General features: G+C 44.6%; 1 protein-coding gene across 1 annotated transcript; it reads left to right on the top strand.

Moving 5' to 3' along the window:
• The first annotated feature begins 43,131 nt into the window (after positions 1 to 43,131).
• On the top strand, positions 43,132 to 126,389 carry SMAD6 (SMAD family member 6). The gene is made up of 4 exons (XM_030579004.1): positions 43,132 to 47,098; positions 54,694 to 54,750; positions 57,093 to 57,170; positions 125,519 to 126,389. The coding sequence occupies exons 1-4, from the start codon at positions 46,294 to 46,296 to the stop codon at positions 126,058 to 126,060; spliced, it is 1,482 nt and encodes a 493-aa protein (XP_030434864.1). The 5' UTR covers positions 43,132 to 46,293; the 3' UTR covers positions 126,061 to 126,389.
• Positions 126,390 to 144,179: the final 17,790 nt, after the last annotated feature.

The following is a 144,179-nucleotide window of genomic DNA, read 5'->3' as shown; positions in this document are numbered from 1 at the left end:
AGCGTTCCTGCTTTAATGATCTGTCAGAAACATGTCAGTCCTGTACAAACACTGGCTCCTTTAAATTGTTAATCTTTTGTTGATGAATCATATCCTCTGAGTCCCATAGGCATCTGAACCCTCCGTAGCTCTTAAATCCTTCCTACCCATGACAGTAAGTTAATGTTGAAACCATTTTGCCCTCTGTTGAACAGCCTTAGACCCTTATTCCTTGACAGATATTCACTGGTACTTGGGCGTGGGTCATTTTTCAGACAGTGCCTGCTTTTAATTAGCACCAGTACCGGGGTCAGGTGTTGTCCAGATTCTTTAAACTACCTTCCTTCTGATGCAGCCAGCAAATGTCTTCATATAACAGGGCACCATGTCAGAGAATTTTTTTTTCATGGGGGAGACATCACCCCATATTCTGGTTTCCATCTCTGGCCAGCTAATTAAGAAAAGATCACTCAGGTAAGCGACAGGACAGCATTTGTTGACCTTGCTTCTTTGCTAATCCAGAAATTTCTTTGTCAGTGCAATTAAATAAAAATGAATGACAACCTTTGATATTTACAAAAAAGTGTGTGTGTTTGCGTGAGAGAGAATGGGAGTGTGTGGGGGGGAGGGGCTGATGGACTGTACTGTGCAACTGTGTAATTGGAGTTGAGACCTTTACGCCACTACATAATTTGGATGTGAAATATCAACATATTACAAGAAGCTTGCGACTAGTCCCTGAAGATAACCTTTCTCACTGATTTCTATTTATTCTTCAAGCTAGCTACTATGTCTGTTTGCACAAGCAGTCCCAGGTAAACAATGGGATTTTGATTTTTCTATGTTCATAAATTTGGAAAATATGTCTGAGATGAACCCTACCCAGCGGCCAATTAAGCTCCCTTCCCACTCAGTGCAGGTCTAGGGCTGGCTCCGTGTCAGAGCATTGGGACACCAAAGGCCACATTGTCCATTTCCACATCATGTATGTAAAAACTGGTCCATGTGGCACTTGCCATGGAAGCTGCTCCAGTCAATTTAATAACAGGCACCAAGGCGCCTCAGGTCAAATGTTTCACAGGCATTCCAGATTACTGCCTATTTCTCTGAAATATGTTATTTTGAGGGAGAAAACCCTTTCTGGTAAAACTGATCCAAACAAAAGGTGCTTTGTAGGGTTGCAAAAAGAAAGCTATGAGTTTAGGAACCTAGTGCTTCATGTTTAGAGGAAGGCACCGCAATAGCTAAAAGGGACAGAAGTCAGGACAATTAACTGCAAACCCAAAACCACACATGTAATAATCCAGACCCTGACACTGCCAAACTATGCTATGATTAGTCTCTGCAGCCAAGAAGTCAGTCTCTGTAGATGTTGCCTGTAGAACCAGCCCCCACCTTTCTGCCCAACTCCCCCCCCCAATATTTTTCATTCATAACATTTAAAAATCCAAAATCTAAACCCTGGCCCCAAGCAAAATTGTGCCATGGAAAGGGAGAAGACCTGGTGACTCCATGAACACCCCTAGTGTGCGGACTGCTGCTATGGATTTTATGTGGATGGTATTCAGGTACCATCGTAGATAGATTGAAGCTCTTTTTAAATTTGGGACCAAACATGGAGGTCAGATTGTCCACATTTCACAGCATCTGCTTTCCCGTTCTTTTACATTTGCAGTAGTGGATCTGAGGGTTTCCAACTGTCTTGAACTGTTGATTAGAGCTGCTAAGAAGTTTTACTGGGTCAAACAGTCTATGCTGCCAAGTGCCTGAGTGCCCCAGCCTTGCCCTACTTATCTGGAGAACCTGTCAGCATGTTCTATTGCTAGTGGAAACCACTTTAGTGCTGGAGCCAGACACCAAGGTGCCAGGGGGTCCTCATTTCATTTCTTTGCATGGGAAATTCTCAAGCAGCTTAGACCAAATTCTTCTTTGCATTTCAATTTCTTTTCTTTTGATCCTCAAACCAGCATGACCAGAAAGTCACACAATTCCTGCTACTGGTTAATGTATCCAGAAACTCTTGAATGCAACCATTAATTAATAAAATAAAGTGAAGGCTAAGAGGTGCCAGTCCACATTAAAGTTTGTGGCTTTAAATTGCCAGGCTGTTGCAGCAGGTTTAAGCTGCACAGTGGGAACCATATAGTTAAAAACACTATCACCAAATCAGAGCTAAACTTCAGGTGTAGGGCTTATGAAATGTACCCCAACACACAGATTTTTTTTTTTAGAGGTGAGCTTTTTTTCACTAAGAACTTCTGAAATCTATCCTATGATTAAAAAATTACTCACCATGTCAGTGCCACTGCAATAATTCTGTCGTGAGCCTCCATCTCTCTGCTTGTTTAAAATCAGTCTTGTCCAAGTTTAGTGACAGCATGTGATACCTCAGTGAATGCAACAGAGATCCAGACTGAACTGTATACTGTAGATATTCCATCGTTTTACTGAATTGCTCTTCTGAGTAAAGCATGGGCTTTCTCCAGTGGCAGAATGAGGTTGCTTTTGCACTAACCTCTCTCGGGGCACGTCTACACTACCCGCTGGATCAGCGGGTAGCAGTCGATCTATCGGGGATCAATTTATCGCGTGTAGTGTAGATGCAATAAATCGATCCCCGATCGCTCTCCCGTCGACTGCTAAACTCCAGCTCCGCGAGAGGCGGAAGCAAAGTCAATGGGAGAGTGGTGGCCGTTGATCCCGTACCACGAGGACGCAAAGTAAGTAATTCTAAATCGATCTAAGATATGTTGACTTCAGCTACGCTGTTCTCGTAGCTGAAGTTGCGTATCTTAGATCGATTTCACCCCACCCCCCCAGTGTAGACCAGGCCTCAGGATGCAATTTAGGATGCAACTTCTGGACTTGCCCATGAGATAGAATGTTTAGTACTGGGTGGGGGAAAAGCCAGGGAAAAATATCTAGAGCCAGATTGTGCCATTGTGGAACAGCCTTGAGCGGGGGCCATTTCCGAGAGGTATTATGATTCCCAAAACTCTTGGGAAGCACAGCTGACTTCCCACCCTTTAAGAGGAGGAATGTATGCACTGCCTATAAGTAAGGTGCTCTATAGATCTCATTCTTATATCCAGCCCCAGCCAGCTACGCTACTTCCAGTTCTCAGGTGGCTGGTTACATGCACACACTGATCTCAGCCAGAACAGAGCCAAGAAATAGTGTTAAAAGAATTTCCTAACCTAGCTGCATTCCTGACAAACCCACCGTAGGTGCTTCCATGCTGTCCACTGTGACAGCCAGTAACACAATCATGTGTCCTTTGGTTTTATAGTCTCCTTTATGCCTGGCGTGGGCCCATGTAGCATGTGGCAAAGTTCTGGCTGGGCTGGCACATATTTACTAGCTTGCACTGAGGAACGGCACCTGAATAACCGCTTTGCCATGCAGGTGCAAATTTGACCCCACTCACAGAATAATGGGCCAAGGCAGCAGCTAGCTTATTTTACCCCACTGGCGCCAGTGAACGCCACTCACACTCTGCGCCGTCCTGGGGGTCTGATTGGATTGTAAGGTCTTCAGGCCAAGGACTCTCTCTGTTCTGTGTTTGCTCAATGCCATGCACAATGCAGTCCTGACTCTTGACTGGGGCTCCCAGGTGCTAATACACATAATATTGCACACAGAGGTGCTCTTTAGCAGACCAGGAAGCAAGCTGCACCCAGCATGTGGATTGAATTGTGAACGGAGTTGCAGTTGGAAGGGGGCAAATATAGTGCCCATCTATAAAAAGGGAAATAAAAACAACCCAGGAAACTACAGACCAGTTAGTTTAACTTCTGTGCCAGGGAAGATAATGGAGCAGGTAATCAAAGAAATCATCTGCAAACACTTGGAAGGTGGTAAAGTGATAGGGAATAGCCAGCATGGATTTGTAAAGAACAAATCATGTCAAACTAATCTGATAGCGTTCTTTGATAGGATAACGAGCCTTGTGGATAAGGGAGAAGCGGTGGATGTGATATACCTAGACTTTAGTAAGGCATTTGATACAGTTTCGCATGATATTCTTATAGATAAGCTAGGAAAGTACAATTTAGATGGGGCTACTATAAGGTGGGTACATAACTGGCTGGATAACCGTACTCAGAGAGTAGTTGTTAATGGCTCCCAATCCTGCTGGAAAGGTATAACAAGTGGGGTTCCGCAGGGGTCTGTTTTGGGACCGGTTCTGTTCAATATCTTCATCAACGATTTAGATATTGGCATAGAAAGTACGCTTATTAAGTTTGCGGACGATACCAAACTGGGAGGGATTGCAACTGCTCTGGAGGACAGGGTCAAAATTCAAAACGATCTGGACAAATTGGAGAAATGGTCTGAGGTAAACAGGATGAAGTTCAATAAAGATAAATGCAAAGTGCTCCACTTAGGAAGGAACAATCAGTTTCACACATACAGAATGGGAAGAGACTGTCTAGGAAGGAGTATGGCAGAAAGAGATCTAGGGGTCATAGTGGACCACAAGCTTAATATGAGTCAACAGTGTGATACTGTTGCAAAAAAAGCAAACGTGATTCTGGGATGCATTAACAGGTGTGTTGTAAACAAGACACGAGAAGTCATTCTTCTGCTTTACTCTGCGCTGGTTAGGCCTCAACTGGAGTATTGTGTCCTGTTCTGGGCACCGCATTTCAAGAAAGATGTAGAGAAACTGGAGAGGGTCCAGAGAAGAGCAACAAGAATGATTAAAGGTCTTGAGAACATGACCTATGAAGGAAGGCTGAAGGAATTGGGTTTGTTTAGTTTGGAAAAGAGAAGACTGAGAGGGGACATGATAGCAGTTTTCAGGTATCTAAAAGGGTGTCATCAGGAGGAGGGAGAAAACTTGTTCACCTTAGCCTCCAATGATAGAACAAGAAGCAATGGGCTTAAACTGCAGCAAGGGAGATTTAGGCTGGACATTAGGAAAAAGTTCCTAACTGTCAGGGTAGTTAAACACTGGAATAGATTGCCTAGGGAAGTTGTGGAATCTCCATCTCTGGAGATATTTAAGAGTAGGTTAGATAAATGTCTATCGGGGATGGTCTAGACAGTATTTGGTCCTGCCATGAGGGCAGGGGACTGGACTCGATGACCTCTCGAGGTCCCTTCCAGTCCTAGAGTCTATGAGTCTATGAGATGCACAGCACACGCAGGAGGCACTCAGCCGAGGTCATGATATACCCAGGTACATTCCCTTTGGATGAGAGTGTTCATGCAACTGAGGCAGGGTATTTGTCCAGTGTGAATCTCGGAGCCTTTCCCCCACTCTAGAATCAGTAACGTGTTTTTGCCAACAGGCCTCTCCAGGGAAAACAAACGGGACTGTAGTTCTTCAGAAAAACTGTCCTGCTTCCTGGAAATATTACTTTCTGTCTTATCACTTTTCTCTTAATTGCCAGATTTTTTAGCGGCAAAGCAGCAGCTAGATGGGAGTGCAATATGCACATGACACAAGCTTCACCTTCTTCATTATCTCGCAGCAGTTTGGTTCTAATTTAATGGTTGTTAATATTTGCATTAGTTCAGCTGTGAATGCCTGGAAAGAAGGCATATATTAGTTTATTTACCTTGGCAAAGGCAGGCAAGCCATGTACAATGCATCTTTAGTTTTTGTAACATGCTGAAAAACAGCCTGGAAATGGGCATGTCTGGAGGAAATCTGAGTGAATTACTTAATGGGGCTAAGAAGCCACAGCTGGGCACAGTAGTTGCCTTAATTGACCACATTTTCCAAAGTGGGCTTTAAGACTGAGGGTGCAGTTTTGTGTCCCCATGCTTTTGAAGGTACAGTTTTCAGTACGCCAACCCCAAGTGCTCAAAAATCATGATTTAGGCCACAAAATATCATGAGATTGGCATAAAAATCATGAGATTTTAAAAATAATAAATATGGAGATCTTTTTATTTGCTTTCTGTCTTTTGGTGGTCACATGTTTAAGCTTTTCTCTGCTGCTACAGGAGCTAGGAAATTACTTCTCGACAAAAAAATCTGAAATTCTGGTGTATTCACAGGTCTCCAGTTTCTAGGGCTTTAAGAAAAACATCAAGTATTGCAATAAAATTGTGGTATTTAACAACACTGAGTTGTTTGGGTCCATGTGTTTACACACGTGAAAGCCCAGGTTTGCATTTCTCTGTGGAAATGCTGGAGTAGGATAAGACTGAGAGGCGGGGCAGAAGCTCCTTTGAAAGCTTGGGCCAGTGAGTAAATGTGACTAGAGCATTCTCTTGAATGGTGCTAGTGCTTTATTCATAATACTATACCAGGGGCTTTGGCACGCAGCTTACCAGAGTACGCACCCTGGCAGGCTGGGCCAGTTTGTTTACCTGCTGCATCTGCAGGTTCGTCTGATCGCGGCTCCCACTGGCTGCGGTTCGCCGCTGCAGGCCAATGAGGGCAGTGGGAAGTGGAGTGGGCCAAGGGATGTGCTGGCCACTGCTTCCTGCCACCCCCATTGGCCTGGGACGGCGAACTGCAGCCAATGCCAAAGGTTAGCGACCCCTGCACTATACTATATGCTAGGGTACGTAACAGCGGTGTGGACACAGCTGTTATAGCAGAGGAATATACTTTGAGTTGTGCAACAGGCAGCTGTCAGAATAAAACAAAACCTCTCCAAATATCTTAAATAAATAGCAGTGTTAATATGTGACTAATATTATATTTATACCTCAAAGACTCAGTGATCCATACACATTTGCCCAGGCTCACAGAGAGAAAGCAGTTTCTTTTTAAAAAATGGTCAGAGATGAAATCCTACAAGTTTTAGGGAATTATTGGGCACATTGGTGGCATCTAGGGGTGAAATCCTGTCCTCAATTGAAGTCAATGGTAAAACTCTCATTGATTTCAGAAGCACCAGGATATCACTCGAGGACTTCAGCTCACCTTGCGGCCTGGTTTACACTAAAAAATTAGATCAGCCTAGCTACATTGCTTAGGACTGTGAAAAATGTGCTGTAGTTAGATTGATCTAACCTCAGTGTAGACGCAGCTGGGTTAACAGAAGAGTTCCTCCTAGCTAGCTACTGCCTCTTGGAGAGCCAGATTAACCCCTTCCATTGATGTAAGAAGCATCTAACTATGGCACTATAGGGCACAGTTGCAGCGGCTATAGTGTAGATGTGCCTTGATAAAAACCAGATTAATCAAGCTTCAGCAGTTGCTAGTGGGATGGCGTTATACTTGGCAGAGACGTGCTCCGTACAGATCTTGTTGTACTGCTGTGGGTAGTTCTGAGCCTGTCTGATAAATGGGGTGACCACAATGGCCAAATGTGCATCCAACAAACACTAGCCACAGCAGGGCTCCATGGATGGCATGGTGATTAGCCTCAGAAATACCTACATGTCTGCTCTTTAGGTAAGGACAAAGGAGCCAAAAGGTGTTTCCAAAAAAAGGTGTTTCTAAGTAGTTCTAAAAAGCCCTTTGCTGAAGGAAGACAACTTGTAGGTATGCAGCCTAAGGGGGAATTAATTGATCTTCAGCCTCTGAGGCCTGGTCTACAGTGGGGGGGAAAGAAGGGGATTGATCTAAAATACACAACTTCAGTTATGAGAATAGCGTCGCTGAAGTCGACGTATCTTAGATCAACTTAGAATCACTTCGCGATTGATGGCCGCCGCTCCTCCGTCGACTTTGCTTCCGCCTCTTGCTGAGCTGGAGTTCAGCAGTCGACGGGAGAGTGCTTGGGGATCTATTTATCGCGTCTACACTACATGTGATAAATTGATCCCTGAGAGATCAGTCGCTACCCACCGATCCGGTGGGTAGTGTCGCCGTACCCTGAGATCCTAGAGAAAATAGAAAACACCAAAGGGGCACTGGGCCTGATTCCATAGTGCTGTGTGTAGCCATTTACACCAGTGCCAAGTGACTGCTAAATGCAGCATACTGATTTGGTAGCTTATTACACCCATTTTGCACTCACTTTGCACTAGTATTTATGACCACACAAACTGCAAGGTAGTGGAACCTTTGGCCCCAGGTGTGCAGAGGTTAGAGCCATGGGATGTGGGGTTGGGACTCATGCGGTCTAGAAGTGATGGAAAGTTTCTATGTTCTCTATGTCCCCACCTCCAGCATTGGCCGGTGGACACAGGGCTCGTTCTTTGTCATAGAGGCAGGGTAACTATTGCTGTTGGGTTTGCAGACTCTGCAACTCTAAATGAGACCCTGAGCCATGCGCAGTCTCAGATGCTTGGTCAGAGTGGAATTTGGCACGAATTCCCAAGTTGTCATGGGACCCCAGGTTATTACTATCATTTTCTTATTCTTCGTATTCGTTTTGAGAGATTTGCCTTGACTTTGTGAAATTCTCATATGTTTCCTGCACAGAAGTTTGCAGGCCACTCTTTTCTGGGTGTACTTGGGGTGGAAAAAACCATTTGCCACAACAGCACACCCATGCAGGAGCTTCCGCAATGCTGCTTCTTGTGTTCCCTGGGCATGCTTCATTCTCCTCTCGTTTACACGGGGGTCAAATCACTGTAACGCCTGTGGAATCAGCAGAGCAAATCCCAATTTCTACTGGGTAAGTGAGAGGGGAGCGAGACCCCTGTGTGAAAGGTGGGGAGGGGCCAGCTAACAGCCCTTTCCACAACAAGCAGCAATTGGAAAACAAGAGAAACCCAAATTCAGCTGGCAGTTGTGACTTGTGTTGAATCCTGGGTCTTATTTTTAAATGTTCGAATAGAACAGCATTCACTTAGCTTTTGAGGTGAAGAGACTTCTGCAGCAATTCTGCTGTTACTTCTCCCAGCTTATTTCTAGCAACAAAATATTATTTTTTGTTTAACTATATATATATGTGTAGTGTTGAATCCAAATAGATATACAGTTAAAAATAATATTTTGTTGACTAAATATATATAGTTAAACAAAAAATAATATAGAGTTGCTAGAAAAAAGCTGGAAGAAGTAACAGCAGAATTAAAAAAAGGTGTGAAACATTATACACATCATTTTATATATATATGATGTGTATAATGATGTGTATAATGTTTCACACAGGCAGTTTTTTAAATGTCCTCAGGCAGCTAAGGTAGCAGCCATAGCAGCCGTTTGTAATCACTTGCTCCCTTTTGGCCCTGGAATTAGAGCTGTGTGGAACCTTTACCATGAAACCTAAAACCAGGTGAGTTGGGGGTCACAGGCCTGAGAATTAGGTCAGGTTCTACTGGGCTTATGAAACTTGCAGAGCGACTGGCCCCAGGGCTGCTTATATATGGGCCTGAGCTGCACAATTCAGATGTAGGTTTCAAATACCCCAAATTTCTAGAGTATTTGTATTGACGGGGTTGGCATAAGCTTTGACTGTACTTCAGTTTTAATAGAAACCATATGAAACTTAGAGCCCATCAGCACTACTATATCTAAGGCTTTTGCCCTGCTATGGATGGTTGAAGTCTTAGGGCTAGATCCTGCACATGGATCTGCTTGGGTGCATTGCAGGGCCCTGAGTGGGTACTGAGGTGCCCCCAGCTGGACCCATTTGCAGGAGTTACCCCTTAGTACCACCAGGTAGTTACCCTCTGATAGGTGTGATGTGAAAAATCCCTGTGACAGGGACATCTCTGCATTACAAATGAGAACATGGCTGGAGTTGCAGGGGGCAAGGCCGACCCTACTGAACTCAATGGCAAAACTCCCGTTGACTTTGGTGGGGTGGGGATGGGTGTATATGGGCCCCAGGTGGTTTCAGTAGCTGGTTTTGGATGTCAGGATTTGTTTGAACCTAAACCTCACAGCGAAGCTCTTGTTAGGGGCTGAGCTCACACTGATATTTTCATTCTTCTTACTGAACGTTTTATTGGTTTCAAGAGAGCACTTTGCAGCCAGATATATTTTATGGCAGGACGTTGCAGCATAGATGACAGCATTTCCAAAGGTACCATATCCCACCCAAAGGATGCCAAATGGGTGGTGGTGAAACAGAGCTACAACTTCATCTCTCATTGAAAAGTGTTGGATGAAATGAATTTCCTAGAGGGACAAAGAGAAGATAGTCATATAATATGTCCTGCCCCTATCAAGTATAGCTAGATGGTGCCTACCTTTCTGCTGGCTCCTTGTTATCAATCTCTAATCCATTTTTTTAAAGGAGATTTTTTTCTAACATCTGGGATGTTCTTGGTGCAGGAAGCAGTAGTGCCCAAATCCTGGTTCTTGTAGGGTTTCCAGCTTGAATGCAGGAGCAGATGGGTACTGGAGAAGCAAGAGCTTGAGTGGAGGAGCAGGAAATACCAGTGAGAGGGAAACCCATTCTCTTGAGATTTGCAAACTCAGGCTGGGATTTTCAAAGGAGCCTAATGGAATTTTGTTCCCAACTCCCACTTACCTGAACACCTGCTTAACTCCTTTAGGTTCTTTTGAAAATCCCAGCCTCAAGAGATGCAGATAGGTGCAAATCTGGCTTGCTTCATATGGCTAGCCCTACAGGCAACAATGGCAAGCAAGATTTGGTCCCATTTAAGCTGTTCAGTGCTTGTCCCACCTGAAACCTGATTTGGAACTTTTCAAAATTCAACCACCATTAATAACGCCTGCCTTCAGTGGGACTCCATATGGGCTCAGAGGGCCCATCTGCAGTGAGCCCACTTTCGGGCTGGGGCCTGACTTCGTAAATTGGTTTAAGATGCAGGTTGTCTGAAAGATGTTCTACAAAGTAAGGGCTTGCTGCTGTCCTCTTTATTCAGGGTAAACTCCTGGGGGAGGCAGGTGCCTTGCCTGAGAAAGGATTCCAGGACTGGCCCAAGAGCTGCACTGAATGTCAAAACAGAACCTGGACAATGTTAGGGTGCCGTGTGTACACTTAAACAGCAAGACTGTATAGTTGTGTGGGACTAAGATGAAAAGGGATTTAATCATGCAGCCAAATAAATGCAATAAAAGGAAACCAAATATTCCATCTAGCAAAAACTGGAGAGCAGTTGTTCACTGTTGTCCAATTAGTAACTCCAATTCGTCACTTTTAAACCAATCTGCCTGTTTGGTTTTTTTAAATTAAAAAATGTTAGCTCACAAAACAGCCCTCCTGCTCCTCTTGGAAAAGCAGGAAAGCGCATTAAGTGCCCTGATAAAAGGTAAACAAACCAGGAGACACAAAGTTTCTTGATATGCTCTAATTGAGCTAGTTTCCTTACTTCAGCTTTGAAAAGGAACAGCCATGAGGCGTTCTCAAGAGAGCCAAGTGAACTGCTGTTATCTTGGAAAGGTCTCCTTGATGTCTCGCTCATGGGGACTCCAAGTCTGGTCTGGCCATTGCCTGGAAGTCTAAGAAAAGAAGTCTACTGGCCTCCCTGATAAAGCTGCCTGCTACATGGCCCATTTTTAGGCCCCAGGAAGGACGGGGTTGTTGACAGTTCATTCCTGTGAAAATTCAGTGCGGTCCAGTCTCCTGATTGTAAATGGAAGAAATATATGGCAGCACTAATGCAAAAGGTATGTGATTAGATAGTCCTGTCTGCTATCTGCCCCAGCATTCTGCTGATAGGCAGCCCTTGCTGGTGCTAACGGGGAGCCATCAGAATTGCCAGACTGACGCCAGGCCCTTCATCAACTGGGACTGAAGATAAGGGTGGAAAGCTGCAATCTTCATGTAACACAAGGTTTCCCCAGTGGGTGAATTTGAGTATTCCTAGCTGCATCTTTCACAGACATCGTATGGAGCCAGAGAGGGGATAATATATAGTTCTGTACTGTAAGGAATCCAAAAGCTCAGTGTAAGAGATCCTGTCCCAGCCACACTCTGCACATTGTTATCTGCCCAGGCTTAAACTTTTCTCTTGAACAAGACCAGATATGACGCCAGCACAAAATGCAGGATAAGAAATAATACGTGCTCGCATTTTAACTGTACTCTGGCCTCTGCGCTGCCCCTACATTCCTCTGCTATTGCAGAGTCGCAGGGAAATAACAATGAAATGTTATGATGCATCCCACAGGGGTGCTGGTTTGCCCGTGTTACCCAGTGCTGGATTTAGGGCCAGAGGTATTAGTTCCAGCTAGTTATTTCTAACCCCAAAATATTACACTCTTGAGAGAAAGATGTTTTGCTGTCAAGGGCTAAATTCTGGCTTCTCAAGGTAGCCAGGAGAAGAACTGCAAGGCCAAATGGTTCTGCCCCAATTCTGCCTCCACCCTGAAGCTGCTCCCAGCTGTTCTGCATGAACTCCAGAGATTTGATTGTGAGGTGGTACATGGAGCTCCGTGCATCTGGCCTCTGCATTCATGTGTATGTCCTCACTGCAAGAAAGCTGGAGCTGTTAACTCAGGATAGCTCACTCGGGAAGGCACAGCAACTCTGGTTTTAACTTGGATTTAGCAGCTTGATTTCAACCCCAGGCTCCCATACAGGCTTGAACCCGAGTTAGAACCTGAGCTGCTTTGTCTTCACTGCTATTTTAACCTGAGGTAGCTAACCTGAGTTAAGAATGCACCATTATTATTATTATTTTGCAATGAAAATATACGCTATATGTAGATGTCTCCCAATTCCCAATGGCTCCTATACACCCCTGCTTCTTGCAGGAGTAAATGCTGTAGATGGGTGTGTGTTTGCTCAGGGTATCAGGCAGGTTTCTGTTCTGATGCTATAATTTGGTTCCACAAAGCGCTATGCTGGATACAGAGAGCTGCTGTTATAGGATACAGTACAGTTCATCTGCGTCAAGCCTGAGCAGTTTGGTAAAGTGAGCTGGAGATGGGGGTTGAAATCAGCTACTCCAGCCTGTCCCACCCATGGTTGCTACTACAGCCTGTGGGCTGGAATAATGGTCACAGCTCCTTTCTCTATATTGCTTGGGGTGCCACGGCCTTTGAGGCTGTGTAATCACAACTCCACTGCACATCCTGTATGCAGATCTCTATGTTGGCCTATGCAGAGACAGCAAAAAGACAACTCCTGCCCTCACCCTTGTGGCATCCAGGGAGCTTCTCTGTGTAACTGGTCTTCTGGTGGTTCTGTCCATGTGGCTCCGTCTGAGGCCTTACCTGGTGCAGAAGGCCTCACATAAATCCTCCAAGTCAAGGTGGGCTTGGCCTGGAATGGGGTTTAGCTATTGTGGTGCTAGGTTCACTAGCTCTGTATAAATAAAAATATACCATCGGTGTAATTCCTATGGTACAAGGGGGATTGATCTCCGTCATAACTTGCTCACCGACTTCTGAACGCCCTAAACGGCTAAGCAGTGGGTGAGCCTGAGAGTTCGGGACATTCCCATCCCCCAGCCCGTATCTGTTTACACACCCTACTATAATCTGATTGATTAACCCCTTTTTAAAACAGGGGGGAACTTTCCTCTGATCTCTTCATAATTATTCACGGATTGTGTAGCAGAGCTGGTAGCATAAAACAATGATAGATTTGCAAATGCAAATGGAGAGTTTGATTCCAAGTTACAGGTTGGTTGTTGTTACTCGTTGTTTGCAAGTATTTGGGTGGCAGCCAGGTACGGATTAAAATATCCCCAAAGTCCTAAAGATAAATTACTCTCAGCACAGATGAGTATCCCTCTGAAAATTCTTAACAGGAGCCAGACTTTCATTGTCTGCTGTTAATTTCAATAACCAAATCAGGGACTGGAAACAATTCTGTGCGATGTAAGTGACAAAACACACACACCTGAGCAACAAATAGCAAGTAGGCAAAGTGAACAGAGGGCAAACAACCTACCGGTTGAAATTTGTGTAACTCACATGGGCCACTGTTACAAATAACAACTATGATGGTAGAAATCGAGTTTAATTCAGATTGTTTGTGGACTGAAAAAGGGGTGAAAGTCGCAACAGGATTATACTCAACGAATAATGCACCCAATGCTCTCGCACCACATTTATTCTGTGCCTGCCGTTGCCTCTCTATTGCTGCTTTCTTTTCTTCCCTGAGCGTTTTTTACTTTCCTCTTATTTGTTTTTATTGTATTTTCAATAGAACAGCTGAGTGCCAGTAATTGTGCAGTGAAATTAGTATTGAGAGTTGAGACTCTAGTTTCTTTCCTATTTTCTTTTTTGTTGTTATGTGCCAGTTTAACAACTTTCATGAGACTGGAGATAAGTTTGAGCAGTTCCTTAAAATGTACAGTTAAACTAAGTATGCTGTGTTTGTTAATATAAAAGGGAAATTAGCATTTCGTTAGGAGTTGATTAATGGTTCTAACTCCGATCTCCTGATGTCTTTGAGTGCCTGACTTTCTAACTCTGGTGCATGGCCTCAGCATATTCCATAGTTATGTAGAACTTGAAAAACAACCTAAAAGGCTTCCACAAGAAATAAAAAAGGCACATTTTCCTGCACACTTAGTGAGAGGCCATCTCTGGCCATTAGCTTGCCTTGCATTCTGCCCTAACTCCATGTTCTGTACTGCAGTGTTCTATGTGGTACCCAAACAGTCAGTACTTCAGCATATGGAGGCTGTATTATTGCACATGTTGGACCAAATTTTTTTAGGGAGCTTCAATCTTCAGTTTTGCACTGGCCAATACTTGAGGGCACAGATAGTGGCTGGAGCAAGCCATTTCATTAGATATCAGACAGCCTGTGTTGTGGGCACAGTCAGATGTTTAAGTGTCTAAATGATCTCTTTAGGTATAGGAGCAGAACTGAAGGCCAGCTTTTAAAGGGCAGTCCATTATTTATTTTAATGCAGAGTGAACACTTAGGCTCCAATGCTGTGAGTTCTAGAACATCTCCTGGGGTGTCTTGAGCACTCTCAAATTTCCATTGACAAAAGGGGAAAAGAAGGGCTTTTTTCTGATGACAGCTATATTTGTTAGAGGCAAGGCAAGGTGAGGCTGGGTATTTCTGGTGCCCAGACTACAAGTTAAAGGCCATTTGGGGCCACAATTAGTTCCCCATGTTGCATCTTCCAATATGCATAAGTGGGCACAAACAAGTGACTGCATGTGTAGAAGATACAGTTACAAACACAAAACAGGTACCAGCCTGGATATTCTGTGTGTATAATTTCTCTCTGTGTTTGAGAACATACATATTTTGCAGGAGGAACGTAAATACCTAGTTTTGAAATCATAACCCTTTGTGTCACAAGACCTCCACTGGCTATAGAGCACAGGTGTTAAATTCTGTTTCCTCTGTCTGTTTCTAGTGTACTCAGCAACATAGCATCTAGGTACCAACGGCCTGATCCAAAACCCAAGAAAGCCAATGGAAAGGCTCTCAATGATTTCAGTCGGCTTTGGATCAGGCCCCAATTTATTATAAATCATTCACTGTCTTCTGCAGAGTTGTTATTCTTTTATGTTCACATAAAAGAGAGAGTCACTGCTAACCATTGGGCAACAGCAGATAAAGGCTGCATAAACAGAGTATCTTATAAAGAAGACAGACTGTGTTCCTTTATTCAGAATCTTTTCTCTCTCTCTTTACACTGTACCTCCTGTTAGTTGCTTGGCAACCACAATAATATTATTGCACATGCACGTTACGTTAGCTATTACCTGCAGTCAGGATTTATTTGTCATTTTCGTTTAGCAGATAGAAACCCGGGATATTGAAAGCTACACTTATTGCTGTGCAGAGCAGCTGTCAAAGGGTAGGTAATTCCCAGCATTAAGTGATTGACTCACATATTCACACACTCAACAGGATTAGTATTATACTCCTTAATACTTGAACGGAGGTTCTTTAAACCGGCATTGAGGATTATGGAGGATAGAGACGCTATACGGTGCTTATTTTAGTGGCAAGCAGAAAGCTCTGTTTAAACCTAAATTGGTTTGCGCTGCATCATCTTAAGACACCCAGCAGTACTGACTTGCCCATCTTTTATCACAGGGGTGCAAATATCTTGTTGCTGGGCTATGTTTTCTTGTTCTGTGAGGAAAGGCCAGGCATGTCCTCAGCGCTGGGGCGTGGCTCTTACATCTTACTAACATATTTAGAATTTGTATTGTGGCCCCAGTTGGAGATCTGAGCCAAGTTATGCTTGGCACTGTACACCCACCCAAAGACAAGAAGGTTCCTTCTCAAAAAAAGATTTTGTAAAAGATACAGCCCTGCGTGCATCATTTGTAACTTACCACGCTTTTCTGCACCGTCAGTTAGTGTACCGAGCCTACAGCCCATTACAGTGGAATTCCTCAGGAAGCCTTTCAACACCGCTCATTCCTCCCCCTCCACTCCCTACCCCATGTGTTTGTTCCTATTTTATTATTGCTAACAAAAAGTAACATACTGAATGCTGGGGAAAGCAGTGTGGAGCTGTCATCCACCACAGCTTCAGAACCCCATATCCCTACAGAGAGAGGTGCAAGGGAGACACTCATCACTATAAATACAGTTGATGTTTCTTCCTTAAAACGTGATATAAGATACATGAGCTGGAGGAGTGTCATTATAGAACCCAGGAAGGGGGAGAGCGGAGGAAGGGTGCTGGGAATGGAGTGCAGGACTCTTTACTTTCTGTTCAATGTCAGTGGGGGAAGCTGATAGCACCTGTGAGAGGGGAGGAGAAACTGAAGTGTCCTCTGAGCTGATTTACAGCGGTGGGTAAAAGCTCATGATACACCTGATTCAAGATCAGGTAGGCACTACAGAGCCCAGGGGTTGGCAGCCTTTCAGAAGTGGTGTGCATGCAAAAAAGTGTGGGGAGCTGCTGCTGTTAGGTAAGGCTGTCGGAGTGGCTAGAGAGCTCAAAAGCAATGCAGCCCTGCTCTGTGAATGCTGGCCAGAACGGGGCCTGCTCCAGATGGGAGTTCTGGTCTGAGTACTTTAGATGGAGGTACAGTTAAGACAAAAACAATGTATTTGTTTAACACAAGCTCTTCTTGTGACAATGCGAAGAACACCACCACAGACAGGGGGCGCACAATCACACACGCATTCTACTGAAAATGTTGGCCTCTACACCTGTCTAATATAGGCTGTCACTTCAATCTGATGCTGCCATGAGAAATTCGTGAACACAAATCTCTTGCCCTATTAGTGCCAGGTTTTTAATGTATAGTTGAAATCCAAAGTTGTATATGATGAAATTTATTTCCCTTTAATATGACAGTATTATGTGTGTTTCCTTGCTCACTGTGAAGAATATATAACTTGGTCAATGATGTTAACATCAGTGGTGCAGAAGCAAGTTCCCACAAGTCAGAGGAGACAAAATGTTCCTTTAAACTGGGCAAATAGAAGCCTTACATAGTCTGTTTCATGTGCCACTCAGCTGAAACATACAGGGACTGAACATTTTGAAAGCTGTAATGTAAATAGAAGTGTTTAAGGAAATACACACCATGAGTGAGCCTTTGAAAAGCATCAATTTGATTTTCAGTATAAGGATGTGCATGGGTTATGTATTGAGGTTTGCGTTTGTTATGAGATTTCTTAATGCTTAGGAGAGTCATTTATTGGGCCAAAATAACATGAGATCTATCTTGCAGCACTCTTTTACTTCCTGGGTGATGGACATAATACCATAAGAAGACTAGATCTGGGGTTATTTTGGGTTCATAAGTGGCTCCCTAAAGGAAAACCATTGAAAATAGCACACGCTGTGGTGTTTCACAAGTTAAAGGGGAGGCAGGACTCAGTTCCAACAAATATAAAGTGGATTCTTTATTGAGGTTACTGGAAAGAGACAGAGGGCAAGATTTTAATAAATAGGTGTCTCAAGTTACGTTTCTACATTCACATGAAGGCACCTAAATAAGTGGCCTGAATTTCAAAAGTGCTGAAGATCCAGTAGTACTGATGCTAAACTGTGAAAAGACTCATGTCAAGTCAGTGAGAACTAGTGGGTTCTCAACACTATTGAAAGTAAAGCCTGATTCGGTGCCTTAATTTAGATACTGCTTTATGAAAATCTCAAGTTCTCCTTTGCTCTATAGCTCCCAGACTAATTCAGAGCATGCTGCCTCATGCCATCACATAGAGGCCCCCAAGTCTTGGTTTAAAGAGCCTACAAATACAACTATTAATATGTAATGGCCCTATCCTACTTGGTTACCTCCTCTGGCACTATTCTTCTTGTGGGTTTGACGGACAGACCTGGGTTCTTCTGGTCCCATTTCTAGCCTTGCCTGAGTGTTTTCATTGTCCTGTCCCAATACACAGTCACTTGGCAAGGCTAGAGACCTTCCACCTCCCTGCCAAAAGTACCAGTGGGTGCTGCTTGGAAGGAAAAATTTCTAACTATTGTCTAACCCTGACTCAGCCAACTGATATATGGAGATACCCAGGGAATAACCCAGAGACATACAGTGTATCAAACCCAGGTAATTGTAATAAAGGTAAACATTAATTAACAGTGCAAACAAATACTCTTATGGTCACCAGTGCCCAACCCTGTGACTTACTCCAGAAGGGAATAACGTCCAAACTTTACGATACTAGGGCCCTGGCTGGCTGGTGAGGGTGATGTGGGTGGATGAGCAGAGAGCAAGTTATCCCAATGCTATAGGACACAGTTGTTAAATAGGTAACTTTCACCCAGTGGCCCCAACTACCTAGCTAAGGGTTGATGCACTCACAAACTCCATGACGTGGATGATCTTCAGGTTCAAATCCTGGCCTGGCTCCCTCAGCAGCTGTAGGAGGGGTCTGACAGTCTCAGTCAAGGCCCATGCTGGTCATGTGGAATTTTTCACTGCCAAAAGTATCCTGCTTCTGCCTCTAAGGTAACTTTCCCCACTCAGGGTACAGGCACAGACTATATAAAAATAATTCTAAAAAAATCACAGATCCTCATTTCTTATTCTGTATAGCCCAACTGCAGGTTAGAGCAGGCAGGAACTCCAGAGCTAGCAACAAGAAGGATTTCTTGCTGCAGAGTAACTGCTTTAGCTAGAGAGCTAAGGGACTAACCTAGTCCTAAACTAGGTGAGAGCTTTCCCAGCTGAACCCTATAAACTGAGAGCTACCATGAACAGGCATTGGAACAAGCTGAGGACTATGGCTGCCAAGGCCAGTTTTGGGGGATGACCCTGCATGCCGGCATAGGACTCCTAAACTCTCCAAAAAGCATGTTCTCCTTTCAGTAGCTGGCTCGTCTCTCCTCATAACATGGCTCCTCAGGGCCTGCTCATCACGAGAGCCTTCCTTATTGGTTAGGCTAATTCATTGCCCTTGGCTTAACCTGTCAATTATCCACACTTTAACCCTTCCCTCCTTCCCATGTGCCTCTTTGAGCAGGCGTGCTGGTGGCCTTCTAGACACATGCTGCAATAATTTCCCCATACCCTCTACCGCTCGAACTAGCATCTCCCCTTACTCCCTCTTGGTTGCCTAGTGCCCAGGATTCTGAGTCTATCCTTGACCCCCCTGCCTCCAAGGCACAGGGTGCCTCTCCCTGAGCTATTAGCACAGAGACACCCAAGAACCAAGGTAAGGCCCACATGGGGTTACATTTAGATTAGTTCGGTTTCTTGTAGATCCAGAATGCACAGTCCTAGTGTCTCTAGGAAGCGAAGTGTATGGCGGTTGGATTTTTTGTACCCAGCAAAGCTCTATCAGCGTAAAATGAAACCACTTTTCCAACCCTCCTCATCTAAGCTGATTTCACTAAATCAGAACAGAGGCTATATTGTGGAAGAAACTTGAATTCACAGCTACACTTGGGCATGATCTTTGTTCCTGCCTGGTGGAAAAGAACTTGGAATTTCAGCACAATGTGGATTTAAGGTCTGCTTGTCACACACATGCACTAACAAAAAACCCCTTCTGTACGTGCAACTCAATAGCCAGTTTGTCTAACTGCTATGACATTTTTATCCATGAGCCAGGAGATGGAGGCTACAGGAGGTTTATATTGAAAAGCATTGCTCTTCTGTCGGTGCCTCTGGACTTGCTGGAGGAATTTATGCTAGAGCAATCTTTCCAACAGATATTCAATAGAGGCAAGGAGAAAAATCCTAATTTATTTTTCCCCTTCTTGCATAGTAAACATCTGGAATGTACATGGGCCTTTTCATAAATTAGCATTAGTGTTGCCAGACCTGTGGGTTTCCTGCGGAACTGGGTGGCTTTTTTAATGGAGAGCAGCAGGATCATTTTAATATCGTGTTTTCTGGAGTACCAATCAGTTTTTTCTTTCTGTTCCCTTGCGCTGGCCACCAGTGAAAGTGCTCGTTGAAGTCCGAGCTGCAAGAAGTAGTGAGAGGATGTAGTGTAGTTGGTGTGAGCATCAGCTCCTTTCGTGTCATTATGTTTTGATTGGGTCTGGGAATGGGATGGTGTAGCTGTTCTGAGAGCCTGTTTGAGATTGTGTATTATTATGATCCCCTGGCTGTTTGCCAGAGCAGCAAAAATCAATATCTGAAAATCTCTCTCTCTCTTTTTGTCTTGCCAGCTCTCATGATTTTATTATGTTTCATTACATTTGGGGTGAAATTCTGGCCACGTTGAAATCAATGGGAGTTTTGGCATTGACTTAAATGGGGCCAGGGTTTTATGGTTTTTTGGTAAAGTATCAGGTCCTGGAGTCATGTGCTTACCTGTGAAACTCAGCTTTTGTTTAAAATAAAAGGAAATGTCCAGTCCTCATGGTTTCAGGGAAAAGCTTGAAAATATGAACCTTAAAAGGCTCAGAAACTAGAAGGCCAATAAAGTGATCTCCAAATATATTGTTTTTTACACCTTCTGATTTTTAAGCCAGTCTTGTGATTTCTTTTTTGCTTTGACTCAATTTGTGAACACATGGGGTTGATGGTACTGCTCTCAATCTCACTGTTTCTCCCTGCACCAAATACTTCAATACATTTCTGTAATTCTACACTTCTATAATTTTATAAGTTGTATGAAGGAAAAGGACAAAAACAGCCCAAGTTTTATAAAAGTACATACTAACAGTGCATGCACAAAATGCACAGGGTGCGTGCAAATTGATGTGTGCACCCAAATACTGTATGTGAGCATCTGCTATTTTACAAATGTGCTTTGGAAGATGCAGGCCCTAATAAAGAAATGGTTACAAATTATTCTTCGAGTCTGAGACAAATGTGTTATTTTTACACAGATCTTATTTGAAAACTTAGCGAAAAATAAGATACATGGGGCCAGATTCTGCTTTCAGTTTCACTGGTGCAAATCCAGAGTGGATTTGCCTTCATTGGAGTTCTGAATTTGGCCCATAATCTCTATCCCTGTATGTTTCTTTGAGAATTCAGACTCTTTATTTAGAAAGATGTTATGTTTCATAATGATATTTTACATTAACAGGTGGCCTTTCATGCCATTGATCCCAAACCCCTTTACATTCAACCTAGATATAGAAAGGACTTCATCTACCACTGAAGTGGATCTTGGCAGTGCTGTAAGATCTTACTCCTACCTGGTACAGAGCACCTTCAGCTCCCATTGGAGACTGTAATTTTCTTGAATTGTTTTTTGCCTGGGAGTCAGATCTGGGATCTATTTATGGTTCTTTCTCTAAGGGTATGTCTAGACTATGATTAAAACGTGGGAGGGTGGGCTGGGGTTTAGAATGTATTAGCTAGCATATTGTAATTAACACCTTCTAAACCCCTGCTGTAGATAAGGCAAGTTGTGCTTTGGCACACAGGAGCTGGTTGAGTGCAAGCCTCGGCTCCAAAATAACTATTATTTTCCTTCTAAAAATGACCGCTTACATTTGGCAGTTTCTGATGGGGCCAGGAGGGAACTGCTGATGCCAAACAAGAATGGCTTCAGACCCCTGGCTAGACTCCCGTCTCCCAGCTCTGTGCCTTAACCACAAGACCACTCCTTCTCCCCTTTGATATGGCCACGTCTTAGTCGACCAAAAGGCACTGACGAAAGCCACCAAACAGTATCCAAACTAGGAAAAAAGCATGTGCTGTGCATTCAGAATGTCATTTCAATCAAGTTCAAGGCTCAGTAGACTAGACTCTGTTCTGTTAGACCGCTTCTGTGTGCCACCACAGAGATGGTTGTAATTCAGTGGATAATCGCAGTATGTTCCTTGGGATGAAAAGCTCTATACAATTGTATGTTCAGCCTTTGGGTTGGACTATCCGAAGCAGTCAAAAGTTTATTAATAGTCTGTTTCTGGAGTCTAAGTGACTCCATAGAGGGGAAATATTCTGTGCAAAACAAAACAGGAAAAGAAAACAATATCCAAATCCTCCATTCTGAAGTTGAGCTCAGAATGCTGTATTGTTTTATCTTTCCCTGTGAAAGACAGAGTAGCCATTGCTTAAAGCATGTGATGTGATCGGATATAGAAGCGCTGCAGTCAGAGAGACGCAGGGAGTGTTCAGGAGTGAAATATGACTGACTCTTTTGAAAATTAGTCTTTTCATAGCCAAGTCACTGATTTAGGAATTCTCCAGGAGAATCAAAGAGAGAAACTTGATGGAATCCAAATGTTGGCACATTGTTGTGAATATGACCCTCATTATTGTTACCAAAGGCATATGTGGTACAGGTGAAATTCATAAGGTCTACAAAAGGCTTATGCAGCAATTAAGTCCCATTTAAACCCTAAATTTTGTACTGGTCTTCTGCATAGGGGCCAGTTCTCCTTATTTGTCCTCTTCCATCATTAATTAAACTAGCCTTATCTTTTGGGTTTTCTTCTATTATGTGCAGCTATCCCATAGGCTCTAACAAACATGGGGAGAAAATATGACAAAAAAAAAATCTTCCAGTAACAATCAAGATGCAGGAGAGCAAAGTGAACAGAAGGATAGATGGATGGGCAGCCAGATGGTAATTCCGACAGGGTCTGATCAAATTACCATGGAAGTCCATTGACACCAGTGGGTTTCGAACTGGGCCCTTAGTAGTGCTGATCTGGCTTACAACTGATAAAAATGAAGTTTGCCATCCTGGAAGTCTAGTATCATCGTTTTGCTATCAAACTTGTGATTATTTGAGAAGGGACTGTTTTCCTGGGTTTGGCTTCTGTGTGAGACATCCAGGTTTGGGTCTTTAACTTAGAATCGCTCATCAGTGTAGAGCAGGGTTTCCCAAACGTGGGACGTCGCTTGTGTAGGGAAAGCCCCTGGCGGGCCGGGCCAATGGGAACTGCTGGAAGCGGCGGCCAGTAGGTCCTTTGGCCTGCGCCACTACCAGCAGCTCCCATAGGCCTGGAGCAGCGAACCGCAGCCAGTGGGAGCCCCGATTGGCCGGACCTACGGACACGGCAGGTAAACAAACCGTCCCGGCCCACCAGAGGCTCTCTTTACAGAAGCAGAGTCCCAAGTTTGGGAAACACTGGTGTAGAGGAACGCATGATCTACTCACCAGTGATTTATTAGAGAAGGATCCATGGCTCTGTACAAGAGGTGAACTGCAAAACAAACAACGAAGTCCTGTTACAAAGACCTTATAGTCTAAGGCCCCTATTCTAATCCCACTGAACACAACAAAACTCCCATTGGCTTTAATGGGGGCAGGGAGAGGCCCTTACAATTATCAGCTCCATGATAATATATTGCAACTTACATGTTGAAGAGGAAAATAAACGGCTCTCAAGATATGCAATACACTATACACTCTACTTGGGCATTGAAGTGTGCTTAGTCTTTGGGCCAAACTCAGCACTAAATTGACATTGGTGTAAATGTGGAGTAACTCCATAAAAGCTGGCAGAGTTACTTCAGTGAGCATAGAATTTTGTCCTGGTGTTTGTGCTGCAGCCTTACATATAAGTGGAGAATCTTGGAATAGTTGGGAACTGTAGCGGAGTGGTCACCCGCTCCGGCCTGGAAAGGATTAAAGCCAGCCCTGGGAGAGGGCTGGGGCTGTGAGAAGTGGCTAGGCTGATGGGGAAGGCAGCCTCAGCTGGGGCCATGCCCCAATCAGGTTGCACCTGGCCCTATAAAAGGCCTGTGAGCCCAGAGCTTAAAAGTCCCTCTCTCCAGCTGTAGAAGGAGATGGGCCTGGCTGCAGGGAGCTAGAGACAAGGTACCAGGAGTGGAGCCGGGCTGAGGGAAGGCCAATGGAGCTGAGGAGCTCCAGCCTGGAAAGCCTCCAGGCTGTGGCCTAGTATGAGGCCAAACAGGTACTGAGGTTGTAGGGGACAGCCCAAGCGTAGACAGAGGCAGCAGACCCAAACTCTCCTTGCCAGTGACGAGTGGCATACACTGCAGTCTGCCCCAGGGAATGGGGGCTAGTTGGTGACTGGCAGTAGCCTTACACTGAGGCAAGGTGGGGATAGGGGATGGGAGGCCCCCTAGGCGGGGAGACCCCAAGACTGAGGGGTTACTGCCAGAAGGGGAGCATCCCAGAGAAAGGGGCACCGGGTCCTGGGAGGGTCACAGGGGCCAGCAGTGAGGCGGATCACCGGCCTGCAGAGGGCACTCCGGAAGCTGGACGAGCTAATTCCCAACAGAGACCAGCAGGAGGCACTGCAGGGGTGAGTCCCACATCACTGCAGGAACAATCAGAACTTGCTAGCTCAAATAATCACCCCAATGTCCTGGTGCAGGAATGATGTATTTTATGCAGAGCAACTTTTTGGTTAAATTTCTCTTGGTCAATTTCAGTGCAGGATGTAGCAATGTCAGCAGCAGAGGAGGATTTCTACACATCTTTTCATTTACCTGAGGCAGCTTATTGGTCCCCAGCAAAAGTGGAAATATTATCGTTGCTTTGGCAACAGGGGTATCACATCCTCTGGTAGGTGATGAGAAGTCAGAGCAAGCAGCTCCTGGGGAAAGGCCCAGATCCTCAAAGGCACTTACCTCCCATTGATTTCGATGAGAAATACCTTATAGGATCTGGGCCAAAGTCCCATGGAGAGAAGCAGAGGGATTGTTCAGAAATATTTGTAAAACATTTGAGAATTCTTCAAATGTTAATAAAAATAAACCCATATTTCAGCCATTAATACCTACTCCCAACACCCCATTGAGGTAGATTAATATTATAAATCACTTTTTACAGATAGGGATGTGAAGGCACTGACACTAAATGACTTCCCCAAGGCCACAAAGGTAAACTAGTTTCAGAGCTTAGGAGTTCCTGGTTCTTAGTCCTCTGCCTAATCCACTAGACTCTGATGTGTCTCAGTAATAAAATTAAAAGAACTGACTTGCATATCACTCCTCTGTGAAGTAAGCTGTGAGGCTATCATCAAGGCCCAGGTACCCTGTAATAAACTGTACCTAAATTATAGAGCAGGAATCCTTGATTCTGCAATACTCCCATGGAAATTCAGCGGCCTCCTCAGTTAACCTTGCAAAATTAAGGTTTGTAATGAATTACACATGAAAATAAACAATAGTTAGTGCATTTATTTTGATATTAAATTCAGGTTATTTTATGCTGTCTCCACATTTTGAGTTTTCTAATATATGGCAGACTGTCTTCTTTAGGTTTCAGAGTTAACATCAGATGTAGATGAATGGGACAATTCACACCTCTCAGAGCTATTGTTCTAGGCTGCCTGCTAGTTCAGATAGATATCAGTTACTCTTGGGTCACATTTTCTATGTTTTCCTCATAACTGTGAAGACTAGAAACAAACTTTTTCCTTTAAATGAAAGCTGAGATTCCAGGGCCTGGTTCTGTAGGGTGACCAGACAGCAAATGTGAAAAATCGGGATGGGGGTGGGGGGTAATAGGAGCCTATATAAGAAAAAAACTCAAAAATTGGGACTGTCCCTATAAAATCGGGACATCTGGCCACCCTACCATTCTGCTGCATGAGGGGAATTCTGCAGCAAATTCTGTAACTGTGGAATGATGGTACACAGAGGACATTGGCTCTAACATGAGCTGGTTAGAAAGATTGATGAAACATTATTTCATTCAGCAGAATTTGCAGATTAGTCAAAATTGAAACATTTTGTGGCAAGGGTTCGATTTTTGTGAAGTTCTGATGGAACCTAGCAGGTTTCAAAACGTGGCAGGGTGATGAGTGGAGGAACACCTGGGAGCCCAGGCTCAGGGCAACCCATGCTCATAGGGCTTCCAAGATCCCTGGCTCCAGGGCATCCCGCCAGGCAGCCTGCCCTGGAGCCAGGGCTCTATTTCCTTTCACAGAGAATTTCAAAATCGTTGATTTTTGTTCAGAGTTGGAGTGCAACCAGATTTCGAAATATCTAAATCCTCCACAAAATGGAATGACTTTTCTCCTCCCAGCTTAAGCGCTAACCTCACCCTGTCCACAGGTTTTCTCACACTTAGCAAGATCTGCCTCTTTCTCTGCATGTTTCTAGTTTGACTACTCTCACAGCCTTGCCAATGAAGGCACATCTGAATCTAGTTTCACTGGACACTTTCGTTTAATTATCAGAAAGAGTTATTGGTCTCAGAAGATTTTTACGCTGACAATGGATTTGTAACAAAGTTTCTTTTAAGTGTCTCTTTGATTTTCCCTCCTTGCTTTGTAGTGATTGAGCAGTCTCTGAAAGGCAGAGATGGGGAAAGGGTAAAGATGTTTTCCAACAGGAAACACAGGAGTTACAGCTACAGCAGGACAGAGGCTTCTGCACCAGTCCAGTTCCAACCACTGGCAGCAAAGGTGGTAGCCATAATGCAGATGGACCCAGTTCTTTTTACCTCCATTTGAGCATCTAAACTTGCTTAGAGAGAGGATGGGGGGGGGGGGCAGAAAGGCCCACACGATACAGCTAGTCCAGGGAGAGCAGCACGCCAATGTTGAACTGAGGGTCCCAGTTTTACTAATGAAGACAAAGCCAAATGTTCTATTTTCCTTTCATGCACATCGGAGCCGATCAGCAGTAACTCAGTTGAAGGCAGTAGGTTGCACCAGTGGAAAACCCATGTAAGTAAGTGGAAAATCAATCCCGAAGACAGTATCTGAGCGACAATAATGTCTGCATCTGAGCTGAGCGAAAGGGCAGAGATGTGGGGTGCCTGTGAATTGGGCCTCTGAGTCCACACTCTGTTCTGTTGCTTTGAGCATATCAAAAGCAGAAGCCAGAGCACTGCTGACTGGCTTGCACAAAGCTTAGAGCAAATTCGCATTTTTAATGTAGTTCATATGCGGTAACCCCTTATTTACTTGTGTTTTTGCCTTGGACCCCAATCTTATGAGGTGTTGAATACCTCTGCTTCTGATGGATCAAGCCCTTCAAAAGCATTGAACATCCAATTGCATCCCAACCAAGGATATTTTTTTCTTTTGTGTTTTCTTTGGGGAGCAAAACAAATTAAACCTTCATGGAAAAATTAAAAGGCAACATAGTCTAGTGAGCAGGGCATTGGGCTAGGCATCAGAAAGGCTGAGTTCTGTTCCCTGCTCTGCTGTGAGACCTCGGCTTCCCCTCCCATCTTTAGTCTATTTAGCTTGCAAGCTGTTTGGGGCAGAGACTGTCTCTTACTTTGGCTGTATCTACAGCAGCATGGTCTATAGATGCTTGCTACATTGATGGAATGGGTTAGTCCATCGCTGTAGTAAAACTTACCCCTCTGAGAGTCGATTGAAGAATTTTTCTGTTAGTCTAGAGATGTCTATACCAGGGCTTAGGTCGGCTTAATTATGTCTCTCGAGGTGTGAATTTTTCACAGCCCTGAACTAGGTTGACCTGCATTTTAGATGTAGAGCAGGCCTATGTGTCTGTACAGTCAGTACTACAGTGTGGCCCAGACATCAGCTGAGGCATCTAGGCACGACTGCATTATAAATAAATAATAATATACTTTACTAATGAATGTCCTTAAATAAGATTCCCCACCCTCCCTTATGCCCTGTTACAACCGATACAAAATAAGAATGCAGGAAAACTGAAAATCCATTGGAACCCCTGCAATGAACTGGTTTTCCTCCTTTTTAAGAATTGCTTTCAGTCTGTTTTTTCCTCCTTTCCAGGCACACATTATTCGGTGCCGCTGGCACAGTGACAACACAGGGTAGTGATTAAATGAAAATGTACACACAGTTCTGAAAGGGAGACCAGCACTGAACGGCAGCACATTCCTATCACTCTTGATGTCAGTGCTTTCCCGAGCAGACAGAGAACAATGCACCAGTGTCAAAGAACGGGAACGTCTAGCACTGACAACACTTTCTTTCTCTTCTAAGAACATATGATTATAAGCTGAAGTCATTTTGTCAGCTGGGTAGGGGTGTAATTAGAGGGCTCACATTAGCAGCCAGTGGCCAGGCTCTGAGTTGTGATATGACCGATCGTGCTAGATAATTGGGACAAAAAGCCGTACAGCCAGCATAACCAAGGAAAGTAACCCTGGGTAGGGGAATAGTGCTCCTACACTACCCTTTCCTAGGTGCAGACTTGGGGAAAAGAGGGTACCTGGGGTATCTCTGCACCCTCCCGATCCTTGGCTGCTGTACCAATGTCTTGGTGACTGCCCCCTTGACACCTGACACCATTCAGAGCAACCTCTAGCCCTGTTTAATATCAAGCTCTAATGCAGGAAAACTGTCAAGGCAGGAAGATTTGCTCTGTGATTTGAATCTTCAGCAGCAGCAGCAGCACACACACAATTCTGCAAGACCTGGCCTGTGATCTGTTGCTAAGGATATGTCTATACTGCAAAGAAACCCCCTCTGCAATGAGTCGCAGAGTCCAGGTTGATTGACTTGGGTTCATGGGCCTTGGGCTGCAGCTAAAAATAGCAGTAGTGAGGTTTGGGCTTGGGCTGGAGCCTGGGCTCTGAAACCCGGCGAGGGTCTTGGAGTCCCATCTCCAGCCCACATGGGAACAGCTATACTGCTGTTTTTAGCCCTGCAGCCTGAACCCCACAAACCTGAATCAATTGACCCAGACTCTGAGACTCGGCGCTGCAGGTTTTTCTTTGCAGTATGGACATAAATAGCGCCACAAAAAACAACACCTAAGAATGCTGATGGTCTAGTGTATTTGTTCTCTAGCATGGCCTCAAGTCACTCCTACCCTTCTGTTCAGCCATGCATAGTCAGCGTGATACTGTGTCTCTAAAGAGTGATTATAATCTACCATGCAGATCCTGAAATTCTGAGTCTTAGCGTATGTCTACATCTAAAATTTTGCAGCGCTGGTTGTTACAGCTGTATTAGTACAGCTGTATAGGGCCAGCGCTGCAGAGTGGCCACACTTACAGCAACCAGCGCTGCAAGTGGTGTTAGATGTGGCCACACTGCAGCGCTGTTGGGCGGCTTCAAGGGGGGTTCAGGGAACGCGAGAGCAAACCGGGGAAGGAGACCAGCTTCGCCGCGGTTTGCTCTCGCGTTCCCCAAACCCCCCTGCAAACCGCAGGGAAGGAGACCTGCTTGCACGGAGGTTCGGGGAATGCGAGAGCAAACCGGGGAAGGAGACCAGCTTTGCCGCGGTTTGCTCTCGCGTTCCCCGAACCCCCCTGCAAACCGCAGGGAAGGAGACCTGCTTGCACAGAGGTTCGGGGAACGCGAGAGCAAACCGGGGAAGGAGACCAGCTTGATTACCAGAGGCTTCCTCAGGTATGCTGGGATACCTGCTTATTCCACGGAGGTCAAGAAAAGCGCTGGTAAGTGTCTACACTTGATTACCAGCGCTGGATCACCAGCGCTGGATCCTCTACACCCGAGACAAAACGGGAGTACGGCCAGCGCTGCAAACAGGGAGTTGCAGCTCTGGTGATGCCCTGCAGATGTGTACACCTCCTAAGTTGCAGCGCTGTAACCCCCTCACCAGCGCTGCAACTTTGTGATGTAGGCAAGCCCTTACTTAGACCCCTGTGTTCCCACAGAAGTTAACGGGAACTATACATGCATCTGCTGGCAGAATTTAGCCCTTACTTTGCTAATGGATTATGATGGCTCCTTCTGTGCCACACCCCATTATAGTCTGAGCCCTGATGTCCATCTGCCTGGGACATGAAGCTGCATGTAGTCACTCTGGGTTTGAAAAAGCCTCATGGAATTTTAGGGCTTGTCTAGAGAGCAGCAATGCATACTAGGGGGTGTGATTTCTAAAGTGCACTAACATGTTGCAAATGAATCATTCTGTGTAGACCCTGCTCGTGAGAAATAAATGCTCCCTGGTGTACTTTAATGTAGTATTGTTTAACAGCACTCCTGTAGTTTGCACCAACAGGGTCTATGCAGATCATTTAATACGCAGCATCTTAGTGCATGGTAGAATCACACTCCCATAGTGTCCACTGGTGCTCTGTATAGAAAAGCACCTAGTGTCTAGGGATGGAAAATCAGACTTCTAAACCAATAATGTGGTGCTTACTAATGTTTTTCCAAAACACCCAAAGGCACCTTATATGCAGAAGATGAATGGCCTGCCCAATTTTAGTGTAGCTGTTTTCCAGTTACAAGACTCATCTCAATCTGCTTTTTGTTTTTGTCCTCCCTACCCCCAGTAAGTTAGCTCCCAGGTGGATCTCCCATGGCCCCAAATTTGCTTCAAGAGATAGAAGCAAATAGTTATGGCTGCATTTCAAACCCCTTAATAAAATGAGAGGACTCTTATCTAAGTGCTGACCCAGCCTTAACTATGGAGGTGCAAAGAATGAGCCTGGTTCTGCCATGACTAATACCTCCCTCCTGGAGTCAGCCCCATTCATGTTACTTAGGAGTAAGGAGGGTATCGGCGTCTGACCATGTGGCTGTAACCCACTGAGCTTGTCTAGAGCCTATACCAGTGTTAATTGTCAGATGCAGAGAGCTCGGAATGGTATCAAGGGCCCTGACTCCAGACTGGTTTTAATGCCAAGTGATTTAACTGGTCAAAGAAACAACCCTATCAGACTTTCCGTGACAAGGAGATGTTGTTTAAAGCAACTCCAGGAAAAAAAGCAGCTTTTGTAGGTTCATTTCCTTGAGCATAGCTCCTATGGCTAAAACTGCAGCTCAAAGCAGTGCAGGTTTGGCTGGTACTCATTAAGCAATAGGATTACCATTTTTGGTTTGAAAGCACACTTAAAATAGAAAGACAGTCTTGAGCAAGGAAGAAACTCTGACAGAACATAGGGAACATTCTTCCAATGTACGTTTGTAGAGGACTATCTCTGTCTTTAATCTCAGCACTATTTCCTGCACGTCTCCTGGGTCTAGATTCCCTCTCATTGTTAGTGGTATATCTGGAAATGACCTCAGGCAGTTCTCAGTGACTGGCGACCCATGGTCAGAATGACTAACCCAGTCTGTCTCCATCCCTTGGACATGTCCTATTGACTAAAAAAATGACAGGCGCTGACATGTGAATAAAAACAAAAACAGGCTAAGAAGTGAAATCTTAACTCTTTGTAGCAAACGGAGTTTGCAATAAACATTTCAACTGCTCAGTAATTCAATATAATGACACATCATGCACGTTTGTTCCATGATGATAATGTTGCAAGCTTCAGTGAGATTAGCTGTTAAGGGGAACAGGCCAATACACAGAAAATGTATAGGGTGCAAAGACCTCTAATATTCTTAACTGAGCTGCTTAAAAACTGTTTTAAAAGCCTTTTTGTCTTTGTATTTCTTTAAGAGTATATTTGTGAGTACATAAATGTTCTTTAGACTTGATTCAGCAACCCTCCTGGGAGGAATCCCATTGAGCACCACTTTTGTAAGTAAGGATTACTCGTGTGAGTAAGGGCTGTGGGAACAGACGCTAAGCCTGCCATTGGATCCCAGGGAGCGGACCATGCGGAGGTCTGCTGGTACAATTTAACTCCAGGATTGGGGCATTTATTGCATCCATCCAAACAATATCCATTACTGGTCAATGGCCAGTGAATAGACCATTCCCTGCTATTACCGCCTCCTGCCCAATGAAAATACCCACCCAGGACTTGATCCAAATCAGCAAGGGGGTTTGTAGCCTGTCCTTCTAACGCTGAAATCAATGGCAAAACTCCCACTAAGGGAGCAGGATTGGGATCTACATCCTTATGCCTCTCCAAAAGGCCTCCACTTTCAGGTTCTGTCAGACCTAAAGAAAGAGGGGCTCCTAATAACAATTTCCTGCCCCCACATTAGCCCTGGTGCAGAGCAAGAGCATCCCGGGTAATCACAGGGTGCTTAAAAATATATCACATAATCTGACTCTCTTTGGAATCCAATGCTAATTTCACCATTGTCATTACTGGGAGCAGCATTAGCATCAACAAATTACATCATGGACGTTTCTTGGCTGGCAAAACATTCCTTTTAATATAATCAAAATATACTTTAAATGCTGCAATAATAACAATGAATACTAATGCTACTTAGAAGTGATAGAGCACTCAGTGTGTTGTAAGGATAACTGCACTGGGCAAGGGTTAACAATGAGAATAATATAAATCCTGGAGCAGAAGTAATGATATGAGGGGTGGATGTGCTGCTGTGGTCTGTTGGCTCTTTGCTTTAATGTAAGTAACAAATAATTCCCTCTGGCTCTCTGCACTTGTGGATGAGGCCATAAAAAATAAAGAAACCTCAACTAATAAAAATGCTACCCTTGCTTTTATGTCTTAGAGAGCAAAATTTGTTGTTTGTCTAATGATGATATTCACAACTAACTCTGTGTTCACTGCTGTTGTTATTTAGTACTATGTATTTAATATCTGCATCTAGGTTGTGAAGACCCTGAGCTTGCATTTCAAAGGATGCTGATCCAGCTCCTCTTGTTACCTGAAGGTTTTTGGGCATCTCTGTCTGGATAGTTGGGAATCCATTCTATTGTTTTCCCAAACTGTAACCCATTATAATAACTTTATATGAGTGGAAATATTGGTGATTCAGTTGGCAACACTTTTAAGTCTGAGCCAGGTATGGAACCTATGCCCAGTTGTGGGGCTAGAGAGCTCGTTTGTGTTGGCAGTTGCGTCTTTCAGGTAACATATAGGTCATGACCTAATCCTGGTGTTTTAGTCAAAACAATTATCTTCCTTCCTAAATTCTTCCTGTCTTAGGCTGTTGTGTGCTGATAAACAGCTGCTGTGCTCCAGATCAGAGGTGGATGCATTTTGGTGGTGACTGAAAACATCCCATGTGCAGCTGAAAAATGCAATAGTATTGTTCCATTGTATCCATCATATGACTACGGCCTCCTGAGCACCCAGTCTGACAGCTTGCTTTCGGGGCCTTAAATTAATAACAAACCTTCCTCCATCCTCCCTGTCTTTCTCTGTCTCTCTCCGAGTTAATCCTCTTTGGTGTAGAGATGTGTTTAATTAATAGCTATCTACTTATTAATTAAATAAAAAGAAACAGATTATTTAAAACCATCAACTTTTATTTAAAGGACATTTAAAAACAGGTAATACACCCACATACATGCTCTTTATGAGAAGCAGGGTGTTCTTGCCACATATTATCAGTATATATAACCTGATTATCAGTATATATAACTTGGCCACTGAAAGCTATTAGTTTTAGTGTTCTTTTAAGTATCTAAAAACTGATAACTATAGGTAAATTTTCAAAGCTTTCTTGGTTCTGTGCAGTTGCCAAAGCACTGTCTGTAGATTCTGCACCGGAAACATGCTGACCAATGTACTTTGAATAGGGTGGATAAAAGTCAGCTTCCAGGTCTAGGTCAGGTATTGGTGTATGTCCCAGGTAATCATCCACAAAAGACAGGTGAACTTAAATATGTGGGCCAGCACCTCAGCTAGTAGAAATCGGTGTAGCTCCTATTACCTTCAATGGTGCTGTGCCAATGCACACCAGCTGGGGACCTGGCCCCATGGAGGAGTGTTACTCAAATGTTAAGAGAAGCCTTAAAAATGTGTCTCAGCTTGGTGTAGATGCAGAGAGAGATTTGGAAATCCTCAATTAAGAGTCCTGAGAAATAGGATTGGGTTCAACAAGATATGTCCTGTCAGGTGGGAAACTACAGGGATTATCTGACTGATATTGATCTTGCAAAGAGATTTTGTTTTGTCCAGACAACGAAAGAGAAGTTGATTTCCAGGTCTAGGCATACACCATCTTACAACAATGCCTGAGATTACATCCTAGTGTGGAGGCAGATTTTTTTTGTTAAAGATGTTTTGGAAAATAAGCCACTGCTTCTGTTCTTTTACAGGGATTTTCTGGAGAGAGATTTCTCTTCCTTGTTTAGCAGTGAAACACTTAATATATGGATACAGCATTCAGATGGGGGATCTCTTTCCACTGGCATATCATGGGCAACAGGATAGACAAGACTCTCCAGAGACTGGAGTGACTTTTGAACGACATCTTCCTTTCTTAGCAGAGTTTATTCCCATTAACACCTAGGATTCTATTGATACCCTGACCTGCCTGGTGTATATTTAAAGATGATGTACCCTCTGTTACACCCATGAGAACCAAGGACTTCCAGGTCAGATCCCTTCCTCCCCACCCCATCTCTTTCCGTGTTCACATACCTCTTTCCTTCCTGATTTGGCTTTGCAGAGCTTGCAAATCAACCAGAAAGTGGAATGATAAGAAATAGAGGTGGTTGATATTTTGACTAAAGGGATGAATTTTTCTGTAAATAGAATTCTCCATACTTTTGATCAGCTCTAATTAGAAGAGACCTGTTCTTTTTAATGAGATTCACATCCCAGTCTGGAAGACCCAAGAGGTTTGGCTAGAGTCCGGGGGAAGCATCTGAGTATCTGCTGCTTGACCAACATGCACATTTGAATGAGCCTTTCACCATTCACTCTCAACTTTGATGATCCTCCTTAGTCAGTAACTCAGAATTAATAGTTTTGATTTTCTTAGGAAGTTCAGGGGCAGTTTCACCCTCTTCCTTCCCCTGTTCCTGCTGCTCCAAACTTTTCCTCTGTCCCAGCAGCTTTTTGCTGATTGGCATTTTGTGGCATTTCTGCACTGCTCCATTGGAGTTATTATTGGAGATGACTATGAAATAACAGTGCTGCCCTATAAGATCGCTACTGCACCACTGCAGAAAATATTTACCAAAGATGTGGTAAGCAGCTCTTTACTGGAGTGACTGGCGTCTGCTGTGAAATGTACCAGACGCCAGTCACTTCAGCGAAGAGCTGCTGCAACAGAACAAATTGCCCAGGGCAGCAGCTCTAGGGGAGGGAGGAAAGCCAGCAGCCCAGTCCGTCTGTCTTTGTTTTTTCCAAGGGAGAAAAATTATCTTTTTTACAAGCCTGCCGTAGTTGGCTTTGACCAGCTCTTCCCAGAAAATACCAACATAAAGAGAAGAGCAAATTATTGCATAAAAGGACAGAATACCATTTATATCTGACCTCTCTCAGGTCTGCTTTGATGTTTTGGTCAAGTTATGCTTCCTTTTCATCCCATCGCACCACATTTTTAGCTCACGGGACTACAGTGGCAGCATAGGTGCTCCTCAGCCATTTGCAGCGGAGGCAAGAGTTTATTAATTAAAATCAATTTTTTTAATTAAAAATTTATTTTTTTTAATTTGGGGTTGGCATGTTGCCCAGTCTGTTTCTAGATCAGGTTTGTGGCAGATACAAAGCCAGAGTGCTTTTGTTACTGTCCAACGTTTCCAAATGAAAAATAACAATCCACAACAATTGTGCCAAAAAAATTAAGGGCCGTTTCAGTACTGGGTGTTATCTGCCTGGAAAAGGCTCCAGAAAGGCAAACTGTTGCCACAGGCTGCTGAATAAATGCTGATAAAAAAGACAAAATACAACGTGTTTGTTATGGGTGGTAGCTTTTGTAGAATGTATCCCCATGTGGACACTGGTTGCTGTACTCCCTTTCCGATTTGAACGAAGTGTCTGTTGTCTGTGATATCATCTAACTCCTGTAGTCATAACAGAGCCAGCGGAATTCAAACTGCTCAACCCTCTTGTCTATCTAAAGCTGGAAATATCAAAGAATGGGAGAAATGAAGCTTGAGATGTTGGCTCCGTGGGACTCTTAGTTCATGTGCATACCGCAGACTGGATCAGCATCTTTCCAGTGGGAAGGGCAGCACAGAGCGGTGCTGTCCCTGGAGCAGAGCAGCAGAGCAGGGACTGAATTGTGATTGAAAGTCTCTGCTTCCACCACTGCTCTGCCCTTTTCCCCAGCACAGATTAGTGCCTTTTCTGCACTGGCTGTTGTATTGGAGGGATGGAGCCCAGGCTCTGTCTACCTTTGGCAAAAAGAACAACTGCATGAGCACATGGCTACAGTCATGATATGGCCACATAGCGGTTTGGCTACCCATGAATTCCCTTCACCATATTATCCCTCCTCCAGTGGGGCCTCCTCAGGGTGAACTCTGTGGCCAGAGCCAGGCCCCCCAGAAACTGATCACTGCAAATGCCATAGTGATGCTCATTCATTTCCATTGTGTCTGAAATAGGGAGGGAGAAGCAATTTGTTAAAGCTCAGAGAAAGTTTGGTTTGGTTCAGATCAGACCATTTCTTATTTAATACCATTACAAATGCTGGAGGCAAAGCAGGGTTTTGGGTGGAGCCTGACAGCTCATGACCCCCCCCCCCCATGTAATAACCTCTTGACCCCATGAGGGGTCCCAACCCCCAGTTTGAGACCCCCTGGTCCAGACTAAAAGCAGGCAAGGCTGACTTACCTATGATTCTGACAAGTCTGTTTTAGAGTTCTGTATTGCTGCCCATCACCATCTGTGAACTTCCCCATAACTTCAGTGAAGTGTGGGTGAAGGTGATGGTGAAACGGAGTCCCAACTAGACTCTGTGAGGTCTCTAGTTCTTCACACTGTTCAGGGTACATAAAGCTCTGCTTAGGTTTGGTTTCTCTTGTTCTTCTGACGTTATCTAGCTGTGTTTGCCCATGGGCAGTGTGCTCCTATCATCTCTGATTTTTGTTTTTCATTTTCTGCACCACCAAAAACTGTTAGCTGGGCTTCGCCTGTACTTGGTTTCCATATTTCAGTGTCTCTCCTAAAACTGACAGGAGAGCTAAGAATCATCCAACTTCTTATTTCATTTGGAGCACTCAGAGGAGTTTTGGAGTAACATGCAGGAAACATTTGATGCAGATTCTTTTAAAAATCCAAAGACGTCTGTATTCATTACACTAAATGTCTGCTGTGATATTTTGCTGTGCCCTGGCTTTTCCATGTTTTTGATTTAGAGAAGGCCCTGAAGTAGAAATCCTAATCTTTGAGGACTGCAATTATTTCTGTCTCGGGGGATTGGGACCTCTTTTGATGCTGGCAGAAAATGACATGACCCAGGCTGTGAATTTGGCCTCTTTAAAATCAGCCTGAGTTTTCCATCTGGGTTACTATCTATCCTTTTTGACAATACCAGAGACGAATACTTGCTGGAATATATACTATCTGACTTGTATAGTAAGGATGTATTTCTAATTGTCCAGTATTTCAAGGGAGGAGGATGGCAAGTGTTTTAAGGTAGCCACTCATTATTTATGATCACTGCTGTGATCATTCATCTCTTGCTGGACTGTGAAATTATACCATGAGATACGGGGGCTAAAAATATTATTTTGGCTGCGTTATGAGAGTGTCCGAGTCAAAGACATTTGAGGGGACAGTAGGCCAGACAATGAACCATATTCTTAGCTCTCTGCTGTCTGCAGATTGGAGTCTCTGTTGTTTTTCTTCTTCTGCCCACAGCTATGTACTGAATAGGGATTGAAAATTTTTGCAGCACTAAGAAATTTTCTTCCAGGAGCAAAAGGGAAAGAAAGAAAGGGGGGCTGGGGAGAGAGAATGGAGAAAACCAGTGAGGAGGAGGAGGAATGATAGCCACGAATCAGCAAAAAGGAAGAGAGCAGAGAGGAAATCTATTGCGAAAAGCATCTTTATCTGCTGCTTGGGGGTTGCAATATGCCCATTGCTGTCAGGCCCTGAGGCTGTGGTCCCTAATGAAGACTGTACATGCTGAAATGCTACTACAGCCCTGGAAAGGCTGGCCCCACCCACAGCTGATACTCAGGGGATGGGCTTTGAAAGGCCTGGAAACTCAGCAAAGTTTGTCTTGTCAAGTTTCCATTAACTCTTCCCCATACCCAGTGCCTTGTTCTCCTGCTGGTGGGCGCATGAGGGTAGTAGAAGAAGTAGGGGGGGAGGCCTCCCAGGACCCACAAAGGCCCTGGATCTGAAGGGAAAATACTTGTTCTCCCCTTTGTGCCTCTTTGCTCCCTACCTGCTCTCCTAGCAGCATCGAGGCCAGTGAGCAAGCAACTGACACCTTCCCAAGAGCCTGTCCCAGGGAGGAGGACTCCAGTGTGGAGAGAGGGAGCCTGGCCTAATACTCTTGGAAGCAGTACTATTAGGTGCAGATGTATTCTCGCTCTCACCTAAGGCATGGGTTCTCGCTCGGGGGGCTCGCAGAGTCGCACCCATCCTGCCCTTCCCAAATTGCTAAATGGGAGAGGGGCTCCCGACTAGGTGGGAGGGGAGTTCTGCCACGGAAAGGGTTGGGAACCACTGGTCTAAGGCATTTGTAATGCACCCATCCCTGCAGCATCTAGGGCCCAGTCCCTCACAGGGACTTAGGGGTCTAACTCGCTGAGAAGGGCAGGCTTCCGAAACTCCACTCTCCTTGACACCTGCTGTTGGCTGGCTCAGGCAGTTCCCTGCCTAACACGCTGGGGCAGTATATAAATTTATCCCGGGGTGGGGGTAGATGCTTCTGTAGTATCAGAGCACCTTTACAATCTTTAATGTAACACTCTCCCAACACCCCCAGGCATCATCCCCATGTTACAAACTGGGACATGGAGAGAGACGAAGTCCAGGGGCGGCTTTAGGGATTTTGCCGCCCCAAGCACGGCAGGCAGACTGCCTCCAGCGGTTTGTCTGCGCAGGGTCCGCTGGTCCCGCGGCTTCGGCGAACCTCTTGCAGGTGTGGGACCAGCAGACCCTCTGCAGGCACACCTGCGGGAGGTCCACCGAAGCCGCAGGACCAGCGGACCCCCCCGCAGGCAAGCCGCCGGAGGCAGCCTGCCTGCCACCCTCGCAGCACCGGCAAAGCGCCCTCTGTGGCTTGCCGCCCCAAGCACGCGCTTGGCGTGCTGGGGCCTGGAGCTGCCCCTGGTGAAGTCCCACAGCCAAGGTCGCACAGGAAGTCTGTGACAGAGCAGGAAATTGAATTCAATTGAGGTAAACGCACTAGCCATTCTGCCCCCTTCCTCTTCCACTGCTTAGATCCCACAAACCCCAGTCTCTGGGATCCCTGGCTGAGGGACTGCTGCAGGGTCAGGAAGGAAGGGGAGCAGGAGGCACAGATGACTTCTCTCTTCCATGTCCACCTCCCCGCCTCTGATCTTCATGTTTATATTCTACTGGCTGGCAGGGTGTGAGCTCTCTGGGTCTTCCTGGGGAACCTTTGGCGAGTCACTAGGGGATGGAAGTTCGGTTTCCCAAAGAAATTCAAGATTTCAAATTTGGTTTGGTTCCAAATTGGAACCCCTGAATTTTGAAATTCCTCACAAAGCAGAAGGCCAGGCATTTTGTGTATGGGGATGATTGAAACGTTCTGTTTCCATTTTGACATTTTAAATTTTATATTATATAATATAGTACAAAAGCTAAACAATTCAAAACAAAATCATTTAAAATGAAAAATCAAAATGCTCCAGTCAGAAAATGTCAAAGCAGGATGTTTCAGCAAGGTCAGAACTTTTTTTTCCTCTGGTTTTCTTCCTAAACAAAATCCAGGCAAAAGCAACCCAATTTCACAAGACTTTGATTTCAAAGGAATCGCATCTTCTGAAGGAATAGGATTCTGCTGAAATTTCTCAAACCAACTCTACAAGTCACTGACACTGGCAGTGACTCAATTTCTCATATGTCAAAGGGGGATGATAATTCTTCTTTTCTCCTAGCCTTTGTCTGTCTGGTCCATTGAGGCTGTAAACTCTTTGAGGGACTGTCTAGACTCTTACCACATGTAAGTACAGCACCCTGCCCTATGGGGCTTGATCGGAGTTCAGCCCTCCAGGGACTACTGCAATACAAATAATATCATATCAAAATACAGGGATTTTTTAAAAATGTGAATGTTAATTGTTCAGATTATTTTTAAATCTCTTCTTATCCGTTAGTTTAACGCAATTTAAAGCCTTTTAAATATACTGAAGGTATAAAATCTAGAAAATTACCAGATTGTTTTTTATTAAAAGAATAAAATAAAATGGTCCCTATATACAGGATTTGACCTCAGTTTCCCCTTATGCTGGCATGGCGACCACTGCAGGTCTGTGCTCTGTCTGCCATCTCCCCGCATAATGCATCTGCATCCTGGCTCTCTCTGGGCAGGAGAAACAGGCTGATTCATTCCCCTGTCTTTGGGGCCACTTATGGTCCTTCTAGGCTTTAGAGGATTTGACCTTGTACAGTACCTGTGGGCAGAATTAAGAAAAGGATCCATTTTAGGTAACTGGCAAACTTTTAAAACCTTCTAATGCTTTATCCAGCTTTTATTATGAGGCCTATATGACAAGCTCAAGAGCATCTCACAAGAATGTTTGCTGTTATAAGAGGCAAAGGAAATGCAGTGAAATAACACACCGCTATTAATTACGAAAAATCCTTTAATAACCAACATTATTATAAATTATATGCACATTATGACAAGTACAATTGAGGTCTCTGTTTTTCGTGCTCCATTTTAGAGTGCCAAACAATGTGATCTTGTTGGGGGAAAAAAAAATGAAATAGATGGCACATCTAGTCAAATTGGGACTCCTATGTTGCATACCTGTGCTTACAATGATAGCAGGCCTTAGTTATTATCTTGAAGGCTCCATTGTTCTTTGAGCTATAGTGCATGCAGGATGATTATACACTGTTGAGAAGCATAATACTTTGCTTGCCAAAACAATAACAGGTCCGTTACTTAAATGAGGTACTATTTCAGGTTTTAATATTTAGATGCCACTAGTAATTGCACATTTGTAACAGTCTAATTTGGGCACCAGTTTGCAATGCTGATATTAGAAAGAAAAGAGTTGGCGAATTTTTAAAGGCATTGGACTCCATCAAGTTCTGACCTATAAAAAAGCATGAATTCTGAGTAACTAGAGGCTGGGTATGGGTCTAAAGCCCTTGGATCTCAGAAGTCCTGAATTCTGCTTGCAGTTATGAAACTGACTTCCTCTGTGATCTTAGCAAATCCTGTAACCTCTGCCCTGGTTTCCCATTGCAAAATGAGGATAATACGTACCTGCCTCTGTGGAGCATTGGCTAATATTTGTAAACTGCTTTGAAGCATTAGATAAGTGCAAAGTGTTGCAGATCACTACTGAGCAAGGAGGCATCCTAGTATTATCATGGTCTGTCACATGACACAATTTCCATGCCTAGTGATTGAAAATTCAAATGAGATTCTCTGATTCACTCCCAACCGGATTTCTGCATAGAAACCTAGTGGGTCTGCTGGGGACAGTACTGCAGAGAATAGCTAATCCCCTGCTCTTCCCCCTAAAGCCCTGAAAACCCTACGGAGGTGGAGAGAGGTTTGAGTGGAGAGGGATGCAGAGAGACCCTGGGTGCATGCACACACATGGAATTGATGCTCTGGCTTCGTATTCGTTATATGAGGCAGCAGTGTAGTTCAAATACAGTGCTGGAATGACCAACAGAAACAAAGTGGATTTATTACAGGGCTAAGTGCTGTGAGTTATCAACGGCAACTGTCTTCCTTCACACACAGTATATAACAGTCACACAGCTAGCTGCTAATAGGGATCTCCAAGTGTTTCCACTCGACATGATGAATTCTCCTCTCTACCCCTTTTTAGTTTGTCTTCTCAAGCCATGGAAGCGTAAGTTGGAAAACTGAACAAGTACTGGTCAAGGAATCTGCCCTTTGGAGCCTTGGGTGTCAGAAAGCAGCCAGAGATGTGTCAGGTAAACTCTTTAGGGGCAGGGACTGTCTTTTTGTTCTGTGTGTGTACAGCCCTTAGCACACTGGGATCCATGACTGGGGCTCCTAGGAGTTATGGTCAGACAAAGAATAAATAATGACAATCAGAGGGTAGCATTTTATTTTTTGTCATGGAAGTGACATAGGAGGGTTCATCACTTGGAGCCAAACTGAGCCCTGGGGTAAACAGGAGCAACTGAAATTACATGGAGGAATGCCAGCTGATGCCAGGGTGGCATGGTGCCCTATGACTCGAAGGGCCTGTCTATCGTGGGCATGTCTGTACTGATGAAGCTATAATGCAATGCCCAGTATAAGACCACTGCCCCAGTACCAGCCTGCTATTACAGCTGTGCAGAAAGTTTGCCTCGGTGTAGCTACAGCAGAACACACATCCCCATTGCAGACAGGCCCTTAATATGTGTTATTCATTTATTTTGATTTAAGATCAGAAAAAGATGCCTATCCCAAGCTCTAGGCACGCTGCCCTCAAGGGAATGTACAGGTCAGAACCACAGAAAACCAAAACAGCCCCAAGTCCCACCCAGCACACCCTAGCAAGGCAGCAAAGTCACATCACCCAAACCAAAATCCCCATTTCCTTCAGTTCCCAAAGGCAACTCCACTTTCCAAGCACTGCCCCACAGCTCGCTTTAAAAAAAAAAGAGATGCAGAGCTTGCCCTGCAGGTCAATACATTTGGGCTGATTTGGAATGGAGCAGAAGAGAATTCCAAAGCCAGGGGATTTGTCTCTACATAAATGTAGCTAAACCAGTGCAAACCCCTGTGTGGACACACTAATACTGGTTTAAAATTGGCTATATTGGAATGTACAGGGGCAAGCTAAACTGCTATAGGCCAGCTTTCAATCAGTTTAAGTGTCCTCACAAAGTTGTGCTGATTTAACAAAATCAGTTTAGAATCACAGCTTTGGTTAAAGTCATGCAACTCTGTTTAGACCAGGCCTAGGCAGAGAGCTGCACCCATAAGACTGTACTGCTGCCTCGAGTTGGTCAGGAAACAGAGGAGAGGGAAGAAATCATGAACATTTTCATTTTATTTTATTATTATTTTTGATTGAAATTTCATTTTCATTAAAATGTCCTGACCAGTTCAATCACTGGTTGGGAATGGGGGTAAATTATTAACGTTTGGTTTGTGTATGTTATCAACAACTTTCAGCTGGTTCTAGGATCAGCGTTAAAGGGTCTCAGAGTCTGTTATACTTGTTGGTTATATTTGTCTCTGATGTATAGCTCTGAATTTCCAAACAATTATTGTGTTAAGCATTTGTGTCTGTGCAAAACCTCCATCCTTAGCTGCAAAACTACCTTGTTTTGATGTTTGAGAATGAAGAGAGAAATGACGACGTTGAACTCTTTTACTAACTGTAGCACAATAGAAGATGTTTGGCAAGGCGTTTGGAAGGGTCTCCGGCTACTCAAGAGTGACCTTTCACCACGTCTGCACCCCTTTATAATACTGTGTTCTGAGAGAGTTACATTGTGAACATCATTCAAGCAGGTGTTCACTACCAGAGAAAAGTTGTCTTACTGTAGCAGCCTCTCCCTTGATATTTACACATTTTTATACATGTCCGTTCCTGGCAAGGCAAACATCAAAATTGTTGTACAATAAAGGTAACATTTAATATGCGGCAGGTTTGCAGTATCCGCTCAGAAATCTCCCCAAAGGGTCGGTTGCCACTTAAAAGTGAAATTCAATGTGACTGGAAAGGTCATACAAATCATAAGTCATATTTTAACTACAATAAGCCCGTCTAGTTTTCAATACACTTTTTTAGTCCTGAGATAATAAGTTCAAGAAAGCACGTTTGTTAGCCACTCAGATGTACGGCAAAGATTATGTTCTAGCAGGAGAAAGCTGCTGCTGCTACTTTTAACAAACTCTAACCTATTAATGGGCGGAATAAATCAATTTCTCTGCCCCAGAAAACATCAAGTATTTAACACAAACATCGCGGCTATGAGCTGCCAGAGCCTCCCTCTAGTGGCCTGTCATTGTAAAACAGCTTCATTGTTGTGATCTGTCACAGAGAGACGTACATACAACCTGCTGAAGGGCTCATAATATAGGGTGTCATCTGAATAATTAAATTCGCTGCCCGCTAATAATTAATCTCTCACTAGTATTTTCTAACCCAATATTCATTGTCATTTTACTTGGTGCATCTGGCACGTGGGATCTGGGCACAGATCTGTAACATCCAAGATCTAAACCAAAACCTCCTAAATTCCGGGAGACTTATTCCGGAGTGAGGTAGTCAGACTGCCGAGAACTATGCTGAGAGCTACAGGTTTTGAGAGCAAGCTAGCAAGTAACAAATTAAATCTACTCTGCAGCAGATTATAAACAGGAACACCACCACATGCAAAGGCTTGTGCTGGAGCATGTTTAGATCATGGATCGCTTTTTTTCATTTCAAGTTCCTATACATTATATACCAACCAACATAACGTGAATGATGCATAAATACCGCTGAGGACCAATGACGAGAACGGAATTTCTTTCATTCAGTGACAATCTGTGATATGAAGTAGGTTGCTCCAGTTCTCTAGCCCAACCAATCAGCGTTTAAGGGGCGAGGCACATTTCTGAAGAGAGCCAATCCTGATTTTACAAGCCTGAACTTTTGCTACCCTGAACAAGTTAATACATCCAGGAGGTGTGTCCCAGTCTCACTGACTCCAGTGGAGGAAACTACATTAACTCTTCATGTGCTGAACTTCTAGCTAGAACATTCATATTTTAGACATGCTTTTCTGACCTAGTTTTCTTAGTGCAATTGTAAAACTGCGCCGTGCTAAGCAGCATCTTAAACCAGAAAACAAAAAGGCCAATTGGAAAAAAAAACCCGCCACCCTAGTGGTGAGGTTGTAAATTAATGTTAAAGAGAAAGTTATTTCAAGTGAAATGTTACATGACTGGGTCAAAGTGAAATTGACAGATTAAAGGCTTGGTGATGAATTGCAGAACGATTGATCCAGCACTGCATCTTGGGAGTTGCTACTTCAGTAATCCTCGTCCTCCGTAGACGACCAATAATTAATAAATAAACCTAAACAAAAGACCTGAAGGTTGTGTATGAGTTACTGTTTATAACATCAATAAAAAGCAGCCTCCTAACTCAACGGTGTCCCTGGGAAGCACGTCTTGGAAATACATGTGTATAGGCAGGAACAGAAAACATTTTAACAGAGGTACTTTTTGTTTAAGCTAAAAAGTAGCTTAGCTGTTCTGCAAAGAGAGGGCTCACTTCCTGGGTCGTCGAAGTATTAAAAGACACGTCTCCCCCCCCCCCCCGCCCCGCAGTGATGATTATTTCGCTGTTGGTCCATGCCCATGCATCATCCTCCTGCCTTTGCCAAGCATGATCAAAGTACTGTGATTAAGGATGGCATGTGCAAGGCACTGCTTTTTATACAATTAAAAAATGAGGGGTTGTGGATGCTATAAATATGACTTCGCATTTACAAGACCAGATGCGCCACACACCGCACATCACTCCTGACAACAAAGTTCAGCTGAAGAGTTTTCCCTCGACCTGCAAGCACTTTTTTTTAGTCATCAAATTTCCCCTACCGTTTTTGCTCGGGGTCCATCTTTTAGCAAATGGTCACTGTGTGTGTGAAGGGGGGGGGTGGCTGTCACGCCGCCGGGGAACGAACGTGCCCCCACAAACTCTTCCCCCGTGCCTGCGCCTTTGCAAGGGACGTGTTTTCCTTTAAGAGTTAAGAAACTTGAAACCTTGTTTGCAACAATCAGTGCAGCAGAGAGCCGCCAAAGTGTCTAGACTGGCACATGATGGGAGGCAGCCAATGACTCCAGTTCTCTCCTAGGGGGCCCTGTGTGTGTTTTAGAAGAACAAAAAAGAGAGAGCGAGGGAGAGAGAGGGAGAAGGGGGAAGAAAGAAAGGCTCAGTGCTGTTTAAACAGACCCCATCGCAGCACAGCAAGCAGAAGTCACTTGCTGGGGTGGGGGCTGCTCCGGGACCATATTCCAGGCGTTCCAACGTGCAGGATAGTGGATTGGATTTTGTGTGTGTTTTGTTTTCCTTTAATTAAGGATTTCCAGCAGCTCTCTCCGGGATATTTACAGTTTCCATTCATGTGTTGAAACGTGCGTGGGTTTTGTTTTGTTTTTTAAAGGGAAATAACTCCAAGTCTAGGACCTGGTGCAAGTTTACTGATCCAGAGCAGCCGTTTCGGATTTGCCACCTCTCCCCTTTTACTGTTTTAATGGCAAAGAAACACAGTTGATGGGGCTAGTTTTCAAGGAAGGATTTTTGTTTGAGAAGCAGCAGGCGCGTTTGCCTGTGACCCTCTGGCTGCTTTATCTTTGGCTGTAAATTGCTAGTCGATGTAGGGCATCTCCTGAGCTTTTCCCGGGCCAGCCGCTGCAAGGGAGCGTTGGCAGGCGACCCCCAGTGTGCGTCGATGTAGCCCCCCGCGGCGCCTTCTCGGCCCTTTCTTCCTCCCCTCCCTGCAGTCTCCCTCATGTTGCAGCCCTGTTGCAATCTATCGGCGATTAGCTGTGCAAGGCTTTTGCACGGCGCTCCGAGGGCCCTTCGCTCCATGCGTGGTGGCGATCGCGGGGCTTGCGCCGGGGAAGGAGCGGGCATCAAATAAAAACCCAACCCCCCAACCCCCGAAATTACCAGCTCCGAGCTGTCGTATGTTCAGGTCCAAACGCTCAGGTCTTGTGCGGCGACTTTGGAGAAGCCGTGTCATCCCGGACAGGGAAGGGGCAGATGGGAGCTCCAGGCAGAGCCATGACCACGGTGGGGGCACCAGCCGCAGCAAAACCCCGGAGAAAAACCCCTCCTCGGAAATCCGCCCGGTAACCCGCAACCTGGCGAGGGACCCAGCGGAGCTGTGCGCCTGGGAGCCGGGCCAGGAGGGCAGGGGGAGCCCCATGGCGGAGCGGGATGGGCCCCGGGGCGGCCCCGGGCAGCAGGAGGAGGAGGACGGGGAAGAGGAGAGCCCGTGGTGGGCGCAGGAGAGCGAATGCAAAACAGTGACGTGCTGCCTCTTCAAGGAGCGGGAGCCGGGCAGCCCCAGGCCCGCGGGCGCCTCCTCCCGGGACAGGGAGCTGCGGTCTTGCGACTTCACGCTGCGAGCCCCCCAGGAGCCCCGCAGCCGGGAGGCCCGGTCCCGGCTCCTGCTGCTGGAGCAGGAGCTCAAGTCCGTCACCTACTCGCTGCTGAAGCGGCTGAAGGAGAGGTCGCTGGACAGCCTGCTGGAGGCGGTGGAGTCCCGAGGGGGGATGCCCAGCGGCTGCGTCCTGGTCTCCCGCACCGAGCTGCGCCTGGGGGGCCAGGCGGCGCCCCCGCAGCTGCTCCTGGGCAAGCTGTTCCGCTGGCCGGACCTGCAGCACCCGGCGGAGCTGAAACCGCTGTGCGAGTGCCAGAGCTTCGGGCTGGCCGACAGCCCCACGGTCTGCTGCAACCCCTACCACTTCAGCAGGCTCTGCGGGCCAGGTAAGGAGCGGCCCCTCCGAGGTCGGGGGGGTGTCCCCTGGGGGAGCGGGAGTGCTCAGAGACATCCCATCCACCCCGGGCTGGGAGCCCTAAGCAGGCCAGTCCCCAACCCCAGCCTGAGAGCAGAGATTGCGCCCCGTCCAGCTGGGGGGAATGGCACGGAGATAGCCCGACTTCTGAGCAAGGTGTTGGGAAGCCCTCCTCTAAAGCCCCCCTTGGTTTAATCGCTACGTACGATGCAAGTTTGAATGCAGATTGTTGGGCAACCCAGGTGCACCTGGCGGGCTGGCTAGGGCTGCAGGGCTGGATCCGTTTTTATTTTTCTCTGCCCTTTTCCACCCCACCCTCAAGTACAATTCTTTGCAGGGTTTTTTGTTTTAATTATGAACAAAATCTGTCAGATCCGCAATAATTTCCACTTGCATCTGCTGCCCTTTGAGAAGACCTCGATCAGAAATGCCTGTCACTGGTGCATTAAGGATCTAACCATGTCTAGGCGTGAGAGTTAAGGGGAAGATGCAAAGCTGCATAAAGGCCTACGCAAGCCAAAAGCCCTAAAAACCAGAAAATTGGCACCACCACCTTTTTGCTCATAGTTCAGTACCCTGTTTGGATTAGATGGTAGTTTTCTGTGTAGGCAGCCGTCAGGAACTATTCATCCCCAGGAGTTTTGTTTTCTCATAAAAGGGAAAGCTGGTCAGATTGGTGAGTTAGGTGTTTCAAACAACCAACACTAAAGTGGGAAGGAATATTTTAGTTCTAGCAACACCAGGAGCATCATTTTCTGTTTTAATTAAGATTTTTTTGTGCCCCGGTTTAGGTTTAAGATCTAATGCTCTTTGCTTGTATCAGTAACCCATCACATACGTTTTTGAAGCCTGTGTTGAAATGTAGCTGTTGACAATTCACAGTGGGAGAGTGTCCCACAGTGCAGTGGCTGGTGTGGGATCTCCAAACCTCTTGCAGTTAAACGCCGTGACACTTTCTATGTAGCTGTTTAGCCCTAGCCTTGCTGGACTGGGTTTTAGGAAGGTGCAGAACCTTTTCCCGTGTCCACGATATGTTGTACCTGTGTCTGTATGTCAAGTCTGAACCTTCCTCCTGATCCTCCCCGCTTTGGTGTAGTCTATGAATTGCACCATTGTTTCCAAGTGGAGTCAAGGAAACACTCTTAATACGCAGCCAGCCAGTTGATGTTATGAATCGTATTTTCCCACCCATTCAAGGAGTTTGAGAATGCCTCAGTGCGCTGGACCTGTGTGTGCATTTTCAGGCAGCCCGGCATAGGCACCCCCCCAGCAGCCTCTGTCTCCCTTCTAGTCTGGCAGAGGCGCTTCTTTCCCTTGTGCAAAGGCCAGTAGGAGGCACTAGTGCAGAGAGAGGAAGGCGGCTGCTCTCAGTTGCTGCTGGTAAAATTGTGAGCTCCACAGAAGCCACCCAGGTCACCAGTAATAGGTCTCAGCCCCAGCCCCCTTGCACCCTGCTGGTCTGCACAAGCCACATGACACAACAGGCAAGTGAGTTCTGCTGGCCTGGGGCAAACATGGCAAGCTCTGGGATCTTGCTGAGAGCCGGCTGAGACCCATTTCACCTGTTCTCCTGGTGCTGCTCTGCCTACTTGCTGAGATCTGTTGTTTTTGTCCCCCAGGGGCACAGCTGTCCCATTAGCGTGTGTGTGTTTAGGCAGGGAGGGAGAGGTAGCAGCCAGTTGGGGCAATAGATCCTACACGAGGCAAAACCCATGATGAGTTTGTAGCTTTAATCTACTCAGTTTGCTGTTCACTTTTAGGCATCACACAGCCGGCCAGGCAGCTCCCCGGAATGAATTAACCCCCAACACTGGCGTTTGCCTGTGTGAGGATGAGGGATTTATAAACCGGGGGGAGGATCAAAGAGGCCCCGGGGCTCCCAAAGGTGGAGAAAGTCCCATACCCCCTTCCCGTCACTCCTTTTCGAGCTAGCCCTCCCCAAAGGGAGCCAGCAGCCCCTCTTTCAGAAGGTGGCTGGGCTCTGGCTGCATTGTGCACATAGCTGGCAGTCGTTCATGCGTGGCTTGATAAGGCTCTGTGTAATTTCTGTCATTGAGGGAGACAAACTGGACTTTTCCTTGGGCTCCTTCTCCAAATACGCTTTTAAAAAGACATCTGAAAGAGTGGCACCCCCCCCACACACGTCTTTGCCCTCCCCCATTTTGAGACAGCAGGAAAACTTCCAGAGCGGTGTATTTGCTGAGATCAGTGCTTTGCAGATGGCTGTACTCATTTAAAAGGTGCCTGCCTGTTTCATGTCTGTGGATGGACATTTTAAGAAATACTTTAATCACGAATACAACAGATGTTGTTAAAGCCCCTTCTCCCAAAAGCCTCCATGATCTAGGAATGAATCCCAGTCTCTTTGCTTCCCCATTTGTTATTTTGCTGTAATTATAGTCACAAAATGACTATTGTCTAAATCACACTAAAGGAGACACAGCTTTTAAGTGACTTTAGAAGGCAGCCTAGAAAAACAAAGAATACAGGAATTAAACAGACAAAAACTTTTCTTTTATTTGGCCCGGCATTATCCCCTTTGAATTGAGATCAGTTTCAAGTTGTGCTTAAAAAGCCCTTTTTTCCTACGGAGGGTCCCCCTCTGCTATTTAGGTGAAGAAGTGGTGATAATATGCAGTTTGCATATTGCTGGCGCCAGTCTGACTAGCTGTTTATCTGACTGACTGGGGATCTAGGCAATTACTGCTGCCTTTCTTAAAGCTGCAGTGACCCCTTTTTTAACTTCTTCCAGCCAGTTTAGGCTTTATGGGTGGGGGAAAGCACATACTCCTTTGTGATAGCTGTTTTAGTGCAACGAAAACCTGGCAGAGTGAACCAAATAGCCCACCCTAAATAATGGAGGTTAGTTATCCATTTTCTGTGTAAAAATACAGGGTGAGAATAGAAGAATGAAAGAGATTCTGAGATGGAAAGTCCTGACCAAAGAAAATTCTTAACTTTCACGTCGTATGAAGTTTCTTGAGGTTCATTAGCTCTTGCGTAAATGCTGTTTTAGTTTTGTTATGAACAGAAATCCCAAAGGACATTAAATATCATGTTAATGTTCCTTTTTTCTTGGGAAGAGCTTTTATTTTATTTATTTTTCTTGCAAGCAGAAATCCTGTTTCGCTCTGTGCCATTTTTTTGGTAAGAAACGACTGTATTTTATGCAGAGAACTAATGCAGTGCTTTCCCCAGAAAATTATTGAGTGCCTGAACCTGAAATCACATTTTAATTGTAGCAGATGTGCATTTACATTTACCTTAGAGAAGGCTACACCTGTAGAAATTTACAAGTTCCTTTTTTATGTAAAAGTTTTCCAAACAATGTAGAATTAAAACCACAAAGAAACAGCACAGGTCTTAACTGTCTTTTTTTTATCATTTTCATACTGCCAGTTTGTGCTGGGACCCACCCACTTGGGACTGGATTTTGCTCCCCTTGAGGGCAATCTGGAAATGAGAATCAGTAAGAGTTGGATCTGGCCTTGATGCCCTTTCTTCAATCATGTCTATCTGCCTACTCTAGATTCTGTTGTGTGTGTTCACATCACCATCGTATACCCAACCCTTTATCACTAGGTTTACAGTGTATAACTAGCAGAAGAGTGTGAAAATGCTATCTGTGCTGTGACAGAGGAAATCCAGTGCAGTGATAGGTCTGTTTTTAGAATATAAGAAGTACATTTTGCAGACACAACTAATGCAATTAGATCCCATTCCTTCAGAATCACCACAATCTGGAATGTTGGCTCCTTTTTTTTGTTCTTTGAAGCTCTTAAATACTTGGGAGAAAGTGGTCTTGGCTGTGCAGAGCCTGTGCACTGGAGCAGAGTAAGATAATTGTGTGCTCTTGTTTTATTATGGTTACTGGTGCTCATTTCAAGATGTGGGACCTTTCCTCTCTGCAGAAGCAGTATATGATTGCAATCCAAATCAAAACCATCACGCTGTGGAGATTGAGGTTATTTTTAATAAAGTAATCCAAACTGAGCTGCAGATAGGTTAGGAAGTCATTGTCTTGCCAACACCCTTTGTTTTCAGGTCACTGTAGAAAACTGGAGAACACATGCTAATCTCAATAATCTGGGGGCCACGTCAGGCCACTGAATTTTAAGCAGAACTCCTCATTGAAGCCCGTGGGAATTTCTGCTTAACAGGAATTAACTGATATGACCCTGCCAACAGCACTTGGCTCTCACTTTTTAGAATGTCATATAACAAAAAAACGAACATAAGAATGACCCTTGTGGGTCAGTTTATCAAGTGATCCATCCCCTGTCATGCAGTCCAAGCTTCTGGCAGTCAGAGGTTTAGGGACACCTAGAGCATGAGGCTCTGTCCCTGACTATCTTGGCAGATAGCCCTTAATGGACCTCTGTGAACTTATCTAATTCTTTTGTGAACCCAGTTATACTTTTGACCATCACAACATCGGCAGCGAGTCCCACAGGTTGACTGTGCATCACATGAAGAAAAACTTCCTTTGTTTTTAAACCTCTTCTCTATTAATTTAGATGGATAACCCCTAATTCTTATGTTATGTGAATGGGTAAATAACACCCAGTTTCTCCTCACCATTCATGATTTTATAAACTTCTATCATATCCCCCATTAGTCTTCTCTTTTCTAAGCTGAACAGTGCCAGTCTTTTTAATCCTCCAATGGATGCTGTTCCATACCCCTAGTCATTTTTGTTGCCCATCTCTGTAACTTTTCCAATTCTAATATATTTTTTGAGATGGATTGACCAGAAGTGCACGCAGTATTCAAGGTGTGGATGTACCATGGATTTATATAATGTCATCATGATATTTTCTATCCTTGTCCTAATGGTTCCTCATATTCTGTTCGCTTTTTTGGTTGCGCTGCACATTGGGCAGATGTTTCCAGAGAACTACCCACAATGACTCCAGGATCTCTTTCTTGAGCAGTAACATCTAGTTTAAACCCCATCCTTTTGTCTGGATGGTTGGGATTATGTTTTCCAGTGTGCTTTACTTTGCATTTATCAACACTGAAGTTCATCTGCCATTTTGTTGCCCCAGTCACTCAGTTTTACGAGAGCCCTTTGTAATTCTTTGCAGTCTGCTTTGGACCTAACTATCTTGAGTAATTTTATATTATCTGACCTCATTGTTTACCCTTTTTTCCAGATCACTTATGAATATGTTGAACAGCACTGGTCCCACTGCAGATCCTTGGGGGCCTCTGCTATTTACCTCTCTCCGCTGTGAAAACTGACCATTTATTCCTGGCCTTTGTTTTGTATCTTTTAACTAGTTACTGATCCGTTAGAGGGATTTCTCTCTGACCCCATGACTGCTTACTTTGTGTAAGAGCCTTTTGTGAAGGACCTTGTCAAAACTTTCTAAAGGTCCAAGTACACTATACCTACTGGATCATGCTTGTCCACGTTTGTTGACCCCTCAAAGAATTCAGATAGATTGGCAAGCCATGAGTTCCTTTAATAAAAGCCACGTTGACTCTTCTCCAACATATTGTGTGTGACAATTCTGTTCTTTACTATAGTTTCAACCAATTTGCCTGGTGCTGAGGTTAGGCTTATCTGCCTGTAATTGTCAGGATCGCCTCTGGAGCCTTTTTTAAAAATATGCATTATATTAACTGTCCTCCAGTCATCTGGTACAGAGGCTGTTTTAAGTGATAGGTTAAATATCACAGTTAATAGTTCTGTGTTTTCATGTCTGAATTCCTTCAGAACTCTTGGGTGAATCTCATCCGGCTGTGTTGACTTACTGCTGTTTAATGGATCAATTTATTTCAAAACTTCCTCTATTGATACCTTGGTCTGGGACAGGTCCTCAATTTGTCACCTAAAAAGAAAGGCTCAGGTGTGGGAATCTCCTTCACATCCTCTGCGGTGTAAAGAATTCATTTAGCTTCTCTGCAATGGCCTTGTCTTCCTTGAGTGCTCGTTGAGCATTTCCTCTTCCAGTGGCCCCACTGATTGTTGGCAGGCTTCCTGATTCTGATGTACTTAAAAATAATTTTGCTGTTAGTTTTTATGTCTTTTGCTAGCTGTTCTTCAAATTCTTTTTGGCCTGTCTGATTGTGCTTTTACACGTTACTTGCCAGAGTTTATGTTCCTTTGTATTTTCCTCAGTAGGATCTGACTTACAATTTTTAAAAGAATTTTTTTTTGCTCTGTTGTTTAGCCATGGTAGCAATTTCTGTGGTCCTCTGGTGTTTAGGTTTGGGGTATACGTATAGTTTGACTCTCCTGTGGTGTTTTTAAAAAATGTCCATGCAGTTTGCAGGCATTTAACACCTGTGACTGTTCCTTTTAATTTCTTTTTAACTAGCCTCCTTGTTTTTGTGTAATTCCCCTTTTTGAAGTTAAATGTGGTGTGTTTCTTTGGTATTTTCCTCCCTACAAGGATGTTAAATTAAATTACATTATGGTTGCTGTTACCCTGACGTTCAGCTCTGTTCACCTCCTGGACCACATCCTGTGTGCCACTTAGGACTGAATCAAGGCTTGCCCCTCGTGGGTTCCAGAACTCGCTGCTCCAAAAAGCAATTGTTAATGTGTCTAAAAATGTTATCTTTTCATTCGGTCCTGAGGTGACAGTCAATATGGAGATAATTGAAATCCCCCATCATTGGGTTTTCTCTTTTTGTAGCCTCTCTAATCCTTCTGAGCATTTCACAGTCACCGTCACCATCTTGGTCAGGTGGTAGATAGAATATTCCTACTGCTATACTCTCATTATTCAAGCCTGATCTATTAAAGAAAAGTCTGACCAATTAAAGGGCATTATCGTACAACATAGATAAGGACTACTCAAGAGTAGTCCTTATCTATGCAAGTGGTCCAAGAGCTACGTAGGTGGCCCTGATTCAAAAAAGCATTTAAGCACATGCTCAACTTTAAGTCAACTCTCAGTAGATCTACCTGTTTAAAGCTAAGCACATGCTTGAGTACTTTGTTGAATCAAGGCTGGTGTAGTGTTGCTAGACTGGATAACATGCCATTATGTTAGGCTATTACTACTGACCTTTTATTCTATCTAGGACGTTATAGGGACTGACCTAAGTTGCGTAATTGGGTTTACTGGATTTATGTTGCTGTGAATGAGATCAGAATCTGGTCATAATGTTTTCTTTTATGTCTTAAGATAGTGTCTTTTTATTTATGCTATGCAGTTTCTTAGTCTTTGACACAATATCCAGCGAATTCTTGGTAAACCCATGTTTATGTTTTGAAACAGGACTATTTTAGACAGATGACCTGGTGATAAAAGCCAAGCATTTCAAAAGGTAACTGGATTTTTGGAGATGCCCTAACCTAAAGGCGCCTCATTTCCAAAGGGTGGGTGCTCAGCACTTTTGGAAATCACTTACAGGTGTGTTAAATTGGGCCCCAAAAACCACCAGCAGCTTTTGAAATATCTTGGCCAAGAGTTATTTGCATATGACTTTTCTGCCATGTTATAAATGGGAATTTACCTTACCACCAAAATATTACTTCCTAGGAGGGAAAACTTGAGGGTTTGAACTTTTAACCTAATATAGCACTAATATGAGGTCTTATTTTTCCAGAATCTCCCCCGCCTCCTTATTCTCGGCTGTCTCCTCATGATGAGCAAAAGCCACTGGGTAAGTATTTTCTCTTTACAGACTCTTAGGACATTCACAGTTCATAACCAAAACGTTGTATTGTTTTCTACTGGGGTCATTTCCAGCCTGGTGTGTAAGGCAAATGTCGAAATGGAGGAAAGTGGAGGTCATCACTAATTCTGAACAAGCATCAGCTGACAAATTATCAGAAATACATGAATAAAAATAAAATATTCTATGTGTTTTATTATCATATCTTTATTACCAATGGTTTTATATATGAATACACACTCTTTGGTACATCTGTATTTTTCAGAATAATCTGCATTCAGGTGAAACACTGTCATTAGTAATGAAGATGTAATGGCTGGTTATCAGACTTAATTTTTTATTGGATACTAGATTGGATTGCAGACTAGAGTGGGGGGTCAGAACTCCTGGGATCTATCCCCAGCTCTGTAACTGTCCTGCTTCTCTGACCTGGGGCCTAGCACCCTGTAAAATAGGGAAGATTATATTTTCACTGTAAAGTTCTTTAAGATCTCGAGACGAAGAGTGCTACGTAAGAACTAAGCATTATTAGTATAATGCTTATTAAACTGAGACACAAGTTATTTAAGCTCCATACTGTAAAACATTTGAATGGAATTTCATTTTTTCCAATGAATTATTCCGACTTTTAAAAGTATCATTGAAATAAATCTGGTCACAGTGAGGCATAAAATGTGACCTACTTTAAAATTGGCAAAATTCAATAGCAAATGCCTTCCAAAGCATATATTCCCTTAGTAGATGGCTGTGCCAAATTCTGCCCTGGCTTTCACAGTATCCAGGTAAATAGGAAGTAACAACTGCACCTCAAAGGGGGGAAGTTAATGTGTTTTTTTTGAGAGACTCTGTAGGCAATGGGCCAGATTCTTCCAGTGATAGTCACTTTGAGTGGTATCTTACCCCTCCAGTTCTCCCCTAGTCAGTAATGCTGGTTCGCAAAAGAGGAAGTACACAAAGAGAGAGACATGTTCATCACAGAGCTGTTGGAATCACAGAGAGGGCAGGATGAGGAAACATTCAGAATTTGCCAAATAGATAAGGACACACTTGGCAAATACATTACTCTGAGATCTCTAAGGGGTTTAGAGAGGTGCACCCAGGAACCCCAGATGAGGAGTTGTGGGGTCGTACAGGAGGTAGAGTCAGACCCAAAGGACTGAGTAAAGATTTCAAAATGGCGCCTTTGATCTTTTCCAAAAACCCCAGAACAAGCTAACGAGAAAACCAAGCAACCAAAAAAATCCCAACAGAAGCCAAAGGCTGGACCGTGGCATGCGCAGTGCAACTATGCAGAGGCCTAATGGGAAAGGAGAACCTCCTTTACACCCTTTGCACAGGCTATTCAGATCTTGGGCCGGGCTGTGCAGGAGCACATGGGTGTTGTGCGCCTGGTACTCTCTACATCAGTGGTGGGCAACCTGCGGCCCATGGGCTGCACACAGCCCACCAGCAGCTTACCCTGATGGGCTGCAGGTTGCCCACCACTGCTCTACATCCTGGAGCAGGTAGGCAGGAAGGGGTGGGCAGCCCCAGAGCAAGAGAATTAGGGAGGGAGCTGTGTCCTGGCAGGGTGTTTCTGAGTCACCGTGCTTCCTGGGAATACACTTGGGGCGGTGCAGTGCATTTGCCACCCCTTGCTGAGAGGCACAGTCTCACCCAGAGAAGTCACTCACAGTATTTTTTGCAGTTGAGGATAGTATGTGTCATGGCTAATGGTTCACACCAGAGGTCCAGCCATACGAGTGTCCCGGAAAATGAAAGGGCTGGTCGTCTAAGTTGACATTACGTAAGAAAAATAAGCTCAAAATTAATTCCTTTTAGAAGCTACTTGTGCTGCCGGTATGGAAACCAGTGAGATGTACTTTATTTGACTGAAAAAATAATCTGTGAGCAAACATTTGAGCGCTTAATTAAAGGGGCAAGCAAGAGAGAATAACAAGGACTCTTAACTTGTTAAAACAAAGTTTCCTTAGCTTCAGCAAAGAGGAAGGAAGGAAAGAAACAAGAATAAACAGCTTCAAGAATTTTAATGGTGATAATTAAGTATAGTAACTATGAATTGTTTAGAGGCTTAACGTAACTTTATCCAGTATGCACCAAGTTTCTACTTGTTTAATCAACTGAACTGTAGTTATTTTTGTGGTCGAAGCAATTGAAACTTTTCATTTTTGCATGTCAGAGAAGAGAAGTTAAGCACTTACTTTCTGCCCTGAGTCAGCAGGAGTTTCACTCTGGAAGGTGTGGGCAGGCAAAGTGGCACAGTATGTCCGTGAGCGGGTGCACAGCGCTTGTGGCACAAAAGTACTAAATGTTCTCCTTCTGTTTTCCAGATCTATCAGATTCCACGTTGTCTTACACTGAAACAGAGGCTACTAACTCACCAAACACCACCCCCGGAGAATTCTCAGGTTGGCAGATGTTAACACAGCAGCAGTTGAATGGTTATTGTGTTGGAGCTGTACTTGCTGGTTTTAGCAGAAAAGCAGAATTAAATTTAGTTCTGTATGTGAGATTCTCAGGGAAAACAGAAAAAAATCGAAGGGGCTGTTCAAGTTGATTGGTTGAATAGAGTAATTCGCAAACTCCAAGCTGTATTAAAATGTTGTTAATTGTCTGACGCATGCTTGGAAAAGCAAGGAGATTTGGAGTTAGGGCAAGAACTCCATTCCTGCTCGGGAGGGTGATAAAATCACCCACTGTTAAAAGATCCTACTCAAACCTTGACACAGGAGGGTGAGTTAAGAGTGGTCTCAAGTGCCAGATATTTTATAATAAAAAGAATGAACGGGCAGTTCAGATTTAATGGATTTTTTAATCTGTCCCTGGTGAATATTTACAGCATGAATTAATTGTTGTGTTTCAGGATTTAGTGTGCAAATGCTTGCTCAGGTGAGCAGAATTTACTATCCCGTACAGTCCTGTTGAAGCCAGTGAGCAAGAGTTTGCAAAATCAGGCCCATAGGCCATTCTTCTGGAATTGGCTGTCCACCATCTGTACAGAACCTCATTGATTTTAATGAGGCTTCATGTAGGCCGAGCGATTGACTCGCTGGCAAGACTTGGAGACTTGGAGACTTAGATTGTAAGCTGCTTTGGACAGGAACCAGGGTGCAATTCCATGTAATTCATCCCTGGTGTAACTCCACTTACTGCAGTGGAGTGGTGGACCACGCGATTCTTTCAGCTTGTAAATCTGGGGTGGGAGGAGCACTGTTCACAGGCTCAGACCTAGTTTTCATGCCAACGATGACGTATTACAGTTGATGGTGAATCTCAGACAGCAGGGATAAAACGTTGGTGGAATGGCTGGCGAACCTTTCATGTTCTACCAATGGCACATGTACTGATGTAGCAAGTGTCCTTTGAATGTTCTTTTGTAACAGTTCACAGAATCATAGAATTCATGTCTCCCCGCCGCCCTTTAAATGCCCCCACTCCGGCCCCACCACTGGAGCTGCGGGTGCGATTTAAAGGGCTCCGCAGGGCTTCCCGCCGCTGCGGGGAGCCCGGTGGAGCCCTTTAAATGCCCTCCCCGGCCCCACCACTGGAGCTGCGGGCAGGATTTAAAGGGCTCCACCGGGCTTCCTGCCGTGGTGGGGAGCCCGGTGGAGCCCTTTAAATAAATGCCCTCCCTGGCCCCACTGTCGGAGCTGCGAGCGGGATTTAAAGGGCTCCGCCAGGCTTCCTGCCGTGGTGGGGAGCCCAGAGGAGCCCTTTAAATCCCACCCGCAGCTTTGGCAGCTGGGCTGGGGCTGGCATTTAAAGGGCCCGGAGCTCCACGATGGCTGGAGCCTCAGGCCCTTTAGTTCACCACAGGGGCTACCAGCCACAGCTGGTGCCCCAGGACCTTTAAATCTTGAGGCCACGCCCTCCGCTTGAGGCCACGCCCCCACTGCAGCTATATGCATATAGTTGAAGTCATGTATGTTAAATAAGCGTAAGTTGCGAGAGACCTTTACACCAAAAGGTATGAGCTTTCTTGTCCCTTTGTTTTCCTAATCCCGATTTTGCTGGTTATTGGGATTACAGACATGCTTAAAGATCATCAGAGAATTGTGGCTCCCTCTAGGCGTCTGAATGATTAGAATATCAGTTGAGGTGCTGTCGCCTGTATAGTAGTGTCAGGAGACTGCCTCTTCTCCCTACTCCTTTTATCTTGTCAAAGAGTTATTACAAGCTTTGAGAGAGCGATTTTCCATACCACATGGCATTTTGAAGAGGCACATAGTGTTGGTAGAGCTCTTCTCCCTTATACATTTTTCATTTTCATTGCCCTTTAGGATTCTTTTGGTACAGTTGAATACATCTTGGTGTTTTGACATACTGAATCCAATGTGCCTGTTGTCAATTGTCCATAGCAGGGGAAAACTTGATAGCGGGGAGTTGGAATTGTTTTTTGAGTTTCATTGTAATAAATATATGTTTGCAATTTCTAACAAATTCTTGTGCTGTGTGCAATTAATGCTTCTGATGTCCCTAGCTTTTATGGCAATTTGATAATAACCATTAATTGTAGCCACAGAATTTTAGAAACAGCTCCTATGGATGGTGTTGGTTTAGTTACTGTGTTATCTGAGGTGGACGTCTGGAAGGTTTTCCACAGTAGAAGAGATATTTTACTTGAACAACATAATGATAACGTGACCAGGGTTGCACTGAAATTGGATACCTTCTCTCCCACTGTTTAGTTTCAAATGGTGCAACTCTTAATAAGAGTCTGGGGCTAGGTGATTTATTTTCTTCTAGTGGCCATGATCACAGGTAGAGGATAAGAGTTTCATTGAAGTTAACCCATGCATGTTGTCAACCAGGAGATGAAAAACGTAACTTAGAACAATGTAAGTGCCATATTTTGGTCTGTTTAGTTTCTGGTGCAACTTACAAATATGCAATGATATGTAAAACTTATGTCTGCCATGCCTTCTCCATGTAGCTAAGAAACTGAAGTGTGCATTTAACTCCTGTTCCAAAAATAAGAAAACTTTGGATCTAGCATCAAGCCACTATTTTGTTACTTTAGCTTTGATCACCAAAAATGCTTTTCCTACTAAAACCACAAAATTCAGTTTCTGGGTAACAAAGAGGTCCATTTTTCACTGTTGTTAGTTTAGCTGATGAACTTCTAGCCAGGAAGTTTTAGCAAGAAGTCAAATGGTTATCTCTGTAAAACAAAACAAATCCCCTCTCCTTTGGAACTTGGCCTTATTTTCATGAGACAGTATTGATCCTAGGAATCTTGAAAAGTCTCTAATGAACGAGCAAATCCACTATGAAAATTGCAAAGTATAGGTGGCTTAATCATAGCCCAGAAAAGGACACCCAAAAGCTAATCTTATCTTTTCTCTTTACCAAAAGCCGTCTTAAGATTGCATTGGAAAAAACAGAGACATTTACAAGCTATAAAGGAAAGCTTCTTAAACGTATTGTGCAGAATGTTAACACTTTTTTGTTCTGTGCAAATGCACACAGCAGTGGAATCCCTGGACCCTAACTCAGCTGGGACTTAAAACATTTTGGTCAGTAAAGTAAATCTTTTATTCCGGGATAACGCTGTGCCAAGTGTACTCTCCCATGAGCAAGCAACCCGTAAAGGCAGCGTAGTCTGGAGCCTGAGCTGCTGCTTCTGGTTTCTGGATAAGATATGACAGGTTTTGAAGATTAGGATTGCTCAGAAAAGGCAAATACGAATGTTTGGTTCCAAAGTCTCCAGTCTCTTAGTTTAAGCAGCGGCAGATTTAGGGTTAGGGAATAAAAAGAGAGATCACATATTCTCCTCGTTGGAGTTATTTCCCCTGCTATATATTATTACTGCTCAGTGTTGTAGGCCTGTGTTTAAGGGGGTTAGGGGGACAGGACAAATAAGTCTTAATGCTGCAATGGCCTGAGAACATCAGGGAGACTTGTACACATGCTGAAATTAAGCATGTGCTTAAGTTCTTTCTTGGATCAGAACCAGAGTGCTCAGCGCTTTTCAGAATCAAGTCCTTATCTGCGCGCATGCACTCACTTGCAGAGTGACCCATGGCTCAGTCGTGAGAAGGGGCGCGTGGTTGGTCCAGTGATGGGCCTGGTCGAAACTTTGGTAAGAATGACGTAAGTGTTGCTAATAGAACCGCTCAGTGTGAGCAGCACCCAGCTGTGGGCCTTGGAGTCGTTATGTGATACACGGCAGGGTGTGCTGGCTGCTCATGCTCCAGTGCACGTGTGAGCAGATGCTCTGAACACAAGTGAAGTCAAACTCAAACAACGTGCAATCTTCCCTATTCAGCAGCAGACGCTCTCCTTGCCCACTCCCTTACTTGCAAGTCAAAGGGCAGAAAAGGGATGGGTGTGACAGTGCTGTTTTCTCAGGCTTCTTTCCCACCCCCAACCCCAGACTTGCTCTCCTGCTACTAGTCATGGGGAGCTTGGCAGCTGTGCAGCACTATTCTCGTTAATGCCCTGCTCATCACTATTTACCTTGCACTTGTGCGTGCAACAGTCTGCACCGGAGCTGAGCAGCATCCCACCCTAGCTGACTGCAGAGAGCAAACCTCCAGACTGGGTCCGCAGTGCTGCGATGTTCCCCCCTGGGCTCCTTGCAGTCCCACGGGGAGAAGGTGGGGCCTGCTAGTTCAAAGGACAAAAAACACCAACAGCCCAAAATCAAAACCTCAGCCCCGTGACTCATCATTGATGGAACATTAGTAGTAATTTTTTCCCCAGACAGTTGGCTCCTGTTTGAAATGCCAAGAAGCTGTTGTACCCGTTAGACTTGCCTGGCATTTAGAGGGCTGTGCTGTTGTGGAAACTGGTTCTTTACTGCCGTGACACGCTCAAGCAGATGGAGCCCTGCCTTGCAGTAGCCGCTGTGTAGGACGGTCCATGGGGCAATGGAATTTGCTCCCCTTCTTAGGTCCCTGAGCACTGAGGGATGCCTTCTCCTGGACAGCCAGCTTCTCAAAGCCCCGTCGCCTGGCACTTCATTACTGTCCACTCCCAAGCACACAGCAGGCTGTAGGTCAGCGCAGTGTCTGTCCAGCTAGCTAGCTGTAATCAATTCATGGGAGCAGTGACCCTCCGTTCTCATTTAGAGGGGGTGGGTGTCAGCTCCTCCTGGAGTCTGGACAGTTATATGCTGCATGCAGTACGAAAAGTAGTGACTCCCTAGTACTGTGCATGCTGCAGGTTTTCAGTCTCCTTCTCTAGAGCTTTGCATCTCTAGTATTTCAGCAGCAAATCTGAGTTCCTAACGGGCCGAGTCATTCCATCGTCTGACTAAGTTCCCAATGGCCTGAATCCTGAGGCTGAGCGTCTGTAACTTGCAGGAACTTCAGCAGGTGTTCCAGTGACTCAGGTACCACTCAAGATGGCTCCCATTTGGACCTTACTCTGAGTACTCGCCATATCCCCGTTCTTTCCCCAGTGCTTTGAGTGGAGCCAGTCAGCTTGAGGACATTTGCCTAGTGTGGTCACATAACAGATAACCCCACTCCCATTCCTAGGAGCTGAGCATTGTCCCCTCCATCATCTCCATATGAATATCCCCATTCAGAAGCTGTGAGCCCAGTTCAGTGGATCGTGGTGCTTGGGTCTTCTGAAATTTCAGTCCTTTTTAAGCTTTAATTTGGCTTAAAAAAAACTCCTGGGTTTTATTCCTAGCACTGTCAGTGACTTTCAAATTCCCTTTCACTTTTCCATGCCTCAGTTTCTTCATCTATAAAATTGGGCTAATCATGTATACTTCACAGGGACCTCATATGTTCATTAATGATTTGAAAACATATTGATCTGCTTGGGTGGAAGGTGAAAAATATGATTGTCTTCATTATTATTTATGATAGACTAAAGCCTGGAGCACTTATCTGCCCTTTGGGGCTTCAGGAGCAGGCAGAGGTATTGGGATGCTAGATTCCTTTTGGAACAACAGTAGAAGGTCATAAATATTAGACAGAGAAACAGGCTGGCATCAGCTTTGCAGTAACTATGGGTGAAATTCACTCCTGTGCAGGGGGCCATGGGACGTTTAACCCGGTGTGCGCACGCTATGCCAGACAGAGATCGGTCGGTGTGCGCACACTATGCCAGACCGAGATCAGTCAGTGTGCGCACACTATGCCAGACGGAGATCGGTCGGTGTGCGCACACTATGCCAGACGGAGATCGGTCGGTGTGCGCACTCTATGCCAGACGGAGATCGGTCGGTGTGCGCACGCTATGCCAGACGGAGATCGGTCGGTGTGCGCACGCTATGCCAGACGGAGATCGGTCGGTGTGCGCACGCTATGCCAGACGGAGATCGGTCGGTGTGCGCACGCTATGCCAGACGGAGATCGGTCGGTGTGCGCACGCTATGCCAGACGGAGATCGGTCGGTGTGCCTCCACTGAAACTGTTCAGGGAGTAATGGGTGGTGCCCAGTTTCATGCAAGAGTCAGTGCCAAGATTCTGTGAAGGCCATTTTCTCTCAACATGAGCAGCTAGTCCCCACAACTCGTCTCATGTGTCGCTACCTGCCTGTTCGTTATTTCTCTCTTAATCGGGGCCTGTGTAAATCTTTGTGTTGTGCTTATGGAAGTTCCTTTGAGAATCGAGTGTTTGCTGCAAAGTGCTAACCCTGGGTGTCAATATTGTCCAACGGGAAACTTTTTTCCCTTTGTAGGGTGTGTGTGTTACACGGGTAACGATGCATACTGATGCAATGCAGTTCAGTTTTATTTTGTACAAGGCCATCCTGCATAACCTGTGGTCCCCATCCTGCAAAACGTTGTGCGCCTTCAAGCTCCTGATTGGAGTCTGTATTCTTGTGTGGACTTTTGGGGTCAATATTCTGAGTCAGGAGGCACTGAGCATCTTGTGGCGTCAAGTACAATACGTCAGAGGGTCTTGAGTTAAATCCTGCCTAAAAGCAAAGGGGGGAAGATAAGAGCTACAGGAACGGGAGAAAAGATGAATTCTGGGCCGAGAATTGTAATGAAATGGAGAGGGAGCGGATGGGGAGATAGACAGGAAAGCGGCTGCAAATGGCAGGAGCTGAAAAGGAGAAGGCTCTCACGCTAATAATGGCAGATGTTGTGGAGCAGAGCAGGGCAAATGCAACAGAAAAATTTCCACAAGTGTTCATCCGAATTTTAAAATGATTCACTTCTGCTGCGTTCCCGCCCCTGATGAGTTTGCATCCCACAGACGCCGCGTGCGCTGGTGGGAAAGTGTATCTGAAATGGTGACTATTAGTACTGTGAGCATATTAGTGAAAAGCAGATTTCAGCTTTGGGATCATGGCTGTTCACATCAGAATCCTTATTCGAGGAACCAGAAAGCTCACCATATGGCCTCCCTGCCTCCGTTCAGACCAGCTCGAATGTCAAATGCTCGCACCAGACAAAGAATTATTTGTGGAAATTAATGAACATTTTGAATAAGAGTTAGAGTCTAGAAAATACAGTTCTGTTTTCAGACGGCTCCCAAAGTGAAGAGGTGAAAGTTGTCAAATAAATGGTTTGTTACAAATTATTCACCCTGCACTAATGTGGAGGGACAGAGAGGGGAGGCCAGTGCTAACCAGCAGAGGAACAAGGAATGGAATAGAGAGAGACGGGCTCTGAAGCAGCTTGGAGGAAATCCGTGGAGGGCTTTTAAATACGAGGGCGGTTTTGATCGAGCCCTGTCAACGGCTGGGAAGCCGGTGCATTTGTTTGATGATGGGGGTGTGCAAATGGGGTGGGTGTGCAAATGGGGAAGCAGAAGAAGGGAGGCTATAGAAATGGAATTGTCCTAGTGATCAAGAAGGAATACACCCCTGAACTGCAAGTCTAAACAATACTCAGGCAATTCCTTTTGCACAAAGCAATGGGTATGGTATTTTCTGCTTTCAGCAAGCAGTGAAGATGAATGTAAGAGAACATATTTTGAGTCCCAACTGACCGGAGAAATGAATACCCCCTTTCCACCCCCCACCCCTCCCAAAAGACTGCCAGGATTTGTGCTAAGAAGGAAATTTATGAAGATCTCCTCTGTTAGGAATATGAAAAAAAGAAAAGCCTCTAAATATGTGAGGCGGATGTGTGTGGAAACTGGGCAAACAGTAACCTTTCCAGTTTTGAAGAGAGATTGTGAAATTATCTGTTAATAGAAAACCCGATATTATTTTTCACATAAATTAAACCGGGAGCGAATTTTTTGTTGGGGGCGAAACATTTGTTTCTGTAGTTTGGTTCCTCCTCTTGCTGTTGTTTCACTCTGTATTTGGGATTGTGGCAATAGATTAAATCATTCTTTGCACCAGGCTCTCCATTACTTTGTGTAGGCAACAGTCACTGCTCCCTGTGTTAGACCTTGATACTGCAATTTACCATGTACAACAGCCTGCTGTGCTCAGGGCCCCTTTGATTTCATTGGGGCTCCATACAAGTGTGTAGTCTGCGTTTGCAGGATCAGGGTCTTAAATAGTAAAATTATTGCATCATTTTTTTAAAAAGACATCAAGTTCATTTTGAAAAAGCCAATGCATGTCTGTGCGTCCAGGTTAATCGTAGGCAGATGTTTATTTGCGCCTGTAATGTTTTTCCTTTTTCTTTCATATTTAACTTCAGGTTAGTTGGCATGTCTCCTCACTCTGAGCAGTCTATAACAATCAGGGCTCGGCTAAAAAGTTTTCTTGTCAGGGTAGCGTGTTCGTTGCCAAGAGCTACTTCTTTGATGCAAAAAAATACATCCTGGAGGTGCTTTGTCAGATGTTTTTATATTAAATATTTTCCCTCCATAGTCCTAGTTTGCCAACGGGAAATAAAGTGCATCTATTTTCCAGTTTACTTTAGAAAATAATTCTTGGCTTCTTTCCCCATATGGCCCACAGAGCTCTATAAACCTTTAAATTAAAATCACAGAGCATGATTGAGCAATATCATTTCTCAGTAAGTTGAAAAAACCCAACCCAAGACAGTAAGGTACCTTCACTTTGTTTTTGTTAATACAAAATGTTTACCGTGTCTGGAATTGACATCAAAGCCAACACTTGCATACAACAAGGTGAATCACTGTTCAGATAACTAATTAATCTTTGAAAGGAAAGTTATGGAAAGTCTGTGATATGGCATGTATAATATTTTGGAACACACAGGTGGCAGGGAAATCCAGGTGTTGTAGTTTATTTTACAGCAAAAGTTTAAAGTCTTTCTGGATTGACATTAAATACACCAAAAGCCAACAGGTTTCAGGGAAGACACTGATGGGTGTCTGGATTGGGTTTAGAATTGTACCTGCCTCTATAGGTGGCCTAGATGACAACTTTATGAATGAAATTTGTTTTTTAAGAGAAGGCTGAAAAAACAGCAATAGACTATGTGGCTTGGTTGACTTATAGTGGGCTCTCTTTCTATGTTACTAAATTAGTGTAGGAATAAAGAATATAATATAATATAGGATGGTCCACCAGCACCAAGTTAATGTGCTGCTGAAAACATTGTCCAGAACCATTGGACTTAATAGAAGCTGGTGTATGATTTGCAAATGGAAGGAAAAGCTCTCAAGATCAAGTTAAATGTTATATGCCCTATAATCTATAGCAGACTGCAGAAGATAAATTCCTGTGCACAGTTGTTACTGCACTTAAATATTGCAACACATCACCGATTGGAGCGCCAAACAAAAAAAAAAGAACCTTGTATTGTGTCTGCCGTCATTTGTGCATGCGTGTAACTATTCACACAAAACTTGCAAGTGAATTCAGCCAACAGGTCAGCAATTGCTGAAGAATTTCTGAGGTGAGTTATACCTGTTCATTAAAAAGCCTACCTGGTTATGGACCTACCTGCAGCCTTCTCCTCTTTGAAATAAAACCTAAATAGAGCTGTGTTAGTAGCCAGTGGGAAATAAGCATATCGAGTGTGCAGGGCCTTCAGAGTATTCCATTGTGGATGCAGTAAGATATTTGTGTATAATGAAATCAGTTAATTCTCCAGCTCTTGCTAACATCAAGTAAAGTTTGTTGTTCTCAGCTCAGCTGCCTTTTAGGTGGCCAAAAGGAAGTAATCACATAATCATATTGGCTTCCTGAGAAGGGCATTTTCCAGGCTGGGATGAGGGCAAATTTCCCTGGCTGTGACATCACAATCAGGTATGCAGAGACCGTGAGCTCTTGCACCACATCCTTCTTGCTGAAAGGCTGGAAAGGGAACTCAGCCAAGAGTAGCATTCTTCCCAGCTTCATTTTAGTGGAGCAGAGAGGGGCCGCTGGAGGAAGACCAGGGCGTGGACCTGTATATTGTAGGACCCATGTCCACTTGGCATCTTTTTCCCTGCACACTATCATAAGGCCATACTGTAGCCATGCCTGGTGCTTTACAGGTAAATAAAAGATACTTTCCCTGCCTGGAGGAGGTTCTTTAATCAATGCTTTTGTACCCTAGGGCCAAACTATGATGATAATAGTTCCCCACACGGATTGCACAGTAGGTGTGCATGTGCCTTATGCATGCGAGACTGGATTCTTTCTGAACAACAGTGTCTGCAGTTGTGTGCAGTTCTGGTCTCCTATGTTTAAGAAGGATGAGTTCAAACTAGAACAGGTACAGAGAAGGGCTACTAGGATGGTCCGAGGAATGGAAAACCTGTCTTCTGAAAGGAGACTCAAAGAGCTTGGCTTGTTTAGCCTAACCAAAAGAAGGCTGAGGGGAGATATGATTGCTCTTTATAAATATATCAGAGGGATAAATATCAGGGAGGGAGAGGAATTATTTAAGCTTAGTACCAATGTGGACAGAACGAATGGATATAAACTGGACACTAGGAAGTTTAGACTTGAAATTAGAGGAAGGTTTCTAACCATTAGAGGAGTGAAGTTCTGGAACAGCCTTCCAAGGGGGGTAGTGGGGGCAAAAGACATATCTGGGTTCAAGACTAAGCTTGATAAATTTATGGAGGGGATGGTATGACGGGATAGCCTAATTTTGGCAATTAATTCATCTTTGATTATTAGCAGGTAAATATGCCCAATGGTCTGTGGTGGGATGTTAGATGGGGTGGGATTTGAGTTACTACAGAGAATTCTTTCCTGGGTGCTGGCTGGTGAGTCTTGCCCACATGTTCAGGGTTTAACTGATCGCCATATTTGGGGTTGGGAAGGAATTTTCCTCCAGGGAAGATTGGCAGAGGCCCTGGAAGTTTTTTGCCTTCCTCTGCAGCATGGGGCACGGGTCACTTGCTGGAGGATTCTCTGCACCTTGAGGTCTTTAAACCACGATTTGAGGACTTCAATAACTCAGACATAGGTTAGGGGTTTGTTACAGGAGTGAGTGGATGAGATTCTGTGGCCTGCATTGTGCAGGAGGTCAGACTAGATGATCATAATGGTCCCTTCTGACTTTAAAGTCTGAGTCTATGAGTCTATTGTGGCCACACCTGCCTCTTGGGAGCCCTTGCGACCGCTGTAGCCAAGGTTAGAAAGGGTGGAGTGGCCTCAACCACCTCTCGGTTCCTTGATAGTGATGGTGGCTGTGAGACAGAACCCTACAGTATCTGAGTTACTGTTGGTTGGTGGTCAGTTCACTAGATACGTTCTATTGCCTAGCTACTTTAGGACTTTGATACGTTTTCTTGTTCCCCTCGCCCCCTTGTGCAGAGTATAGACTCCCCCAAACATATGCCCAAAATGGTCCAAGTTAAGTCTCCAGGGTTCGAGATTAGTCCATCCTCGACACAGCACTGCCAGAAATAACGGGCACTCACCCTGCCTGTCATGGCTAGGAAAAGGGCGTGTTCCTGAGCGCTGTTCAGTGTGCAGATCCTCCCAAAGCGCGCAAAAGGCTTCATCTCTGAGGCTGCATCTCTGAGAAAGATCAGTGCAGATATCTTCCGATCCAGGCAAGCAACTGGAGAGAACCCCCGCCCACCACCACCGCCACCTGGTCAGTCACACTCTCTGGTGCATCCGCACCCCTCCCCCCACACGGTCAGTTACACTCCCTGCCCCCCACCCCCCCGAGCCATGATGTTATTCTGTGCTCACAGGACACTCAGTAGCTTCACTGTTCCACCACTTGAGCGCTGGGCCAGGATAAGGCCATCAGAACCAATGCTCCAGAGACCAGGGCATGCACAGATCTCCCTCCCCAAGCAGGAGACAAAAGTTCTTCCTCAAAGCTCCAACATCAAAGAGCCTCAAGGCAGAGTCTTGGAAATCGACACAGGTAGTCACGTCACGCAGCAATGATTGTGCTGCCCCTGGTGCCGCTCATGCAGCAGAACCTACTTCAGTGCCGAGAGGCACTGGAAATATCCATGCCCATTTTGTTGGCACCAACAACTAAGGTGGCTTGGGTGCAGATGGTACGGACGCTTCATCAACACAAAGACAGTTCTCGGCACTAGCTGATTTAGCTGTGGGACTGGCACTGGACTTCCGAATCTTGGCCAGGCTGTGAGATAGGATGACCCTCCATTCGCTGGAACTGTGTACGTTCTGGATGTGCACTGCAAACAATGACAACACAGTGCTGGGTGTGGTGAGAGCCTGGTGCTTCTATTTAGACAGGACTGTGTCAGTTAGAGCCTCATCTAGACTATTTGTTGCATTTGTAGAACAAATGAGAGGACCGTTGATATCCTTGCCAAAACTATCTCAATGGGTTGCAGAAAGTCTAACTCAATCCAGGTGGCATCCGCAGCTTTGTTGAATATCGTCCCATTGACTGAGATACATAGGGCGGTGACCTGGAGTTCAGTCCCTACTTTCACTATTTGCTATGCCTTGTGGCAGGCTCCTCGAGCAGATGAAGATGTCAGTAGAATGGTCCTTCAGTTGATATTTAAATAGAACTCCTCTTACCTGCCTCTGAGCATGGGTTATGGCTTCCTAATCATCAGGCATGGAATCTGTATGGACAGTCACTCTAAGACACAAGAATGGTTACTTACCTTACAGTAACTATGGTTCTTTGAGAGGTGTCCCTGCTAATTCGGCAGCCTGACATACGGGATTCTTTATTGGCGAAGGAACTGAGAGGTGCCAGCGGCTGCCCTGCTACGGTAGTTGCAACAGCTCCAAGAGTGCGGGGCCTCAGTGGACATTTCTGTTAAAAAAGAATCTGATCTCGTGTGCATGGGGCCGCATGTGCACCACGGGTGGAATCTGTGTGGACAGCACATCTTGTAGGGTAAGTGACTGTAGTAGCACTAATAGAATAGTGTTTAGAAGCCTCAATCAAGATCAGGGCCCCGTTGCGTTAGGTCCTGTACAAACCCTGACCCAAAGAGCTTACGTCTAAATAGAGAAGACAGCTGAAGATTAGGAGAAAAGGATTCCTACCCTGCTTTACCCAGACACTGAGAGAGTAAGTGATTTGTTCAGGGTCACCCAGGAAATCTGTCACAGAGCTGGGAATTGAGTGGAGATCTCCTGAGTCCCGGCCCAGTCCCTTAACCATAGGGCCATGCTTGCACTTCTCTATAGATCTTAGGTCATTTTACAAAAGTGAAAAATCACCATTGTCTCCATTTAAAAAATGGGAAAATGAGACACCAAGAAATGACTTTTCCAGGGTCAAATAAACAGTCAGTGGTAGAACTGGCACTCAGAGCTAGGTCCCATGAGCGTTTTGCCTGGGCCAAATCCGCTATACCAGAGCTACCCCGCAGACCACACTTCTGCATTCAGACATGCACATGTAGCTCCTTTTGATTTAAATGGGATGCCCAGGGACCATGCAGAGTGCAATCATGGATACTTTGCCACATCATTCCAGATAATTTTTAAATTGCGGCATCATTGTGCTCCAGACTCTCATGTGTGATTTACAAAGAAATCCATTCTAACCCTTACATTTGCAAAGGAAGCCTTCCAAACCAGAACTCACTGCGAACTGTGCAGCAATGCCTGTCTGAATTTGCAGACAGCCCGAAACAGTAACTCCAAGAGCACTTTGTTTTTCAACAAAGCTGATTTGTCTAATCAGAGAGACATTGGCTTGGACAGGTGAACTAGCCGAGACAGGCAATGTTTGAGGACTGACTTTCCCATTGAAGTAGCTTAGTGAAGTGAAGGTTCAGTGATCATTTTGCAAAAAAGACAAACAGTTACCCTTCCTCATAGACTCATAGACTTTAGGGTCAGAAGGGACCAATATGATCATCTAGTTTGACCTCCTGCACAAAGCAGGCCACAGAATCCTACCCATCCACTTCTATAACAAACTCCTAACCTATGTCTGAGTTATTGAAGTCTTCAAATTGTCGTTTGAAGACCTCAAGCTGCAGAGAATCCACCAGCAAGTGACCCATGCCCCACGCTGCAGAGGAAGGCGAAAAACCTCCAGGGCCTCTGCCAATCTGCCTTGGAGGAAAATTCCTTCCCGACCTCAAATATGGCGATCAGCTAAACCCTGAGCATGTGGGGCAAGACTCACCAGCCAGCACTCAGGAAAGAATTCTCTGCAGTAACTCAGATCCCATCCCATCCAACATCCCATCAGAGATCACTGGGCATACTTATCTGCTGATAATCAAAGATCAGTTGCCAAAATTAAGCTATCCCATCATACCATCCCTTCCATAAACTTATCAAGCTTAGTCTTAAAGCCAGATATGTCTTTTGCCCCCACTACTCCCCTTGGAAGGCTGTTCCAGAACTTCACTCCTCTAATGGTTAGAAACCTTCCTCTAATTTCAAGTCTAAACTTCCTAGTGTCCAGTTTATACCCATTTGTTCTTGTGTCTACATTGGTACAAAGCTTAAATAATTCCTCTCCCTTCCTAATATTCATCCCTCTGATATATTTATAAAGAGCAAGCATATCTCCCTCAACCTTCTTTTGGTTAGGCTAAACGAGCCAAGCTCTTTGAGTCTCCTTTCAGAAGACAGGTTTTCCATTCCTCGGATCATCCTAGTAGCCCGTCTCTGAACCTGTTCCAGTTTGAATTCATCCTTTTTAAACATGGAAGACCAGAACGGCCACAGTATTCCAGATGAGGTCTCACCAGTGCCTTATATAACGGTACTAACACCTCCTTGTCTTTGCTGGAAATACCTCGCCTGATGCATCCTAAAACTGCATTAGCTTTTTTAACGGCCATATCACATTGGCGGCTCATAGTTATCCTGTGATCAACCAATACTCCAAGGTCCTTCTCCTCCTCTGTTGCTTCCAACTGATGTGTCCCCAGTTTATAACTAAAATTCTTATTATTAATCCCTAAATGCATGACCTTGCACTTTTCACTATTAAATTTCATCCTATTACTATTGCTCCAGTTTACAAGGTCATCCAGATCTTCCTATATGATATCCTGGTCCTTCTCTGTGTTAGCAATACCTCCCAGCTTTGTGTCATCCACAAACTTTATTAGCACATTCCCGCTTTTTGTGCCAAGCTCAGTAATAAAAAGGTTAAATAAGATTGGTCCCAAAACTGATCCTTGAGGAACTCCACTAGTAACCTCCTTCCAGTGTGACAGTTCACCCTTCAGTACGACCCGTTGTAGTCTCCCCTTTAACCAGTTCCTCCCCCTCTTACCTGGAATTGGAAGCGGGTTTTAGTAGTGAACGAGAATGTTTTCCATGTAGAAGTTCTCTGAGTAAGCACAACACCCAGATAAACTATGTTTTTGTCTCTGTTTCATTGAGTAGTAAAGATGTTTGACCTTGAATTGCAGAATAATCATAGCCCTCCTTTCTCCAAGCACCTACGCATCACACTTAAAAAGGAAACATCAGGAAATAAACAAGTTTATTTAAAAATAAATGGATTTAGTCTTTCTAGCCAAAACATTACAATGTTGTTCCCTGTTAGGAACTGGATGTGACTTTCTAGGTAGTAAAAATGTGTTTGATGTAACTCCCGCTGTGTCTTTTAAATAGTGCATGTCTGATGGGACATCTTCGTTTGAGCTGACTTTTTTCTGTGTGTATGTGTGTGTGTGTTTTGCTTTGTAAATAGATTTGCTGAATGCTGGAGATAACTTATTTACGACCTTTGAAAATGGTGAATGGTATGAAGGAGAAATTCTGGCTTCTGATATGAACTGGTAGGGAGAAGTTAGATTTCAGAATTACAGTAATAGATATTTTGTTTTGGTGCTTTGATGAGAAGTGTTTATAGGCTTGATTTATAACTGAGTTACTAAGGTTTTCCACGGAAATAACTTGTTAAAAGCGTGGTGCACACCAAAACGTCTGAAGCCTGTAGAATTGGTATTCATCAAAGGCACCTCCTTTCCTGGAAGCCGATAGCTAACTCAGCATTTCACCTCTGGAGGATGCTCAAGTCTAAAAGGGGTGTGTGGTGTGAGACGTGTTTTAGTAAGGGGAAAAAACAACACCCCCCCCTCCTCTTAAGACAAACTGGAAAGAAAAAAAAAAGTGACTCCAGGAAAACATCCGCCGTTCTTCAGAGATCCTGATGGTTAAACCACCTTCTCTGGAACACTGGATATTTGTGTGGATTTTACTGTGCGATTCAGCAGCTGACGAGTACAGGCCTTACCATTTCTGGCTGTGCTGCCTAAGACTTCGAACTGCCTAGCTTCCCTGGGACCACAATTTACTGGCAGAGTAGGCTTGGCTCTGGGTTGGAGGAGACTACAGACATGCGCATTGCTGTTTGTCTCCCCACCTTCCTGCTCAATTATGCCCTGCCCTGGTTGATGTGCAAGTCAGGGGGAAGAGAAAGCAGGGAATCCTAGTCCTTTGTGCAGGATCTGCTCTAAGCTCGTGCCTGCAGTGGGGCGAGCCATTCCAGAGGGGATGAGGAGAGCCCCATTCCACCTCATATGGGGGCTATGGAAGGAGCTGGCTCCAGGAAGGGAATGTATGCTGGGGGTAGCAGCGACTGCACTCCCAGAGGCTCTGTGTTTGAGGCATAGTGCGTCCTGGGAGCTATACTGAGGCAGTGCCTCCACCGCCCATTCCCAGTGCCGCTCACGTGGGGTAACTGCAGTGTGGACATAGCCGTACGCTGAGCGCATTTGTTGGGTCTGTTTGCTGGGATCCTCAGCCATATGATGATGTGCTTTCTGGCCTCCATTATGCATGGCCTCCGTCCACAGGGCACTGGTCCAGAGAAGTTTGTTCCTAACCGTTAATATCAAGGCAGCGTTTATTATTCCCCACTGTTCACCTTTGGCCAGAAAAGTGATCCACTATGCAAATATCCTGAGAAATATCTTGCCCCCTAGAGGCAAGGAATTGCAGAATGATGGAAGCCACAAGTAGGGAATGTATGTAAAACGCCAGCGTTCTCTAGCGCTCTCTCCCAGCAGCGGGCTGCGTTTCCTGTCCCGCACATTCCTGCCTCAGACGCTTCCCTCAGAAAGAGGCTACCAGGGTTAATCTGAAGAAAGCGTTGCTTTGGTTAAGTATCTGCACAGCCCTCAAGCAGAAAGAAGGGCTGGAGTGACCTGCTGCTGAAAGAAGAGTTGTGCAATAAGCCATCAGCACTAAGACTGATGAAAACTGCTGTTTGGTTTTCTTGTAAGTATAAAAATATTTTGCATGGAAATGCCTGTCTTGGCTGACCTCCTCTGAAATTATTAAATGCCGAGTTGTAATGGCCTTTACAGCTCCTTGGTTTGGAACAGGGATTAGACCATGTCCAGCGATAAAACCCTGGAGCATGTTAACAGGCTGTTCCACTGTGTGAATGGGAGACACCCAGTTGAAGTCATTGGATCAGCAGATCACAGAATATCCATTTTCTGTGAAGGGGGAAATCCTGTCTCCACATGCCCTTCCTGGCAGATGGCCATTGGGCTGCAGGACCAGTGTAGTTCTGCTCATAGGCGTCAACTTTGGTGCTCTCGCTCCTGGCCCCACCCTGACTCCACCCTTTCTGCACCCTGACTCCACCTTTTCTCCGCCCACCACTATTCCAACCCCTTCCCCAAAGTCCTCGCCCCAACTCCACCCCTTCCCTGCCCCTATTGGACCCCTTCCCCAAATCCCCGCCCTGGCCCCATCTCTTCCCAGAGCGCATCGCGTTCTCCCTCCTCCCGTCTCCCTCCCAGCACTTGCCGCGCGAATCAGCTGTTTCACAGTGCAAGCGCTGGGAGTCAGGGGGGAAAAGCGGGCACGTGGTGTGCCCAGGGAAGGAGGCAGAGGCGAGCTGCGGCGGGGAGCTGCCAGCACCCACCAATTTTTCCCTGTGGGTGCTCTAGCCCTGGAGCACCTATGGAGTTGGCGCCTCTGGTTCTGCTGTGTGGCATTTGCAGGGGCTGTACGTAGGGCTGGTACCCCCATTGCAGGGTGAGGCCCGGCTGCATGTGCTTCCCATGTGGGCAGAGGGGACCTTGAGGCGGGGGTGGGGGGACAGTGCTGGCAGATCTATTACTATATGATTTCTCCATTCTCTCCTGAGAGGGAAGGAACAGAAGCATGGAGGTGACTCTGACTCTTAGGCTAAAGTAGCAGCCTCCGAACAGCTCCGCCTGCTCTTTGCACTCAGGTGAGGGGATTATTCACTGCCTTCTAGCCTCTAACCCCATTACTCCAGCACAGAGGGGTTTGCCTTGAGAGAACACCAGACAATTGAAAGGCTCAATGCCATAGTAGCAGAGAAGCTTTTGAAACTCTCTTTCTGTTCAGCTCAACAGTGATGTTTCATTGTGGATGCTCTGACACTGAGGTGGCTGCAGTATACCATGCTACCACCAGGGGCATCCCAGCTGCAAATGACACTGGGACGTATGTTCTTAACAGTTATGCTTCATTGAAATGATGTGGGCTAAGGGCTTGTCTTCATGTGCAGCTGCACCAGTATACCCCTGAAGTGAAGATGCTACTCTGCCGACAGCAGAGCTTATCCCATCGGCGAAGTTCACCCATCTCCCCAAGGAGCGGTAGCTGTGTCGACGGGAAAAGCTGTCCCATCAGCGTAGCGCTGTCTACACCAGGGGTTAGGTCGCCGTAACTACATGTGAATTTTTCACACCCCTGCGCATGTGGTTATACCGATATAGGTCTGTAGTGTAGACCTCGCCTGAGGCTACGCCGCACTGGGACTTACATTGCCTTCTGTGCTTGGCCGAACATGCTGCGTAGAGTGTAAGGGGGTCAGTGGTTATTAAAACCATTTCCCTCCCTTTCCTATTGTCGTGGATGACATGGAAGTGTGTGCATGACTTTGAAGTCGCTGGGATCTGGGTATGTCTTATCCAAAGCTGCATACTGAAAAGAGAGATTTGAAGGGGGACACTCTGTCCCTAATTTGCATGGCCCTTCCTGAGGAGAAGGTAGGGTGGAATGAGGATTGTCATGTTCTTGTCATGACTTTCCTGGTTCTTTTTTCTTTAGTTGGTGTTGCAGCTGGAGGGAGGCAACATCAGCATGCTTAGTTTTGGGAAGCCACAGAAGCTGAGCTGTGTAGTTGATTGGTTGGAGGTCTCCCATCCTTGATCCAGCTCCGCAAGGAACCTTTTCCCTTTCCCTAGCTCCATTCCTACCATTTCCCCTCTCAACATATCTGAGCCCCGCTCCCTCCTTTCCCAGTACAGCCTGCTCTCTGCCTCACTATTCCTGCCACCGATCCTGAACTCAGCAGCTCCCGTTTCCCCTCCCAGCTGCTGTTTCACCAGTGCCCCCGCGGCCCATGTTTTCCATTGCAGTGGGCCCCTGAGCCTCAGCTAGGGTGGCTGTAGACTTGGAACCTCACAGTCTCTGCTTCGTTTATTTGGGAGGATTTCTGCCCTCCCCATTCCACTCCCCCTACCCTTTGGGGAGGAAGAGTAGGCATGAGCCTTTCTCCTGCTGCTAGACACCTCCTGATAGCACATAGCAGAGGCCACCTTTCCACTGCAGTCCTGGAGCGTCATTCTCTCCTGCATTGTGATGTCCTCCGATGAATTCCCTCTCACAGGAAATGTCGCTTACTTGGGAGGGCAGTAGCACCTGTCTAATTTTGGTCACCTGCTTAATGTTAACCAGTGGGATTTCAAAAAGAACAAACCCCTTTTAAAAAGCTGTATAATGTCCGAGAAGAACCTCATCTGAAATACCTGGGCTTGGGAACCGGTTCTTCAGCGGACGTGTAGTGCTCTAGTAGTGAGTGTGTCAGATTTATCTACATAGCCCATTGGGGGAGGAAAAATGCTCCAGCAGGCCAACTCTTTTTTCAGATCTTTCCATTTATTAGGGCCTAGTTTGAGATTTTTTTCCATAGAAAAGCCAAAGAATGCTAAAGGCTTTGTTAAAAAAAAAATAAAGTTGACCATTTTCTTTGGTTTTTAATACAATTTGCTTCAAATAATTACCTATTAAAAACAAACAAACTGCAAACATTCCTTGATTGAAGAGAAGGGGCTCACTCCAGGTTGCACAGAAAGCAGTGTGGGGACATGTATTTCTGAACGTTGGAGCCAGATCCTCAGCTGATGTAAACTGGACCAGCTCCATTCAGCGGGGATGTGTTGATTTACACCAGCTGAGGTTCTGACCCTCACAGGTGCCAGGTTGACATACGTGCCAATCCGCAGCACTTCGCCTTCCTTCCTTCCTTTTCGTGACTGTTGCAAAGCGTGACCCTCGACAACTGACCACTTGTTCTTCATTCTTGTCAGAGCATTGGATTCAGACAATGGTCTGTTTGTGAGGCGATACGCCGGGAAAATGTGAGTTTGTCTAGTTCGGAGCATGACTTGGTTGAGTCATCCTTTCCAGCCAAGAGGCTCAGTAATCTGTGAACATCCCTGGCTGCTCCTGGACAGTGCACATGGCGCAGAGAAAGCAAACATTGACCGCTGAGATTGTAAACTCTCCATGCTGTTTTAGTCACTTCTGAATGAATGACAAGTTATCCCAATTCACTGGGGCCAAACACTGCCTTTGAGAACACCTACACAGCTTTCAGCCAAGCCAACAGGAGCAGCACGTACGTACACAAGGACAGAATCGGGCCCCTGAATCCAGAAGCATCTCTTATAGTTGTGATTTCTGAGCATTAAAACGGCGCACCCATTTACCCTCGCAGCTGCCGTTCACACTACATGTTACACATATAACAAGCTACATGTTAGGTTTTTTCCCCTACATTTGTAGAATTTAGGTCCAGAAGGAACCATTGGATAGTCTAACTTCCTGCAAAAGGCAGGCCATGGAATGTCACCCACTTACTCCTGGTAATAAGACCAGTAAGTTGTGTTTGACTAAATCACCTCTTCCATATATTGGATGTCCACCACGTACAACTCAGCCAGCCTTTAATGATATTCATGTAGGGAGTCACCCATATGCATAAAATAGAAAATAGGCCAGATCCTCAGCTGTTGAAGTCAATGGAGCTACTTTAATTTGGACCAGCTGAGGATCTGGCCCAAACACTTGACTCCTCTCTATAAGGAGGTTCTCTTCAGTCTTCTGTACTGGTTCAGAAACCTGAGCCCAGGCTGGAGTAGTAGATCTCGAAGAAAGAAAATTAATAGGTAGGGAAAATTTTTCCCTTTCTGAATTTACAGAGAAAGGATCTGAGCACAGAGCTAGGAACTTTGTGGATGGAGGATGCTACGTATTTACTAACAACTGCTATTTTTAAAATACCACACGAAAGTAACATTCATGAATATATAGGCTACTTCTGGGGACGATGTAGCTAATATCACTTGTTAGGAATATAGTTTTCTACTTCTTGGACTTCTCTATTTGGTGCCATAATATTGTACATATTGTCTACACACATAAGTCTGCATTATTAGCCTTTAACATTTGTGTGTTGTGATACACATATCAGTTTAATTAGATCTGTTCCTAATCAACTTAATATAAACGGAAATAAGCTGCTGTTATACAGAAATCAGAGTCTCCACTCAAACTCTTGCACTGGTTTCACTGTGCTGATACTGGTGCAACTTTCTGTTGAAGATAAGTTCTAAAAGACAAGTAATTTCTTAAGGGCCAGATTCTGAATTCCTTGCTCCATCTTACTCCACAACTGGTCCCACTGAAACTAAGTAAGGGCTAGATTGTTCCACCCTTATTCACACCAAAGTAATACCTGACTCCCTGAGTAGTGCTGTCAAACCCGACATGGAGCAAGCTGTGGGTGAAATCCTGGCCCAGCTGAAGTCCATGGGAGTTTTGCCATGGGATGGGAGCCAGAATATCACCCATTGTGTGTAGGGGTATCAGAATGTGGCCCATAATGTTCCCATTAGGACTTAACAGCACTTGAGGTGGGGGTGCAGAATCGAAACCAGAGATGGTTCAGACCCACCAAAGCATGACGAAGGGTGCAGGAGTTTGGAGGAAAGGCATTTTTTTGTGCTTGATTTTTTTGGCCCGTCTCTAAATACAGTCAGCATCGTGGCTTACAATGTCCAGTGTGGGGGACCCTGGCAAATGTATCATCAACTTTCTCCTTTTTAAAAACTGGAGTCCAAACTTATGTGGCCTGCCAAGTGAAACGAAAGGCGAAGTTTCTGTTTTCTGCTGTTATTAACCAAACAGGTTGATGTGTCACTGGCAAGAATGAATACGTCAACCTAAAGTGGTGGTTTAAGGTCTTTTTGCCAACTGTTTAAAGCAACTGTTTGTTGTTTATAGCCAGCTGCACAGTATTAAGCGGTCTCCTCCCCATCCCTCTTTCTCCTCCATCTCCTCCCTGCCTCCAGGCACCTGCAGGCCTAGTCCACAACTGTTTGGCATGGAGGCAGAGCAGCTCTTTCAAGGCGTTTTCACAGGGCTGGCATGCTGTTTACCAGAGGTGGTTTTTACTGCCCTGGGAAAAACTAGTGAGGCCCAGTTTGTTTGTTTATTTAAAGTAAAATTGCAAGCGGGGCTGATACTAATATATGTAATTAGACTATTGAACATTGGAATGTCTATGTTTTTGGTTTGGTATTTTTTCAAGGAAGTTACCCATGTCATGACTCCTATTTCAGTTTTCAATATTGTAATAAGCAAAAGTCAAGCACGTTCAGGTCCACAAAAACGCCAGTAATGCAGAGCTGTGGACTTGAAGCATTAAGCAGTCAGAAGCAAGCAGAGTTGCAGACTCAGCCCAGGTGCATTTAGCCATGCAACATTCTACAGCAGAAGACCAGCTGTGGCCTAGCAGGTAGACCAGGCCTGTCCCTCAGTTTTGAATGGATGCATCCGAAGTATGAAAAGATTCGTTCTGGGCTTGCTGAACTTGCTGGACACTGATCCAGTTATTGTTCCCAGTTTCCCGGTTTAAACTGGGTATTAGTTTTTCCTGGGAAATTTCCAACCCTGCATGTTCACCCAGTGAATAAAATGTCACATCTGTATTCTCTTAACTAAATTCATTTATGCCCATTCTGGAAAGATTTATGCCCATCTCCCATCAAAAAGAAACAAGTGAAAGATGGAACCAGTTTTTGCCATATTGCAGGACACTTTCCTAAGTGAATTGCATGCAGTGTAACCCTGAGATCTATGGAAATTTCCACTCTGAAGGAGATCAAGGAAATTCTTTTGCATGTACAAAGTAAGGTAAAGATCTTATATGCATGGAGAGTTGTTTTGTCTTCCTCACCCCCCAGCCCCCCAATTGAGCTATTTTAATGAAAGGGAAATGTCAGCACAAGTATGTACAAACACAGAGCTGGTATTAGAATGGAAACACTCTGTGCAGCTCCTTTGCTTTATGAAACAAAAAAAGTTGGTGGCTTTTTAAAGTTTTCAGGTAATTATTTTTAAAATACTCTTAGTGTTTTCCACTCAGAACCAGCTATATGAATCTTTTGAGCTGGAATTGAATTCAGCTGTGCTTGAAAGGGTCAGTCATTTGAAACTTTTAACATTAAAGATCTTTGCAAATTAGTTTTGCTCTTGCCATACTGAATTTGTTTGTGCAGAAAACCTCAGCGACTTTTGGTATGTGTCCTTCTTTGAAGGGGTTTGCTTCAAAGGCTCACTCACACTTCGTGTTTTAGACCCTGAGATACACTGCCCATGAGGCTTGTTGCTTTTGGTGGAAGCCTCAGTGACTGGCTGAGTTCAAATCTTCAGGAAAAAAAATGAGGCTTACATTTTCAAAGCCAGCAACGGATTTGGATGCCCAGTTCTCGTACTTAATAGAAATTGCAACATCTAGATTCTTTAGGCACCTGGAAAATTGCAGCCAGAATCTGCAAAGTATATATATTTGTGTGTGTGCACGCACATATATGCACATTCATGCACACACATTTGCTCACATATGTTGCACATATGTCAGGGATGCATAGTCGGTCTGTTTTTTATCCGTAGTAAGGTGGTGTGTGAAACTGGAAGTGCAAAAATTGGAGGCTGTTTGGAAATTTGGCCAATGGAATGTTTGTCATCTGAGTGGACAAGATCAAGTAGGAACCGTTTAATACTGGGGTTTGTTGGATGCTTACTTTTTGTTTTGTTGCATACTGATACTCTCTTCCCCCAAACCACAACCATGTCTCCCTTGAAATGGAACTACATTGACTTAAGATGGGGTGCCTGGCTTCCAGTCACTTGTCTGAGAATATGAACCTTGGTGTAAATGGATGCACCTCCTATAGGGCTACATTTTGCCTTGCAACACCATTGATTTCAGTGGCGGTGCAAGCATTGTAAATCAGAACAGAATCTGTCCCCCTCTACACTGAACCCTCTTGCATCAGGGCACCATTTCATCCCATTCTAAATATTGCTACAATGAGACTTTGTGCCTGATCCTTCCCGCGCTTCATGGCTTCACACCTGATTTGCACAGGTGTGAGAGGAGAAACTTTTATCAATGAAACTTAGATGCTGGAGAGCACGGAAAATGTGGGCTGAAGCTACAGATCCTCAAATTTTGGCACTAGTCCCAACAAACCTCTGCCCAAACTGTCCTATGCAGTGACTAGACGTGAAACAATTTCATTATTTCATGAGATCATTGCATGAAATGAATGGTCACTCTTCAGCCTGTAACAAAAGGAATGACTTCTTCAAACAACGTGTATCCGTCTTGCGGAATTCTTTGCTGTAGGTGGCCATTCAGTCAAAACATTGTGGCTGAGTTTTACAAGAGCTGGATTAGTTTGTGACTAGTAATAACATTTTTAGTTAAACATACGTGCTAGGGCACAGGAAATCAAAGCTCACGTTTCAAGGCATAAGCAGATAGCATAAAGGGAACTGAAAGATAGTATCTTCTGGGACAGCATAGCGTCCATTGACTTTTGCATGTTTGCATTATCAGAGTGGAACATCATACATTGTCATCAGGGTGTTGCCATGATGGACCTGTGTTGTGACGTGGAAGGGTATATCTTTCATTCATAAACATCCATCAACTCTTGTCCGAGGACATAGGAAATTAAAGGAATCCATGTTGTTGGTTTGTCTGTTTACCTAACAGAGAAACAGTCTATTTCAAACTGAGTGACTGATTTAACGCCAGACCGAAGGAAGGTATTTTCCTCCATTACCACTGTCCTGCCCCACTTCCTTAATATATTGCTCTTTTGGGAGGAATAAGAAGAATTTTCCCTGTTTGTTGCCTTGTGGCTGGGTTTGGTGTATTAGCTGCTGGGAAGTGTTTATCCTGTAGTTTTTGCACTCTCCTTGTTTAGCATATTAGCAAAAATACCCGCAGAATACAACACACTCAAATGCTGTTCCAACACTCTTCTAAAAATACACCGTCAGATGTGGATTAATATTAATAATTATTGATATTTCAGTAGTTGCTTATAGACTACTGGGACCATTGTCTGCAGACAGCGTCTTATGCTTTTCGGACATGTTGCCAGAATGCTGCAAGACATTCCGGGGAATGCTGTTCTCCAGGAGGCTTGCAACATCTGGGATAAAAATTCCACTGACCGAGGAGTGGAAGCGGCCCACAGGCAGACCCCCTATTACATGGGTGCGTCAAGTCTGTTCCGTGTTGGGCTCTTGTCCTGTCAATCCCTTGTGGTCGCACAGGAATGGACCAAATGGCAAATGATCTCTTTGGCTGACTCTGGCTAAGGGTTGAAGAACAGTTGCTTGAGGCTCCAACGAGATTACGGGATTAAGCTAGGTCCTCTACAAACACATAGTAGGAGACGGTCCCTGCCCTGAGACATATACAATCTCAACAGACAATCAGAAGGTGGGGAAAACAATACAGTATTATTATCCTGTGTACAGATAAGGAACTGAGAGAGAGAGAATGAGTTCCCCAGAGTCTGTGGCTAGGGTCAGAAAAGTCAGAGCCTGGCTGAAACGCCATGTCTACCTCCTCCTTTGCCATCCAGCAATAGGCCTCAGCATTGCAGAACTCGCAGTAAACAGACCTGTATTTCTGAGTTCCCTAAAAAGAGGAACATAGGCTAGATCATGCAGAAACTAAATGCATTGACAACATCCATTTAGGTTCTGCATGCAGAGCGGCTGCAGGAGCTCATTCTAAATTGGTTTCCAAACACACTGAAAAAATTCCCAAGCGGTCATGTAAAACAATTTTAAAAAATGAGACAACTGCAAAAAAATAATTACTGCCATGGCCAACTGCATCCCTTCTTGTAAGAACGAGCTTATGGTACATGTCAGATTCCTTTAGGAATAAAAGATAACAGTAGTTGTCAAACATTGAGATCTCTGTTAAACTGATTTCTGTTTCTTTTTTTCAAGTGTGAATTTCGGGGCTAGGCAAAGGAGTTGCATGGGGCAGTCATAGGAGACAAAAGGTTTCTCTTTCTTCGCAGAACAGGAGCGTATAGGCAGTGGCACTGGAAGGATTAAAGAACACTTCAGTCTCCATGATCATTTAGTCCTTGGGCTGATTGTTGTGACTGTCAGCCAAAGGAACATGCTGGGGGATTCTGAGCTTTGCGGACAACTGGCCACTAATAACTGAACTGAGACAATTGGTTTAGTTCACTCAGTCACCAGCTTTCTGATGGCTACAGAAGCTACCTACCTGAGCTGGATTTGAACCAATCATGGTTCACCAGTAGATGGCCATTTAATACAAAAATACTGAAAGGCTCAGCTCTTAAAAAAAATTTTTTTCCAAAAGTAATCTAGTTCTGAATGCAAAAATGTCAGAAACTGGCAAACATAACATATTTTGCACGTGTATATTGGATCAATATCTGAACAGGTTATATTAAATTAAAATATGAAGTGACAGGAAGCAGTTTTATACCACATTGATATCTGTATGCAGAGTTTCAGTGGAGTGCAAATTTTAATTACTGCTTTTTAAACGCAGGATAAAAAGATAGTAATAGAACTGCCTTCGGATCCTTAAGTATCGTGAGGCTTGTGGGAACTGCTTTAATAGCAGAATACAGAACGACTGTAGGCATTATTTAAAAAATGTAAGTTTGTTATCCACGTTGAATGTAAATGCTTCCTTTGTGGCAAATTATATTTGGATTGTGTTACCCAGCTGATCCAAATGAATAGACTGTGTTTGAGAGATTTATTTGTATTATACCAGCGATCCCAGTTTAAATGAGGACAAACTAAATAACACTAAGAACATTTTTTGAGAGCTAAAAGATAATCCTAGATCAGCTGCAGTTTGAACTTCCATAGTACCCTGGTGTATAAAAATCTTGTTTTCTGCCCTTCCCCCTTTTCCACTCTTATTGAGATTTATACACAATATTATTGAAATCGTTACACTCTCCAACCTCCCACCCCCAGGTAGTTAGGGCAGGCTGTGAAAAGTACCCAATTGGAAACAGCTGACTATGAAAATGAATTTTCCCTTGCAGGCAGGAGCAAGCTGTGTGCAGAGGCCTGACAAGGTTGAAATTGGCTTACAGCAACGCCAGTGCATGTTCATTGCTTGTTTCTTGGTGCCTGTCTGGCATTCTTTAAGCTCTCATAGCCTTCAAAATGCTTTGCTCCTGGGTCTGTTGCCTTTGAAACATACAATATTCTCAGGGGGGTTCCCCCTTTACCATTGGTCCATGTAAACATGTGTTGCTTCAGATTTATGGAGAACCTTCCAAAGAAGTTTGGCATGCTGGAACCTCAAGGGAATTTCTGTGTCCTGGTTAGGTTCTCCCAAGTATCCCACTACACACCGATCTGCATCTTTAGGGGCCTCAATATATTTGAAAATCGGGCCCTTCGTGCCTCACACTGGCTGGAAGTGCTTGCACTAGAAAAGTTTTCAACTTGAAATGTAGCCCAAACATATACAGAGAATTATGTTTATATTACAGATGATATATTCTGCTGGATCTGCTGTATAGATCATATCTCTGCAATAATCACTCCACCCGCTGCTGAAATGTGACCACCTCCAGGGTGAAATCAAGCCATTGCACAGCAGTATGATTCACAACAGATTAGGATGGGAAGTGTCCACAATACTGTGGAGTTTCCAGCTCCTTCTCCTCACGTGGGAAAGCCCCGTAGAATTGAGTAGGGATTAAACCAATAGGTTTCTATAGAAAGTATACTAAGGAGCTATAGAATTCATCAGAGAATGTATTTCTCTAGGCTTTCTGATATTGAAGTCTATAGCAGAGATGTAATTTTCTGTTCATTTCAGTTGGATGGTCTGAAGAATCTTACTGGAAAGTTACAATTTCTGCGAAGTGTTTTAGGATTCATTCCTGGGGCAGTGATGATGGTAACGAATGCACTGATCTTTAAAAAACTACATGTGGTTCGGGGGCAGCAATCAGTTTCCTCAGCAAGACAGACTTAGAGCTCATCATCCTAGTGCTCCATTCTCTTTGCCAACTGCCAGTTCGGGATGGATTGGAACCAGTGACTGAGCCACTTCCTATATCCACCGTTCCCCTTAAGCGATTTCCTTTGGTTTGGTAAAACAAAAAGGCTGATGAAATAATAACCGGTCATCAGGCTCTTGGTTCTCGCTTCAGATCCCTCCCTGCCATCCGTGTAAATTACCCAAGGGAACCAACCGCTTTACCCTTTGTGATAACAGCCTTCCATGACACATATATTCCTCTGGGGCAATAGAGATGCCTGCCCTAGGAGTGAGAGCAGGGGTGAAAGTAACTTACAGGACTTACCGGTACTGCCAGAATCCTGCGGGGGGCGTGGCCTCATCCGGAAGAGGTGTGGCCTCAACCAGAAGAGGCGGGACCTCTTGAGATTTAAAGGCCCTGGGGCATTGGCTGTGGCTGGGAGCCTCAGGGCCTTTAAATCAACCGGGGGCTCCCAGCTGTAGAGGTGGCTGGGAGCCCCTGGGGCTCAGGGGCAAATTAAAGGGCTCAGGGCTCGGCCGCCACGGAGCATCGGGCCATTTAAATCCTGGCCCCAGCCTGGCAGCCGAGCTCGGGCGTGGATTTAAAGGACCTGGAGCTCCCACCGCTGAAGGGAGCCCTGAGCCATTTAAATCCCGGCCCCAGCCCGGCCGCCAAGCCACGGGTGGGATTTAAAAGGCTCTGAGATCCCCACTGCGGCGGGGAGCTCTAAGCCCTTTAAATCCCGGCCCCAGCCTGGCATCCAAGTTGCTGGTGGGATATAAAGGGCTCTGGGCTCCCTGCCGCTGTGGGGAACCCAGAGCCCTTTAAATTCCCACCACGGAAGCTGGTGCGGACTGGCACAGCATACTGGCTCTTGCTGGTATGCTGTACCGGGCCGTACTGGCTTGCTTTCACCTCTGAGTGAGACTGGTGTTTGCTGAAGACAGAACTTCCTTGGTGCCCGGCTCGTGAATCCAGAACTCACTCCCAAGAGATCAGAATGTGCGTGATCTTCTTCACCTTCGCAGCGAAACAGAAAATCTCTTCCTCAACAGTATGGACAAGAGTCTAACAAACAGTGTATCTGTTGCATATGGTGCCAGGCTGACTCCGCAAAGGACAAGGAGCCATTTTCAGCCCCAGTGTGACCTTAGAGGAGTTTTGTTCACTTACCTGGGAGCTGAATTTGTCTCATAGATTCCATGGCTATAAAGAGAACCTTTGTTTTATACCCTTTTCTTCATGTTAGCAGTAGTAGCCATGAGCCTTCTTTTAGTAGGTTTACTTGTTTCCTCTTTATCTGTGAATGTAGCGCTGATTGTCATGCAAACAGGCTGATACGCTCTACAAGACATGCCACATCACCAGCCGCTAGGTAGCTTTCCCTACAGTGCCCCATCAAGCTGCATCAACTTTGACTTGGCAGTGTGTCCTCCATCGTCGGTCAGTCCCTGGCCCTCCTGATTGGTTTTAGTGGTCATTCTTGTGATGTGTGCAGCTGGTCTGAGACCACTGTGTGAACAGACAGTGCTCAGTTGACCAGCTACTGTCACAGGATGGATTTGAACCAGTCACCTAAAGGCGTTAGCAGCCCTGAGCCACTTCATATTATTATTATTTGCCTGTTTGTATTACTGTAGTGCCTGGGGACCCTGTATCCACAGTTCCTCTTTTAGTGCCTTTCTTCTGATGGGTAAAACTCACAGAGTCAGATGCAGGTAAAAATCTGAACAATCCAAAGAGTTTCTGAGCCTGTGGCATGCTAGTCCCATCCAGTGGCCGTCTGCGTATGGGATAATGATTGAATTGCTCCACTGGGGAAAAGGTAGAGTGTTCATATGTGGGGCGTCTATTTCATTATCCTTTCAGCCTCACTCTCATAGACTACTGTTGTTTGGCTGCTCTGGCCAGTATTCAGTTTCCAAGATGCTCTCTAGCCCAGTGGAATTCCCGTGGGGAGGTGAATAAATCTGGAATCAGGGTTTGGAAATAATGCGACTGGAGTACTTCCACAGTGATGCCTGTCTGTTTTGAATAAGCTTGTGGATTGTTTATTTGAGGGAAGAGAGGCCTTGGCCAAGCATCCTGCTTTTCAAACCCGACTTAGCAGCAGGAGCAAAGACCTCTGAAGCTGTGTGTGTGTGAATAGTCTTTTGGTGTGACTGTGTTGAAGTCTCTGTGAACAGAAGGTGTGCTTCGCTGCAAGGTAATGAAGTAAGCTGGAAGTCATCTCCATATATCATAGGGTTTTTCAGCCATGCATTCATAAGAAGGCTTTTATTCCTTTTCGTTTCCAGAATGACAAACCTTGACTGACAAGAAAATATGCCTGTGGAAATGTTTAAAATTAGTCCAGGGACTGGGTTGGTACAGAGCTCTACAAATCTCAGCACTTTCAAAATCATGGGAGTCTGAGCCCTGAGTTTTGCGATAAAACAAAACTTGTCCAAAACTGCCAAGTATTTTTTTTCCTGGTTTTTGGTTAAAACTGCTGTGTTTTTTCCCTTATTTCAATCGCAGGCACTGGCTTGCTAGAAACTTGGCCCAGATTCACCAAAAGAATTACAAACATATTTATCTTTCTGGAGTTGTCAGGAAACCTGAAACCAGGTGAGTTTGGCTTAGTCTGGGGTCTCATTAGGGAAGTTTTGCACAGCTCTAATTGGTTCCCCCGCCCCCTTTGCACCATTTAGCTCAAATTACTGTTTGCCCATTTCTTATAACAAGTCTCTGTGCTGTACACCACTGTGAAAATGAGTGGAAAATCGAATTGGCTGTGAACTTTAAAGAGTTCAGGAATGAATGGCTGTTCTAATATGAAAGTTATGGGCTGGGAACAGAGCTGACATGTATAACTCAGAATGGAGTTGTGTGTCCCATGCTAAAGAGTGTATTTCCAGGACACAATCTTCTGCTCAGCTTTCAAAAAGAGCACTCCCTTTGCCACGGACGGCCACCTCCAGTTACATTGCAGTCTTAACAGTTCAGCCAGATCTGTGGATCAGGGCCAAGGGGTTTTCTGTGCACAAGGAGAATGTGGGGAATGGAAGCAGGAAAAAAAGCTTCATCTTCAAGTTATTGGAATGGTAAGAAGTATTCTGTAGGTGTGTGTATACACACACACTCACACTCTGATATTGTGATAGGCCACAAAGCAGACAGCCACACAACCAAAGGTATGAAGCCAACTCATGTGGATGAAGGAAGACTGGGTTTCATTCTCCTCTTGTATGTTGTGCTGCTGCCTTTTGCCTTCAGGATTTCATTGTGCAGTCAGTGACTCTCTTGACTAACTCAAGAGGTCCTCTGCAAGCCTTAATTTCCTGCAGCAAATGAGAAGGTGGAGACAGTGAACCTGCTTAACAAAGAGAAGGGGAAGAGCAGTGTGAATATTCAGTGGTGCAGGCAAGACTGTTCTGGTAGATGCAACACTACAAGGCTGGTCATGAACCCAGGACAGAATGAAGCAGGGTTTTGTGTGCAAGTGTTTTGTGCACCTAAGAGAAAACCTTCAGCAAGTTCTGTGGGTGCAGGAAAACTTCAGAATGTTAGAAGAATCTTTTTAACCAACAGGCTAACAGTCTGTTCTTGGCAATTCAAACATGTGGATCCTTCAAGCTGCAAAACAACTTAATAGCAGCTCCTGTTTTTAAAAAGTGATTCTAAGGTGAGACGTGATTCTGAATGTTAGGGTCTCCCATGTGCCAGCGTCAATTAATTCACATCCTCAAGGCCACCTGAATTCAACCCATTGTTTACACGCTTGACACCGTGTGTTACTGGAAACTGCACGTCCTGGTACAACTGTTCACTTTTTAATGGGGTTTGTGGTATTTGAATTATGAGTTGATGTTATTGATGCTATTACTGGTAAATGGCATTTTGGGTAGAATCATACAAGTTATAGCTGGCAAACTAGTCCCTACCGCAGCATGCTGAATAATCCAGCCGCAGCCTGAGTAAGTAGGCTTTCTAATTAAGGACTGGCACTTCTGATTGGGTGAGGCTTGTGAATTGTATTTATATTTAAAAAGACCATCCTATTTATGTCAGCAGTTGGGGGGTTCTCTTTTTCCTGCTTTGAAACCAGGTATGTGTGTGTTGTTTTCAGACACACTGAAAAACAATCTGGGTGAAATGTGTAAAAAGAACCTTCAGTTTTGCAGGTGCAATTAAGCAAGGGCACAAATGCTAGTATTTAGGTACCTGCATCTTTGCTTGTGCTTGGAAATAGCTAGATGTTTAAAGGTAGTATTTGCATGGACAGTTAATTTCCAGCACAGTTTTAAGCCCAAACTAAAGTGGAGGCACAGGGATTCAGACTCCTAACTCACTTCAGTGCTTTTGAAAATATCATCCTAGATCAGTGGTTCTCAAACTTTGGCCGCCGCTTGTTCAGCGAAAGCCCCTGGTGGGCCGAGCCGGTTTGTTTACCTGTCGTGTCTGCACATTCGGCCGATCGCGGTTCCTACTGGCCGTGGTTAGCTGCTCCAGGCCAATGGGGGCTGCAGGAAGGGCGGCCAGCACGTCCCTCGGCCTGCGCCACTTCCTGTGGCCCCCATTGGCCTGGAATGGCGGACTGCGGCCAGTGGGAGCTGTGATTGGCCGAACCTCCGAACGCGGCGGGTAAACAAACCAGCCCGGCCCGCCAGAGGCTTTCCCTGAACAACAGCGGCCCAAGTTTGAGAACCACTGTCCTAGATGATAAGGCCACCTCAAAGCATTGGACGCTTTGTGTGTATACCAAACCAGAAGGTACTTCCTATTGCATCTCTGTTGGCTGTATAAAGACCTAATACTAGAACTCCCTGAATGCAATGCAGTCTGTGAGAAGTGTGAGATGATCAAAATGTTTATAGACAAGATCAAGAGTGGCAACTTGTTTCGTTAGAAAGAACCCTCTCATTTTGATACTTTTTTTTATTGTGACATAAAATTTTATCTGGTGAATTTTAGGTTCGTGGCGCTGTCTCATGCCATTGATTGAAAACTCTCTGTTGAAGTCAGGAGAGAGCTAGCTATTTAATAACTGATGGCAGAGAATGGCATTTAAAGTGGGCGGCTCATTTTTTAAAAAAAGAGAGAATTGAGTACCCAGAACCAAACTCTGCTCTCAGTTACAGTGGTGTAAATCCAGCACACATGAAGTCAGTGGAGCTTCTCTGGACTTACATCAGTATCACGGATTCAGCTACTGGAGTTCATACTGGGGAGTGGTTTAGAATAAACTGAAAAAAAAATAACGCTGGTTAGAAAACCAGTGCAGGCTGCCCACCATATAATTGGGTTGGGTACCAAGCACATATTGAACTTTTATGGCTTGACACAACTTACCTTTTCCAAAGGCGGTTGCCTCAAATGGCACCATTCACATTGCTGAGGGTACAACAATAAATAAAAATTGAACAGTGCTAGAAGTGCAAGGAATGTGAAAGCCTTTAAATGATTTAGTCTAAGATAGTGTTATTTAACCATTTAATTGAATAGTACACTTTCATCTTTAAAAGAGTAGCCTTTAACTGCCATCCAAGTCTTCAGGGACTTTCTTTGCGCTTCATCAGACACAATACAATGCCGTTAATTTGCAACTTTAGTAATCTTGTATTTCCCTATCTCAGTTTCTTGAGAGGTTTTTGTTTTGTTTTGTTTTTTGGCCTCAAAGAAACCTAAATTGCAGTAAAGAAACCATTTAATGGAGAACTGCTAAATGGCTGTTTGGCCCATTAGTTAGAATGATCTGCTTTTATTTAAGAATTTTAGTTAAGCTTGGTCACTTGCTGTGATCAAGCAAATTACTGCACATTCTTCAGAGTTTACCGATTACAGATGTATTAGTTGTTGCAACATCTTTTCCTTTACAAAAGCAAGTATTCACCTGTTGGGAATATGGTTTATTCTAGCAGCATCCACTGGTGCTGTAGTGTTTCTGTTATGAACACCTGTATTGCAGCAGGGAAGTGTTTTAGAATCAGGCAGGCGGCTTTTGGCAGCGGTTCTGCGGGCGGTCCACTGATCATGCGGATTCGGCAGCACGCCTGTGAGAGGTCCGCTGGTGCCGCGCCATCGGCGTTCTCGCTGCCAAATTGCCGCCGAAGCTCGGGACTGGCGGACTTCCCGCAGGTGTGCTGCCAAAAGCCGCCTGCCTGCTGCCCTCACAGCAACCGGTAGGCCGCCCCTCACAGCTTGCCACCCCAGGCATGTGCTTGCTGCACTGGTGCCTGGAGGCACCCCTGTTTAGAATTCAACTAAAACAAATGAGGCTTTGCTTTAAATCTGCCACATGGCATTTGAAAGAAAATCATTTCATTCTTGAATCTGTAGGACTGCAAAACAAATAGAAGTGACTTGTTTCAGATTTACATTATTTTTGCTCTTACTGAAAAAAAAAATCTAGCAGTGTATTTTAAATTGAAAAATTGCAGGTCTTCCATCCATAATGCAGGCTATTGTGTGGCTACTGTAGGTAGTTTGGAAAAAATATTGAGTGACCACTGGAGCTGTGTTTACTGTAATGGTTTATTACACATCCACACTCCTTTCTGTGGGGAGAGAGAGGTGGACCAGGTTAGTAATTATTTCCTGCTGAATTTTAGCATGAGGAGCACCCAGTGTGTAAGTGTAGCGGAGGAATGGCGTGCATTCTTCAGTTCTCTAAAGGCTCTTTGTCACAATCGACTGTAACTGTTTAAGGAGACCTTATGGTCTGTTGGGTCCAGAATTAGCTTTCGAAAATGTCTGTGTTTGTAGTTTTAAAAATTGTGAAGCATGTGCTTAATTGGTACACAGCAATGGTTCTGACATAGAGATTTATGGCCTGCTAAGTACATTGTAGGAATTTTATGAAGTACCTTAAATATTTACACAATAAGCATTTAAGGAAACTCTGGTATGTCTCCAAAGGAGCTGTTGATCATTTTAGATCCTTCAGACCATTAATACGCATTTTAAAAAACTTCTCTGTGCTCCAGGAGTTTCTTTTTCACCTAATTGCTTTTAAATAGACAAACAAATGGAAATTCATACACAGGAACCTATAAATAACATTAATGGCTGGCTTGAATCCTCAGAAGCCAGGAAATACAGAATCATGACTGCAACTTTGCCCGTAGCTCCTCAACTGATGGTGGATAGTGTAGCTGATTAGATTCTCCGCCAAGAGACATTAGAATAGTCTCTTGACCTTACACGCCACAGTACCTAGCTCCTCTGGTCGAGTTAAGGAAGGGAGAAAAGTTTTGTTTAATGTGTAGAGTTCAGGACTGGTAATGAGAACTGATAAGACTGATTCTGTTTCTAACTTTGCCGCCATACTTTGGACAAGTGTCTGACCTTGGTATCCCAGTTTCCTTGTCTCTGACATGGGAAAGAATGTAGCTTGTTGTCTCATAGCAATCTTGTGAGGCATAATTCATTAAGGGTCATAAAGCACCATCAGAGCCATATATGGAAGAAGTTAAATTAGTGCAGAACGTAATTATTACTTATATATTTAGAACGCTGATTATGTTAGCTCTTCTGGCTGTAGGTGTCCTAACCTTATAGTCTGTGACTAGCCATTTTGCCTTCTGTGTTCGTAAAAGAATGCAGTGCTCATACAATGATGGTTGCAAGGCTCTGTTGGTTAGAGGAGATTATGCAGGCTCCAGTATTTCCTCGATATCCTTTTGATTCCTGTGACAGTAACAGTACAATATTCCCTATAAATGCAAAATCACTTCAAGCAATGGGCACTGCAGTCGTCCAATTTAGCTTTTTGATTTATGTGGCCAGTGTACACCACATGCTGATGGGTGGTGCCATGTGATTAGACTTGTGGTGGTAAACAGAAGCTTGAATATTTTGGTTTACACGTGTCACAAGGTTTGTGTGTTCTCTGAAGTTTAGCTCCCGCTGAAGTCAACAAAAGGCTCCTTTTGACCTCACTGGGAGCTGGACAAGGCCCTCAGTCCCCTTCTGTTCTACTCACTGTCACAGCTTTATTCCCCTACAGTCCCTTAAACTTCAGCATTTTAAAATGTTCTCCCCACCACCAACTCTTGGCCATTGGTAAAGATCATTTATAGCAATGAGTTTACTCTCCACCCATGTGTTCCAGAGGGATGCAGCGACGTTGGAATAAACAGGATGTCTGAGTGATCAGACAGCCAGCTTAATGCAGCTTTCAGACTTCTGCATTTCTTTGGGAACTGCGGCTCTGAAGATGCACCCTGGAAGCAAAACGGTGGCATCTCTTTGCACGAGTTCCATGTGTCTCCATCTTTCTGTGCCAGCTTCTGCTCTCAGTAAATCTAGAATCACTTCATTTATTCACTCCAGCATCTCTAAGAGCAGAATCTGGCTCTGTGGCCTGAGGGTGGGCGTTCTCGTTCTTCTGACTGTGCAGCTTGTGAGTTTTTAGTTTCTTAATTTGTCCAGCATGAAGCTATAAAAAAGGGTGTCCGACTGTGATTAAGCCTTGCTAAGCACTGCCGTGAAGTGTCTTCAGATCCCACAGACGTCACTGGGACTTGCTGCTACACAATACCTTGCGGGGGTTCTCAGCCCAGCTAAGCCCTTGCTGCATAGGAAGGTCCACTGAGGTAAATGCGACCTCTAGTGGAAATTCCATAGAAATTTGTCAACTGGTTTCAGTTGCTCAGCTAGGTTTTGGAACAGAGCAGTGGATCTGTTGGAGCTAGCGGTTATTAGGGCTAGTGTTATTTCAGTTGGATCCTACAGATACCAGTAGAAATCAGCTGCCTGAGTCTAAGCGTTGGTCCACACTGGGGGAGGTGGAGGAATTGATCTAAGTTACGCAACTTCAGCTAAGCGAATAGCGTAGCTGAAGTCGAAGTATCTCAGATCGATTTACCTTGGGTCCTCACAGCACGGGATTGATGTCTGCGGCTCCCCCGTCGACTCCGCTACTGCCATTCGTGCTGGTGGAGTTCTGGAGTCGACGGGGAGCGCGTTCGGGGATCAGTATATCACCTCTAGATGAGATGTGATATATCGATCCCCGAGAAATTGATCGCTACCCACCGATAAGGCGGGTAGCCTGGAAGTACCCTGTCAGTCTGCTGGCATTTCCACTAATATGTGGAGATATACCTATCTCATAGAACTGGAAGGGACCCTGAAAGGTCATTGAGTCCAGGCCCCACCTTCATTACCAGGTATCAGAGGGTAGCCGTGTTAGTCTGGATCTGTAAAAGCAGCAAAGAATCCTGTGGCACCTTATAGACTAACAGACGTTTTGGAGCATGAGCTTTCGTGGGTGAATACCCACTTCCTCAGATGCATGTAATGGAAATATCCAGGGGCAGGTATATATATGTGTGCTAGCAAGCAAGCTAGAGATAACGAGGTCAGTTCAATCAGGGAGGATGAGGCCCTGTTCTAGCAGTTGAGGTGTGAAAACCAAGAGAGGAGAAACTGGTTCTGTAATTGGCAAGCCATTCACAGTCTTTGTTCAATCCTGAGCTGATGGTGTCAAATTTGCAGATGAACTGAAGCTCAGCAGTTTCTCTTTGAAGTCTGGTCCTGAAGTTTTTTTGCTGCAGGATGGCCACCTTAAGGTCTGCTATAGTGTGGCCAGGGAGGTTGAAGTGCTCTCCTACAGGTTTTTGTATATTGCCATTCCTAATGTCTGATTTGTGTCCATTTATCCTTTTCCGTAGAGACTGTCCAGTTTGGCCGATGTACATAGCAGAGGGGCATTGCTGGCATATGATGGCGTATATTACATTGGTGGATGTGCAGGTGAATGAACCAGTGATGGTGTGGCTGATCTGGTTAGGTCCTGTGATGGTGTCGCTGGTGTAGATATGTGGGCAGAGTTGGCATCGAGGTTTGTTGCATGGATTGGTTCCTGAGCAAGAGTTATTATGGTGTGGTGTGCAGTTACTGGTGAGAATATGTTTCAGGTTGGCAGGTTGTCTGTGGGCAAGGATTGGCCTGCCACCCAAGGCCTGTGAAAGTGTGGGATCGTTGTCCAGGATGGGTTGTAGATCCTTGATGATGCGTTGGAGGGGTTTTAGCTGGGGGCTGTATGTGATGGCCAGTGGAGTCCTGTTGGTTTCTCTCTTGGGTTTGTCTTGCAGTAGGAGGCTTCTGGGTACACGTCTGGCTCTGTTGATCTGTTTCCTTATTTCCTCGTGCGGGTATTGTAGTTTTGAGAATGCTTGGTGGAGATTTTGTAGGTGTTGGTCTCTGTCTGAGGGGTTAGAGCAGATGCGGTTGTACCTCAGTGCTTGGCTGTAGACAATGGATCGTGTGATGTGCCCGGGATGGAAGCTGGAGGCATGAAGGTAGGCATAGCGGTCGGTGGGTTTTCGATATAGGGTGGTGTTAATGTGACCATCACTTATTTGCACCGTGGTGTCAAGAAAGTGGACCTCTCGTGTAGATTGGTCCAGGCTGAGGTTGATGGTGGGGTGGAAGCTGTTGAAATCATGGTGGAATTTTTCCAGAGTCTCCTTCCCATGGGTCCAGAGGATGAAGATGTCATCAATGTAGCGTAGATAGAGAAGGGGTGTGAGTGGACGAGAGCTGAGGAAGCGTTTTTCCAGGTCGGCCATGAAGATATTGGCATATTGTGGGGCCATGCGGGTGCCCATAGCAGTGCCACTGATCTGGAGATATATATTGTCATCAAATTTGAAATAGTTGTGTGTAAGTATAAAGGCACAGAGCTCAGCAGCCAGCTGTGCTGTGGCATCATCAGGGATAGTGTTCCTGACAGCTTGTATTCCATCTGCATGTAGTAGAATTTGGTATTGGAGAGTTGTCTGGCTGCCTCCTTTTGATAGTCAGACCTGTTCATGATGACAACGGCACCTCCTTTATCAGCCTCTTTGATGATAATGTCAGGGTGGTTTCTGAGGCTGTGGATGGCATTGCGTTCTGCAGAATACCAAATTCTACAGGCCACTTCCCTCAGATCCCACTGAGGAATACACTAAGAAACTACAGCATCTACTCAGGACACTCCCTACACTAACACCAGAAGAAATCAACATACCCCTAGAGCCCCGACCAGGGTTATTCTATCTACTACCCAAGATCCACAAACCCGGAAATCCTGGACGCCCCATCATCTCAGGCATTGGCACTCTCACTGAAGGACTATCTGGATATATGGACTCTCTACTCAGACCCTATGCCACCAGCACTCCCAGCTACCTCCGCGACACCACTGATTTCCTGAGGAAACTACAATGCATTGGTGACCTCCCAGAAAACACCATCCTAGCCACCATGGATGTAGAGGCTCTCTACACAAACATCCCACATGCAGATGGAATACAAGCTGTCAGGAACACTATCCCTGATGATGCCACAGCACAGCTGGCTGCTGAGCTCTGTGCCTTTATACTTACACACAACTATTTCAAATTTGATGACAATATATATCTCCAGATCAGTGGCACTGCTATGGGCACCCGCATGGCCCCACAATATGCCAATATCTTCATGGCCGACCTGGAACAACGCTTCCTCAGCTCTCGTCCACTCACACCCCTTCTCTATCTACGCTACATTGATGACATCTTCATCCTCTGGACCCATGGGAAGGAGACTCTGGAAAAATTCCACCATGATTTCAACAGCTTCCACCCCACCATCAACCTCAGCCTGGACCAATCTACACGAGAGGTCCACTTTCTTGACACCACGGTGCAAATAAGTGATGGTCACATTAACACCACCCTATATCGAAAACCCACCGACCGCTATGCCTACCTTCATGCCTCCAGCTTCCATCCCGGGCACATCACACGATCCATTGTCTACAGCCAAGCACTGAGGTACAACCGCATCTGCTCTAACCCCTCAGACAGAGACCAACACCTACAAAATCTCCACCAAGCATTCTCAAAACTACAATACCCGCACGAGGAAATAAGGAAACAGATCAACAGAGCCAGACGTGTACCCAGAAGCCTCCTACTGCAAGACAAACCCAAGAGAGAAACCAACAGGACTCCACTGGCCATCACATACAGCCCCCAGCTAAAACCCCTCCAACGCATCATCAAGGATCTACAACCCATCCTGGACAACGATCCCACACTTTCACAGGCCTTGGGTGGCAGGCCAATCCTTGCCCACAGACAACCTGCCAACCTGAAACATATTCTCACCAGTAACTGCACACCACACCATAATAACTCTTGCTCAGGAACCAATCCATGCAACAAACCTCGATGCCAACTCTGCCCACATATCTACACCAGCGACACCATCACAGGACCTAACCAGATCAGCCACACCATCACTGGTTCATTCACCTGCACATCCACCAATGTAATATACGCCATCATATGCCAGCAATGCCCCTCTGCTATGTACATCGGCCAAACTGGACAGTCTCTACGGAAAAGGATAAATGGACACAAATCAGACATTAGGAATGGCAATATACAAAAACCTGTAGGAGAGCACTTCAACCTCCCTGGCCACACTATAGCAGACCTTAAGGTGGCCATCCTGCAGCAAAAAAACTTCAGGACCAGACTTCAAAGAGAAACTGCTGAGCTTCAGTTCATCTGCAAATTTGACACCATCAGCTCAGGATTGAACAAAGACTGTGAATGGCTTGCCAATTACAGAACCAGTTTCTCCTCTCTTGGTTTTCACACCTCAACTGCTAGAACAGGGCCTCATCCTCCCTGATTGAACTGACCTCGTTATCTCTAGCTTGCTTGCTAGCACACATATATATACCTGCCCCTGGATATTTCCATTACATGCATCTGAGGAAGTGGGTATTCACCCACGAAAGCTCATGCTCCAAAACGTCTGTTAGTCTATAAGGTGCCACAGGATTCTTTGCTGCTTCATTACCAGGACCAAGTACTGATTTTGCCCCAGATCCCTGAGTGGCCCCGTAAGGACTGAACTCACAGCCCTGGGTTTAGCAGGCCAATGCTCAAACCACTGAGCTATCTCTCCCCACTAGAGATGGCTCATATGGATAAGGACTACTCCGATAAAGGGTGTGCAAAATAACCACTCAGACCCTCATAGTAAAATAGTCCCTCCGAGGAGAATCTGGACAAAGCTGTAATACTACTAGACTGAACCCTTTTTTTGGCCTACTTCAGAAAAAATGGTCCAGACCCCTGGTGGTTGCTGTTTCCTTTCATTCAGGCGTGCATATCGTAATGCTTCTCCTAGCTGGCATTACTAGAAAAAACCGTATCACCTAGTTGAAAGTCTGTTTTCCTCTCGCATACACACGTCAACCCTTCAAATAGATTTTATTCCACTGATTTCATTTACCTCCCGCTGACGTCCTTTACTAAACTGCTTTCCCTTTTTGTCCAGCTAAATTAAAGGAGAAGGCTGACTCGGAATTGATGCACACTTCAATGGCAATAGGTCATAACTTCACTGAGCAACAACTGGATCATGAGCAGTCTCAGAACTTGTGCTCAGCTTTTTGTTGAACTGCATCTGTGTGTTCTTTTCCCTTTGCTCCGTACAGCTTGCTGATTGTTTTGTGCTTCCTGAGATGCACAGTTTTCTCCCGCTAGCACGGCAAACGGATGTTTAGAGCACAAAGGAAATAAGCATGCTAGTTTCTCTGCTCCGTGCATAGAGAATAGCCATCCAAAATAACTGACTGAAGTCTTCAATGCCGGCGGGGGGCGGGGAATGAAGGCAAATCACTGGAAACAAATAATTGGTGTTCCTTTTCAAAATGCTGCACTTCATCCCCAAGATTGCACATCCCTCTTGTTTCATTGAATGTTGCATTTATTTTTGCCTTTTATTTAATGAATAGTCACTTTCAGAGGCTACTTTGTTTATTAACATTCATTATGCAGAAGAGTCTTGCATCAAAGGTTGTATTCTAGATTATTAGAAAGGTGGATTTAGTTGGACATTGAAGTCTAGACTGTGAGTTGGAGGACTACCTGGTTGCACAGCAGAACTTAGGGGAAGTAAGAGCGTGCAATTCTTCATTTTGCTGAGGTCCACAGAGCGGTTAGGATGGGTACTTCAGCCTGCTTGCAGCTTGGGGGCAGAACCAGCCCTGTCAATCGTTGGCTGACGGGGAAGCCACACCTCTGAAGTTCCCATCCATTCTCTCTGCCTCACCAGTGGCCGGTGGATCCCCTTGCCTTTCCTGCTGCAGAGCTTTTGGGAAGGAAATTGCAGACTTCATTTCCAATTCCTCACTAATATTTGGACTCGGTAGTGTGTCTGTCTAATTTCAAGCTGTGTTCCAGGACTGCATTTACCCTTAGGAGAGATTGTCTTTTCCCCTGCAGGCTTCACGGCGCAAGTGAGGTTGAATAAGATCATCCACAATTTCTGGTCTACACTGGAGACAAACAGATCCTCCAGAATAGAGATGGAAATTGACATCCAGAGATTTGGGGTTGTCTCATTAGGGGAAATTTCCGATGCTCTGCAATAGGAGATGTGTTTTTTTCTCAAAGTACATGTAATACTGTCTGTAATTTGAAAGATCCACACCCCTGAGCGACGCAGTTATAGTGAAGCTCTCCTGTCAGCGGAGTAGCATCTTCACTGTATGTTTTAAGTATAGACCTGCCCGAAGAAAAGAAATTGTCAGGTAAACACAGAATTCCACCTGGATGGGCTAGGAGTAAGCAGGCAATGTATGTACCCTTATTCCTACCCAATCCGCTGCACCTTGGCCAGCATAGCTGAAACTGGCATAGCAGGGGCTGTAATGCGCTGCTGGTATAGGTAAACAGCAAATTCCAGCCCTGAAGCAAGGAGCAAGCAGGGGAGGAATTGTGACATAAAAGGGTCTCTGTGTCTCAGTGCCTCTTACCCCCGGAGTGGGGCAGCTTGCTCACCGACCGTTGCACAGAGTTGTGGCTAAAGTTACAGTGTGGCCCTAAGAATGTTATTCACTGCCGGCCAACACATAGTGCAAGATGGCCTTCCACATGAGCTCACGAGCGAGAAGACAGAGCCAGGGAACCACAGAGAAGTGGCAGGCAGAGGAAGGCGTGTACCCAGCGGTGGGATGTTTCGTTTTTGTCATGCTGGGTCTCGGGGATTAACAGGCTCTTTGGAAGCGTGGGAATGAAGAGATGCCGGATCCCTGGCATGGTGAGACCAGGAAGTAATTCCGTGCACCTAAATGATACGTCCGCACAGCAAAACGGGACCCACAACAGCGGAGTCAGGCTTGCACTGCGGGGTGAAAAGTAGCAGTGTAGATATTTGGGCTCAGGCCAGAGCCCGGGCTCTGAAACCAGCGAGGGGGAGTGTTAACACCTACCCTGCTATTTTTAGCTGGGCAGTGTGAGCCCAAGTCAGTTGCTGCTGCGGGGTGGGTGTGGCTTTTTTCCTGTGGAGACGTACCCAAAGCCCCCATGGAGGAAGGCAGGAAGACCAGAGCGGGAGAAGGACACATAAAGAGCTGTTAGGCCTGCGTGATGGGTGGAGGAGAAGAAATGGAAGGGATAGGTGAGAGCGCCCGTTTGCTCCACTCAGAAGGGGCAGCTGTATTTTTTGCTATGCCAAATTGGTGTGATTCAGAGATACAAAGAGCGTTGTGGGTACTACTGTGACCTCTCAGGCTTGACAGTAATACAGATAATGATGATAACTGCCATCTCCAAAGACTTACAGATAAAAGTGTCACCATTTTTAGTTGAAAATGTGAAATAAATAAATAAATGAAATGGCACAGTTATCAGCCATCCCTTCCCGCTCCATTGGACCCTCGCCTGGCTTCTGGGCCTGTGCAGGAAAACGTTATGCATTTTAAACGGTGCATGCGATGGAGCATCACAAAGACTGATCTGTTTCTCAGTGGCAAAGCTGCCAAACTAAAGCTTTTGGCCAGTCTCTTTTCCATTGAAGAATTCACTTCATGGAACCCTGTGGTACCATCCCTGTTGAGAATTAGCCAGTTAAAGCCACGTATCTCCAGACTCATAATGGTGACAATGGAATTATTTTAGATTTACACATAGATGCTAGAACTAGGGCTGCTGCAGCAGCCCCTGGCTTGAAATGGTTTCCATCATATACAGGGTTTACAGTTTGGTTCAGTGGCTCTCAGCGCCCCTACGATACAAATTGTTGCAGCCCCCCTGGATTTATATCAGTGTAAGGCAAAAGTTTGCCCTTTGTGTGCATTCAGCCACAGAACAGACAGAGCTTGCAGAGACTGTAAGAGCTGCTGCTGCATCTTGATCTAAACAACCTCTGCTTGGATCAGGGTGGAGGCCTGTACGTTGGGAACCCATAGTCTTTGCTGGCTGCACCACTCTATTGAAGGTGAGGTTGAGTGCAGTGGATTACATTTTATACAAATCAAGGACCTCCCATAGGCCCAGGGTGCATTGCCAGTCAGCAGCCCCTCAGTTGTGCAAACCTTTGGATGTCCCTGTTGTAGAAACTCCCAGAGTTTGCCACTCCAAGCAGGTCTTGTCAATTTCATTACCGTGACAATGGGGACTGTAGAAGAGGGCTCCCTGGGTTTGGTTTTGTCCCCCTTCCTCTCCAGGGGAAAGCTCTGTGTAACATCATAATTACTGCAAACATTTCGGGCCACTGAGGTGGGGATGAGGAGGATGGGGAGCTCTTTTAGACTTTATTTTATTTTTTCATTTGGAAAGGCAGCCTGTTGCAGTCATGTTGTCACAGTTAAAATAAGGTTTAAATTACAGGGCTGGCTGTGGGGTGTTTTTTTTTCCCCCTTTCTTTCAGAATTTTTGCCAACTTGCAATTTACTTAATGAAATCCTGCTATTTCGTTTAACGGGGATATTTTTTGCAGATGTTGATTTAACCCAACTTTATAAAATATATGAATTGTGCAGTTTCTTTCCTATTTTTAACAATGTAAGGATTCTACTTCACTAACTGGACAGGCATGTATAATGCCAGCAGCATGGCATACTCTAGTCAGGTTTCAGTGTCCCATCCTTCCCCATCACTCACACACACTCCTCTCCCCACCAGAAATAGTGGGAAATATTAGGACAAGGAGTAACACTAATCTGGTGCAAACAGGAATTAAGCATGTGCAGGCTATGGAACTGTGTCAACAACTCTGCTGATGTACTCGAGCAAAATATAACAGACCTCACTTTTTCATTGAATATTTTTTCTGCTGTTTCTGGGCTTATTTCTTTATGTGTATACTCATGTGTGCATGCACGCACACACGTGTGTGTGTGTGTATGTGTGAGAGAGAGAGAGATCTGTACTCACAGGGTACTTTAACAATGAAGTGAAATGAGATATCATGGTGCCATGTGATCTTTTTAGTAAATGCTATTGAGCCTACTTTGCCAAAAGTGTTTGTTTCTTTATTTGTGTAATGAATTCACACTGAGGAGAGAGAGAGAATCTAACATTTGTCCCTTGGTGCTAAACTGTGTGTAGTGTGTACAGTCTTGAACTCGTTAGCCATAATGAAGCATTCACACGCTCTGTTAATCTGACTGCCCCTGATTTGCAAACATTCCTACCGCCCCTCCTGTCCTCTTTTTCTTAAATGAGAAAGTCATTTAGTGTTATACTCAATCAAGCAGTCTTAATTACCAGTGTTTATAACTGAATCTTTAGTGACTTTCCCTCTTTGCAGGAATGTTCTGTGGGCCTAAGAGAAGGACTGGCAGAGCTAAGAGCAGTAATGCTGATCAGGCTGAGCATTTTAGATTTGCTGTTTCTTGGGTTTAAATTGAATGCTTTCTAAAAAGGTGATTTATTTAGCCTTAAGGTCTTGCACCCGCCCCCAAAGATGTCCGTTTGTCCAAGAAAGCTAGGAGGATATATCAGGCAGTTGAAGGCCCTTCCCTTTCTGGGAACAATCATATTTCTCCTGACTACAATGAATCCCAAAACGAACCCACAAATGATTACAGTTAAATTATGCTGAATGAGTGACATGGAAAACCACGAGACTCAAAGTTAATGCTGTCCATGTGTCTTCACTGTACGTTTCATGCCTTAGGTACTAATGTGCCCAGAGTGTATCAAATCAGGCCCCCTGCTCCTTGGAGACACAGAACAAGCCATGATTAATGGAGTTACTCTGGATTTGTACGAGTGTAACAGAGCAGAATATGATCCACTGACTTTGAATTTTCTTTTGTGAGTTGGTTTCTCTCCCATCACTCAAATCATTTGGGGATTGTATGTGTGTGTATATTTTGGTATTTTCTTTTGTTTCCACTTTAAAAAAAAATAGTGGTTTTTAGAACTGAAAACAAATTCCTCGGGGAAGGGTGGCTAGTTGGCAAGAGTCACCTCCTTTCTCATGTGTACATGCGTGGTTAGGGATTTTGTCAAATGGGAGATTATTGTGAAAATGCTTTGGGGGATTTATAAAAGCTATGCATTGCTGACTTGCTGGGCTGTAATGGATTTCTGCTAGATGCTATGGATTATCTTGACTATACCTGCTTTTTAGATAATTTAATAAACACATGGGGTTCAGTCTCATCAGATGAAAGTATGTGCAACCACAGAGTGGAGTTGCAGCTGCCAATTCCATGTCTGAATTTGTTCCATTATGTTTATCTGATAGACTTCAGTGCATTTATGGGGCCCATTATAGTGGGTGTGTAAAACATGGTTAAGTTTGTTCCACAACTGTGTTTAACCCACATTAGCAGAAACCATCCAATATGTGCCCTCATGTAGTACAAGTGCTCCCTTAGGGTTATTAATTTTCTCTACCAAACGTTGAGTGAGGAGTATTCAACAACACACCTTAAACTACACAGTCAGCTCTCCAGCAGAGTATGCAAATAACACAAGATTTATTTTCCACTGATCTTTTCTCTCATAGGGGCCGATTCATGATGCTTTTATAGAGAGAGAGGGATAGTTCAGAGAGGCAGGAGTCTCCAACATGGAACTTTCAGTGAGATGATTATGAATATTCAAAAATAAATACCGATATAGAGCTGAAATCTTGTGGCCCTTAATTCATTGTTTACCCATGGACTTAAGCGGGAGTAAGAGCCCAAGTATTTGGGCCATGAGTAATCCTCAGTGGGGGTAGGCGGAGCAGAGGAGCTGCTGACTGTAAGCAAGGGCTGAAATAGTTATTGAAATGTCTACACATATATAAACAAGCTAGATATCAGAAAAATGTACCTGTGTGTGTGTGTGTGTGTGTGTGTGTGTGTGTGTGTGTGTGTGTGTGTGTGTGTGTGTGTGTGTAGATGTGCAGTGGTGCATGGGTGTGTGTGTGTGTGTGTGTGTGTGTTTGGGGGAGTGAGAATACTGGCAGACCCGGGGGAAGAGCAGGAATCTTTCCCACATTCTCCATCCAGATCTGGATAGTTAAAAATGCTACTGATGCGTTGTAGCCTTAATCCTCACCATTGCTCCACAGGGCAGAGTTAGCTACCAACCACAAAGAATCACCCTTGCAACACACGAACTTCATTCTGTTTTCAGTCAGCCTCTCTCCAAAGGAAGAGAGGAGTAGAACCCATATACGATACAATTAAATCTCTGTATTATGCTCAGCTGGCTTCATACACAGAGGGCAAACATTTGCAGAGGTACAAAGGACAATTAGGTGTCCAGTTCAGACTGACACTAATACCCCTCTCCTCCCAAAGCAAATCAGCAAAACCCCTGACTGGGTTATACAAAATCACATCAGTTGAGCCACAGACCAAACCCTGCAGTGCCTTCTCAAGGCCTCAGTGGGAGTGTTACCTGAGGCAGGACCCCACTGGGCTCTGGCCCAGTAGGAACAAAGCTGGAATCTTAGTTTCATGTTGCAGATCATGTCGTGTGTTGCTCCCACGTATGTGTGGTCATTGATCATGTATTGAAAAGAGCCTGGCTGTTGGATACGGGGCGAGGGGCTGGTTCAAGTAGCCAACGGCTGGGAGACACTTGCAAGAGTATACAGACCTGCTTGGGCAGAGGGAGCCTGTGTGGAGTACTGTGCGTGAGCATGGTGGGAAGGAAGTGAAAGGGGACCCCAGAGAACCCAACTTATGGGGTGTGTGTGGGGCTGGTACGATAAAACTTGCACTCCTGTTGAAACAGGCACAGAACTGTCCGTGCTGCGGGGCCCACTCTGAAGGTAATTTCCATCACACTTTTCTGGGCACGCTCACTTCCTTTCTTGTCCCAAGGCCCCAGATCATCCAAGGGGGGGAGAAAGAAGTCCCAGCTCAGCCATCCCATCCAGACCTGGGTCTGCCCCACAAACACGTGTTAGATTACAACTTGTCTGTGCTACATTAGGGTATTAAATGTGACCTACCCCTTTTATCTTAGTGTAGATCACGGGTAGGCAACCTATTGCATGCATGCTGAAGGCGGCACGTGAGCTGATTTTCAGTAACACTCACTGCCTGGGTCCTGGCCACCGGTCTGGGGGCTCTGCATTTTAATTTAATTTTAAATGAAGCTTCTTAAATATTTAAAAAACCTTATTTACTTTACATACACCAATAGTTTAGTTATATATTATAGACTTACAGAAAGAGACCGTCTAAAAATGTTAAAATGTATTACTGGCACACGAAACCTTAAATTAGAGTGAATAAATGAAGACTCGGCACACCACTTCTGAAAGGTTGCCAACCCCTGGTGTAGATGTACCAGAGCAGGGATTGTTGCTTTTACCCTGGGTTTGACGGTGATGCCACACCATCCTTTGGGCCATGAAAGGTGGTAGCAATAAAGGAATGCTTGCCAGCCCTTGAAAGCTGGGCGCTCAGTTCCATATGCTGCTCAACTCAAAACATTATTCCTCGAGCCAAGGTTTGCACATTCCTCAAGAGCCATGTGGGGTGTCACAGGGTCACCCGACTCAGGAGCAGGACTGTGGCAATGGGGTTGTAGAGAGGAAGCAAAATTATTCATCCTCAGCCATTTTATAGCCCAGTTGGAGAAAAACACTCGATGGGCTCCTGCTTCCTCGCCCTCTGGGAGCCCCACCAACCTGACATTCCACGGCCTGAGCTTGTTCTTCTGGTTCACGATATGGTTTCCTTAGAGCGTTCACCGTCAGTGGTATTTTGAGTTGTATTGGCCTACAGCCCACAGATACCTACAGCCCACAGATACTTATCTCCAGAACCCCAGTTTTCTCTCCAGTTAGCTGCTTGCAGCCATGAGCCAAATCCTACCCTCCTCAGTCCATGATGGTCAGCATGGTCTCAGTTCTATCAGACTTTTAGCTGCCTCCCACATACCACACCAAAAAACAACAGAAAACCCTGTGAAAACCACTTCCGTGTCAACATGAAGTCTGAGATCAGAATGGGACTGAATGCCTTTTTCTCTAAGTAGGAAACAATTCAGTTTGAGAGTTAATTGTGGGGTCTTTTTAAAAAAAAAAGTATATCCATGAAATCATATCTGCATCTAATCAGTGGTTTGGCTTTTTCTTTTTAAAGAAGCCTCATTACTAGTTTTCTGGTTTACAGGAAAGCATTCAGAATCTATTTCACTCAAAAGCTTTTAGACCTGAATTTTAAAAACTAAGCACTGTGGGATCTCAGCTTTCAGATGCCCAGCTGGAGACACCTTAAAGAGCCTAATTTTCCAAAGGTGCTGGGTGCATGCCTTTGGAAAATCAGATTCTGTTAAGATGTCCCCAAAACTGAGGCACCTAAATCACTAGTCACTTTTGAAAATTTAGACAACCTAGAAATGAGTCTAGTTGTTTGAACTGCCATTTGACTGGGTGTCTCACAGCTCCTTCTTATCGTGCGTGATTTTACAGCCGAGTCTGTTCATAGGTACAAGCTTGGCAGGAGCTCCCACTCCTTCAGTGTGCAGAAACTTTTGTGACTGGGGAATGGAAGCAAATGTGCACAGATACTTTCACTTTGACAATTACAAGTGTCTTAGTAATGTTGAGGATAACAGTGGCCAAAATGGCGTGAATAGCTGGTGCCTATGGCCAAAATGGCATGAATAGCTGGCGTGGCACTTGCAGCATTTTCTGGGTACAGTTGCCCTTTGATGTTCTAAAATGCTTATTGCCCTGTTAGTTATTATCCTAAAACCCTAAAAAGCTGCCACAAGTTTTCCTATCCTCAGCATGGAGGCAGCATCATAGAGTGAATGTGAGTCAGGAGTTCTAACACTGCTTAACATACTTTCAACTTGACCATGGTCAGATGATGTGGTATCAACTGGGGCTTCTACGGATTACTTCAATATGATTAATACATACTATTGCAATGATAATGATATCAGTGCTGGATGGACATTAGTGTTCACACGGCTGCTTTATCGCCATTGGAACTTCATTGGTGGTTGGGCAGCAGCTGGAGGTGTGAAGATTTGAACATTTGTAGACATGCCTTTACAGCTGCCTGGCATGACAGTCTTACAAAAACTGTGTTGGTAGTCTAGATCCATATAGAAAACCTTTGTAAAGTGTCCATTCCTGGCCTGCTCTGGCTGGAAGAGCAGTATTAGTGATTTGTTAGTGTGAAGCATGTAAGAATGGTGTTTTAACAGCCCCAAATCTCTGTGCTTCAGGTTATCCTCTTGTAAGAAGATCATCCAGTGGTTAGAGCAGCAGACAGGAAATCGGGAATTCTGCATTCTATTCATGGCTCTGCCATTAACTCATTGTAGAAGTTGGGTAAATCATTTGACTTCTCTCTGCTTTGGTTTCTCCATCTGTAAGATAGTTCTCTTACAGGGGAGCTGAGTCTTAATTCATGAACCTTTGTAAAGTGCCTTGAGAGCTAGGCCTGAAATGGAAGTGCAAATTTCTGTTACTATTAAAGTGGACCTAATAATTAGTCGGTGTTTGTAAAATGCTTTGAAGCTCTCAGATGAAGATGCTTTACAGGCACAAATTATTATTACATTGTTTTCAGGGTCTGCTGATTCGGGGAAGTTTTCCCATCTCTGCTCGTTGATTAGTTTTATCTCCCCATCTGTCAAGGATTCGTTTTTTTTCTCTCCTTGTTAAAGTAGGGATTTTTCAATACACTCTCAATTGATCTAACGGGTGCTTCAGTTGAAGTCACTGGCAAAACTCGTATTGGTTTCAGTGGGAGCAGAGTTAATCCAATGGAAATCTCACCTCAACTGTGGGAACTGCATTAGATGGTTAGTACATTGTTGTGTGTCAGAAGGGTGGTTGGGTTTTTTCTTTTTCTTTTAATGTTTGAGTCTAAATGTTCTTTCTTGCAACTTGTGGTCACAAGATACGGTTGAGATATTGCAAGGAGCCTAATGTAACTAAAAGGATTTGGCAGGCTGAATTTCAGCCCACCATCCCAGCCAAAGTAGGAAGTGGTTAGGGTGGCCAGGAATGCAGCATGCGTCCCCTAGATTAATTAATAACAAGAGTTGGCTCTGTGCCACCCCAAGCAGCGGAGAGATAAAGCAAACAAAGGATGGTTAACAGTGGGGGGAAGGAAGACTTTGACTTTGCTGTGGCTAAAAGGGAAACATACAACTGAATGATTTATTATATGAGTTCTCCCAGATCCGCAAGTGTTTTCTGTCTTATGTTTCTAGTAAAGGACTGCAGGCACACTTTTAGGATCTGAGAGTTACAGTTCCCAAGATTTGAAACTTTGACAGAGGAGTTTTTAAGAGATTTTGGTGCCACTTCACACTCCCCTGCTCCCTACCTCCAGAGGGTGCTGTGTGCATTGGGTGATTTCTCCATGTAGCCAGTGGTGTCCTGAGAACAAAGCTGAAGTGCACGAGAAAAAAGGCAGAGAAATAAGCTAAATCTTGCCAGAATGAGCCCAGAAGCCTCTGGTAGCTGTAGCCCCCCCAGATTTCTTGGCAAGTTGATTTCTGTAATCTTTTTCTCCTCTCTCCAACCCCCATTTCCCATTTTCCATCTTGTTTCTCTCCCCTCTTCCTGGACTGTAGAAGATTCTTATTTGTTTGGGTCAGGGCTAATTACCCCAGGAAGACTCCTCTGCCACTAATCGCCAGGACTGATGCTTATTCTCTGACATGGAGTTCTCTTTTAGCCTTGGCCTCATGCCCTCTTGCTTTATCAGAAGAAATGGCCTTGACTGGAGTGTTTGCTGAGATCGTGCTGTCTTTGAAATCAGTGGCAAAACTCCCATTGACTTATATGGGAGTGGACACTCTGAGAACAACTGAAAAATAACTGGTAGCAAGGGGTTGGATCTCCATTTGAGAAGCTCCTGGCAGGGAGTGGAGTAAGGCAGTTGATCACAGGAGTCAAAGCTGCCAGAGAGGTGCTGCTGTTTCACTACTGTACAGCCGCCTGATGCTGGTCTGAATCTGGGACGATTGCTGGGATTGGAACTGCCCAGGGCTGATTTCCAAAACCTGAAAGAGTCGCCGCCAAATCAGGGCTGATGACAGCTCTGCTGCTTTCAGAATTGGCAGCAAATGTAGGTGGTTATATTTTGAGTTCCTTTTTATGACATGTTTATATGACTGTGTTAACTTTACATACCATGTACAGAGCAGTTACATGTACAGCATAACACACAGATGTGCTCAAATGTTGTGGATGTGCCTATGAAACTTTTAATCATGAGAAATGGGGATTAAAGGGACTAAGTTACCTTGGAAAAAAAATCACCTTTTTGTACCGGAAAATACTGTACGTATTACTTGCAAACTCCACTGAGTATAAAGGTCAGTGACATACTCAGGGTGCAAGTGAGTGCCATATTTGGGGCTGGGAAGGAATTTTTTCCTGGGTCAGATTGGCAGGGTGGTTTTTTTTTGTTTTGTTTGTTGTTGTTTTTTGCCTTCCTCTGTAGCATGGGGATGGGTCGCTTGCTGGTTTAAACTAGTGTAAATGATGGATTCTCTGTAACTTGAAGTCTTTAAATGATGTGAGAACATCAATAAGTCAGCCAGAGATTAGGGGTCTATTACAGGAGTTGGTGGGTGAGGCTCTGTGGCCTGCGATGTGAAGCAGGTCAGACTAGATCAGTGGTTTTCAACCTGTGGTCCACAGACCTCTGAGGGTCCACAGGCTATGTTTAAGATTTCCAAAGGGGTCAGCACCTCCATTCAAAATTTTTAGGGGTCCACAATTGAAAAAAGATTGAAAACTAATTGAACTAGATGATCATGATGGTCCCTTCTGGCCTTAAAGTCTATGAGTCTAAAAATAAATACATTGTTTTCAGTTTGTTTGCTTTTTAATTGTTTCTCCTGAATAGCCATTTTCTCTCTGGCCAAAGAGACCCTCATAAATATCAACAGGGGAGCGGAAAAATCCTTTATATGCTATTTAAGTATAATATTCAGGACACACTATTTAAAAGGCAAAGGAGTGATGTATCAGAAACCAGTTTCTTGAAATTAATCAGTTTAAAAAAAATATTCAAGTTGAGAGTGTCATTTAAATTGGAGTTTTCAGACCAGAACTCAATAGGAACATATGTATTTGTATTTGAGAGGTGTGAAGGTTTTTCAGGAGCTGATGGTTTTGTGGATTGGTTTCTTTTATGCAGAAAAAGTTGTTGGTATGCTAATGGTGGGTATTGTCATTGGTCCCCTGCTCCTGCATGTTGCTTACTGTAGGATCGGGTCTTAGCTAAGTTGAATTTTAAATTATCTTCAAGGAGGTCAGAAGTCCTGCGATAGAGTAAAATACTGCTCAGCACAGCTAAGTGTGACGGAACCTGGCCTTTATTGATTGGGAAGTTATTTAAAGAAATAAGATGACCGCATGGCTTGCGGGATTGGTAATTGTAGTGGAATCTTTGGCTGCAAAATCACTCATTCAAATAAACAGGTCAATTCATGATGGAAAGCCTGGACTCTGTGACAGTTTCTCAGAGGCTTTCATGAGATGGTGAGTTATTGGGACTTTCCAGGGTCCTGGGGAAGTTACACACCTGAGGTCCAGATCATCTAAAGTATTTAGGCACCAGGGGAGTGAGGTGCCAAAATCCCTGGGAGGCCCAGTTCTCATGGAAAATCAGCAGGAGCTGGGAGCGTATTTCCTATGGCCCCTTAGAAAAATCACAGTCCTCACTATTTGTCTCCCCCTTCCTCAAACCAACAGCATGGCTGCCGCTATTTGTTGCTGTGGCTGTCAATTTCTGGGTGGGAACCAAGGAATGACTGGACACGGTGGACAGCCAATGAGCTCCCTTGTTGTGGTTGCAGCAGGGCATGGCTGCCTCTTCTTGCTATACTTTCCTTGTGCATAAATAAAGGGCTGTAGCCTTCAGGCCTGTTGAGCCTACCGCTTTCCAGTGCTCTGCTTTCCATTTCCCAACAACAAATCCCTATTCTACATGTTTGCTAAAGGACTGGTGCCATTCCATAGGGGGCCTGTGTTGGAGCCAAAGAGTCTAGTGTCTGCACAGTCGCAATTAGCAAATGAGGGAACTTCTGCCAGTGTTCAGAAGCGCTCTCAGTGCTCCGAGCACTGCGGTGCAGGGGATAGAAGTCAGTAGGAAGCTGGTTAAAACATTTAATGGAGGAAGAATTGCCATGAACTGATTGTGCTGTAGGAAAGCATTCAGCACAAATGCTGAGCCATTGCATGGCTAACTATTGTATTCAGTGCTTGAACGATATGGCATGTTAGACTTTTGTCTGGGCTTATAGTTAACTCTTGCAATAATTGCCTAACTGATTATAATCATAGAAGTGGAGGACTGGAAGGGACCTTGCGAGATCGTCTAGCCCATCCCCTGCACTCAAAGCAGGACTAAGTAATAACCAGCCCAGCCCTGACGGGTGTTTCTCTAACCCAGGGGTGGCCAAGCTTACTGACCCTCTGAGCCTCATACAACAATCTTCAGAAGTTTGAGAGCCGGAGCATGTCTGCCAGGGCTTGGGGCTTCTGCCCCATGGGAGGCACCTGCTAGGGCTCGGGGCTTCAGCCCCGGTCCTGCTGAAACCCTGAGCCCCGGCAGGTGCGGCCAGCGGGACTGAAGCCCTGAGACCTCCCTCCCGTCTGGGCAAAAGCCCCTACCCCACCACCCTGCTGCAAGGCAGAGGTCCTGGAGAATGAGGGGGGTGGGCGAGGAGGGGCTCCGCGAGCCTCACTTTAACTGTAAAAGAGCTGCGTGTGGCTCGCAAGCCATGGTTTGGCCACCTCTGCTCTAACGTGTTCTTAAAAACCTCCAGTGATGGAGATTCCACGGCCTGCCTAGGCAACTTGTTCCAGTGCTAATCTACACTGACTTTCCTAATGCCCAACCTAAGGGATGGATTCCGCAGTCACTGGGAGCTTTCCCTGAGCAGGAATGGCAGGAGTGGTGCGCTCTGGGGGTATCTGTATGCAAATGGTACAAGTTTGTCCTTTGTGTAGAAGAGAAGTCTGGGTTGTATTCCACAATGAGAGTTTCCTCTTCCAGAGAAGATACTGCTGAAAGAGCAAAGGTATCCACAAGCCCCCATGCTGTTCTCTGGACATCCTCACCTCCTATCGCCCTCTTTTTGAAAGAGCAGGGCCCGTAGTGCCCATGCAATCCAGAGGCCTGTGGGAAATTCTCCTCAGCGGTGTAGCCCCCAATCAGATACATGCAGCTCAATTCCCTCTGCACAAATTCTAGCTTTCCCTTGTCAGAATTTTGCAGTGGGCTCTATGTCTCTTTCTCAGGGAGACAGCCTATGGCTCTATAGCCATGATTCCATTTCCGGGAGCTGCACATACCCAGTGATCCTCCCCTCAAATGATATCTGCTGCTCCCCTCTGCCTCCCATTCCCTCAATAATATCCTCCTGGGTTGTCCTTGAGTGCAGGGTGCTGAACCCCCTAGCTCCTCCTGATAGGAACAAACAAGGGGGACCCTCACATCTCATATTTTTTCTGTCCTACATTGGATTTTTCTGCGGAAGAGATAAACACTAAAAACGGAATCCTGACAAATTGGCTCTTTTATGCTGTGTTCCGGTCCTAAAGACACTTACTTTGGTGACACATTGAAGAGAATCAATAAAAGAAATTGCGCTTATTGAGGGGAACTTTTTGGTTTTCAGTTCCTCAACAAAATGGCGAAATATTGGACTCTGAAAGAGCTCCAGAGCTCTCCTGTGAGGGGATAACTCACATTTGCAGAGCACCTGCCTTCCCTAGGATTGGTGGCTTATTTTCCTAAATCTTAGAACTGAACGAAAAATGGCAGTTACGGTTCTTGAGAATGCATAGAACAGGAACCAGTGGCTCTAAAGTTATCTCAAAGAATTGGCCTCCATAAATAAGCAATTTTAGTAGTGACATTTTAACTGAAAAATGCTGCCATCTGTCACAAATCGATATCTCTGCACCTCAGAAAAGAAGATATAAATGCTTGTAAGAAAACAGTGGAAAATGAGAGCATTTGGAATTATCATGTTCTGTTCAGTATACATGATCACATATGTAATTTCTCCACAGGCAGAAAATCCACACAAGCTTCCTTATGGTGGAGCTTAATGTAATGTAGTGGTTTGGGGGAGGTTTTTTGTTGTTTGTTTCTTTTTTAGTGATCCATTCCAGCTGAAACTTGTAAGGCTGAAGTATGTTAAGTATATTGGCTTAACAAAAACGATTGTGAGCATTGCTGGGGCAGATTGACAATTAATTGTATTTTGTAGGGCCATAAAAATTCCATTTCTGCTGTGGAAAGTTTTAACCTCTTCACTACCCTGGAACTTGTTTCAAAGAACATTAACAGGGTTCATTGCCGCTGATGGCTGCCGCGTGGTCTGTAACAAGATTTTTTTGGAATATGGACATTTTCTTTTTGCTTCACTTTCTAGCTGGACCTTGCTTAGGAAATTATTCACAGACAACATTTTTTTCTAAAATTATCTCAGTTCTGTGCTTTCTTATAATATGTAGTGTTTATTTTGAAGCAAAAAAGAATTATTTCCTGGGTGCCTGGCTGATGAGTCTTGCCCACATGCTCAGGGTTTAGCTGATCATCATATTTGGGGTCGGAAAGGAATTTTCCTCCAGGGCAGATTGGCAGAAGCCTTGGAGTTTTTTCGTCTGCCTCTGCAGCCTTGGGCATGGGTCATTTGCTGGAAGGTTCTGTGCACCTTGAAGTCTTTAAACCATGATTTGAGGACTTCAATGGCTCAGACATAGGTTTGATACAGGAGTGGGTGGGTGAGATTCTGTGGTCTGCATTGTGCAGGAGGTCAGACTAGATGATCATAATGGTCCCTTCTGACCTTAAAGTCTATGATTCTATATTACTGAAAATAAAAGGAAGATTACTTCCTACAAGCTTCTCCATGGAGTGATGAAGGATATGACTCCATAATCAGGTTACAGAAATGATACATGGCCCAGTAACACATTAGACAGTCTTTATTACAGATCAGGGGTGGGATTTTTCAAAAGTCCGAAGTGACTTAAGAGCACAGGTTTTGTTGAAAGTTGCTGGGACTTGTGCTCCTAAATAATTTGGCCACTTCATAAAATTGCACCTCAGCTCTTTTACAGACAGACCCAGGTATTCAAATCCCTGTTTCTTAAAAGAGTTTGGGTGATGCAGTAACTTTGTTACATCACCTTTCTTTTGGTAACCCATAATAAGTATCATTCAGAACATACGTAAACAACATCTCTTTGGGTTAGTCTGTAAAAATGCAGTAAAGTGGGGTTACAGTTCTTATCCCTCTTGGGAATCTCTGTGTAGAAAATAAAACAGCTTGATTTGTGACTATTAAAATATGATAGCCCTTGAATGGTAATAAGCTTCAAAGCATTTTATTAATTAAATTCTATCTCAGAACAAAAGTACAACCAGTCTCCATTGCTTGCTACTGTAATCCAAATCACAACAGAATAGTGACCAAACTTTGATGATAATTTTCTGAAAACACACATGCTGCATGACCTCATTCACAACCATGCATCTGTATTATGGAAGCATTAAGTATTAATATATTAAGTATTAAGTAAGTCTAAAGTTAAGGGTGGATTCAGATTAGTGTGTAAAGTACTATTAAAATCCCTCCATTTCACATACTAATGGTTAAATTTAGTCTCCAGATTTAACACACTGAGAACCCCAATCCTGCAAAGTGCACTGCATGGAAGAACCGCTTTAGTCCTTTTGGTGGAGACTCGTTGATTTGTCACACGGGTGCAGAGGTTTTCCCTGCACAGAACAACTTGGACCTTAAGCACATGCTTTACTGAATAGGGATGGCTTAAAGCAGGAATCAGCAACCTTTGGCATGCGGCCTGCCAGGGAAAGCCGCTGGCAGGCCAGGCCGGTTTGTTTACCTGCAGTGTCTGCAGGTTCGGCCAATTGCAGCTCCCAGTGGCCGTGGTTCGCCATCCCAGGCCAATGGGGGCTGTGGGAAGGGCGGCCAGCATGTCCCTCGGCCCGCGCCACTCCCCGCAGCCCCCATTGGCCTGGAGCAGCAAACCGCGGCCAGTGGGACCTGTGATCAGCGAACCTGCAGACGCTGCAGGTAAACAAACCAGCCTGGCCCACCAGCAGCTTTGCCTGGTGGGCTGCTTGCCAAAGGTTGCCAATTCCTGACTTAAAGTATATGCTTATAGTTAAACACTGCTAAATTGAGGCCTAAATTCAAACATTAAAGTGTTAGGCAGAGATATTGTAACCCTGCGTGTTGTATAATATCTAGTGATTTTTGTGTGTTTTCTGGAAAAAAATATGTAAAATTTGATGGACAATTCCATCGTGCTTTTAAAGGTAGTAGGGAACAGCCAGCAAGGACATTTTTTTGTTCGCATTTTGTTTGTGAGAAGCATTTTATTAGTGAAGTGCTTTGAACTTTACTTATATTTAATGTGTGTCAGCTCACAAATCGTCAAAACCTCAAGTTATGTTTTCTTTCCCTTGAGACCCCACAGAGAGAGAGAGAGAATTTCCTTTTGGATGTGTCTGCAGCGAGGTACAGCTTCACACGGGGAAGTGGTGACGCTGAGGAACAAGCCCACAAGTAAACAAGAGCCAGAGTTCCAGTGTAGACATCTGATCGATAAAGCCGGCTTCGATGGCTGAGATAGCTCTGACGCCAGCCGAAATGTGGCTGTTAGAAGTTGTAGCTGCCTACAATGATAGTTGTTAAAAATGTGGCCTGTACCACCATTGAGGCAGGCAGTATAGGGCTAACATACTTCTCTTTTTGAACAAGCATGGCTCTGTCCAAAAATCCCTCCTGATCTTCTTGTCAGCACAGCAAGGGCAGCATGCAAAAAAAAAAAGGGGGGCGGGGAATAGGCTGTTTACTTAAATTGCAGGGGATATGACTTTCTGTCCATTGCCCCTGCTGTCTGGTGAGTGGTAGAGCCTAATGGCTGGAGGCGAAACTAATACTTGGCAGTGGATAAGACACAGAGCAGGCTGTCTTGTAATAGAGGCTGGCTAAAGTGCTTGCTTTATGTCAGGGTTGCCAGATGAGTTCATCTTTTCAGGATTTGTTTGAATACGCTGAGAGATAAAAGAATGAAAACCAATCCACCTCTGCACAGGCAGCCACTTTGTTTAGCAGGGGATACTGCAGAAAGTGAGGCTGTGTACCGGCCACATAAAGAGACCCTTTAGAAAGCTTTCCGGAGGCACAGCCTTTTCATATGAACCTTTTTACTGTCTCCTTTCAGTGTGTTTTATTTGCCTTTGGGCCGTAGACGAGTTTCCTTTTCAGCTATTGCATGGCTTTTAAAAGCCATTATTAGGCCACTCACCCCCAAAGAAAATGAGATTGCTGGGGAGACTTTTAGCTGCCTTGTCCGTCCAAACACAGTTAACTAAAACTAACATCCGTCTCTGCTCTAAACAGAGGAGATCTTTCACATACTTTTTCATTGCTTACCTCCCTCCTTTTTGGATATCCTTGAAAGGAACTGAAATGAGGGAAAAAGAGATGAAGTGTGTTGGCTGGTTGTTTTGGATTAGAGATATTGAGTGGGTGTGTGGATGGATGTGTGTGTACACACCCGTTTGGGGGTAATTGATTCTCAAGTCTTGTCTGGAAGTTCTTTTAATAAAGGCATCTAATCTCCTGCCTTCATCAATGGTGATGTAATGATTAATTAGGAACATCCTCGGTAAAAAAAAAGTCCCTTGTTTACACTACTCCAGACAGGGAAGAGGAATTCCTATCAAATTATTGCATATTCTTGGAAAGTGTGCATACTATCGGGGACACTAACAGACTGCTATTAGAGCTGGAAATTGATGTAGAGCGTATGCTGCATTCCTTCATCGTTGGTTTTATTGGACAGAAGGCAGAGCGATTTGCAGTAAAGACTGGAAAACACCTATTAAAAATGTCTAATGCTGGCTTGTCTAAAGAATTTTGCTTTTAACTCAATGCAAAATCAAATTTTGAAGTTTCCTTCTTTAGTTTGTAGGGAAATTTAGGGTTAAGTGGTAATTTCTGAAAAATATAATAACAAAAACTACTTACCTAATGGGCATACAGGGCTTTGCAGAGGTTATGAGGTTAAACAGATGCAGAACTCTGTAATTGCTACCAGGCTCCAGACCTTACAGATGAAAAGCCACAAACTTTACTGTAGCTCAGTCTATTGGTATGACTAAGACTTAATGTGGGACAACAAAACTTAACAGTTGATGTGGGGAGGGGATCAGGTACATTGGGCATCTCAGATACATGATATTCTAGGGGAAAGATGATCTAGAAAGCTAGCAAAAAGATACAGTTTTTCTGCACAGCAAATGATGTTTGTTTACACTGTACACCATGGAAGATTTAATTACAAATGAAATTCAGCTGCTCAATACCTGCTTTCTGTTCTTTCTACTGTAGTTCTGTCTGTTAGTCATCCTCTGCTCTCCTCGTAAAGTTTAAGCATTTCAATAGAAATATATAACTGTTAGTTTTAGTATTTTATAAAGAAGAAAATGGGCATACAAACCTGGAACAAAATCGTATTCTCACTGGATGGCAATAGACAGAGGGAAATTGCAGTGTAAGGCCAGGTTGGTTATACTCATTCCAAACTCCTTGAATTCAGTGGGTTGGACAGACATAACCAAAGACAGAATTTGATTTGGCTGATAGTGTTTTGGAAATCCTTGATTGGATGAGACGTCAGTCAGTACAGATTTATGTTAATATCACTGACTATATTAATGCAGTTTTGCAAATACTGCAGTAATACTGCGAAGAGGTTCAGAAACTTCTTTTAACCAGTTCCCTAAGTCTTACAATTACTGTTCTTCATTCTAATTAGAGATTTGTGAGGTTGAAGAACTTGCTATGTCGTATTTGGATCTAAACAGATCTTTTTATGAGTCAAAATTCACTTTGAATCTTCTTCCCTTACTCACTCTCCTAAAACTGCATGTTCTCATGACTAGTGCCTGGCAAGTGATCATGGCATGTTTTGGGAAGAGCCAAGTCCAGTTGACAGTATTTATTAATGTGCTTGGATACGTGTTCATCACGGAACTGTGGATGAAGTCATTACTCTTCCAGAGTAAGCATGCTGATCATTTAACTCCCCCATAAGGCGTGGGCTGTAGGTTCTTTCGAGATGGTAAAGGAGATTAAGGCTTTTGGTCAAAGGGTTAAAGAAAAAAAATCTTCAGTGTTTACAAATTCAGTGAACAGTCTGGAGAACTTGGAAGGGCTCTTTATGATAGAGTGACTCAATGAGCTGTTTCCAGCCCTGTAGGAAGATGGAAGGGAAATTTGCCGGAGTTGGGATTCATTTTTTGCTTTGGAGCCCAAAGCAAACAGGTTGTAAGGGTGCTTTTGTTTATGTAGGTCAGTGCGATGTGTCGAGCCAAAGGGCTAAGTTATGTGATTGTGCTGGATGTTACTTCCCTAGAATAATTTTCTTAGTTGAACAGGAACTTTAACTTCCGCCCAAAGGTTTGACAATTAACTGTATTCAGTTTGACACAGCCTCTTCATGCTAATGCTCAGTGTGTCAGAAGGCAGTGGCAGATCTTTTATAGCTAGGCCTATTAATTTCTAACGCTGGACTTAAAAATTGTAGTCCAAGAATGGGATATGCCGTTTGGGGTTTAGGAGATGGTGAAGGGCTAACCTTGTGACTGCCTGGGAGCTAGTCAAGAGCTGAATAAACCTCTCTCTTGTCTCTGGGTGTGTGCATATGAAGAATGGCAGGGGATACAGTTTTAAAGACATCATCTGTGATGTATAGATGAAAAACATGGGTATGACTTCAATGTCAGAACAAAAGACTCCCATTTTCTCAGTCCAGCCTATATAACTTGCTGATTTTCTGGATTCAGGCTGAGATTTTCAAAGGCACCTAAGTGACTTAAGCAACTAACTCTCAGTTTCTGTGGGATTTGGGCATGGAACTCCCTGATGCCATTTGAAAACTGGAGCCTTAACATTAACCTCTGGCTAGTTATTCAATCGTGCAGCTGTTTGTCTTTTGACAGTGATTCTTATTGTGAAAAGAAAAAAGATCGATAAGCAGTCGTTTAAACTTATATTGTCGTTTTCATTGTGACAGTAGTTCGCTCATTCCACTGCTGGATCGAAACCTTTTCATAATGATAGGTGATGTACTTGTTTTTAAAGTAGGGGTGCCATAAAGTTGAACAAAATTTTCCATCCAATTGCTGCTAAATTCCTGTCTAAATTAAATGGCTTTTGAAAGACTGACAAGGGAGGTGACACACACCAAGGGATGGGTCAGCGGTTATGGAGTAGCCTACAAATGGGGAGATCTGGGCTTAAGCTCCTACCACAGATTTCCTGGCTGAGTTTGGGCCGGGAGCTTAGCCTCTCTGCTGCCTAGTACCCCTGCTGTAAGAAAGGAGGATAATAGTATTTCTCCAACTTGTATTGTGAGGCTAAATGCATTAAAAATTGGGAGGTGCTCAGACACCTTGGTAATAGGGCCCATAAAAATATGTAAGCTAGAAATTCAGTGTTTGTTGTAAGACTTCTGTGTCAAGCGGTACCCAAAGGAAGGCTCAGTGTGTTTGGGTGCTGTTTTCAGAGCTATGCTGTTCAGTGCTTATTACATTCGTTATTAGGGACCTAATTCACAGCTAGCTTGAACACAATTCAAGGCATCGTAATCCATAGTACGTATTCAGAAGCATTGTACGTTGTGCCGGAGATCAGGCACCATTCAGAAAGGCCCTTCTTCTTCAGCCTGGGCACTCATTTTCTCAGGCTGGACAGTGGACGTTCCAAACAGGAAGCACAAAAGGTATTTCCAGCACAAATAGGAGAACACTTTTAATACTCATTCCCCTTTTAATTGTTTCAACAAGGAATGGGCCAGCCTGCGAGGAATGGCGGCTTGCATTAACTTCTAGCCTGACCTCCCCTGGTGCTAATTATGGATCTAAAAAAACAAAAACTGAATCAGTACTAGCACATGCTCTCATTTATTTTATTTATTAGCACTTCTAAGGGGTCCGTCGCCATAGTAACCCAGTGCCATGCAAATATTTGTGAATTCCGGCTCAGAACCCCATGGAAGTATTAACATCCCCATTTCACAAGTGGGGGATGGAGGCACAAAGGGTCGGATTTTTAAAGGTATTTCGGTACCTATCTGTAGAAATACTCTTACGAATTGGCCCTGAAGTGACTTTCCCAATCAGTAACAGCAGACCGTCTCCTTTGACTTCAGGAAAGCTACGGTGACTGGTGTACATTGATGTAACAGAGCTGGACTTGGTATGCCATTTGTTACAAAGGAAGATTTTGGTGGAATTTGGGCTCCTGAGTTAGGACGCTAAATATCAAAGGTAGCTCAGGAATGGAGAACATGTTAGTGAGAAACGGGTGTATTTATTGCAAAACTCACGAATGTCTTATTTTCTGTATATATAATACCCTATACCAACAAAATTAACTTACCATTGGCGGTATTTCCCTCCTGTCCCTCCCCCTTCCCCCCATCGCTGGTTGAAAGATTCTGAGTGTTACTGGATGGGCATTGGGTGGAGAAAAGGGGGGAAGCTGCAGTGAATCCAGTGTGTGTTTACTGCTCAACCATCCCACTTTGCCTAAATGTAACTCCATCCCTACCCTCACTGTCAGGGAAGCAAGAGCTCTCCTGCACTCAATATGTATAGAAATACAGTGCTTTCGCTAATGCACACCAACTTTGAGCTTTCTACAGCAACTTCCTTTGTCTCCATGTTTTGGATTTTTAGCCACAGAGCTGGGATTAGGAGATCAAGATATGTGCTGCCACTTTCTTTTGTTCTTGTGAGTAAGACATAACCAGCAGTGGTTTTTGAATTAACCTTCTGTTTTCCCTTTGTTGGCCAGGCCGTAGTACACAGTGGAGCTGAGCACTTCTGTTTCCTTGCAGCTTCACCAAGCCTCACTGATAGAATCAAATAAATCTTCGAAACAAAGGTCGTTAGGAAAAGACTAAAAGAGCTACATCTGTATAAATTGGTGAAGGGCTTGTCTGCACACACAAACCGTAAAGCTTTAACAGTATCGTTAAAGCAGCCCAGCCCCCCTAATGTGGATGCAAGGGAAGGGTAATATACTGTATTGGTATAAGGCATCTTCATACCAGTATAACTGTGTCCACACTGAGGGATGTGCCAGTTTAACTACTTGAGTAGAGAATCACACCCCTAACTGAAATTGTTAGGGATACAGACCAGGTCACAGAAATGATTCGTGGAATAGTGTAGGTAGTAACAAGATAAATAGAAAGTATTTAGCGTGGTACAAGGAATATCACTTGGAGTAACAGGGCAAAAGTAAGAAGGGAGAAATTAAGGCTGAATATCTCCCTGGGGTAGAGGGGAACCCCATTGCTAGGGGCTGTACAAACTAGAGTAGAAAATGTACTGTTGAGAACAGTCATGGGAGCTGGATTAACTAATAGGCCTTATGCATCTTCTGTTTCTAAGATCCTGAGAAGAAGAATCTTAGCTGAAGTACATTGCCTGTGTAATGTAGGAGTAAATTCAGCCCCAGGATACTACCTTGTCTTTCATCCAAAATTTTAGTAGCTTGCTTATCAAAGGCACTTGGACGAATTTTTTTGTTTAAGTGTTAGAGCTACTGAGGGTGCAGCTTCTGAGAAATCCTGTTTACAACCAGAGCAGTCGTGGAGCCAAAAGATGCTTTTAGCTCTGCCTAGCCTTTTATGGAGGAAGTTGGAAAACAGGTTTCAAAAGCTGGAGGACTCTGAGGGTGAAATCCATGCCACATTGAAGTCAACAGAGTTTTGCCCTTTACTTCAGTGGGGCCAGGATGTTGCCTTGAATTTTTGGTAGTCGCTGAGCACTGGTTTGCTCCTTTGTATAAGCCACCTTAAGCAGCAGGGAATCATCTAGCATGTCTTGTTCCCCACAATGAAAATGCCTTCAAACCTCCGGGTGGGGGGGGGGACTCTGTAGAAACAGGGTTGAAGCTTCTGCTTGGCAGCCATTCACATGGATGCATGAGTGTGTTGGGTCCTGGAGATTCTATATACAGATGTATGAGGGATGGGGAGAGCCGTTCTCATACTTCCGTTGAGGTTGGTGTGTGTGACAGCTCATGAGCGTCCACATAAAGGGGCATTCCCCATCTTTGTCTTGCAGCAGCCAGTGCTTGCAGCCAGATTTTTGCCAGGCTTCTCTATGTTTAGAGGTGGAAAAGCCCATTTACCTACCATTTTTCTCCTCCTTCCCGCTTCCCCCTATTAAAGTTGTGTAGTTACAACTCAAGATAAACTCTAACAAAGCAGCTTAATTCAAAGACTGTTAATGGGAAGGAAAGCCCATTCCACTCCAGGGTAATTTGAGAATGAAAAGAAATTGGGCTGTAGGCCTGTGATTTAAATCCGGTGCCTTAATAGAGTCTCTGAAGCAAAATAATGGCATCACCCTGTGTGTGAGTTAATCAGACTTGATGGCATGAAGGCAGAGAGGTCAACAGGCCACGGTCTTGTGATATATTGTCAGGGAGCTTAATGCAGAGTATAGAACAAGGCTGAGCTCCTTGCCGGGTTTATAGCTCTGGGACCCTTGCCCAGAACAAGAATGTTAGGCGTATTTTATACAGAAGTGGCCAAGTTAGATTGGTTATGAAAAGACCAGTCCTCACATGCAGTAACAAATGAAGTAATTGTTTTCTTTAATTTTTTGTTTGCTTATTTATTTAAGCATGGCACTTGTAGCTAAACATAGTTTTGCCGATAAAGTAAACCATTTAGGACTAAACAATCTGAAGCAGAAAAATCTTACTGCAAAGTTAACCTCCGTAAAAAAAAGAGTTTCGTATAGGTTAAGGAAAGTATGCATAGCTCACTCCTCTGATGGGTTTAATCTGTGCACTTCATTAGTATTTTGAATGCTGAGAAAACTCTGATGTGGAGCACGTATGCTGTATATCAGTAGTAGCTGGAAGATCTAAGCTAAAGCTGATTGAAATGCAGCTGACTCAAATAGAATGGAGACTATGGATGAAGAATCTCTGTTTATTATACGGTCATCCTTGAAATCACAGAGTGGATTTTTGGAAAATAGCCTGTAAGCATCAGGATTACGTGTTTGGAAAGAGCCTGTTTCACCTTTTAGGGCCCCTTTTAGAGATGTGAATTCCTGTGCAGTTTCTAGAGGCACTGTAAATAGTGATAAGCCTGAACTTTAAAGGCGCCTCCAGCTGTCCCAATACTTCCATTCTTCATTGAACGTGGCTCAGAGAAGGAAGAGGCCTTCCTGTTGGTCAGGAAGATGAGTAATTCAATGTTATATACAAATATTGTATAGTTTTATGGAAAATATTATACCCTTAGCATGAAAGGGTGCCTCACATTTCTTGTTCTCACTAGAGTGACACCAGAGCCTTTGTCAAAGATTGTTAGCCAGGAGAAATCTTCCAGAATATACTTGCATTCTAATCCTTTACCTCAGGGATAGGCAACCTATGGCACGCATGCTGAAGGCAGCATGAGAGCTGATTTTCAGTGGCACTTAGACTGCCCGGGTCCTGGCCACTGGTCTGGGGACTCTGCATTTTAAATGAAGCTTCTTAAACATTTAAAAAAACTGTATTTACTTTACATACAACAATAGATTAGTTATATATTATAGACTTATAGAAAGAGACCTTCTAAAAACATTAAAATGTATGACTGGCATGCGAAACCTTAAACTAGACTGAATAAATGAAGACTCGGCACACCACTTCTGAAAGGTTGCCGATCCCTGCTTTACCTTGACAGGTAATAATATTTCATAGGTATATCCATGCATTACATGTCAATAAGAGTTTGCCTTTGAAAATCAAGGTACATTGGTTTATATGTTCAGTTGACTATGAAAGTGAAGGCCTGGCTGAAGAAACTTCTGTTTTCAAAAGTGAGTGGGAAGAACTTTCACAGATATTTTGTGTCCTTTAGTCTCCTAGATTGTCAAAGGAGAATATTAATGTTTAAGTTAATATGGGAGTTTATTCCCTGATAGTCTGACAAAAATACTCCCCCTTCCCCCTCCCCCCCCAGCATCAGGTGTAACATGAAGGAACTTGCTGTGGTTCTGTTGGTACTTGAGGGAAAGTGCAGTTGGCTGGCAGATCTGTGTGATACTAAAGTCAGAAACCATGCACTTGAGTCACGAGAGCTGTAGGACCTGTGACCGTCCTCACCTCTAATACTGAAAAGCAAACTGTGGAAGCTATAGATCCCAGGCTCCGGTGTCCCAGGACAGAGCACTGCATGCTGAGACTTGTAGTTTCCTTGACCCCTACCCATATGTTAAAGAGGAAGATCTCTACTGTCGGCTACTTTTCCCCTTGCTCCAAAAAATTTAAGGGGCTGTTAATGTCACTACTCATGTGAGTTAATATGACTCACCTGACTCAGTGTTGTATGTTCAGCCCCCTAAGTTGTAATCAGTGCTACTAACCAGCTAAGAGTTTGCACGTCCTGTTACATTTTCATTTTGTTTCTCCCAACCCACCACCCAGTCTGGCCTTCTTGGGTTGTATCATCCTCCTGCTAGGTCTTGTCTTTTGGACTGTAAATTCTTTGGGGCACAGACCGTTGTTTATATGTCTGTATAGCACCTATCACAGTAAGTTTGCTTGTGGCCTTTAGGTGCTATCACAATACAAACGTTAAAGTGTAATATATGGGATCTGCGGGATCCTGACAAGTCGCAGGAATGGCCCACAGCTTAGACCGTTCAGATGGTCCTGATCTAGGCACAAAGGGGCTGCTGTGGGATTGACTTAGCTCGGGGTTTCTTTCCTTGTGTCATTTTCAAGCGATAGTAATGATTAAATGGGTTATTTATTCGTGTATGGCTTGAAATAGGTCAATGCTATAGCAGCAGCCTTGAATGTGTCTTTGCTTTTTTTCCCCCACAGATGCCAGTATGTCGCCTGATGCCATTAAGCAGAGCCACTGGTGTAACGTTGCCTACTGGGAACATCGGACTCGTGTGGGACGCCTCTACACAGTGTATGAACAGTCTGTCAGTATATTTTATGACCTACCTCAAGGAAATGGCTTCTGCCTCGGACAGCTAAACCTGGAAAATAGGAGTGAGACTGTTAGAAGGACTCGAAGTAAAATCGGCTATGGGATTTTACTTAGCAAAGAACCGGATGGTGTGTGGGCCTACAATCGCAGCGAGCATCCTATCTTTGTCAACTCCCCAACACTGGACATTCCCAATTGTAGGACTTTAATAGTACGCAAAGTAATGCCTGGCTATTCGATAAAGGTATTTGATTACGAGAAGTCTTGCCTCTTACAGCACGCCACGGATCTGGATTATGCAGATGGGCCCTATGACCCAAACAGCGTTCGGATAAGCTTTGCTAAAGGATGGGGGCCATGTTACTCGAGACAGTTCATCACGTCATGTCCTTGTTGGTTGGAGATATTACTCAGCAACAATAGATAACAATCAGCCTCTGCTGAAAGAGGAAAAAAAGAGAGAGAGAGAGCAAGAAACACAGACTATCCCAAATATCATCTACCTAGATTTAATATAAAGTTTTATATATTATATGAAAATATATATTATACTTGTAATTATGGAGTCATTTTTACAATGTAATTATTTATGTATGGTGCAATGTGTATATGGACAAAAAAAGGAAAATGCACTTTGGCTTATATAATTCTTACAATACAGATTTAAAAAAATTATACAGCAAAAATAGGAGAAAGCCCTAATTTTGATGTATGTTTTTTTGAAATATTATTAATACCAGACAAAAAGCTAATACCAGTCACTCATTGATAATAAAGTATTCGCATTATAGAGGGGGTTTATTGTCTTTTTTTTTCTCTCCTAAAGAGAGAAGAACAGTTATTTTTCTGTCTTTAAATAAAATTCTGAGCAGTCTCTCCTCAGGCATTCTGGAGTCAGTTTAGATTTTCCAGAGTGAAGATTGCAGGCTCGAATCCATGCCAGTTCATTTTTAAAAAAATCAACTCCTTTCTGACTAGAGGGCTCCAGTTATCTCCAGTGTTTCATACATGAAGAGAGGCCAAGAGCAAGAGGGTGAAAAAAAGGAATAAAGAAAATCTGTTTAGAAATGTAGTTTTGTGTGTGCTGGTCTGTATTCCAGTTGGTAAAACAAGTATGCTGATTGAGATGTAGTGAAGGGTGTATGTGTGTACACACACATTTAGCAAATTAATGGGTGACAGGATTAATGGAAAGGACAGAATACAATCAGGGGCCTGGTCCTAAAAGACTAAGTCCATTGGGATCAGTTTGCAGTATCAAGGCCTTATAGCTATTCAGTTTTTCTCCAGTTCTTTGTGGAGAAGCCCAAGATTTTAAAAAGTGACTGGCAGTTTTGGGTGCCTCCATTTTTGGAATGTACAACCTGATATACCTTGAAGCAGCCTGAATTTCAGAAAGCTGGGAATGGGTGACAGGGGATGGATCACTTGATAATTGCCTGTTCTGTTCATTCCCTCTGGGGCATCTGGCATTGGCCACTGTTGGAAGACAGGAGACTGGGCTAGATGGACCATTGGTCTGACCCAATATGGCCGTTCTTACATTCTTAAAGTGCTTGAGCACCCTTTTGAGCACATCATATGCCTTTTAAGTGTCTCAGATCAGGCACCCAAAAATGGAGGCCCCCAAGATCTCCAGTCACTTTTGAACTACTGTTGAGGCATTTTGGCCCCATGGTGTTGGAAAGCTTGCACTGCTGCTCTTCTAGATATAGATCTCAGCCACTAAGCCAAGACTGCAGAGCATTGTTGTAAGTGATCGGAAAAGAGACTGAATAAAAGGCTCTTTCTGCCTTAGCAGCTCTGCACCCTTTGTGAATTCAAGGTAAAATCTGCTTACTTTTTTGATGAAAGATACAATTTTCCTACCTTTTATTCCTGTTAGCATTCCCAAGCCCACCCAGCTGTGGGAGAATGTTGGGAATTTTCTGGCTCCTGAATTGTTCTCAGTACAGTTGATAATTGCATTGTTCATTTCTAATGTGGCTACCTCTTGCCATTTGATTTTGAGTCTCCCAATATTTATTTTCATAAATCCCCAGTTTCTGAAGTCCTGTGATTAGGTGAGAATTTCAGCTTTCATTTAAAAAAGTCCATTTGTAGCCCTCATAGTTGCAGAGAAAAGCTTGAAAATATGACCCTAAAAAATTAATAAACTAGAAGGCACATCAAAAGAACAACAAATTTTTTTTTTTTTTTAAAATCTTATGAACTTAAGTCAATGTCATGATTTTGGGGGACCTGATTCAATATTTTTTGTAGCAACAATGAGTGAGGATGCACAAGCCAGGCGGAGTACTGCTCAGTTCTCAAAACCCAGGGTGAGTTTACAAGGCTGCCGTAACAACATAAAAACAGCCATACTGGGCCGGACCAATGGTCCATTTAGCCCAGTATCCTGTCTTCCGACTGTGGCCATAAAATAAGCAAACTTGATTGGGAAGTCAGTGAGCCACAAGCGTGGAATGCCACAGTGCCATTTTCACAGTTACTTTTCAAACTATAATCACATTTTAAATGATACTTAATTGGGACCAGATTGGTTGATGCCATGCAGCATAAATATTAATATTGTACATCATTATTTTTCTGTTTATTTTACAACTGTTGTTGTCAGGATGGTGTCAAAACATGTAAACATCATTTAAAGCCAGCTCTTGAGATATTGTACTGATCTTTTTCTTTTTGCCTATTTCGTTGCATAAGGCCATACCAGCTACATCACAGGCTACATCTGTCCCATGCAGTGTTTTAAAAGGCCGCTTTCATGTTATGTCATTTCTTTAAAAAAAGAACAGTTCTCCCTCACTCCATTTCTGATAGTAATTTCGATTATTTAACTTTTTTAAAAAGTCTAATTGTTACTGTTGACCATTTATGATATTTACCTTTTTCAAAGTTCTTTTTGCCTTCTTCATAGTTAAAGTCCAAATCCCATTGAAATTCAATGAGAGTTGGACACTGAATGCCTCTGCCCATTTGAAAAACTCCAGCCTTCATGCATTTTAGTCTATCTGAGCAACGAAAAAAAGAGTGGTTTGTTTCATTTTCTAATTCACATGCACTGGCAAATTCCTCGGCGTTCGGGTTAAACAGTATGGGGGATATTTTAAATCCAAACAACAAAAAACCCAAGCCAAAACCCTTCCTGTTTCCATTATTCATTTACTCTTTCATGTCATGAGAACAATTGCAGTGCTACATTGTATAAAACTTCTTGTTCTTTTTTTATCATGCTTGTATTTAGGGCTTTAGTAGCCGATGGTCTCCTTTTAAGCAGGGCACCCACATTTTTTCACATGGGGGTCCAAAATGGCAGTTTACCAGAAGCCCAAAGGGGCTTCCATAAAATAGATCAGTTTATACTACCTCTAACCTTTGATTTGGACCAGGTTCTTCTGCCTGTGGAGACCACAAGTCCCAACATGCACTTCTGTATCGCTGAAGTACCCAGGACCCAAAGTCTGTGCAGGCCACTGCCCAGTAATAAAGATGTACTTGCTATAGTGTAGAATGCCATAGGACATACTCCTGCCCTCCCTGGCCAGATGAAAACCATGGGTCTGATTCTCTACTGCACTGCCCCTGCTGTCATCCTTTGAGGCCTATGCTACCATTCTGATTTGATAGCTTTACCACTGACAGGTCTAAATCAATTCCTAGACAAGCACTGCAGAGTCAGGTTCCATCTCTTTATAACGTAATTACCTGTGATACTAATAACATCTTAGCTTTATAAAATAGAATGACATCCCATTTACCGTGCACTGTTTCATACCGTGCACTTCACTCAGCTTGGACGAGGCTAGTGACTTTTCCTTGAACCCAATTCCTGGCCAATATCACAGCTCTTCATGAAATAGCACAGTGGTAGCTTTCAGGTTCCCAGGGTGCAATGGAATGGTTACGTTTAGGGGTTTTTTTTGTTGGTTGTTTTTTTAAATTTCATGCACACTTTTCCATTAATAAATCTGGAATCCAATTTCAGTTGACAGCAACTCTTGAAATGTGATTTAGGTTTTAGGAAGAGGCTATGAACTAAGACATCCACTTTTGTTTTTCGCTGCCAAGTTGGGTCCTTTAATATATTTAACTAGGACCTTTTAGTCCTTACCCTGTTCTAGATTCTCACTGCTTAAGTTAAATCTTCTGTGAACTCAAGCCCCTGCACTACTTTTGAACCTGACCGTTGTTTGGTAACTATAAATCAGCACTTCCAACGGCCTTCATTGTGGTTTCAAACAGTGTCCTGTTAAAAAGACCTTGCAATCAGACCACCCAGAACTCACTTCTAGTCACTTCATGAGTCATGCTTTGTAAGTTCAAGAAACCCAGCCTAAACAAGATGGTTTTCAGAAGTCAGATAAAAATTGAAAAGATAAGAATGTTCCCTCTGGCCTCTGACAAAGGTGAATAAGCATCTCATTTTGCCTTTTCTGAGAATAACCTCAGCTGCTTTTATTTCACAAGTATTCCTTTGCTAAATTAATGTAGTTTGGTAGTGAGTTGCCCAATGCATGTACTGTCAGTGGGCCTCGATCCTAGCTCAGAGGCACCAGCTTTCAGGGCAGCAGGGTAGATCAGGCTTTATGTCTATTCACATTCTTATTTCCTCAGCTAGAACTACCCACAAGGGTCACTTGTGGTGGGTTGTTTTTTTTTATTTTGTGAGTTGGACACCTGTTTTCTGGGAATGGGAGTGAGGCTCCAGACACATTTCACATAGGTGACCAAGCAGCCATCTAGTGATAAACGAGCTTACTACTAAAATGCTGGATTTGAACTAGCAAGTATCCCGGACTCCAGTTCCATCCAACTATGTCTTCCAGTTTTCCCTGTTTTCACACTGACTTTATGCTCTGTAGCAGAGCTTCCCATCAGATACTTTAGTTACACAACTGCTCAGCACCAATGCCTTCTAAACCAGCTGTTATTTTCAAAGATTCAGACACTATCAAGCCAAAAATGTGCATTTGAATCAGCATAGCTAGATAGTAAATCAGTCTGTCTTCCCCATGGTGGGAAGAGGCTTTCCATCTATCAATCACACATTGAGTTCTTTCCCTAAATGCATATGACACACACAAACCTGATTCAGGTAGCTACAGGAGCTTTAAGTGGCAAACTGCCGTTAGCTCCACCTCATACACTCCCTTATATAAATGGGAAGATAACAGCCACCTGTTCCTAATAGTAGGGTTACCTAGATTTTCAGTTGTGCTAGTCTCTTTATACAAGCTCAGCTTCTCTCAGGCCCTGTTGGAACAACATTGTTTTTGCCTTACTCAAGGTAAGTAAGGGGTCTTCTGTTCTTGTCTGTTCCTGAATCGGAGACCAACTGCATAGTTAAGTTTGCTCCTGCTGGAAGAAAATAATTATTTTTGTGTTTGTGTGGAAAGTGCTGTTGCCATGAGGAGGGATGGATGGTCTTATAAAGTCTGAGATATGTCTAAGCAGTAGTAATGTTGTTCTGTTCTGGTGCAAGCTAAATGGGTATAATGCAAATATTCAAATCCTGCCTTAAAAGTGGGTGCCAACAAAGAAACCAGACATAAATAGAAATTAACCTCAGGAGTAAAGGTTGGCTCTAAATGTCCCCAAAGTTTGGTGGCTGGCTGGATTCAGGAGTTTGGATCAGGCCCATCACTAGAAATGCTACAGTGATGCACATTAAAGCTTCAAATAACAGCTGTGTTTGCTCCAGGCCAGTGTTGTGTTAATCTTCCCCCCGCCCCTGCGGGCCCCACTGTTGAGGCAGGAAGTTGGTGGTGTAAGGCCCATGTTTGCTAGCCCTGTTCAAAGCAGTCTAGGTAATGCAGCATGTAAAAGGTTAATGTTTTCTAGCACCTTGTTTACTCTGGTGCTCCTGCTGTTCCTGCCCCTCTCCCTCTGGTTTCCAGGCAGTCAGCACTGAAGGGGGCAGGCTGGTCCGCGGGTCACCAGTGATGCTACGGGACTGGTAGCTGTTCACCCAGCAAAACATTCCGATTCCTGACTGCAAAAGATAAAGGCAAAGACCCCTTTGTATCTTTGATTGTGGGCTGCGCTGGGGACTTCAGTCACTACATAGAGACTCTAGAAACCGTGGTTAGAGGCTTGGTGTGGGCTTGGCTTTGGCCACTCGGGGAAATTTTGACCCATTTCCTGATTGGACATTGTATACTTGTCATTTAATGTAGGGTCAGCCACGTTCTTCCTAAGGGAAATGGCTCCCTCCTGCCTGAATTGTTTGAGGGCCTCACAAGGTGACATCTCTTTAAGAGGGAAGAGGCCAGTGCCCCATGGCTGGGTCAGTTGACCCCAAAGGCAACTGAGCCCTGAAGGGAGGGAGGAAGCCTGGGTGAGCCTGAGCTGAAGGAGATGCAGCCCAAAGCTGGGAGCCCCAGACAAGCAGGAGGCTGGGACAGCAGCCCCCAAGGGAAAGAGGAAGATCTAGCCTGGTGAGCGGAAGCCAAGCCTGGAAGGAGGGGGGTTGCTGCGGGAGGATGGATCCCCCTGAGCACAGTAGGACTCAGGCAGGAAGGCGTAGGGATTGGCACCCACAGGGAGCTGAGTGAAGGGCTGTGGGCAGACTGGCTGCTCTCAGGCAGGGAGCCCTGGATGGTGGGGCCCTGGCTTGGGGGCCAAAGGAACAGGGAACAGAGGTAACTTGGTGGGGATGTGTCTGGAGAGGGACTGGGAAAACCGGCTGTATCTTTAGATGTTTACTGCGGGAACTGGAAAATGGTTTTACTACAGAGTTAATGAGGAGCTACTGCACTTGCGAATATGAATAGTGTGTGACCGTAGATGGGCTTGTATCAGGCCCTGAAAGACTCTGCCTTTCATGGATGAAAAGGGTAAACTGAGGCAAATGCCTGTGGTGCTGCAGCCTGCCACTAGGTGCCCCAGGCAGGGCCACCACATGACACGAGGCACAGGGAAAAGAACTCTTCTTGTGTGCATGGCACACCCTAGTGTTCTCTTTTCCTGCCCTCGGTGCTTGTGTATGCAATGCACAAATTGAGTATTTGCTGAAGAGCACAGGACCAGAAAATCCTCTCCAGAACTGGCTTCCCTTGACAACCAGTATAGATGGCACCAGGCACCTAAAATACCTTGTCAGTGGCAGAGAAGAGCAGTAGGCTCCAGGTATGTCAGCAGCGTGAAGGTCTGGACAGGAAACAAGGAAAGTTTGTCGTCCCCCACTCCTGATGAAGAATTACTTGTATTTAGGGTGGGACAAATACCGAACACTAGGAATGCTTAACTACAACAACAGGGCTACATGCCTCTCAGTAACACCAGTGACACACTCAGGAAGCTCCCATGTGTGTGGCAAAATCAGTAAGAACAGAACAGCCGTACAGGATCAGACCAGTGGTCCATCTGACAGTGACCATTGCCAGATGCCTCAGAGGGAATGAACAGAAAATAATATATTGAGTGGTCCATCCCTTTTTGTCCTGTCTCAGACTGTGGCATTCAGAGGTTTAGGGACACCTGAAGCATGGGGTCACATCCCTGATCATCTTGGCTAATAGCCATTGATGGACTCTAACCTCCATAAACTTACCCAATTCTTTTTTGAACTCGGTTATATTTTTGGCCCTCACAACATCCCCTGGCAATGAGTTCCGCAGGTTGACTGTACATTGCATGAAGAAATACTTCCTTTTGTTTGTTTTAAACCTGCTGCCTATTAATTTCATTGGGTGACTCGCGGTTCTTGTGCTATGTGAAGGGGTAAATAACACTTATTCAGTTTCTCCACACTATTCATGATTTTATAGGCCTCTGTTTATATCTCCTCTTCAGTCCCATGGGTGGAACCAGGCAAGGCGGCGGGGGAAGGGGTGAAATGGAGAGGGGCTTGAGGCTCCATTCAGGACCGAGAGACCTGCCATGGTCCTAGCTGAGAGTGAGAGCTTGACCCTGGTAGTCCTCACTGACAGGAATTGTTTCCTGACATTCAGCCTGTTTTCCTTTTTCGTTCCATTGCTTCTAGTTACTGCTCTTGAAAGTCTTTGGTAGATGCAACTGCCTATGTTTCAAAGGGAGCTTCACCCTTGTAAATGAGAGCAGAATTTGTCCCTCTTTCTTCACTTTTTCCTTATCAAGGGTGTTTTTGAGAGGTGAGCTTGAAAGGCCAGGCTATAGTCAGCTCTGTCTATTCTATGGTGGTAGGGAGCCTCTTCTAACACAGAAAAATTAACCTCCAAAGCCTATCACAGGCTAAGCCAGGAATCGCACTTCAACCCTATAGCTAGCAGCAGCTTCCTCTGGTCAGCTGTCACAGGCTTTTTTCCATTTCCATCTAGAAGAGTTTATTTTAGCCATTTTTGTTAAAAGATGAATGCTAGGGCAACCTTTGGGAGCCTAGGACAAGTAAGTATTTACCTAGCATAGCAGTCCTCCAAAAGTTTTTGTGAACTCCATGATGTGATCAATCAACTTGCTACACCTAAGAGTTACCTTTCTCAACATGAAGGTCTCCAGCTATTTCTTGTCGAGTGCCGCCTGAGATGATAGGTGGAGCATATGAAACAGTTTGCTGTAAAACTGTCTTGAATTGTACCTACCCACTTTAAAATCATTCCCATTTTTCTGTAAAATAAATGTGTGCAGGGAAACGATTATCATTTAAGATGCAAGCTTGTTAGGAAAATTTACTCACTACTATAAATGGCTGCCTGCAGCAGGGCCCACTGAACTAGGGTTGACACAATTTAATGACTGTGTAGATGGGGAGGAAGCAGTTCGGAGCCCTTTCTGGTTTTCAGGCACTATCACAAAGTTGTACTTTGGGCGCTGCAGTCAGATCTGGCCAGGCATGAATCCCCCATGGGTATCTGACTGCAGAATCAGTCCCCCATTTCCAGTATTGCAGTGAAAAGTTCAAATTAAAGAACAAAACTGTTTTCAGTGGAATCAGAAACATTGAATTAATATTTCTCCTTGTATGAAGTTTAGCAAAAACATGTAGGCAGAGTATTGCTGTGCAGAGTGTAGTTACTTGAGAGGATCCCTTCAAATGGGATAAAACTACCTTTTAAAAAAATCTGTTCAATAAGTTGATTTTGAATCAGCCAATTGCTGCAAAGCATTTTCCCCTGTGAGAGAGACATTTCTCGTTCCTGCCTTTGATGCATGTTACTCGTTTGATTTGAAAATAACCTTTCCTTTTCCAGTGCAAATGGAATCCTTAGTTAGCCACTTAAGACAGCTTCAGGTCTGCTTTGTGCTTCCTGGAGTGGCATGTTGCAGACTCAAAGGATGAGCATCTGGGTCCTGCATCTGTACCTGTATTTAAAAAAAAAAAAAAGGGGGGTGAGGGTGGAGGGGGAAACAAAAATGTTTTATGGTTCGGGTTCTGCATGTGGATGCTGCAGTGGGAAGCACGGTGCTTGTCTGCAGGACCACGTCCCTTCTGTTAAGTGGCTGGGTTTGGTGACTTCAGGGTGACTCTGTGTGGGCACAGGGTCTATGCTAGGAGGTGTTGGGTAGCTCAGAGCCTTTGTTCTTTTAATGTAGCTCAGTGCAGTATACATGCACCTATACAAAAGCAACAAATAAAAGATGGAAAAAGAAAACAACCTTCCTCCCCTTCCTTAAAAACCCCCAGTTAAGGTTGCTAATGGCAACTACTTAGTTACTGACCTGCATTGATCAGCCTCAAATTCAAGGCCACAAACATACACGGTTTTGCCTTCCATGGGTAACGGTGTGCATAATTCCTCAGAATACAGCTCAGCATTTATAGATCAAAGTCCTCCCCAAAGGAGGGCAAGTATTCCCCTGTTACCAATGGGGAGACCACGGCATGGATCACTGGAGTGACTTGCCCAAAGCCAATGGCAGAGCAGTGTCAACTGGGGAGCCATGCAGGGCAGGAATAGTCTCTGGGTTTGTGTGGCACCCGGTACAGTGGGGTTTCAGTCAGGATTTTGGTATTGCTATTAGAATATGAATGTTTAATAACAGCAATAAATCTAAGGCTAGAACCTCAAGATCTCCTGGCTATTTATTACCACTGCTAAATCCCCTATTCCAGAGCCTTATCTACTAGGCAGCACTGCCTCCTGTATATGGTGCACATAACTGCTTTCTTCTTGAGAATGTTGTAAGCTCTTTACCAAACATGTCCAACTGCCAGTTTGACAAAATATATTAACTGGTAAGATATTTTCACTTAAAAGTATCCTTTCAAAGAAAACATTTAGGTACCATATATATTAGTGACCGGTTAGTGGGTCAGAGTTAAGGTTAAGTATTGTTTAACCTTTTTAACACACATACATTTTTTTGTACTTGACAAGAATGCATTTATTATATAGATAGTGTGAAATTTACAGGAGCCAGAAAATGTGTAGTATGGTTCATTGTGGGAGTTCTGCGAAAGATGGGGCCGGTGAAGATACTGCTGTCACTTAGCTACCTCAATTGTTATTTTACCATAAGCCATTTTAAGGGTAAGGTGCTGAATTGGAGTCAGGAAACTTGGGTTCAGTTCTGCAGGTGTGACGTTGAGCAAGACACTTTCCTTGTCTAGTCCATTCTTTCCTCTCCTATCCTTTGTCTTGTCTCATTAGATTGTAGGTTCTTCAGGGCAGGACTGTCTCTTACCATGGGGTTATCTACACTTAAAATGCTACAGCCTAGTGCTTCAGTGTAGACACTACCTATGCTGATGGGACAGCTAGTGCTGTCTACATGAGGACTTAGATCAGCTTAATGACACTGCTCGAGGTGTGGATTTTTCACACTCCGGACTGTTGTAGTTATGCCAACTTAATTTTCTGGTATAGACCAGGCCTTAAGTGTCTATACAGCATCTGGTTTAATGTGGCTCTGATCTCGATTGAAACTTCTAGTTGCTACCATAATGCAAGTCTTTATTAAAAATAATTTTGGATTTGAAATAACCCAGGAAGAAACCTTTCTCTCCTCTCCTTTCTGGAGACTACTAGGTGCGCTGAATTGCTGAACTGATGAAAAATCACACAAGGAAGCTGAGCATGCCAGTCAAACCGCAGCAGTCAGGGCCAGCTCTAGGCACCAGCAAACCAAGCGCATGCTTGGGGCTGCACATTTTCAGGGATGACATTCCAGCCACTTCTTTTTTGGGGGGGGGGGAGCGGCAAAAGCCTAGAGCCGGTCCTGGCGGCAGCAGTGCAGGGGGTGCCCTAGGGCCGCCGCAGTTTGCACCGTGGGGGAGCAGCACCCGCAGCTTGTGGCTGGGCTGGGCAGGCTCCAAGTGGGGGACACTTGGGCTGGGGGTTGCCCTGCGGGGCACACAGAGCCGCCTGTAGGTGCCGCAGCCGGGGCTGGGCGAAGCAGCCTGAGCTGCCCAGGGACTGCGGCAGGGTGGCCAGAAGCAGCAGTGGGGCCATAGAGAGTGGGGATCTGCCATGGGGGGCCCGCGTCCCGCTCTCTGGGGCTTCATTCCTTCTGGGGCTACCCTGCCTGGCTCCTCAGGCCCCTGCTAGGGTGGTCTCCCAGGTCCCAGCTGGTCCTGGAGGTGGGAGCCCTGGCTGGAGGGACCCTGGGCTGAGGCGCGGCCCGGGAGCACCACTGCTTACCCCCGAGTCTGCCAGTGCCGGAGCGGCTGGAGGTGAGGGGGCAGTGGGCAGAGTCAGTACTGGTGGGGGGGAGCCCAGGGCTGGGGCGGAAGGGGGTGCAGGTGGGGGAGGGCACTAGTGTGGGGGCGGGTGAGAGCCCAGGGCTGGGTGGGGGCAGCCAAAAATTTTTTTGGCTTGGGGTGGGGAAAAAACCTAGAGCCAGCTCTGGCTGTAGTTATACTAATACGTCACAGCCTTTTGCTTCGTGCCATTTTATAGAGCTTGTTCCGAGCCCTCCTAACATGCTGTATTTAAAGGAAAAATTGGACAGTTAGAAGTAGTAAAAGATAAGAAGGTCAGAGGAGTCCAGTGTAACGGGGAAAAGGGACATTAGGAGTAGTACAGGACTTCTTCATTGCTCCCTTTTCTGTTATTTCCTTCCCTTCTTTCCTGATCCCTTCATTCATAGCACAGGAGGACTGCAGTTTTCTCCCCTGCACATACCTTTGCTCTTGAAAGACGGGCACGTGTGTTGCACACCCACCTCACTGTTGAGGTGTAAGAAATCCTCCTTCAGAGACCAGTGTCTTTAGGAGGAGATTTTCAGAGGCACAAGGGCTGTGAGTCTCCCAACTGGCACCCGCTGACATTCTATGGGAATTGGGTGGCTAATTGCCTTAGTGCCTTTCTAAATGCCTGACCTAAATGGTGAAGGTAACTGCTTAGCTGCCTTGTGGTATCCTAGTTCTAATTTCTATATGGGTGCCCTGTGGTCTTTATGATCAGATCTAGGAAAGCGTCTCAGTGCAACACTGCAGTTCACCATTGATCACCAAGGGTTATTTCATACCAAGTAGTTTTATTTCTGGTTTTCTAGAATGTTTTATCTTGTTGCTCTTCAATGAAGCTTTGCTTGCTGCTTTGCTGGTAATCCTATTCTATTTTCCTGATTTATCACCAGGCACAAAGTAGCATCTGTACGATGTACACTGTGGGAACAACCCAAAGTTGCTCTGCAACTAAACTGGCTTACAATTATACTGAATCCTATTAAATTAAAACACATAGCACATATATTACACAGTAAACCACAGCTATTTCATGGATCAAATTAAGTTTTATTTGGGCAAATTACAACCTTTCTTACAGTTTTGCCTTTGTGAGACCATTCCTTTTTCATAAAAGCAAGCATTTTTGGCGAACACTCTTGAAGTATGCATTCCCAAAAATTGCATAGACAGTTGCTATTTTTTTTAGATGTATGTGGCTAATTATCTTCTCCTGTTTAGGACAGATTCAAACACGAGAGAGTGGTCGTCCTCCTATCCCATTCTTCGTTCTGCTGGAATTTCTTATTCCTTTCCATTTTTTTATTAGCTTGGCTATGGAAGTCAGCAGAAAAACCTTCTACTCATTAAAAAGCAGAAAAGCATTTCCCGGAATTCTTGAGGAAATATGACTCACTAAATCACCCTCTAACAACTGCTTTGCTCACTCTGCTGCAAAACAAAGTAGCTCAGTGGATAACGGTGGCTTGGAAGACGAAGGTCAAAAACAAATCTTTGGGAATGTGGATGCAGATCAGCTTGAACATAGGGAGCCATAAGGCATCAGGTGACAGGACTAAAAATGTAGCCCAGTGAAGGGGTTGGAGAACTTGTTGGCTGGTAGTGAGTATGAAAAATGTTTACAGGCCCGAAAGAGAAATTATGGTTTGGGAATGGAGACAGTCTATAACCCAAGATTTCAGTGGTTCCTGGCCCATCTTGTTTGTTTTTTTTCTCACCATTAATTGCCTAGTGACAATCCCACACAGGGGATTCCCATTGACTATCCCTGTGGGTGAGGCATAGAGAAGATGTATTCCTATGTACTATGTCCTCAATCGCAACCTTCTAGCTTAATTCTCTAATTTCAGTCTTATAGGTAGATTCTTTCCTTAGTCTGCTCAGAATAACTTGCTAAATGTTACTCTTTAGTGGGCAAACAGGTTTGTATAAAATAAAAATAACTCAGACAACTCTTTGTGAGGCTTGAAAAAATGTTGCTTAACTGTTTTTCCTGCCTCTCTGTTTTCCGGTTTCAGTCGGGGCCAGAGGTAGAGCCACCAATGTTCTGTGAGAAAAGCTTTTCCCACAGTATTCTCAGCCAGGACCAGGAAATACAGCATATCTCACAAGTACAGGCTTCCTTGGGTGATATCCAGCCCAATTTGTAGACCAATGAGATTCAGGTAAGCATCAGATGAGCATCCAAACATTTAATTTCTTTAATGAACTGAATGGAACCTTTGCAACTTGTAAGCTCACACTTTTTAGTCGTCATTGCTCTTGGAGCAAGCTGAATTGATGAAAATGCATCTATTAATATTTGACTCTGGCTCTTTACCAGGCAAAGCTAGTGTTCGGATTCTCCTACTCTCCCATTCCATACCATGGTAAAACATTTGCATTTTCTCATTTCTCCATGGCCAGAAGTCACCACAAAGCAGAACACTTGAGGGCAGTGAAAGAATGAAGGGGGGATCTTAGATGTGTGCCCACCAAGCTCCTGAATTGTCTTTAAAATTTCTGAAAACTAAAGTTTTAGAAAACTAGAAAAAGGCCCAAGTTTCAAAGTTCCAATATGGGTCTAGCATGACCCAAGGAACCTGAGTCTTGGGGGTACTACACTCCGCATGGTGTCCTTCAGATAAGAGGGCTTCCTTTTTCATGGTGCAGCTTTATTTGGATAAAGTATTTGCTGCTTAAATTGTATCTTGCATCTCTCCACTACGGTGAGGGCACCACATTTCTCCCCAGAGGCGTTTACCCAGCAATGGGGGATGAAGTGATCCATGGCAGTTCTTTTCACATTGGCTTGTAGTGCATTTTGGAATGAAAGGGGATGCATTAAAATAAGAGGATTACTTTTATACTCTACACAGAAGAGCCCTTGAATGAGGAATTGCTTTGGTTTTCTCAGTCACTGAAGTTAGCCAGGTCCGAATCCCACCCTTGTTTTCACCGTACATTAAGAAAGAAGTGGCAGACTCACACTGGAGAACTACAGAGCAATCCTCAAAAGAGACAGGTGTTTGGAGCTCGGGCTGTGTTTTCTTGTCTGCTGTTGCCCATAGTACACCTGTAACGCTGTTCTGGACAGCAATACTTTCACCAGTAATGTGGCAGCCCATTGCCAGTCGTGATTCTAAAATATCTTTGTATGAAGCACTACTGCCTTCCAGAGACTAAACACTGGTTGTGGTATCGTTTCCCAAAGTAGAGTGTTTTGAAATGGCTGCCCAGGGTATTGTGGGAATACGCCATGGGCATTAGTGGGTAGCGGGTATTTTCTGCATGCCTCTTCTAGTTATTCCTTTATGTACATGCTTGTTTGCGTACAGAGGTGTGCAATGGCCTCTACTGGTGCATATGTGCCTAGAATGCACCACATCTCTGTCTCCAGATGCTGCTTGATGATGATGCAGTGTCTCTAGCCTATAGAAGATATAATTAATCCTGCCGTCAGTCCAGGGTTATTGGTAAGCACAGCTGGCTGAATGAACAAATTAATTGTGAATAAGTTATCCACCAATTGCAGAAAAATAATTGTAACTACTTTATCTGACGGACAGGGTTCAACCTGGTAGATCTGAGTGGGGTGGAGGCGTTTATTCCTGTACCTGCTCATTATAAACTTCAGGATCAAGGCCTGAATACTCAAGACTACAAAAAGGGGGTTGGGTGGGGTGGGAAAGACTCATTATTCCTGTTCTTACAAATGGGGAATTGACAGAGACTCAGTGGCTTGGCCAGGGTTACCCACGGAGTCTGTGACAGAGCTTGGAATTGAACTCAGATATCCTGAGTCTCAGGCTGCTCTTGTGGCTAAGACACTAGGAATTTCTCATTATGAATGTCTCTTTAATGATCTCAGCCCTAATTTATTCTGGGGCTTTAAATAACAGCAAAACAAATACAGGGGGTTGGATTGGGCCTAACTCTAGCTCTGCTGGGTACAACAGAGAAACCTAGATTGCCTTCGGTACATGACCACTGCATTAGGAGCTCCATGACTTGACTATCTTGCTTTGACCCCTTCCGCTTCCTACTTGTCTGTCAAATGGTTTAACTTTTCCACTACGTACTTTCCTCTCAAATGGCAGATTCTCTCCCTCCCCCCACCCACCCATTTATTCCCTAAAATACATCTTATTGTGGGCTGAGCTGAGGACTAGTTAACAGCTGTGAAGTGCCTTGCTCCCAATTCTAATGACAGTGGCCCTTCTTGTAAAGTTTTTTACTCCATGGAATGTCAAAAATATTTCATGCTCCTTCTTATAGGCTCATAGACTTTAAGGTCAGAAGGGACCATTATGATCATCTAGTCTGACTTCCTGCACAATGCAGGCCACAGAATCTCATCCACCCACTCCTGAAACAAACCCCTGACCTATGTCTGAGTTATTGAAGTCTTCAAATTGTGGTTTGAAGACCTCAAGCTGCAGAGAATCCTCCAGCAAGTGACCCATGTCCCATGCTGCAGAGGAAGGCAAAAAACCTCCAGGGCCTCTGCCAATCTGCCCTGGAGGAAAATTCCTTCCTGACCCCAAATATGGCGATCAGTTAAACCCTGGGCAAGACTCGCCAGCCAGCACCCAGGAAGGAATTCTCTGTAATAACTTAGATCCCAACCCATCTAACATCCCATCACAGACCACTGGGCATACTTACCTGCTGATAAAGATCAATTGCCAAAATTAGGCTATCCCATCATACCATCCCCTCCATAAACTTCTCAAGTTTAGTCTTAAAGCCAGATATGTCTTTTGCCCCCACTCTTCTTTCCCCATTCTTCCTAACACCCACCCCTTCTTCCACTCCAAACCACAAATAGAAAGCAGAGGAGGGAAGGCTGCAGAATTCCTGATGCATTGAAAGCTTTTTCCAGTCCTTTTCCTGCCTTGGCATCTGAATCCTTGTAAAATCTGGAAATCGACACAGATACAGGAGCATGGGATGTCCATTTGGTGCTAAACAGTTATGGTTTCATGTATACAGCTGTGGCGCTTCTCTTGTTGGGATACCAACATGGGCGAATAGCATCTTTGTTATGTATGGAAAATGCATTCAACCAGCCATTTCAACACGGCAGATCAGGGCTTGGGAAGAAGGGAACACAGGATACTGTTAGCTGTCATTGCAGCAGTGTTTGGGACTGCCTCCTCATGGAACCCTTCTGAAAGTATACACAATATTTCACAAATCCCTCTGGGCACTATTGTCATACAGTCAAGAGCTATTATGATGCAGTCTCTGAAATCACATCTGCACTGGATGTTGTATTCAGTGGAACTATGTCCACAGCCCGTTGACTGGTAAGTTGCAGATGAAATCCATAGCATAAAACTTAATTATTTGGTGGTGGTAGCTGTCACAGTGAACAGCACCTCTGACTCCTCCTGCTGTGTTTGACACCCTCTTTTCTCCACTCCCAAACACCTGGCTTTGGTCTCTCTTGAGGGGGAATCATGTGACTCCTCCCATTGTTAGGCTGGGTCCTGGGTTTTGTTCCCCTGTGATCAACTATGATTCCCTCAGCAGGCCTGACTCCAGTGGCTGTTTTTTCTCTCCCTCCAGGAGCAATGACATGTATCCAGTGACCAGACAGGCACCTTAGAGTAAGGTGTTAATTTAGAACAAAACCATTTAAGAGAGAACAGATCTTACAGATATAAACCAGTGTTGCCTTTACTCCTTCCTTTCCCTGGGTCCAGGCAGAAATAAGCCTTGGAGGGGGAAAACTCATCCCTTCAGACCCCTCTGTTGAGAACCTCTTTGTCAACCTGTCTCCCTGTCAGTTGACCCCTGCCCCCGTCTCCTCAGAAGAGCTTTTTAACTGATGAGTGCTTTGATCGCTGGCTCACATCCTGGCAAAGCAGCAAAGAATCCTGTGGCACCTTATAGACCAACAGACGTTTTGGAGCATGAGCTTTCGTGGGTGAATACCCACTTCTTCTTGCATCTGAAGAAGTGGGTATTCACCCACGAAAGCTCATGCTCCAAAACGTCTGTTGGTCTATAAGGTGCCACAGGATTCTTTGCTGCTTTTACAGATCAAGACTAACACGGCTACCCCTCTGATACTTGACATCCTGGCAAAGTGAGGCTTGTATCTTCATTGGAGACAGGATCCAGGATCCTTAAAGCTGATGGCTTCTCTCACTGTCTTGTCATTGCTTCCAGGTGTTTGTCTTGGAGATTATGTATCTGGACCCATTGTGTTTGTTTCCCTGTTTGTTTTCCCCACAGCTCCCTATTAAGCTAGAACAACACAGTCACGTGGGAAAGTCATATAACCCAACATACAATACCATGCCCAGCACGAACCAGGTCACCTACAGGGTTAATAAAACAATGACACATCAGTATTGCTAAGTTATTACATAGCGATTCTCTGGCCATTGCAGTAGTACTTGTGACATACTGTCTAGGTCCTCAAGAAAGGGCTCACGGTCTGAGGATGGATAGACAAACAAGCAGACGTTGACCAGGGAAGAAAACTAATGGGATTTTTCTCCATGTATGAGCAAGATGCACAGAACTGCCTAGAGTGGATCTCTAAAAAGTGGCACCTTTATGGACTAACAGAAGTATTGGAGCATGAGCTTTCATGGGTGAAAACGTGGGTGATGCGACTGACGAAGTGGGTATTCACCCACGAAAACTCATGTTCCAATACATCTGTTAGTCTGTAAGGTGCCACAGGATTCTGTTGCTTTTTACAGATCCAGACTAACACGGCTACCACTCTGATACTAGAATGGATCTCATTGACTCATCCAAAAAATCTCTAACTTGAGCTTTTGCTGCCTCCTCATGGAAGGCAAACAGTAGGGGAGGAGTTCTCCCTCCTGCTATGGCCCCCTTATGCTGCTACTGCAGCACTGGGGATGGGGGCAGAGACACAAAAGCCCCAGATCAAACACAAAAGTGTCCATGACATGGCAGCAGTCCCAAATGGG

Source organism: Gopherus evgoodei, chromosome 10, assembly GCF_007399415.2.
Source record: "Gopherus evgoodei ecotype Sinaloan lineage chromosome 10, rGopEvg1_v1.p, whole genome shotgun sequence".
NCBI lineage: Eukaryota > Metazoa > Chordata > Testudines > Testudinidae > Gopherus > Gopherus evgoodei.
The sequence above is the reverse complement of the archived record's forward strand: the minus strand, read 5'-3'. Positions and strand labels throughout refer to the sequence as shown.

Coding starts and splice junctions, on each gene's coding strand:
- SMAD6 (XM_030579004.1), top strand. CDS start 46,294: ATGTTCAGGTCCAAACGCTCAGGTCTTGTGCGGCGACTTTGGAGAAGC. Junction 47,099..54,693: donor CAGCAGGCTCTGCGGGCCAG/GTAAGGAGCGGC, acceptor TTATTTTTCCAG/AATCTCCCCCGCCTCCTTAT. Junction 54,751..57,092: donor TGATGAGCAAAAGCCACTGG/GTAAGTATTTTC, acceptor TCTGTTTTCCAG/ATCTATCAGATTCCACGTTG.